At 37.9% G+C, this 144,179-nt stretch overlaps 1 pseudogene; it reads right to left on the reverse strand.

The window, feature by feature from the left end:
* Positions 1-121,841: 121,841 nt before the first annotated feature.
* On the reverse strand, positions 121,842-124,579 carry LOC114092966 (mediator of RNA polymerase II transcription subunit 8 pseudogene; annotated as a pseudogene).
* Positions 124,580-144,179: the final 19,600 nt, after the last annotated feature.

The following is a 144,179-nucleotide window of genomic DNA, read 5'->3' on the forward strand; positions in this document are numbered from 1 at the left end:
CAAGGAAGGGCTGAGGCAGAACCCAGGCCATACCACTCACATTCCATCTGTTCAGTTATTGGGCATCACTGCTTGCTTTTCCCCAGTAGCTTGCTAATTTCTAATCAGGACGCTTTGGGCTTTAGTATTCTTGTATGCAATTAAGAAGCTATGGTTAAAAATAATTGCACTTTTTTTTAACCCATTTTTCCTACTGACAGACGAATAGGCTTATGTCATGAGTGAATTAGGTTTGCTAGGTGCTGTCTTAAGGATAAGCTCTGAACTTTATTTGTTGTTTGAAATCGCCATCACAACTAGCATATCCAACTGGCACCAGGTAGAAACTCCGTAATAAATATTTTGTGTTTGTTTTTCATTTGCTATTGTTAAATATAAATAGAATTAACTGACCATCTGATTCTGATTGACGTATACTGGGAACTACTGAACAGAAAGTAGATCCATGTCAACCCGAGATTGCTCAGGTGCATGCTATGTGAAGGTTGAACAAAGAGCCAAATGCCCACTAAACTCTCTTCTCAATGAAGAAATTCACTATTCAATCTGAATACTTATGATAAACTCTGTAATAGAAGGAAACAATCATAAAATGACCCTTTTCCAATTGCTTCAGAGACAACCAAATTAACACTTTGTCACAGACCCATTTATTTTAATTGTTCTCTCCTAGGTAATATCAAAAAGTCAACATGGGTAGAGGGAACAGGAAAAAAAAAACAATTTGTTCCTCATTAAATGTTAGAAAAGTCCAGATAAACCTATTTAAAATTGATCTGATAAGCCCGAGAACAGTGATGCACTGATGTGTTTTCCTCGGCTAATGGTCTTCAGCTAATATTTATCCATTGCTTTGAGAAGCCATTAATCTCTGTGTTGAGAAACTCCACAAATGCAATTTCTAGGGCATTTAACCTTTCTACGTCTGCTGTCTCTTGAGTTTGGGTGACTCGGTTGTGGTGTATACTCAATTTCATTTAGTTTTCCTGGGTCCCAATTGCCAAGATAATAGCACCAGGTTCATTTAAAATTAGTCTTTCTCTTTCCACGACGCAGCAATATGTTCCTGAGGTGTAATGAAGTTAAATTCATTTTGCCTTCCTTCACTTACATTCTTATCCATTACTACTTTCTCTTCTCTGCAATACATACCCTGCTATTTTTCTCCTCTGTAATTTGACATCAGAAATGGCCACAGAGGAAACAGCTGAGTGGTGTAAATGCCTTTCTAATGATCTCAAAGCTTCACTTCAAGCTTAATAATATTAATGTCCTTGGATCAATCTTTGGTAGGATTTTTTTGTTGTTGTTGTTATTGTCGTTGAAAGATTCCCATAAGGTTTTTGAAATATGCAGCCAACTCAAGTTCACTTTTTAACCTAAGGGCATCATACCAGACCCACCCCCCTCCCTGTTCTTCTCTCCTTTCTTTTCTATTCCCTCCATCTCTCCTGCTACCCCAGTCCAGGCTGACAAGTAAGGATTTTGAAAAAATGCCCCTGGTTCTGAACAAAGCCTGTTATTGCAGGTAATTGTTGAAATATCAAGGGTATAGCGTCCTCCATTGCTTAAGCTCTCATTTGTGGTTTTCATGGTTTTGAGGAATGTTTATGCCTGACAGTCTTTTCTTTACGGCTCTATCCTTCAAGCTCTGGCTGATACCGCTGGGAATGACCGCTTGAGTGACTGATAAAATGTCAAGATGCCATTATTTCCAAGACAGTGTTTGGGAGCAATAAGATCTGTTTCAATTTATCTCATTCACCTGAATTTGAGTTTTCAGGTTTAACTTTGTTGGCTACTACCACCAAATTGTCTCTGGATGTTGAGAAAACAGCCATCATGGAATGCAGGGAGTGTTATAACGATGGTCGCGCCATGACATTTGTGTTGTATTTCACTGTGCACATTGGTGCAATATTTTGGACTTAATTAATACTCTCCAGGAACCTCAGTTTATGGATGGCAATAACCATATTTTAGATCATGTGAAATACCGCAACAAAAATTCAATTCATAAGGCAGATGGCAAAGCCTAGTTTGAAGAACAACAAAACAGGAAGATTTACAATGAGTTTCAGAACTCTTTCAATTGGAATCCAGCCGCTGCCAAAGCTCTGTTATTTCACTGGAGGGTAACAATCTGTGAGGGTCATTAGTGTCCTCATAAAAACGGAGATTAAAAAGTAGTCAAATGAAATGAATAAATAGTCATGGCTTTCTCTGTGCAAAGGAAGTGGAGTTATTTAAAAGGCAAGGTTTCCAAGTGTTTTTTTTTTTTTAAATAACATTCTGTAGTCATTTGGTTTTTAACCTGGAATTTACTAAAGTAACACTTTTTAACGTAATGGGGAGGATCTTGTTAAATTTTCAAGTGTGCAGCATATAAAAAACATTTCAGAAGCAGATGTTTCTCTTCTCTTATCTTTTCAGAGCTCAGAAGAGAACTCAATGTGGAAACTGTTATTATGGAGAAGAAAGATTAATAAACAGAATGTTAATACCACCAGTGTCCGGTTGCCTTGGTATTTCTGATTTTGGCACTGCCGGGGCACCACATAAAAGCAAAATATGATTCTTGTAGGCTTTAATCTGATGAAACACCAAGCTTATAAATAGTTCAGATGCTTGTCAAGTTTTCTGAAATGTCTATGAATGACTACTGAGGTTGTGATCTGACCTCCCTTGTCTCTCCTTAAATGTTCAAGAAAACAATAGAGTGGAATAACTGTTTAAAAATTATAATAAATAGGAGGCTTGCAACATCACAGGATGTTCATTATTTCAGGATGAACTTGTATGTGTAATTTATAGGAGTTATTCACAATAACTATTTTCTCTTCTATAAACACAATTCTGTACTGTTAACATGGAAAAGACCTGAATGAAGTCAATTATCTTCAGCTTTACCCACTAATTAAATACTTCAGTTGGAAATTCTTAAAACAGATTATTTGTATCAATTTCATTACAAAGATGGAGGGATCACTGTCATTAATATGTTGATTAATTGACTATTGTTGGTATGCAAATAGGAGAAACTGAAGCAACATGTCTGCCTTCTTATTACAGATGCTATAACACTAAAAAGAAACATTCTTCTGGGTTCCTTGTCCTCTGCTGTGTGCATAACGAGTAAAGTTAGTGAATGCATTTGGTGAAAGTGGGAAAGAGCTTTGATTTAAGTTTATCTGTTTCTAAGACTAAAAATCTTGGGAGGATTTGAAACCTGAAAACAATAAGCAATTTTGTAGAAGTCCATTGGAAATCTCCTAGGCAACCACTATTCGCATCCCACAGACCCTCCTCTGATCTGGACCATCCTGTTTCTCTCTATGTACTCCCTTACCAACTTGGCCAAGGTAATGAAAACACTTTATGGAAATTCAATCTTCCCTTACTTCTGTTTCTTTTGTAAATCTGCTATTTGAATATGGAGACTGCAGATGAAAACTTCCCCTTGATGTTGCTCTTGATAGGCTGAAGTACCAGGCATAGGTATGTGTGCCCAGTTATGGATTCCCATAGTCTTCTTGGTAAAGACTAAGCAAGGATGAGGGAAGTTAATGACCCCAGATGGCCACCTTTAGCTAAGGGCATCCTTGACAGATTATCCCACTATACTGCTTCAGATCTCAATTTCCTGTGGAACAAGAGGATTGGGTGAGTCACTTCCCAAGGTTCATTCCATCCTTATAATTCTATGAGTATATATCAGCCTGCAGTTAAAATACCCAGAACTCTCTATTCCTTTAGCCATATTTCCCTCAGCCACAGAAGCTCATAAAAATAGAATTAAAAAACATGGAAAAACGTAGTAGAGTATATTTCATGTACAGGAGCTCTACTACCTGATTTTTATTAGACACTGTGCACAGGAGGCAATCCTTGTTTTTGTGGGAGAGAAGGGACTAAGGAACCAGGACATGATCTATTATTTTAAAATATTGTTATAATAAAGGACCTGTGACACATCTCTGTGATCCATCCAGTTCTATGCGCCTCTTTTTGATTTGTTGTCTTTGGGTATCCCCACTGCTTCACTAGGTGAGCTTCCAAATCCTATCCACAGAAGGCTCTGAGAGGAGAAATGTAATTATTGGCTAATTTTCTCAGTCACCAAAGGGAATTGTGTAAGGAGACAGAGAAAGACAATGGAGCTGGCTAACTCTAACATGTTCAATAATATTCTCTTTCTTTCTAAGAAATAAAATTTAATTATTTCCTGAAAAGGTGTAATGATTTTTTTTTTTTTTTAGATTCCAGAGAGTGGTAGTAGAGAAAACCCTATTGCCTTGTTTTGCTTTTAGTTGCCTTTCAAATTCCACATCAGGCTTGCCATTGTCTTGTGACATCTTCTAGGTCCTGCTTATTCCCTGGGAGGGGGCACTATTCTTAATGGATCTACAGACAAAGACAAAGCAAGTGGTATTCCGTTCACTCTACAAAACTACATTTTTGCCTGCAATTTCTTCTGAAGCCTTCCTTGACTGATTAGAATAAAGTTGATAATTCATTTTTTGATAAACAGCCATCTAAATTTTTCAATTGATGTTTCTAGTAAACTTTTTTCCTAAGGTAAATGAGATAATGTGTATGAAAGAGATTTGTAAACCATATTATACCTCATACAAATTATTATTAGATAGAATTTTATTATCATTTAATTTGAATATAAATAAAATAAAATATTAATTTGGTCAGTATTTCCCCAATGCTTCATGCTCTCATTGTGCCTTGTTTCTTAAATGTTGCTACTTTTTTTTCCATGTTCCTTTATTAACAAATACATTAAAAGCATGGATAAACTCAAAACTCTTTTTAAAAAAAATTTATTCTAATTTGTTATATATGACAGCAGAATGCATTACAATTCATATTACACATATACAGTACAATTTTTCATGTCTCTGGTTGTATCCAATGTATATTCACACCATTCATATCTTCATACGTGTACTTAGGGTAGGGATGTCCATCTCATTCCACCATCATTCCTACCCCCATGCCCTTTCCTTTCCCTCCCACCCCTTTGCCCTACCTAGAGTTCGTCTAATTCTCCCATTCACCCCTTCCCAACCCCACTATGAGTCAGTCTCCTTGTATCAGAGAAAACATTTGGCATTTGGTTATTTGAGATTGGTTAACTTCACTTAGTATTATATTCTCCAACTCCATACATTTACCTGCAAATGCCATGATTTTATTTTCTTTTATTGCTGATTAATATTCCATTGTGTATATATACCACATTTTCTTTATCTATCCATCTACTGAAGGGCATCTAGGTTGGTTCCACAGTTAGCTATTGTGAATTGTGCTGCAATAAATTTTGATGTGACTGTGCCCCTGTAGTATGCCGTTTTTAAGTCCTTTGGGTATACACCAAGGAATGGAATGGCTGGATCAAAAAGTGGTTCCATTCCAGTTTTCCAAGGAAGCTCCATACTGCTTTCCATATTTGCTGCACCATTTTGCAGTTCCACCAGCAATGTGTGAGTGTGCCTTTTCTCTCACATCCTTGCCAACAGGTATTGTTGTTTGTATAGCTGCCATTTTGACTGGAGTGAGATGTAATCTTAGAGTAGTTTTAATTTGCATTTCTTTAATTGCTAGAGATGTTGAACATTTTTCATATATTTGTTGATTGATTGTGTGTCCTCTTCTGAGAAGTGTCTGTTTAGTTCCTTGGCCCATTTATTGATTGGGTTGTTCTTGGATAGGCAGAATTAATATTGTTAAAATGACCATACTACCAAAAGCATTATACAGATTAATGCAATTACAATAAAAATCTCAATGACATTCCTTATAGACATAGAAAAAGCAGTCATGAAATTCATCTGGAAAAATAAGAGACCCATAATAGCTAAAGCAATCCTTGGCAAGAAGAGTGAAGCAGGTGGCATCACTATACCAGATCTTAAGCTATACTACAGAGTAATAGTAACAAAAATAGCATGGTATTGTCACCAAAATAGACTGGTAGACTAATGGTACAGAATAGAAGGACTAATCCACATAATTACAGTTATCTTATATTAGACAAAGGTACCAAAAACATGCTTTGGAGAAAAGATAGCCTCTTCAAAAAATGGTTCTGGGAAAACTGGAAATCCATATGCAACAAAATGAAATGAAACTTCTATCTCTCACCATGCACAAAACTCAACTAGGACCTAGGAATTAAACCAGAGACCCTGCGTCTAATAGAAGAAAAAATAAGACCAAATTTCCATCATATCGGATCAGGCCCCTACTTCCTTAATGAGACTCCTATAGCACAAGAATTAAAATCAAGAATAAACAAATGGAATGGATTCAAATTACAACACTTCTTCTCAGCAAAAGAAACAATCAGTGACGTGAATAGAGAGCCTACATCTTGGGAGCAAATTTTTACCACTTGCACATCAGATAGAGCACTACTCTCTATCTGATGTGCAAGTGGTATAAGAACTCAAAAAGCTAAACATCAAAACTCTTTTATAAGCCACCTGGTCAAGCATTTTTAACTATATTCTGTGTCTTCTCTCTGTGTAAAGGAAAGGACACAAAGTGCTCACTTCTCTTCTTACTCACAAAATGCTTACAGTTTGAGGACATAAGATCAGCATACATGAAACCATCATAGAAAAACATGAGACAGAACTAATAAGGTTATAAATTCTCTTAGAAGCAGGAGAAGGGAAAGACGGCAATGAATCCAGGTGGTGAACTTGGTGCTGAGCTGGTCTTTGGCAGAGAAAGAGGATTTGTATTTTCAGATGTGAAAAATATGCATGAACACTTTTAATAAATACCCTGACAAAACTGGATTACTTCAAGATAAAAGGCTTTGTATAGCAAAAGAAACAATGAACAGAGTGAAGAGATAATCGACAGAATGGGAGAAAATATTTGCAAAGCATACACCTGATAAATGGTCGCTATCCAAAACATATGAGGAACTCAGACACCTTAATAGCAAGAAAACACCTTAATAGCAAGAATAATTCAGTTTAAAAATACAAAGGACCTGAAAGGACATTTTTCAAAAAAGACATACAAATGACCAATGGTGACCAATGGAGTGTAAGAAAAGATGCTCAACATCACTAATAATGAGGTAAATACAAATTAAAACCACAAAGTGATGGTACCTATTGCCAATAGAATGGCAATCATCAAAAGACTGAAAGATACTAAGTGTTGGTGAGAATGTGGAGAAAAGGGAACTCTTTCATTGTTGGGGGGTGTAACTCAGTAGAACCATTATGTAAAACAGGATGTAAATGCCTTAAAAAATTTAAAAATGGACCTTCAAGTTATCCTACTACTGGATATACATACAAATGAAATTAAATCAGTATATCAAAGAGATATCTGTCTTCCCACATTCATTGCATCATATTCACAATAACAGAGATGGACTCAACCGGAATGTCTATGAACAGATTAATGGATAAAGAAGATGTGGCATATATATGCACAATGGAATACCATAATGAAGAAGGAAAACCTGTTATTTGCAAAAACATGGATGTTTTGTCAGAATTTTATACTTTGACCAAAAGACCTGACAAGAACAATTTTAGAGAAAGAAAAGTTTTTGAGGCTTATGGTTTAAAAGGTTTCAGTCCATAGATGGCCAACTCCATTGCTCTGTGCCTGAGCTGAGGCAGAACATCATGGCAGAAGAGTTTGTCTGAAGAAAGAAGCTCAGGATGTGACAATCAGGAAGCAGAGAGAGACTGCTGTGCTCACCAGGAATAAAATATGTACGCTAGAGGCAAACCCCCATGACTCACCTCTTCCAGCCACACCCTACCTAGAGTACCACCCAGTTAATCCCTATTAGCAGATTACAGCACTGAATTGGTTAAAGTTCTCATAACCCAATCATTTCACCTCTAAACTTTCTTGCACTGTCTCAAACATGAGCTTTTGGGGGACACCTCATATATAAACCATAACAATGGATGAACTTGGAAAACATTATGCTAAGTAAAATAATCAGATAGATAAATATGTATGATCTCAATTATATATGGAATCTGAAACATTTGGACTCAGAAGCAGATGAATGGTCATTATCTAGGATTGGGGGATAATTGGGAAATCTTAGTCAAAAGATAAAAAGAATTCCAATTAGAAAGGGGGAATGTGTCTAAATAGCTATTGTACAATCTGGCAATGTTAATTAATAAAAATATATTGTATTTTTGAAAATCATTGAGAGTAAGTTTGAAGTGTTCTCACCCCTCCCAAAAAATATGTGCATATGTTCTTTAGTTCAATTTGATCATCTCACAATACATACGTATGTCAAAATATTATGTTGTACATGACAAATATATACTATCTTTATTTCTATATTAGAATTAATTACTTTAAAAGCCATGACGTATTTTTGCCACCCAAATTTCTACTTTATATCAGAATTATGTCTTCTGAATTGCTCCACACTCATCATTTTTTTTTAGAGAGAGAGAGAGAGAGAGAGAGAGAGAGAGAGAGAGAGAGAAATTTGTAATATTTATTTTTTAGTTTTTGGGGGACACAATATCTTTGTATGTGGTGCTGAGGTGCGAACCCGGGCCACACGCATGCCAGGTGAGCATGCCACCACTTGAGCCATATCCCCAGCCCCCATCATAATTTTTTTTAATAAAACATAATTATAGTACATATATGTGATCACAGTACACATGATTCAGTAGTTGCCATCAGAATATGGATTAAACATTCATTAAAGTCAAGAAATACTCTGAAACATTCAGTATTTATGAGTTTGCACTACATATTATGAAAAATATAAAGATGAATAGTACCTGGTAATTTTATTAAAGAGTGAATAATCTTGGAGGTTAGGAATATAATTTTAATATCATGGAGGAAGTGAAGGATAAGTTAATCTGAATTTTATTTCAAAAATTTTCTGTTTTGTTATTAGAACATGGGGGAAATCTCTTTCTCTGAGGTTTTATTTCCCCCCCCACACACACCACAAATGCTCAAGTTGAGTTAGATTAATTCTCTCTTTCCCACTACCATGGTCATTGCTCTTAGGCAGGCTCTTTCTGGAATGGACTCTTCTAGGGATGACTAATGGAACTTTCTCTTCTCAGGCTCGCCCTCTTCAACTCCCCCTTATATGTATGTATATATGTATGTATGTATGTATGTATGTGTGTGTGTGTGTATGTGCTGGGAAAACAAATTATAGCACAAATCTGTCCAGAGCATTCTTATTATTATTTTATTCCTAAGAGTCTCCTAAGGGTGGCTGTGGGGAAAAAAGTATACTTCTTTTAAGATGACGGGGGAGACTCTCTATATTCTTATGTCCTCCTCTCCAGCCTTTCATTCTTTCTTCACTTCCTGTTTTACCTGGGGGGAGGGTTAGTAGTATCAAAGCAACCGCAGTTACCCAGAAGCACCATGCAGCCTCTTACCTTTGGAAAATTTGCTTGCACCTGTAGTTCCTTTTATGGGGAACACTCTCCTTATCCCTTGGTGCTTGTTGAACTTATTGCCCTCAGGCTTTTCTAACCCCTTCCCTTCCTGCTATCCTTTCTTCATGTTGTGTGTGTGAGGCTTTGTGGGTACTTCATTCATACAACATCCATCTTGTCTTTATCTGTCATCCTCATTAGTCAGCTATTTCTTTGAAGTTGGGCATTGGATTATCTGAAGTTTTTCTTGGCATTTAGGAAGTATTTAATAAAGACTTTGGAATGAAAGAATCCATGAATGAAAAGTCTGTGTCTTGTGTCTTATGACAGTAAAAACACATAGGACAGTGATATGAATGAATCATTATGGGCCTAGAGAGGACAAAAGTTAGTACTGGCTAGAGGGATTGAGCTAGTTAAGTTTCAGTGAGTGGGTGAGACTTCAAAAGACAAAAAGAAGGAGGATTATAGTTCGAAGCAATTGAAAGTGGCATGAGAACAAGCCTAGAGCCAGACAGTTTTGTTTGTTTCAAGTCATTTCGAAGCTTAGTGGCTTAAAAAACAATTTATTATTATCTGTCATGGTTCTGTAGTTTGATGAGACCCGGCTGGGGAGTTTTCCCTTGGGGTACCTTAAGCGGGTGTACTCAGAGAATGCTGGGGCTGTGTCATCTGAAGGCTCAGTGGGGCTGGATATCCATGACAGCTGGTATTTCACTCAGGTATCTGGGGCTTCAATATTTCTGCAAGTTTTTGTTTCTCTTGGACTTCTGACATGATCTCCAAGAGGCAGGAGTTAGAGGATTTCAGGTCAATTGAGGATATACCAGAAAGAGACACAACATTACTTTGCCTTACTCTATCAATCAAACTGCTAATGGGGTCATCCAGATTCAAGGGGATGTAGAAATAGGCTATACCTCTCATTGAGGAGGTGCAAGATCACAACACTGATGAGGATGTACAGAAAAGGGTGTACTCATACATTGTTGGTAGGACTGCAAATTGGTGCAACTACTTTGGAAAGCTGTGTGAAGATTCCTCAGAAAACTTGGAATAGAATCACCATTTGACCCAGCTATCCCACTCCTTGGTCTATACCCAAAGGACTTAAAATCAACATATTATAGTGACACAGCCACATCAATGTTCATAGCCACTCAATTCACAGTAGGTAAGCTATGAAACCAACCCAGGTGCCCTTCAACAGATGAATCAAAATAGAAAATGTGGTATATATACACAATGGAATATTATTCATCCATTAAGAAGAATGAAACTATGGAATTTGCCAGAAAATGAGTGGAGCTGGAGAATATCTTGTTAAGTGAAATTAGCCAATCCCAAATAAACAAAGCCTGAATATTCTCTATGATACGTGGATACTAACAAACAATAAGGCAGGAGAGGGAAGAATAGAAGTTCATTGGATTACACAAAGAGGAATAAAGGAAAGGGAGGGAGGATGGCAATAGGAAAGACAGTAGAACGTATCAGACATAATTTTCCTACGTTTATTTATGAATACATGACCAGTGTAATTCCATATCATATACATTCAGAGGAATGGGAAGTTATACTCCATGTAATATTTAATATGTCAAAATACACTCTACTTCCATGTCTAAAAATAAAAAATGCAAAAAAATAAAAAAAGTAAAAAATAAAAACAATGCAAAAAAGAAAATCATACCACTGAAGAACACTGGATAGGAGATTTTCCTGTTGCCTTTCTGAACATTTCACCCTACCTCAGTGTTTTCCCTGGAAACAGTAAGGAGTTTGTATAGACTATAAAAAAGAGAAGATGACTCTTTTGTATAGAGAATGTGACTCTTTTTTTTTTGTATAGACTACAAAAAAAGAGGAATGTGTCCTCTCTTTTAAAGGAATGCCTGAGCCCAGGGAGCTTTGAATGCACAATCTCATTGGAGTTTTACTCAAAGCTATGCCATTTCATCAGCGGGCAGTTCCTGGGGTTTCCACACTGCTATAGCAATCTCTCTCTTTCAACTTCATGAAGCAGTTTTGTTTTAGTCTACATTAAATGTCGATGCATGTTGTACATCAACCTATTTTGCTGAAGTTGTATACCTGATGGTAGGTTATCAAGATGTGAAGATATCAAGATGTCTCTTTGTTTTTTTTTTTTTTTATCATTTATCTTGAGACAAAATGGAAGCTGAACAGTTATCAAGCCGGCATATCTTCTGTGGGATTTGATAGATTTCAGTGAAATGTAGTGCACATGTAAAGGTTATAGGAATAACAGATTGTACTGGGTGATGGCTTCAGTTTACTGAACCACCAGGATATCTGTCTCTGAATGCTTTCCAAAAATGGCTTGCAGTAATTGACATCCTGGGAGAAGCTAATGAATTGGCAGAGGGACTAGAGATTAAAAGAAAAACTATATGATGATTTGGTTGATGACATAGCTAGACTATATAAATTTAGATACAATTGCCATTTTAGTGAAAACAGTTCCCCTCCACCCTTGCCAAAGTTTCTGAATGATTGTATCTACTTCAGGGTATTTAGATAGGTACAGCATCTGGGTCCAAGAAATCTTAGGAAGCTTTTCAAAAAGCTGAGCACTGTAAGTAACAGCCCATCTGTCCCTTAATTTTAGATTTTTTTTTTTAAAGAAGAAGAATGTCTTTCCTTCTTTTGCTCACCTTTAAGTTATAATGCAAATGGTACAGCAGGGTAGCCTGAGAGATTATAATTAAATGTCACTTGCTAATTTCCTGACCCATTGCCTAAGTTATCTACACAAATAATGGCAGTACCACAAGAAAAATGCTATTACTATATCATTGCACTTTGGTGACACATGGATGGCTACATTGAGGGACTCTAAGGAACAGTCCTCTGAAAATTATTAATGCATTCATACTGTGGATGTATTTTTTAAAAGATATTTTCACTACATAAAAGTGTTTCTCTATTAGAACTCAGCTCTTAGAACTAAAATAATTACACTTCTGCTGGGTGTCTGGCTTAGGTTTCAGCTTTGAAACACTAAGTGCTATGGCTCTATAACTCTAGATTCTCTCTCTCTCTCCTTTATTTATTTGTTATTGTTATTGTTGTTGCTATCTTAGAAGCTTGGAGATAAATCTGTGTTTCACTATGTTAGACTATATATACTTTTGAATTCTTCAAATACTCCTAAGAACAACAAATTGCAAAACACATAGTTAATTGTGAATTAATCTCAAGTTGATTTTTCTAGCATTCATTTATTGTAACAGTTGTTTAACCCTACCTATGGAAGTCAGTCTCATGAGAGTACTGGTAAATTATGAACTCCCAATCCCCTTGCTTGATTCATGCAAGCTCACTCATCTTAAGGTGAGGTGAAACTCAGTCCTGGTGGGCCTTTGCTAGGCTACATAATCTGTGATTATGTTGCTGTGTTAGGAAATAGCTAATTGTTTGAAAAATTACATGGTAATATGGTTAGGACTTATGGCTTTTCCACATGGGGACTTTACTTCCAAACTGATATCAGCTGGTAAATATTATAGAAACTGAATTCTGGCAAGATCTCTAATTTACTTTTCTGTCCACTGACAGAATGTCTACACTAACCCCACATTTTTTTATGAATAGACTCACATATCTTCTGTACTGAAACTGTCAGGGCATCCATGAGATGTGAGTCCAAGAGCAGTGTCCTCTACTAAATATATGCCAAGTGGGGAGGGTTTGATGACATATATTTTTAATTTTTGTACCATTGACTGATATAAACTAGGAAAATGTCTAGATTAAGGAGAAGAGGCCCCCTGAATGAAGCACTCAAACTTGGATACCAAAGCAGCTTTCATTTCAAAGCATTCATGTTTTTATCTGTAAAACATTTAAAGTATTCTTGTTGTTTAGCCTATGGGTTTATGCACACTGTGAAAACAACGAATAACAATTTATGACGGAAATAAACCACGTCCGTAGTTCACCACCACCCAAACGGTGATGACAATGACTCTCAATCTCTTTGACTTTGGATGCAAAACACAGTGACAAATGCGACCCAGCTGTCTGTCAGAAATAAATTTCTGGATTAAATCAATAGGACTTCAATGCAATCCAGATAAAATTGTGGCAATGTTGACAGCATAAGGCATGACTCTGAGGAAGATACCAGAAATGTGTCCTCACTAGAGACACATGCAGTAACTCCTCCCAGGACTCAGGATATGAAAGTGGGTTTGGGTTAGTTTGCTGGATGAACAGATGAATCCACTCCCTTGCCACATCACCCCTGTGTTCTGTAAACGGCAACTTGCACTGTGGAAATCCCTGTGTGCAGGATGGGAATAAATCTTCAAATCAATGATTTAAATGGTGGCTAAGATGTAATTGTCATCTGGGGCATCTTACATACTACAGTGGTGGATAACGATATGTATAGGGTGTTGTTTTTCCCCATGCTGAGTTAAACATCAACTTGGAAAGATGAGCAAAGGACATGAAATGGGAGTCAATTACAGACAATAGTTTGGGGGAAGAAGTCTCATGGAAGTTTAAAAGGACAGGAGAAAAAAATATAGTGAGACAATTTGGATTACACCTTGTAAAAGATAAAGTTGGTCTTTCAATTTCAACATGACCCTTGAATCATTGATAACCATGTGCTACATATCTCTGAACTTCTTGTAAAATGGCCAAATTATATAATTATACCATATGCATGTATGAATAAGTAATAGCAAATCCCACCATTATGTATCATTTTAATGTACCAATTAAATATAGGGAAAACAAACCAATAATAAATAAACAAAATCAGAAAAATGCAATTGTGGCACAATTAAAGTCATTTTAAGTTGGGTATTTTTTTTAATTCACAGCTAAAACTGTCCTGTCATCAAAATCCAACTGATCCAAATTCTATACTAAGAGAGTCCAGATGTATTTTGGTTTGTGTAGCATCATTCAAAACGTTCCCTTGGGATGTTGCCATTATTCAAATACTTTGTGCTTTGACCCAGTTAGAAAACATATTTACTAATTCATAAAATACATTTTTATTGAATTATAGTCTGTAAGATAGACTCCATGCTGGGCACTGGGAATTTAAAGATTAATGAGATGTCCTACCCTTCTCAGAGCTCACAACCTACTGGGGTAGGGTTTGCAGGAGACACATAAAAACAACAAACTTCAATGGATTGTGCTAAGTTAGGGCAGAAATACCAGTAAGGTAGCAATCAATCAATCAATCAATCAATCAATAAATGGAAGAAGGGTCGTGGAAGGGAGATAGTGAGCACAGTCTTCCTAGAGAAAGTTTCTCCAGGATGTTTTGGGAGAGTCCTTTTAATGCTGCGAGTTCTCACTGCTGTGAGTAAGAAGGAACCATCATTTGACAGCCATCCTTTTTTCTTGTCTAGAAATAATGCTTCAATTAGGGTCTGTGGAAACATTCTCTGTTCAACAAAGAGAGAGAAATCTCTTCCAGGAGATGAGCAGAGCCGAAAATGCAAAGTTCTCAGTTCTGGAGATCTGATCCCATCTCTGCCATTTGCTGATCTCCTAACTGTTTATGATCTCTTCTGTCCCTGAACCCTTTTGCAAAAGTCCTTATTCAAAAGTGAAAATCAGGAAGCCTGCTTTTGGGATACAGATGCGAGGCTCACCTGGATAGAAGGAGGTGATGCCAGTAACCATGAGAGAAGGCGACATGTTAATGGTGGGCATGAGCAGTGAGCTCAGGAAAACCGGAAGTGAGAGAGATAATCCAACTAAAACAACAACAGAAAGGGCCACAGAGTTTCTTATTTGCCAGGAATTTACTATCATTTATTTTATTAACAAGTTTTGTCCTCTCAGTGCAATGATCTTTTGAGGTAATTTTAATAATGTTTTCACATTACTAATGGGTGAACAAAGACCCAGGGGTGTTAGATATCTTGTCCTGAGTAAGGACAGGATGCAGTAAGGATAGTAACTTTGCATGTAGACTTCAGAGCCTGTACTTGTAATCCTGACTGATTAATACCACATAGGAACTGAAATTGTGAGATGGAAGATAAATTTCAACTGCAAAATTAAGAACAGCAGGGAGTAGAAAATAGTGTTGTGATGTTGTTGACTATCTAGTTCATGTATTGCATTTGCAATGCTATATAAGTGGCTACATTTTTAATTCATAGCTAACGTAGACATCAAGGTCAAGTAACCACACAAGGATAAACATAATTTGGCTATAATAAGAAAGTGACATTTGTATTTCAGATGATGTTTCACTAAATCTTTGAATTTAGAGGTGAGATGAAATAAATAGTCCAAGTGACTGAAAATAGTATCCTGATCTAAGTTATCAGCAGTGGGAATACAGAGTCACGAATGGACTTGAGCTACTGAGGAAGAGCAAGTATTGGGATTTGGTGTTTGATTGGGTGGAGGAGGGTGAAGGGAGCAGGGGAAGACAGAATTGGAAAAGACGATCAAGTTTCTGCTTTAGATAAGTGCGTCGAAGTTCTTACTGTTCATTTTTTTTTTCATAAAAAATATGAAAGAGTCACATATTTGGGGGAGTAAATGGGTTCATTTTTTTAAAACAAATTAAGTTCTTTTTAGTATACAGGACAGTAAGGTCTATTTTGACATATTTAGACAAACATGGAGTATGTCTTCTTAAAATGAGGATCTCAGTCTGTGTATATACAGAATGATGGTTTCATTTTTGATATGTTGAATTTGCAGTGCCTCTAGGATGTTCAAATGGATGTGTTCACTCTATGCTATATTAGTTCTGGAGCTCAGGAGAAAGATGTGGCTGGAACATCTCAACATGTAGGAATTTTTGATAGATGAATTCTCCCAGGAAGATAAAATAAAATGAGAAAGTAAGTGAAAACAGAATCCAGATAGACTCTGTTATATAAGATGTGGGTCAATAAAGCTAAGTCCCTGAGGAAATGACTAGGCAGGTAGAAAAACTAAAGACTGAATTTCCAAAGAGGCCAAAGAAAGAGAAACAGGTGTTTCAGTGAAGTGGTGGGAAGAGTGTCTATGGCTGCAGAAGCTACATAATGTCTATGGAGTAAAATGTCCACTGGATTTCATTGACAGAGATCATCACTGACCTCTGGGGGAAAAAAGCTTCACTGGAGTGGTGAGTTAAAAGGTAACAGAAAGTATAAGGAAGGGAAGTTAGTGAGAAGAACATTTTCAAGGCACTGAATAGTGAAATAAGAGAGAGTGGAGGTATCTGGATGGAACAGATTAGTCATATTAATGCTGATTAGAATGTAGACTGAAGGAGGTTTATTCTGAATAATGAGAAAAGAGATGTGAAATTTAGAAAGTCAAGTAAAAAAACAAATTTTAAAAATATATGTCTGTGCATCTGGAAACCAATTATAATTCCTGTCTAGGACTGCTTGACTGGGTGGGAAGAGGGACTTACATAAATGGCAGATTAATGTGCTTTGGGGGAATATCCTCTCTCTAAAGTGGATCCAAGGACCAATATGGCCCCCTCATTCTCATAGTCCTCTTTGTGAGTAAACATGGATGATAGAGAATCTTCTAGAAGACTTCATACAGAGATACTCAGATAAAGAATAAGTTATTCTGAGCAGGGATGGTTTATTAGCAATGCCAACTATAACAACAAGCAAGACATGGGAACATATAACAGGACCCATGGGTACCTTATCCTTCGAGGACTAATGAAACACTTCAGAGAGGGGTAAGAGACTCTATATTTTGAAATTATGTGAAATAAACAAGTCCATTTGAGTCTTGCTTTTCTGTAAAAGCATTTGAAAATGTATCCCATATCTTGATGAGGAGTTCCTCACCCCATTCATACCTCTGAACACATAAACATGAATATGTTTATCGAGATCATGGAATTTTACAGCTGGATAGAACCTGGCAATCCTTTTCACCACTTTATTGTTAATTGAAGAGTCTCTATCATTATTTGAGCTGTAATCACCCATATAAATAATCTGTTATTAATGTTCTTTGAAATGGTTATTTTCACTTTTTGCAGACTCTTTCATTTATACAAATATGTACTTATATGGTTACTGGAGCAAAAATACAATCAAGTATTTTTCTACTATTATTTAACATGGAAATATTTTTCCCTATTATTGCACTTTTTGTAATTTTCATTTTATGGCTGCTTAATATTTTATTATTTGGATGTTTCTGAAGTCATTACATCATTATTTTTTACTTTGGACCATTCCACTTTATAGATGAAGAGACTGAGGCCAGTTAGGGTACTTCATGTTTGGATCTCTATGAGTCCTTTCTTTATGTCATATGGTCACTTTCATTTGAAGATGAGTTTACCTGATACAAAATTATTGGCAAAAATTGTGTGGAGTCGGTTTTCTTAACTCTGTTGTGTCATTTGGTATTAATAAAACATCAACAAATAATGTAAAACATGTCCCTGATGAAAATGAGGTTGTCAACAAAGGGAGATGAACAGCTCTTTCCTCTGACCCAACAGTAATTTTTCTTGTGATGTTGGGCAGATCTCATGAAATTACTGTGTCTTCACATCTGTGTGGGGACAGCATGATCTTACTTCATGCTTCAGTGTTTCAAACATTTGTATCAGTAGCAGGTTTCTTTTTTGTTTTTGCTTTTTTAAAACTGGGGATTGAACCCAGGGGCAGTCTGCCACTGAGCTTCTGTGGCAGGATTTTGAAGAGCTGAGATAGACCTAGGTGAGGTCCATGTAGGCAGAAGCTGGGAGGGAAGATCTACCCCCTGGAAGTTGTTTCAGGAGGACCTGGTTTAGAGAAAGAGAACACTGCCTTGGGGAAAGGAGTCATCTTTGGAAATTGAATGTGGAATTAATTATTTTGGTAGGAAAAGCCGTATCAAACAGCTTAAAATGTGCCAATGTTAGTTCTCAACAGGACACGAGAAACCATTTTCAATTTTCCAAGTATATATTTAGACAAGCAAGAGTTGAACTAGACCTCAGATCCCATGACAGCAAATTAAAGAAACTGGTATCGAAGCACTCAGCCTTGGGTGTGTGTAAACTTCATGATGCCAAATTGAGCACACGTTGTCTGTCATGGAATGATTAATGGCAGTGACAAACCTTTCCTCCCTCAATTCCTAAGGACTTCCACATAAACCTTTAATGTCTTTTGAAAAAAAAATCTCAGGCTGTCCTATTTTTATTTCCAAATGTCAGAAAAGTATATTTGCTACACACCTCCTCCTTATACTAGGGACACAGATTCACATTCAAACAGCGGAATCCATGTTCAAAAGCTTCAGCCTTGTTTCAATATGTCTTGAAATACATGTTTTAAAATGTAGACAAGTTAAATAGACTGGAAGTAGACTCATTCAGTAATGCTTCTTTAAACCTGACTTGGGGCAATGACGAGATAATTGGGTCAAGGCTGAAGGAACATGCAGATAAAAGTGGGATGCAGAAGGGCAAAGAGAGACCAAAGTGATGAACCTTCTCTTTCTCACATCCCAAAGTATATGTGCAAGGAAAACAATAGGATCATAGATCCCGAGTCTTCAGATTACTATCAGAAAGCATGTGATTTAACATTTTCATTTTATAGATTAGAAAACCGAAACGTGAAAGACGTATTCAAGTTTCCAGGGGTTATTAATAGCAATACAAATCTGTGTTTTCTCTGAGTCTTTATCTAGTGCTTTTTGTCATTCACTGGAATATTTATTGAGTTACTACTGTTACCAGGAAGTAAGATGAACAACCCTGTGGACAATATAAAAAGCAGGGGGCATATTACCATCCTTAAGACTTTCCCTATTTGGGCTGTACAGAAAACAGTGCCGTTTAGACTGGAGAGGTTGATGTCACACTCACTCTTACAGAGGTTCACACAAGGCAGCTTTGGATTGTGGAGGTGGAACCTGAGCTAGTCCTGGAAAAGGGATAAGATTGGAAGTGGCAGGTGGTAGGTGAGGGAGAGTGCACTCCAGGCAGTAAGCATTAGCATTGCTACAGGAAGCAAACTGCGGCTGCAGAGAACATTCGTTTTGTTCTTTACAATAGTTTTAATATTCTCATTTTAATCCATGTGAATAACTTTGGGCAAGTTACTTAGCCACTCTTGTCCTCTGTTTCTTTAGCAGCAAGAAGGGAATCACAAAGCAAAGCTGCATTACAGGGAAACTGGGAGGCATCATGAATTTGAAGCATTATAAAGGGTTTTATTCACATAAAGGGGAAGGAGAATATGCTCCACAAAATTCTACAGCCGGAATTTCAAAGCATCATTGTTGCCTAATGATGGTTTCAGCTTCGCCCTCAGTGGATATATAGTTGGAGTTTTGAAACTGAAAAATATCTTTGTTATGTTTTGCCTGGATCAAAGCACACATAAAACCTGATCGAATGGAAAAAAAGGAGAAAGATACAGACGAGTGCCTCAGCATGACAACGAGCGGCCCTCAGGTTTTTGCTAATACTCTACCCAGTTAAAATGTTCTGAAACCTTTTTGTAAGCAGGGACAGCAAATCCAACAAAATTACCATATATATCTCATCCAGAATGGGTGCTCACACCCTCCTGGAGATCAGAGTTGCTTCAGATAGAAAGACCAACACTTTGAGACCCTCTCCACAGGGTATGAGGCCATGCCTCAACAGAAGACAGATTTATTGAAAGAAATGTGAGATGGCACAAAGTTGGGAAAATGGACGAGAGGGTGAAGATAAGGGAATCGGTTTAAATAAGAACTAGTCTTTGTAACACAATCCAGATTTTCCACTCTTATGAACACAATGAGCTCCTTAGGATGAGGAGGTTTCATGAAATGTTTTATAAGGAACTTGTCAATTGTTTGCATATAAATGAGATGCTTAATGAGAACCAGATCTGAAAATGAGTCAAGTTGGTGTTCTACTAACACCACGTGGAGGGACATGTTTCTTTCCCTAAGCTACAAGTTCTTTTTTTCTATATTTTTTAATTGATGCATTATATTTGTACATAATGTTGGTATTTGTTGCTATGTAGTAATGCATGCACACAATATCACAGTGCAAATTTGCCTAAATCATTCCCAGTATTTCCCCTTTTCTCCCCTCCTTCTTCCTCCCTGGTCCTTTTCCTCTACACTGAACTCCCTTCAATTTTCATAAGACTTCACTCCCCCATCATCTTTCTTTTCCTTTTTTTCTCTCTAGCCCCGACATGGGAGAGGAAAACATATGAATGACTCCTGACCTTCTGAGTTTGGCTTATTTCCTTAACATATTAGTTTCAAGTTCCATCCTTTTTCCTGCAAATGACATAATTTCATTTTTCTTTATGGCTGAATAAAACTCCATTGTGTATATACACCACATTTTCTTTATTCATGCATCTGTTGATGGACACTTAGGCTGGCTCCATACTTTGGCTGTTGTAAATTGTGCTGCTAAGCTATAATTTCTAATGGCACCCATACAAACTGGACAGTCATCTTATATCATGGTTCCAGATATAAATGAAAGCAGGAAATATTACCATTAGTGACATAAATTTCAACCAAACTTGGAAGGGTCATATGAGAATGAAAATTCTAGATACATAGCTTTTGTATGATGGGCCTCTTATTCTCTTTTATTAAAGGACTAATTAATGTCTAGTTCTTAACTTCCCAATCCTTCTCTTTACCTTCCTCACCAATTCTCCTAAGATTGCCTAGGAATATAATATTGTGTTTTCCTTCTGGAGTCCCCAAGCCTCTTGGCTACATATGCTTTATGTGTAATAAGACAGATGGAAAACTAGAAAAAATAATCTAAAAAAGATATATTATTTTTGAGCCCCAAAATAAAAAAAATCAAAACTATCAATTAATTTTATTGGCTGATTTTACATAATAAAATTCAACTGTTTTGCAAACTTTTGAAAGTCAGTAATTGCCTCCTTTCACTTTTCCCTCTCCCCCTTGTCCCAATATTTAGCATAATATTTTATTCTCAGAAAATGCTCAATCCACATAGGTTGGATGATTATTTTTCAAACTGACTAGTTTATCAACAGGTCTTGGACATTTGTCTGATTTTTCCAGAGTATTTTGGGGCTTGCTATGTAGACATAGGGAGGCCCTCAGGGGCTATGGTTCATTTCTCTTTATCTTTCTTGCTTTAGTTAACCTCATGGTCTTCACAGTGCTTCCCATAGGTAGGTTTCCACTGCTGCTTATTGAATAAAAAGTTTCTGTTGTTGAGAAATAGCTCCTCAATTATAAGTTCTGTTATAAGAACTTATACCACAAGATTGAATTAAAAACAAAACAAAACAAAACAAAATCTTCCTATGTGATCTGGCCTTTCAGTATTGAGAATCTAATATAATGATAAAAGGTTATTTCCTTCGGGGTATATTATCTCTCTAGCCAGATGCTCATTGCAACATAAAAAACAAGCTCTTTAGAGCCAAAAGTTTCTCCCTTATGTGGATGGAGTGAAAAAAAATGAATACCACTTACCTGGTCAACATTATTTCATAGGGTGCTGAGGAATAAATCAGGCCTGGCATGACCTTCATTGAAATTTTAGATTTATTTACAGAGGTTTGTACTGATCGCTTTATCTACCGGAGGCTCCGTTTCCCCTTGGTGACTCATAAGTAATGTGGTCCACGGAAACCCGTGTAAATAGAGCTAATATTTCAAGGGAGGTCATGCTATATACTCTTCCCCTGAGAATAGATGATGGCTCTCTGCTGGGTGGATATGAAATTTATCTTCATGTGGGTGGTGAGGAATCGTGTGGCCTAGGGGGCAATGACCAGGGTTTGTGAATTCTAACAGGGGCTGCAGGACACTAAACTCCAAGTGATTGTTCTATGTGTTTACACTTATGGGCCAAGATGAACAAAATAACTCACTCAAGTCAAATCTTAAATGGTCTACAAAGGTCATCATTGATTTTTCTCAGCTTATTTGTATACATTTTTTTCCCTTAGATAGATTAAATCCAGTAGTCTCCAAAGAAGATTTTTATTCACCAGTAAATAGAACTTTGAACTGTTTACCTCTATTAGTTCCATTTCCTCTTTTCCTTTTTCCTACTCTCATCTGTTGCCACGTGCATTTTTCCTCTGTTTCATAATATATTTTGTTGCAATTTCTTGTACTTAGGTAGCTCTTCTTTCCCAGTTCTACTTTGGCCTCTGTGATCAGCAGCCCTCCTGCTGAGAGACTTCTCCAACTCACACAGAAGGATACCCACCTGCATGGATATGCTCTGGGTCAATGTAAGACTTTTGGGAAATAAAAACCAGTTTCTCTTTGTGAGTTGTGTAAAATATAAAATCCTGTATATAAAATATAAATACAACTCTAAAATATACAATTGTATTGAACCTTTCAAAAGTTATTAATTAACACATATAGAAAGCATATGTAAATACAAGAAAATTGTATTTACATTAATCAAGAAATACATACCAAGCACATTCTGCAGAGTTGGTATGTTTTTGCCTCCAACATGAGAGAATGATCTTGTCCTCAAGTAGATTAAATATGTTTGGGGGAAATAAGACTAACATTCTGGAAAAAATACTGAAGAATACAATTCTGTGTAAAATTAGCTATGTGGTATGGCCTTCTAAACATATATGTGGTCATGCCACTCTCTTCAAAACCATCCTGGAGAATAAGTCCAGACTCTTTTTACACAATCCATAAGAGCTTCTTCTCTCCCCCCTTCCCCCACCACTCTCTTTTATTCTTGGGCATTGGAGATTGAACCCTAGGAGTTTTACCACTGAGCTACACCCCAGACCATTTTTTTTTTAATTTTGAGACAGGGTCTTACTAAGTTGTTGAGGGTCTCACTAATTTGCTGAGAGTAGCTTTGAATTTGACTTCCTTCTGTCTCAGTCTCCCAAGTTTCTGGGATTACAGGTGGACTCAGATAATCAATCATTTCTTCTTTGTGGCCCCCAAAGTCTATGTTCTGAATTCAATGTACACATATAGACTATTATCATATTTATTTTGGCATGGAGAAGCTAAAGATAAATAATTTCTATCAGAGAAGTCATTTGACATGTAAGGTCCTTCCCAAATCTATTATCTCATCATCTTTACCTCTCCTCAGCTTGGAATGCCTTCTACCACTATCTCCAAATGGCTAATATTGGTGTCTCAAATGCTCCCAAGGCTAAGTGTGTTATTTTTGTCCCCAAGTTAACATAGCACTTGCTTTTACTCCACTGCATTTTAAGTTGTCTCTTTATCTCACTCTCAAACTAGACCATGAGCTTTTTGAAGGCAAATACTGTGTTTTATTCATGGTGGAATCACCAGTGCCTAGCACCAGAATGTTTTATGGGTGTTTTATAGGTGAATAAGTTCTCAGGAGGTGGCAGTACCATCTCCAGGAATAGAGAATGCAGTCACTTTATGAGACTCGAGAGCCACTAAATACAACCCTCACACCAAAATATCCCCCATCACCTTGCCTGGGTAGCAAGAGAATCTGCTCATTCTCCTTGGGGTTAAAGTTGCCGTGATAACGATGCTGTGATATGGGGTGAGTTATTTACCTTTATCACATCACCTTGTACTGTCATTATCTGCATCATTATCTTGAGCAGCAGCAGTGCCTATGGGGTACTTTGCCTGGCATTGTGGATTCAGAGTCATAAAATCTCTCAATGCCCTGGAGAATCTAACATAGTAGTAGAAAATAAAAGCAAAGTTACATAATAGCACAGAATTTTCCATGGAATGCTACTATCTCAGTATACTTTGGGGGAATAAAAAGCATGCTTCGATCAAATAAGGTGTTATATATCCACGTTCTAGAGATTTATAGTATACAATAACAAGATAGGAGCTTCTAAAGCTTTGTGATTAAGATATTATTTAACTTTTTTTCTGAGATATAATCACATGGAGCAGAAATACAGATTTTAAGTATACATTTTGATGAGTTTTGACCAATAGATATACTCTTGGAACTAAAACATTAAGATACAGAATATTTCTGTCATTCTAGAAAGTCTTTTTATGATTTTTGCCATTCAATCCTCTTTCTCCTCTCCTCACAATTATTATTATAATTTTTATCCCTATAAATAGAGTAAGTTTGCTTCTTCTTGACACAAGTTGGGCAATTCTTTCTTTAAAAATGTAACAAGTATTAATATTACACATTTATTTTACTGTGGAGTATGCTTTGAAAATTGCTGGGTTAACCTTTTATAGTTTTTAGTGGAAGTTTATATTCGTTATCTGATTGAACTTGAAATAATAAAATAAGGAAACTTTAAGTCTAAATAAGTCATTATTTGTTGCCACAGGAATTTAGATGAAAATATGGTACTTAGAGGTCATTTGAATTAAGAAAGCTTTCTAGTGGTTGTCAGCCAAGCTTCAACTGCACCTTCTGGACAAGGAAGAGTCCCATGGGGTGAGGACTGAGTGTTCTGAGACATAGGAGTGGGTTGGGCAAAGATTTAATGACTGCAAGTGTATTGTACATCAGAAGAGGAGCAACAAGGTCAGAGCAGGGAGAATGAAGCTGCCTTTCCCACCCTAAATGTCCTGCTCCCAGCCCTGGACACACCAATGTGTGCCTAGAGAGGTGCTGCACTCCTGAACCTCTGGGAAATGTGTTTCCTGCACAGTCTTCTAAAACATATCTCCCCAGCTGAGGTCACATAAACTCCAAGTAGAAATTGAGCACAGCTTGTACTTGAGCTCCACTCTCCTTCTCACACCCAGGGTTGATGCATGGTTATCAACAAAGTTTTCTTCGTGTTCATTTTGCTTTTAGTATATTTTAATGGAAGGTGTGTTAATCACAGCTTTGTGCTTAAATGTTATAGCTGGGGAAGTGCTTTGCAAGGATGCCGCATGTCTTGGAACTCCTAGATAGTGTAGATCTTGCCAGGGTGGTTTCTTGTTAGACCATTCCTGTTCTCTCAGGGGCATGTCTGTCTCCCTTCTCTATCTCTTATTAGACTCTTCAATCATTCAGAAAAAGGGTAGTGTTAGGGGTAAAGGGTTGAAGACTGAAAATACCCATCCTCAGAGGTGAACAGCAGGTGGCCTTTTGGGCTGATTGGGCCACCTTCCCAGAGAATTCCTCTCTAAAAGAGTAGGTAGGGTATTTGTTAAGTAATTCATTGAGTGGGGTAACATCATTCATGCTAAATCAACAACACTGCCAATTTAGGGGCTTGCTTAAAATTCCTTTTCATTATTAAAATCAGTAGTGGAGAAAACACAAGAACACACATACATACTATGTACACACATACGTACTACACCAGACACTGTTCACTGCGGTGAAAAACATGAAAGAGGACCTGACTTAAAGAGCAAGGAAAAGGGAAACAGATACAACATTGGGTTAGTTATTAACAGGACAAAAACCACTGCAGGGATTGTTTGGCAACTTCCTGCCTGTCTCCCTTCAGCACCCCACCCATTGGAGACTTTGTGCCCTGTTGTTCTTCTCCAAAGTTCTCTGCACTAACATTGCCACATTATATGGAAGGAATCAGCAGAGAGGAGACTATGATAAGATGAGATGTGTAGTCCTTTTCCATTAAGTCCATGTTTTATCTGTTGTACATTTTTAACTAGATAGGAACAATGTGCATAAAATGTAACATAGTAGAGACCTTCCATAATATGTATCACTGCATCCTGATTTCACAAAGAAAGGAAAAAGCGTAATAACAGAAGCACATTTTCAAGTTCTCAGAGTGAGCTAGCTGGGGCACCAGGGCTAACTGCACTTCCTGGCTCCCTTTTCATCCCTTTATCCTATATCTTGATAACTCATGGAACAGAGAGGCAGTAGGCTGTGTGTATGGTTTTCTATTGGGGGAAAGTATTTCCTTTTATGTCTCATATACTATGTGACTTCTTCACAGAAAGCCTCCTCTTAGTTCCACAATACTGGTCAGTAGGACCTTGCCTTTCCTCACCACATATTCTACTTGTGCTTTTAATTGTCTTCTGATTGCCTACCCTCCCTGCTTTACTGTGAGTTGTGTGAGAAGACTGTCCCTGACAAGTCGTTTATGCCCAATGAGTGTTTATTGGTTTAATAAATAAATTTGGATTGAGTTCTTATGTTGTATGTTTCAGACAGATTTGCAAAGATATATCACATGTAGTATATACGAATATTACTGTTTAGTTCAAAAACTTTAAAATATTTTATTGTGTCACAGTCAACTGTGGTTAAGAAAAACAAAACTGAAATTCAATGGGAGAATAATACTAACTCAGAGATAAAGCTGAGAACCAGGCTTGGAAAAGGGTAGGAATGGGCCAGCTATGGAGGAGCAGATATGGTGGTGACTACAACAGTCTGGGGAGACCTGGGTCAAGGACCAGCAAATTCCTTGAACACAAATTTCCACTATTCTCTTACTGGGAAGAAGTTTAATGTGTCAGGGAGGGAGCACTCAATTATTATAGCTTGAGTCTGTTCTTTAGACCAACCAATGGGCAAACAACAAATTCTTCTAAAGAAGAGTCTATTAGGAAAGAAAAATGAATAAAAATGAATGAGTGAATGAATGAAAGTGACTGATTTAGGAAAACAAAATAAGGCATGTATATTTCTCCATATATTTGTCCACTGATGAATTGCCTCAGATCATTCTCTGTTTTCATGGTCTCATGGTTCTATACTCTAATGGGAATCATAGGTGCTCCCCAGCTTTGGGGAACCTCTCATGCAGGGATTCCCTGGTCTGCTGAGACATTAGTCTTTCTTAACTCCAAAGGCCTGCTATTTACTTGATATATGTTAAATGTGTACTGAATGAATGAAAAAAAATAAGAAATGGGTGAAGTGGTGATTATCAGAGACTAATATCAAGGATGACAGAGACAAAAATGTCATAAGGTAGATGTGAATAATAATAAGCATTTTACTTCAGGTTCATATTCCATTTGCTGGTATTTCTCACAACAGCCTTGCAATATAGGCAGGATGGTTTTATTCCTTGTTACTGATGAAAAAAATTAGACTTAGTGAGATTAAATGATTTATTCTGGGTCACAAAACTAATTATTTGCAAAGCTGGGATCAGAATATAGGTCACCTATCTCCTATTCCAATGCTAGATATAATGGTTAAATTTTTTTTCATTTTTTATTCAAATGTTTGGTGATGGATGATAAGTCAGAGAGGGGTATGGAGTTTTGTAAGGGAAGAAAAGAAATCTGAGGAAATTTGAAAATAATGAGCAGTATTGGAAATGAAGTTAATAAGAAGTGTTATGTTTATGTGTGCTGAGGTATGAGAATGGAAGGGCCCTGTGTGTGTGTGTGTGTGTGTGTGTGTGTGTGTGTTTAAAGTGAAACATTAAATACATGTTCTCTTAGAAATAAGACTCTGAGCAGAGAATAAAAGGAAAAGATGATAGAATCTTCTCAAAAATCTTTTTCCTTTAAAATTTTTTTTGTACTTGTAGATGGACAGAATGCCTTTATTTGTTTACTTTTATGTGGTGCTAAGGATTGAACCCAGTGCCTCATACATGCTAGGCAAGTGCTCTGCCACAGAGCTATAGCCCCAGCCCCTCAAAGGTCTTTTTCTTATTGTTCCTATCCTAGACATCGCTTTGAACATTAAAGGTTGGATTTTTATTGTTGCTGGTGTTGAATTACTATATTATAAGGAATTATTATTGAAATGGATGAGCTTTTGCTACTTACATTATATAATAAACCTCCCAGGGACAACCACAATAAGTCAACAACAAATATTAAAAAGAGAAGCTTTGGGTTTCTGGAGAGCAGTTCATAAAGAGAGACATTGTTAAACATATTCAAAATATTTTAGACTGAATAATCATGTAGTACACAATTATTGCTGTGGCATAACAATCCCTTTAGAAAATATTCATAAATATCTTAAATCTGGGCACAATACCTTTGGAAGGGACTTGGGAAGTTTCTGGTATGTGGATCCTTACCCAAACAGCCCTAGTAGGTGGGTTATCTCGCTTCCTTTTGTTTAGATATCATCTGCTGTTGTGGAGGGGTGATGTTGGCTAGAACCTTCTCAGCTCTGGGCTCTGTCAGATGCATGGGGAAGCATTCCAGATTAGAAATTGATATTCAAGCCAACTCTTTCTCATTTGTCATCTTCAAGCATTATTTAAAAGTTAGAATTTGATTCAGCCTCCCTGGAAGGCTTGATCTGAGGTGGAGAAGGTGTCTACTCTGTCTTTTTATTCTCCCTGTACAACTCCAACATGCATGTTCATTTTGGGGGGTAAACTGATATGTGAAGGAAAAGAGAAGAGCTTGAAATAAAGGACAGCAAAGATTACAGTTAGTCCCAATTTCTCACTTTGTGCAAAGCCTGAGCAAGGAGATTTTCAGTGAAGATATTCCTGGAAGCAAACAGGTCAAGCAAAAGGCAAGAAATAAAGAAAACCAGAAGCAAATAGAGACCTAAGCAAGAGGCAGACATGACCTGTAGGCAGCACACCACAACAGGAAACAGATTGCAGAGAAACCTTCAGCCATAATAGGAAACGAAAAGAGGGCTGGGGATGTGGCTCAAGCAGTAATGCACTTGCCTGGCATGCGCGGGGCACTGGGTTCGATCCTCAATACCACATAAAATAAAATAAAGATGTTGTGTCCATCGAAAACTGAAAAATAAATATTAAAAAATTCTCTCTCTCTTAAAAAAAAAATCCAAGTTCAGTGTCATAGAAACCTTGAGAAACTCACCCCCTGAAGACATGACTGCGCAGTCAGTATTCATTTCATTGTTGGCAACATTTTGATAAAGAGCTTCCCCCCAAAAGTGTTCCATCATTTTGGCAGTTTTCAGATTTGGCAAAACATTTAAAGAAGAAAAAAAATCTACATTTAAAACTGGTGATTTTTACCTTTTTCTTCCCCATTCTTTTAGCTCCAGTTTTTCTGAGGCAGAACAAGAGGAAAGTCTCATAACCCCTGAAATTCTTATAGACACAAAAAGAAAAGAATTCCTAAAGTACGCCTGAGATGTATGTTTTGCCTTTTTACAGAGAGTAAAAATTAGCATTCAGACTCCTTGTTACAAGTCCCATTTTGATCTTTTTTTAATTGCCAGTGAGAAAGTAATGAAAAGCAATTCCAATTTAGCCATGAAAATCCTACAAATGATAAAAAAGACCGAGCTGACAGGTGAACTGAAAATGGTCATGTCTTTCCTCTCACTTTGAGTCTAACTACAACTAATAATCGCACTGAGTCCTCCTTTGAACTGCTCTTGGTGTCTTTCATCTGGAGAGTTCAAAGCTCTTTACAAACAATAAATAATTAGGTCTCACAAAAATCCTTAAAGTAAGAACATGAATTACACTGTACCCATTTTACAGTTAAATAATGAATAAGCACCAGCCTGGAAATGGTCATGGAAACCCAATCTGTCCTCTGCCCTACTCCTATGTCTCTAGCATGACCTGCACCTGACAAGTTAGAATAGATCTCCCTTTTCAAAAAATAGTTAATGAAAATGGTTACCTCCTATGTCTGCAGCAGTGGCCTGAACACAGTGAGAGCTACAGAAAAAGCGTAAGACCTGGAATCTTCCTTGGAGAAGACGTAGGCAGATGAAAAGACAGTTCTGATGTGCAAGGTCCAGCAAAGAACAACACCAGACGTTAGGTCACTGTGTTCCCAAATCCTAGGAATACAGGACTTCAGACATGCTGGGGAATCAGACATGCTTCTCAGAGGAGGTGGATTGGACGGAGATTTTGAAACTGACTGAATAGAGGATTTAGGATAGGTCTTTCAGGTTCAAGGAACAAAGATGCCCTGTTTGGGGAAGACAACGGATAAATAATTAGAGAGCATCTCCCCAAGGCATGCAGCATAGGCCTTTGCATATATTAGGTACTCAAGGAAACTGAGTGTGTGACTGACATACGGAGTTAGGGAGAGTGGGGGATGGGGATGGGGGCAGTACAGAGCTCAACACTGTCCCTTTACAGTGATTGGAGACTCAATTTAGTGTGAAAAGGAGATTTTCTTTGCATGAAGCAAACTAAAGGTAACATTTTCTTAATGAATTTTTTAATCCTCACCTTATTTTGACTTCATTCTTTTGCTGGGGATCTTGAAGTTTGTTCCATGTATGTGGAGATGGAGGGTTTGCTATATATCAGTATCCAAGGAATAAAGCAGTCTAGACTAGGCTTCATATGTAGATGAGCGTCAGGAGAAAGAGACTGTTATCTGTCTATGGCTTTGGTCAGTGCTGGCTTTTGGGGGTAGGGAGTGGAAATATGGACTGAGGTTAGTTATAGTTTATAGACAGCAGGACACAGGCCTGGAAGGTGTGATATAAGGACATGCAATGGGAAGGTAGCTGAATCACCCTTTTTGACAGGTGAATGTGGGAGTAATGAGACAAATAACAGTGAGACATCTGTGGAGGGACTGATTCCCTACCTAGAGAGTTTAAAGTAGGCTGGACAGGCAGGGAAAGAAGGAGATCCATCATCAGTAGTATCATGCCTTTCACTTGCTGGTATGTTGCATCTTGCAGAAGTATTTTTTAATCTATATTATCTCATTTGAACCTTATGACAACCTTTGGGTTTTCTTAATCCATTTTTACAGATGAGAAATATGAGCAACAGAGCATTTAGAGTTTCCCCCAAAGATAATATTGCTATCTGGTAGTAATGATTTAGGTCTAGATCTAAGATTTATGTGTCTTCATCCAGTGCCTTCCCCTGTGGCATCCAGCTGGGTGGGACAGTGGAAATGCCCTGGATCAGCCCTTAAGAGAGGGCATTTCTCTTCCTGACCCTGGGAATGAAAAAGCAGCCAAAAACCCAGGAGGCAGAGCTAGTCCAGACTCCTTGCCTGGGATCTCTGGCTGAGCTAGTATTTTTAACAACATTTCCCTGTTAGAGAACTTAGTGAAAGCCATGCACACAGTAGGTGTTCTGTAAATATTTGTTGATGCAGTGGATACAACACAACTGGCTCACAGCAGGCCCACCCTACCTAATCGCCTCAGAAAGGACTGGGAAGAGATTGAAAACAAAAATCTCATCAATAATAGAACCTGTTGTTTTTCCTTCCCTGCCCAGGGAGACTTGGGCTCCTCAGTTGCATTTCCAGTATTTTAAGATGGGAATAATTTTCACAGTGGCAGGTACAGCTGGTGAGATGCTGTTTTAATACGAAGGAAAATGCTAGAATAGAATTTAAGAATATTAAGAAGGGATTTGGTTTCTGTCAGAAATATTAGCTGTAAAGGCCGGTATGAAGATTTTAGAGAAATTTAATTAAAATTTAATCTTCTTTCTAATTAAAGTTTCCTTTAATTAAAGTTAAAATTAAATTTGCTTTAATTGGAGGAATTTAAAGGGTATTACCTTTTGATTGTCAATCATTTTGAAAGAAAAAAATTATGCTGCTTTGTCTAGTTTAAAATGAGGATTGGTGTCAAATTTCTAGAAAAGTAATAAAAACACTGTATTTAAATATAAATCAGAAAATCCTTGGTGTCTGGTTCTCTACTTGCCTGGCCCAGAGACATTTGGCTTGAATTGTGGTTTCCCCCTGTGTGGGGGACCTATGAAGAAGGCATCACAGCCATCAAGGGCTTTAATATAAGAGTTTTGCATTTCTTTCTTCTTCATTTCCTTGGGGAGCTGACTCCCCTCTTGCTGGATTGCTTTGAACTTTCCTTATGCTTTCTTTGGAGAACTTGCTCAATTGCTCAGTCTTTGGAAATGGTTGTCTTTGGCCCTTCTTTGTGGCTCTGAGCCCCTTCATACTTATTTCTTCCTTAAAGTCCTTTTCCATCCATGTATTCTACTATGTATTAAAATCCCTCCAAGCCTCACAAATCCATCACTTCAGAAATTGAATAGTGAGTTGATTTCTTCTCCCTCTGAGGTCTTCACTATTTCCAATGAATATCTCACCCAGGCTTAAAAGAGAGGTGCTCTCTTCTCCCTTTAAATCCTCATCTGTGATTGAGTCCTTCTGAGTAGCCCGTGCAACCAGAACTTCGGTTTACCTTACTTCATCCCTAGATGCATGGAGAAAAAGCTCCTGGTGAGTTCTGTCTGCTTTCCATCTCACCCGGTCTCTTCTGCATGCTGTGTCCAAATCACTAATCTAAACATACCACTCTCCATCTCTCAGGATAAAGTCCAAAGGTCTAGCCTTGGCATTTAAGACCTCCAACAGTGTGGATCCGACTCACCTTTTCTACTTTCATCTCACATGATTTTGCTCAGTTCACTCCAGTTATGCCAGTTTACCCACTACTTCTTAAATATACCTGGAGATTTTGGGCATGTGTGTGTGTGTGTGTGTGTGTGTGTGTGTGTTTTGTCATTCTTTCAGTCTAGACTGCTTTCTTTTTCTCTTCCTCTTTCCTACAAGACCCTCAGACCCTCATGAAATTTCAGGTTGTTTTATCAATCTGGCCTGGCATTGGCTGGTCCTGCAGCAGCCCTGCAACACAAAATTTATCCTGCATACTAACACTTACATCCTTGTTCACATTTGTCTATATTTGGTGAATTCATAAACCTGGAATGTACATTTCACCATTTGATCTCTAAAACCATCTGTGATGTTAAGTCACAGAATTGCTGTCATATTTCATATCTAACCAATATGGTGCTTCAAAGGGTCCAGGTCTATAGCTTGTGAGTAATGGAGTGAGAATTAGAACCCAAGTTCTCTCCTTGCTTATTTCACCAGGTCTACTTTACCTTCCTCTCTATCTCTGAGGTTTTCTGTAAAACTCTGGTTTGGGGATGCTTTGTTTAAATGCTTCAGAAAAGAAGGATAAAGCTCTTTAAAGAACTCAGTATTAAAAACTGTTGGGGCTTACTAAGCTAGTTAAAAAAGAAAATCTTTTTCTATTTTATACAAAGTATGACACAAATGAAGATCTTCAAAGGAGGATAAATGACCAGCTGCCTGCAGGCTTGTCATTGTTAATGGAGAGATGCAGTCTTGAAGGCATCTCTCTCCCTTGCTCTCTTTCCTTCCTTCTCTCCTTCTCTGTTTCCCTCCCTCCCTCCCTTCCTTCCTTCCTTCCTTCCTTCCATCTATCCTTCCCTTTCTGTTACTCCCTCCCTCTTTCATTCCTATTCCTTTCAGAAAAGAACAAAAGTACCTGCAGAAAAAGACACAGAGAGCTGCAGAAAAAAGTACTGATTAAAGAAATAAAATGGACAAAGCTTTAAGGAGACTCAATTAGAATTCTGAGCTGGAACTTGCGCTTTCCTGTGAATGCTTTGAGCCAATAGGATGGGTGGTGTAGCTGTGAGGTCTAGAGCAGGGCAGCTAGAGCAAAGATGTTGAGGTGCAGACCCCCCTGAGGCCAAGATGGATGTCTCACTTGAGAAAGTCCCAGGGCCGATGGGCAGGGGCAGTCCTTCCACTCTAACACTGGAAAGGATCATTAGAGTACTAAGTGGCTACAGTGTAGCCACATTTCCCTTCAAAGGAAAGAGCCCTCAAACAGTTCTTGAATAGTTGTTGGGGTTGCTGTTCTGAGTGTTGAGAACGGTGCAGCCTGCTCTTCTGCCATTGTCTTGATTGTGGACATGCAGGACACCAGCCACCATGAATCACCCCTACCAGATAGTCTGTCTTAGTGGCTTCGTTGAGGTCACAATGAGTCCTGGAGTAGATTAGTTGCTTTCCTTGAGCTTTGAAATTTCTGGGATCCAGAATAGATTTACTCTATACTCTCCCTGAGATAGTGTTGGTAATATTCCGTTTCCTTTAGTGACCTTATAATAAATTGTCATTACAGAAGGCCACTGGGAAAGTCTTTCCTTTGCAATCTTAAAAACAACAACAACAACAACAACAACAACAAAACTAGTATAGAGTTCTTTGACTTATGCTAGGGTTATGGCCTGACAAACCCACTGTAAGTTGAAAATACCATAGGTGAAAAATGCATTTAATACACTTAGCCAGTGGTCATCACAGCTGAGAAGCACAGCACATGGTGAAGCATTGCTTGTGCCCTCTCAGGATTGTGTTGAGTGACTAGGGGTTCCTGCTACTACCCAGCACCTCAAGATTATCATACCATATATCACCAGTCTAAGAAAAGATCAAAATTAAAAATTAGAAGTGTGCTTTTTACTAAATGCATATTATTTTTATACCTTCGTAAAATCAAAATATCTTAGGTCAAACCTTTAAATTTGGGAACCATTGGTATCCTGATTATGCCCCTTTATGCATCAGAAATCTTTTGAATTCTCCAATAACTTAATAATTACGAATTATTGAGGATATTTTGGTTGTTATTTACCTATTCTTCTAAACATCCCTTTACTGTATCTCTAGATCAGGAGTTGGTTGAGTCTTCTGTGAAAGGCCAGGTAGTAAACATTTCAGACTTTGCTGGCCCCATGTTGTATGTTGTAACTGCTCAGTCCCTTGAAAGTAGCCATAGACAATGCAAAATGAATATACATGGCTGTATTCCTATAAAACTTTATTAAGGCCCTGGAACAGTGGTGCACAGCTGTAATCCCAGCAACTCCAAAGGCTGAGACAGGAGGATTACAAATTCTGGGCTAGCCTAGGCAACTAAGAGAGACCCTTTCTCAAAAAAAAAAGGGGGGGGGATGTAGCTCAGTGGTGAAGTGTCCCTGGATTCAAGTCCCAGTAACATAAACATATAAATAAATAATAAAAACTTTAAAGAAATACTGAAATTACATGTAATTTTATACATTTCATATAATTTTAACATCATAAAATATCATTCTCATCTTTTTATTCTTCTCCCAATCATTTACAAGTGTAAAAACCACTCTTTATCATGAACCAAACTAAAAGAGATGGTCCCTCTAGATTTGACTCCTGGCTCCATTTACCAGCCTCTGCTCCACAGAGATATTGTGTTCTTGTCCTCCGAGCTACTTCCCTACCTTGGGATCATCTCTTGTTTTCTTATTTTCACATTGATTTGTATTCTTTCATATGATGATCAGTTAGGTGCAAACACAAGAGGAGATAGAGCAGAGACTCAGGAGAGCAAATTTTATTCTACTCAGAAATTCTGGAGACACAGTACTTGGCGGGGGGGGGGGGGGGGGCGACAGCAGGGTCATCAAGAGGCAGGAGGAGGAGAGGCTGTGGGAGCCCTCAGCCATGGCCTTCACTGAGATTTCTAAGGGAAAGGCAAGGAAAGGCAGGAACAAAACTAGCTTGAATAATTTTGGGGGTCTTTGCTCTTTAGGCTGTTCTCAGTTGTTTGGGCCTAGCCCTGGGACCATTAAAACACAGGAATATTCCCCCTGGGGTGCAAGGCCAAATAGAGAAGGTTTGGTTTTGGGTTGTTTACTTTGTATATCAAAGGCTTGCGACCAGGGGAGCTCTTTTGCTATCTTCAAGAGTTGCCAATCTAGGGAGGAACAGTCTCTTGCTGGTCATAAAAGTTTTGTTAAGATTTCAAAATATAAAAAAATATAGAAAATTCAACACACATGCAAATACTCCATGCACATTTGTCTCTCAACTAAAAAGTTCTTATCCTCAACATATCAAAATTAGGTTTATCAAAATTCTGTCTAACATTCAAAAATCTGGATTAAATACAGAATTGAGATATAGTTCTGGAATCCTTATTTTTAAGTTACACGGGAGTAGAAAGTGGTCAGGACTTTGAAAGCAGACTACCTGGGTCTGAATCCAGCTTCAGTGCTTACTAACTGTCGTCTTGGGCAAACTAATCTCATTAAGCCTCCTATGTGAAATGCAGATAATAAGAGCACTCATTTGGTAGCTGTAGGACTATTGTAAGGATGACATATTATAAGCAGGTAAAGAGCTTAGCACAGTACCTGACCAGGATAAAGTAATCCGTCCGTGTTAGCAGCTATCAACCCTTTGTCCTGGGCTCTCTGCTAGATCATGTGTTATCTTTCTGCAGTTTCATGAAGAAATAATTTTGCATTGAGAACAAACTTGGTGCAGTATCCTTTGTTTTACCAAATGTCTTCATTCTGACATGCACATTCTAATTTCTTCCACTTGGTTGAGAAATAATTTCAAGGAACAAATGTATTTCCCTTGTCTATGTTCACCCCCACAAAAGAAATGCAATTTTCTTTCTTTTCTATTTTTTTTTTTAAATTTTGGTTTGTTATATGTGGTGATAGAATTAATGTAGTTTCTCCCTTTAACAAAAATTTATGCTCTCTGAGTCTTATCCTACCACCACATCTTGGTTTGTGTACTAGAGTCATCAATTTATATCAACCCAGTTCCAGGAATAATGCTGGTTTATTAATTCGTTCTGTGGAGGATAGAGGCAGGACTGGGGAACTCTGCAGAAAGAATTTATTTCCTTTCACTTTCCTTTTGATAAAGTGTAAAGAACATCAGGTAATTAGGAATGGGAAGGTCTAAGACTTTTTTTATTTTTTTTTAATTCAAACTCATTTTAAACCATGTCAGGTACAAATTGAAAACTAGTTTAAACTTTTTGAATTCAAGAGCAGTTTTTCATAATCAAAGATATTTGCCTTCTGTGGTAACTTCAGGTATCATTTCATTCATTGAAAGTATTTAACGAATACTTAGAGCTTACCTCAGTGAGGTGTCTAGGGCAAAGAAGATACAACAGGGACAGTGATGATTATGGTCAAGTCACTTTTAGGAGACATGAACACAAAGCACCACACAAAGAGCTGTCACAAATGGCAGAGTGAGGTCCCCTGGGTTAGTCAGGCATAGGTCTACTGTGTACTGGGAAAGGGTGGCTGATAGAGATGGTTCAGGGAAAGGTTCAAGGGCAGTGAGCCTAGGTAGAAGAGAGGTCAGATGCACCTCTAGCCAACAGAACAGCATGAGTGTGAAGGTGTCTGGCAAACCAAAAAGTCAGTCATGGTTCTGTGTGATTAAAGCAAATAATTTGCAGCAGGGTATAATGAGAGAAGGGATAGAGAAATTTACATCTGCCATTGAAAAGCACATGGCATTCTTTCAAAGACCCAGCTCTCTTAGAAGTCAAAAAAATCCTATTTAAGATTATGATTATTTTTACAATTCAAGATAAATAAATAAAAAAAACCATAATGTATAGAACCAGATACAGAAATCTGAAAATTCCTGATGTTTCAGTAGTTTATTATGAAGGGTATCCATAATAAAATGCAAATGGCAATTTCTAAGAATGAAGCCAACTTATCTTGTGGAAGGCATTGTCATATCCTCTCACCCTTCTTCAAGTTGGAGAATCATGAGTTTAGATTATATGATATGCTATACAGTTTCTTAAATCCAATATGAACCACAGTGCAGGTTTCCTATATTATTTTATATGAAGATTCCTTAAAAAGTCATAAAATTTCCCAGACCCCCACATTTTAGTTGCATTCACTGGCTAAAAATCTTATGATTACTGGTAAGTGAATCAGAGTCTTATTTATCATCATATGTACATTATATTGAAAGAGGGTCACAAATAAGTGTGTATATAAAGTGTGCCATGTATTCAGGGTATCATTAATACTAGTACTCAACAGACTGTGGCTTCTTTGCATAACTTGAAGAGGGGCGTGGCCTCTCATACCTTGGACCTCTAGTCCTGTCCCCTCTACTGAGTCCCATTGAGTGGTTAGCCACCTGGTTTGCTAGTGCAAGGGTTAGGATGAGACTCAGTTAAATTCCATTTTTGTTAGTCAAGCACTTCCATTACTTTTATTATTGTGTCAAGTTTCATGGGTACAGAAGACAGACACACAGTGTGTACCTGTCCTCAAGTTATCCTTGGTCTGATTGATGCTCAACAGTGCAGATTTTCTATATTGTATTAACTTTAAAGTTTGCTCTGTGAGCAAATGATATGAATTGATAAAAGAAATACTCAGAAACATAGGTAAATAGGCTTCATGCTTCATAATTTTTAGAATCATGTATTTTGTTTATTTTTGAAATCTTCTGTTTATTACTGAAACTTCCTTCTTTAGAGGAGGAAAATTTTATTTGGTACTCAGGGTTTCAGAGGTCCCAGTCTATAGATGGCTGCTCCATTCCTCAGGGCTTGAACATTATGGTAGAAGTGTATGGTAGAGGAAAGCAGGTGGGAACATAGAAGCAGGAAGAAGAAAGAGCACTGTTCACTCACCACAGATAAAATATATACCCCAAAGGCACATCTGAGGTGGCCCCCTTCTCCAGCCACACTCTACCTGCCTACAGTTACCACCCAGTTAATCTCTATCAGGGGATTGATGCATTGATCAGGTGAAGGCTCTCGTAACCCATCATTCTACCTCTGAACTCTCTTGCATCGTCTCATACATGAGCTTTTGTGGAATATCTCATGCCCAAACGAAAACACCTCCAAACACAACATTTCAGTTCACACAACCTTCAGTCTCTTTCCTCACAAACTCTGTTTAAGACTTCAAGGATGGCCTCACTTTTTTTCCAATACCCATTTCTACAAGGGATGCCTGGGCAGTAACATCATCAAGGCCACAGATTAGTGTTCTATCTTGATATTCAAAAGGCACAGGAGCAGTATTGAATTGTCTTGACAAGGTTGAGTGAAGCTTATCTGGACTCAGGGACAGATATGAAAGAAAATTTGTGTGTGTGTGTGTGTGAGGGAAGACTACTTCTAAATAATTAGCACATCGATAAATAATGCTGAAGTGAAAATAGTTCAGGGCCAGATAACCCAAGTCCTAGATTTTTCTTGAGCTTCAGTTCTTTTATCTGAGTGGTAGTTTACTAAAGCAGTAAAGATCATGGGCACTAGAATGTACCACTGACATGCAAATCCCATCTCTGCCCATCACTAGTCAAAAGATCCTGTTCTGCAATGTCTGCAATGTCTCTGCATCAATTTCCTTTTCCCCATGTATTCACAGCATAGCATCATGTTCTAACTCAAGTATGTGAAACCCTTAACCAAAGGCCTGACATAGAAAATTTAAAAAGTTAGCTATTACTATGTGCTATAAAAGACTGACCTCTAGGCTTGAATAATGGCATTAGATGGATTTAAATTCTTTCTGAAGAAAAAATATTTTGGGTCTATCACTCACTAATGAGATAATTTCAAGTACTTTTTCCCCAAAGCCTCTGTTGGTGTTGGGGTGTGTGTGTGTGTGTGTGTGTGTGTGTGTGTGTGTGTGTGTGAGAGAGAGAGAGAGAGAGAGAGAGAGAGAGAGAGAGAGAAATGGGGACAATTATATCTATTAAAATATTTTGGGGATTACATGAAATTATGACATTTCTTAGCAAAGTGTCTGACATGCAAAATAATTTGTACTTATTTTGATTTACAATAAAGCATTTGATGATTGTGATTTTTGGATGTATTTCTGATTGGTTTCAGTGTAGAAGTTCAAATACAAAAAGTTTTAAGCAGTAAAGTGTCTTCTGTCTTCAAAGAACTTACTAGCTTGCTAAAGAGAAAAGGAATAAAAATAACTATGTAAAAGTAAAATACATGTTATGCAAAAGATAGTACAAGATATGATTAACTATTGAATGTCTTATGAGTTCAAAGAAAACAAGGACCCAGAAAAAACCTGTGATTATACTACAAATCAGGACTTTACCATAAAAATGTATTTTGGGGAGTTGGCATCAGAAATGTTTCACCTCTCCTAAATTTCAGGAACTCGTCCTCAAATGTACAGAAAATGAATAGCAGTTGATACCTGTGGTCAAAGTCTAAGGAAGACACATGTCCAAATTGCAAAGTCTGCTATTACCACGTGCTAACAAAAACGGTCACTTCATGTAGGAGGTGACTTCTAGTTTACTTTGGGCACTTTGTTGGGTTTGTTTTCAATTTTCCGCTGCAGCGACTGCTGCCATTTCCCCACGGAAGTTATCCTACAGTCTAAACAAATCTTGGTTATCAACTCTTCCCTTGCTATACGGTATATATTTACTTTCTCTCAATTTCATCTCATTGTTCTGACTCACACACCCCCTTGGGTGACATAGAACTATTTCCCATGTCTTCGGGCACTCATGGTCTTTCAATATTTACCCACCGTTCACTTCTCAGCACTACTACCACATCTTGCCAGCTTAGCTTGGGTATTCATATAAATAGTTCTAATTGAAATGCTCAGTTCGTAGATTATCTTTAAGACTGTGTTCTGAGAGAGGTGAGGAGAAAACAAGAAATGTCTTTTGATTTGGAAGAATGGACCGCACACCAATTGAGGTGAATGGCCTGTGTATTTCTGGTGGAGTACCCACCATGATGCTTGGCTGGTGAGGAGGGGAGAAATGTCAGGAGTCAACAAGGGACCAGATGAAGCCCTGATTTCTTAGCTGGGCTGAGTCCTGGCTGTGGCCATCTGGACCAGGCAGGTAGCTTCTAACTACCTCTCACTCACCCTAGGCAGGTGGTATAGAAGCTTCCATTCTGAGCTTTGAAGAAAAAAGGAATGGAAAGGCATGCTGGAAGGAACCATGGCTTGAGACCAGTGTTTGATAACATAGCCCTCTTACAAGCAGACCGTGAAGAAGACTAAAACCTTCTGGAAAAAAAAAAAAAAGGGAGCAGAAGGCACTGGAGGGAAAAAGTGCACTGGAGCAAAGTGGGCCTTGCTAATTTGTTTTAGCAAATGAGAGGAAATAATCTTCAAGGACAAAGGGTAAGAAGCAATAGAGGAAATTAATCTGCACACTGCAAACACACCACACACAACACACATGAGTTTATACACACACATACACACTCACACACACACACATACGGAGGCCCAAACACATGTGCGGGCTCACAGTCACTCCCCATATGGATGGGTTCTCTGATGTGGTGTGCAGCAGGACTGACAGATTCTTGTCTGCGGGCTGTTTTTGTCCTCTGGAATCTGTCAAACAGGCAGTTAAGAAGAGGCACTTTTCTGGAATGACAGTGTAAATGATTAAGGACTTTCTTGTTGAGTTAAGTTTTCCTGACAAACTGGTGTCATCATAATTAAATGCACAAATTTCTTTGCTACCCTTCAAATTGCCATTGCAAGAAGTTATTTATTTATTTATTTATTTTTGTTTTCTGTTTGCTTCATTTTTCTCCTGACACTGCTCCCCTTAACCCCTCCCTCTAAGTAAAAGTTCTGCAGGATTCAAGATTTAACAACAACAACAACAACAATAAAAACAAAACAAAAAAGGGAAAACTCTCTTGCTTCCCTAGTCCTGCTACAGAAGTTTGATTATTGCATATTTTCTACTCCTTTGGGCTAGAGATTTCTCAGACTGTCCAAGGTACCGAGGGTTAAAGGTGAATACCATGCAATACCTCTACCAAATTTTCTGAAATCACAGAAAAAAGTTGACTCTAAGAGCTTCAGCCTCTTCATTACTTCACCCTTCACTCTGAGCCCATTTTGTAGCATGTTATAGCATACATTAATACCATGATTGATGTTATCAATTTAAAACCAAGACCTTACCTTCTAGTTGCCCCATTGTTCACACTTACCTTAAATGATTTCTATCATGCTCCTTTTGGTGGAATGAGGGATTCTATGATGTCCAAATGTTCTCAGCTCCTGGCTTTTGCTCATTATAATTGTCTTTTTCACTAAGCCTATTCCAGTTCTACCCTCTCTCAAATCTCAAGTCAGGTCCTTCTCTTCTAGGAAGACTTCTATCTTTCTGCTTACTTTTTCCAGAGAATCTCCTATTTTCCTATTTATTTGTTTATTTTAAATAGACCTTATTTTTTAGAGACTTTTTAGGTCGGAAGCAAAATTGAACAGAAAATACAAGAAGTTGATGTACCCTTTGTTCTCACATCCACTTTATTATGATTATGATTATTATTACTACTATTATAGTAAAAACAGCCTTTTTTTTGAATATGTGTGTGTGTTTGTGTGTGTGTGTGTGTGTATGTATATGTATGTGCATTTTATCTTCCCTCTAGGGAGAGTAGGAGTCTTGTCTTCTCTTAGAGTGCCTAAGATTATAATATCATATAAATCAGTATTTAAAAATAACATATTGGCTGATAGTGCCATTGCTTTATCTTAGCATTAGAAAACATGAAAATATGTGGCACCTTTTTTGGTATATTTCTTTCCAACATTGCTTTTATTTTTTTACATGACATACTGGAAATAATGAAGAAATGACTAAAATGTACACCATCTATAATATCTCTATCCATATTTAGTTTTAAGGTAGAAACTGGTCCTCATCTTGGTTAATCACTGGAAATAAAATGCTTTTTGTCACAAGAGTTATCTGTCGCCCAAGAAACCGGTTCGGGTTCTCTTTGGATCTATACGTCCTTTTCCAGTGTTTGGAAAAGGAACTTGAGCTGATGTTCTACTGATGTACACCCATGATTATGCCAAGTGAAATGAAAATTCCAGAAGTCTTCTTGACCACCACTTCCTCACTTGGACAGTTTTGATCTATTTATGCAGAGTGGAGGAAAAGTCATTCACCGAAGAACCCATGACTAAGGACAAGGAAAGGTAACGAATGTGATGTCTCACAAAGGCAGAATCAGAAATGAGCTAATTTCTGAATCATGCCCCAAAAGGGGTGGGGATGTGTGTGTGTGTGTGGGGGGGGGGACTCTTTCCAGACAGCTTTTTTTTTTTTTTTTTTTCCAGAGCAGGAGTTTGTGAAGTAAGTCCTTAAAACCACATCTGTTCACCTTATGTGACAGGAAGGAGAAGCGACTTCTGAAACAGAGTGATTGAAATGGAAATACATTCAAATAAATGGACTCGGGAGTTCGCTTTGTTCTAAATAACCTCTACTGTAAGTGATCAGCTTATTTGAAAGTATGATAGGTGGGCTATTGGGGCAAGGCTGTATTTGATTTTTTTTTTAATCATTAGTCTATCTTCCTTTCTTATTCAACCTTTTGGAATAAGGTCTTACACACAGGGCAGAAAAGGGATTGGAAGAGCTGAGCCTTCAAAGGACACTCTGCATGTGTTTCTAATGGGTTTTCAAGTGCATCCTCTCCCCTTGGACTATGTCTCTTTTAGAGCACCTCGGTTTGAAATTCGCTGTATTACCACTAGGTGGTTAGAAAGCAAGGAATGCTATAGGTACTGAGTTATGTGTACAAGGGAAAAGATTCAATTTTTTCCTTAATTAATAAAGTCATGCAGAACCCTGCAGTATTAACAATTGCACCTTGCATAACACAAATGTGTGCCATGGTTGACTACGTCTGAGCTGCAGGTTGGCGGGCAGGTGATCAGTTACAATGATATACACATTTCAGCCTAAGATCGGCTCATGCTTTCCTTTCTTTCTTTTCCTCGGCCTCACCTTTTATCTAACTTGAGCTGACAATACTCCTGTCACCTGAATTGCTTCTTCCCTCTTCTCACTCACTGAATTCCATGCTCTTGGTTGAATTCTTTCAAGTAAAAAGGTGAAGAGACCCTACCTGTCTGTTGAAAACATGATATGGCTTAGGCATTGTGCATGTGACTTTTCATACTTTACCTAGGTGTATTCTGTTTGCAACTGTAAAATAAATTTTAAAAAAAGAAGAAGAAGAAGAAAAGAAAATATTCTCTCCATTTTAAAGCCAGGAAATTTAAGGCTTGGAAGAATAGAATGAATTATCCAAAGTAATATGAATCCTAAGTTTTGGTATTAGGATCCTGATTCTCCACCAAGGTTTAGTCATGCTTTCCTTTCTCCCAACATCCTATGTACCTTTTCTTTATTTATGGATTCAGCTAGGTGTTTCAGCCCCTGGATAAAACTGTCTGCCTAATCTCCTTCTTTTACCCCTTTCCTCTTGCCTTTAAATTAAATACTAGTGGCACAAAATTTGAACAATATAGAAATACATAGAGCACAAATTTTAGGTCTCTTTTTTACATTCTTGCTCCATTCTTTCATCCATTACTTGAGGTAACACTTTGCAACTTATCATGTATCTCTCAGACAATTATCTAAGTATGGAGGCAAGCAGAACTTGGGCACACACAACTTAGGCACGTGTACACATTGAAGCATACATACATACACCATTCTAGTGTATTCTAGCTGCTATAACAAAATGCCATAAACTGAGTGGTTAATAAGCAATAAAGATTTTTTTTCTTGCCAATTCTGGAGTTTGGGAAATTCAAGATCAAGTTGTCAGCTGATTGAATATGTGCTGAGGGACCACTTCCTCACAGATGGTGCCTTCTAGCTGTGTCTTCCCGTGGTAGAATAAGTGAATGTACTCCCTGGAGCCTAGTTGTAAGGGCACTAATTCTATTTTGAAGGTTCTGCCCTCAAGACCTAATCATGACCCCAAAGTGTCGACCTCCCAATACATTGATTTGGGGCTTAGGCTTACATATGAAGAGGGGGAGGTACACACATCCAGATTAACACATAACATACACGTGTGTATTTCTCTATCCACATGTGCATTTTAGTTTGGATTCTTTTCTCTCTAAGTGGATTTATATTACATACATTTTTATGAGACTTGATATGATTCAGGTAAAGTCTTTGTTCCAGTTATTTGGCTCCACAGTAAATTATCCCAGAACTTAGTGGCATAAAAGAGCCATTTACTATATTCATGAATCCTATAGATCAAATATTTGGAAAAGTTCTGTTGGGGAAGGTATGTATCTACTTCCCAAAGTCTGGGGCCTAGAGGACTTGGCAGCTGTAAGCTGAAATTATCTGTCTGTTCATTACTCACATGTTTGGAGGGTGCTTACAGTAATGGACTGGGGGCCACAGTTGCTCTCCATGTGGTCTTCTCCATCTGGTGTAGTCTGTTCCATGGAATCGTGGTGGCCTCTTCCAGAGTGAATAGATCCAAGAAAAGAGAGAGAATTTTAATACTGTTTCCAATTGGGAAAAGAGGAACCTGGTTTAGTTGAATGTGAGAGTCATTTTCAAAAGCATCTTCTAAGGAATGTTCCTATTCTACATTCATCATTTAGATAATGGATCACCTGTGTAAGCCATACTCCTTCCAATGGAGCCCAGACTACTTCTCCTGAACATGGCAATCACAGCTATGGATCCTTTCCCATATTATATGCCTCATGTTTAACATACACTTTCAACAACTTTTTAAATAGACATTTATATTCCCACTTTCAGATCCAACAACTGAGGCTCAAAGGCATTGAATAATGTGTCCCTAAGTCATGTAGCTAGCATGTACTGGACAAAAGACTCAAAGTCTGGTTTGTCTAACTCTAGATCCCATATCATATACTGCCTCCCCACATTCGTGCACTTAGAAATTATAACCTCACACTAATAAAAACAAACTATGCATTTTAAGCTTTTGCATATACTAACTCATTTAATATTTTAAGACAACCTTATGAGATAATTATTTTCTATTTTTAGATGAAAGATCGGAAATTTAAGTGGCTAGTCCCAATTTTTCTAGCTAGTAAGTGGGGGAAGTTAGTATTTCAGAGATAATATTGTCCAGAAATATAAATATGTTTAAAAGAGTTTGGGTTAATGCATGAATTATAGCTCTGTAAAATATTATTACAGGGATGTTGGTCTTGAGGGTACACAGTTACACTGTGAAACTGTCACACTGCCTCCTCCAAACGCCCTGTAGGACCACTCTTGGAGGGAGAGTTCTGGCCTGGATGGATCCAGTGTGTTAAGGCATGCATTATTAAGTTCTGAACTTAATATTAAACCTGAACAGAGCAGTCTGGCTAATTCACCCACAAATTCACTTCATCTTGAACAGCAGGATTCCTACCCCACCTGAAGTATCTAATTAACCCGCCAAGTCTTCTCAGTGTGACCAGATGAATGCAGACTTGTAGAGCAGAGAACCACCTCCAGCCTGTTGGAATGTGGGAAGAGGCAGGGCACCCTGGGAAGGCCTCTTGGAGGTCAGCAGAATTATTGGTGAGCAATTTCTCTAACAGATGGAGGGAATTTAGGGTTTAGAAGTTTCCCCATTCCAAGAACACAAATGCATTTGTATGGAGTTAGTGTCCAGTGGAGGCTGGGAGCTCACACACCCCAGTTACTGCCTCAGCATCAGAAAGGCTCAGCCCCGAGGCCACACTACTACTGTCAACGTAACTTGTGGAAGAAACTGTGGAGGAGCAGTTATACGATGTTGCTTTTGGGGAAATATTTCCAAGTGGTGGACATCTGGCTCCCAGTGATTCCCATGGAAGAAGAGGGGGTAAGTCTGAGCAGTGACAGAAACCATTGTTCTATGGCTTCAGTCCGTGCTAAGAATCATAGTCTTTCAAAGCTAAAACAGCCATAGTCCAGAATTCTCCCTTCAACCTCTTCATTTTGCTAATGAAAAATTAGGAGGTTCCAAAAATATAAATAGGCTGCACATGTTTGTGTAGGAATTAAGTGGTAAAACCAGACATGGGATCCAACAGACACTCAATAAATACTTAATGAACAAGTGACTTTAATAAGTGCACACTCTAGGATAAACTCTGTTCTCCATTATTAAAAAAAATAGAACCCTACTAATTACAACATAACAATTATTGGTGTTTAAAATCATGCCTGTGAAGTCTTATCTGGCTTCTTAAAGATTAAAAAAATATCCAGTATAATCTCTGAGTCAAAATATAGTATTTTCCAGAAGAGTTTTAATCTTTATGGAGCAAAAAAATAATTCAGTTAATCAGAAAGTTTGAACTCAAACAGCTCATTTCAAGCAAGTTGTGCAAATAAGGAAGAGTTTTCTGTAGTCTAAAGCAAAATTAGCAATCACCTGCTCTCAGTATTGCAAAATATTTGCATCCAGAAAAATAAGATTAAGGGTTTATTTCACTTCAGGTAAAACTGTCCCTGGCTCACTCTGAGGCCCTGTTTCATGTCTTTACTCAAGGTGCTCACGTCTTGTGAAGATTCACTCTTATTATTATTATTATTATTTTTTGTGCTGGGCATTGAACTCAGAGGCGCTTTACCACTGAGCCATATCCCCAGTCCATTTTATCTTATTTTAAAATTTTTGAGCTATTATTGAGGCTGGCTTTGAATTCGAGATGCTCCTGCCTCAGCCTCCCAAATTGCTGGGATTATAGGTGTGTAGTCACTCTCCTTTGTAGAAATACAACACAGTGGCGGCTATTCTTGATGTTCAATTGCATAAGTTTTTATTCTTACAAGAGCCAGTGAGAGGGAACTTAACAAATCGTGACAGAAAAGGAGGGCTGAATTCTGATGTCCCCAAGGATACCTCTTGCAGTTGCTCTGTGAAGTGGGCTCTGGATGAACTCCACTGCCAGTACCACACTTGCATGGCTTAGTTCTGTATCCTTAGTAATCCAGGGTCCACCATCAAGTAGATACCCAATATATATTTGTTTACCAAATCCATTGTATTCAAATACAGAAATATTACAGAGATCAACATGGAGAGAGATTACTGTTTCTTTCATATGATCTTTGATTTGGAGGAAGTGAAAGAACTTGAAAGAATCTGCTGGGCATGGTGGTAGACACTTGTAATCCCAGTGACTCAGGAGGCTGAGGCAGAAGGATCATTGCAAGTTCAAAGCCAGCTTTTGCAACTTAGAGAGACCTTAAGCAACTTAGTGAGTCTCTGTCTCAAAATAAAAAATAAAAAGGGCTGGGGACACAGCTCAGTGTTTAAACATCCCTGGTTTCAATGCCTTGTACCAAACAAACAAACACAACACACACAAAAAAAAAAAAAAAAAAAGAAAGAAAAGAAAAAAAATAAAAATAAAAATAAAAAAAGAACAAATGAACTTGACGTTCCTTAACATAAATATTGGATTTACCATATATTGTTCAAAACTTTCTTAGAAGCCTATTTATAAGGATATGAGTGTTTGTTCTTTGAAGAGCTTTATAGATGATACAGTGCTCTTTTGACCCTAATATTTAGAGAGTGATGACATTTGAACTCCAGGGCCGCAGCCCGGCTGGCTGGGCAAACTAACCTGGGGGCGGTGGGTGATGAGCAACTTGTGTAGGTTGATACAGCAGGAGTGGGAGCCCTTTATTGTAGGACAGGAGGGGTATATATACATTACACACAGCGTATCTTAATTAACATAAACTAGATACAGCAGTCAACCAATAAGGAATCTCCACACTTAATGGCTCCCTGGCGTTACTTCACAAACCACTCCCTCTGGCAAAATGCCAGGCTCCATCTTGACTTCTTTACAGACCCTAACATTCCAGGTTAATGAATATGAGATATATGAGAGCTGACATGTTTTAATTAATCAATTTCTATGGAGAAAGCAGTTTGGGAGTGAAATTCAGACAATAGTATGCCTTGGCCAATTTTCCATGTTGTGCAATTAAACCATCTTAAGAGTTTTGTTTTAACCAATTCTATTTTTTATGTAATTAAAATTATTTTCTTCAGGAATAATTCTTCATATGCAAAATTCACAACAGTGATTTGATTCTTCAATTGTCTGTATGAAATTTTACAGTAATGCTTTCCACCTGTCTGAATTTTCTTTCATGACAGTTATTTCTACCAAGAAACAAAACAAAACAAAAAATGGACCAGACTTGATCAGATCAACAATAAAAAATCTTGAATCAAGTCAAACTGGATCCAGATCAAAATTTGGGTTAGAAGATTAAATTTTTCTGTCAGTTTTTAATCAATAATACATTTTTTCCACTATACCCTTTTAGCCATTGTCAGTCTTATTTTGCAATAGCTGTTTCTACTAAGCTTAATATTCCTGAATCAATTTTTGCAGTTTGGGAAGTTATTAACATGATAGAATTCTTCAGTCAATTTTTCTTTTAATTTTGCTGTGTGCAGTTTTAGTTTTTCTCAATTTAACTTTGTTGATTATTTCTTGTAGTGTGTATTTATTTCTTGGAACAAGAAAACCTTAATAAATCAAAGGCCTAACAGAGTAAAGCCAAAAGATGGGGTTTGAGTGGAAGTGTTCTGTCTCACCTATAAGGACCTCTTCAATGCTCAGCGCAGAGATGGAGAAAGTTTTCCTCTCACAAGGTTCATAGTAATTATAATTTTGTGAATTTATATTTAATTATCCCCCAAGACTAGGACCACTATGACCCAGGAGGTGATTTAATTGCAATATAAGAAAAATGTCTATCCATTTAAATGATCCCAATTGAAATGGAGGTGGTGAGCTTTGCTCTAGCATTCAAAGAAATATGGATGAGATTGTGTCAGAGATTTCATTAGATTGTCTAGTCTTTTAATAGTCTATATAAACAATATTTTGTTTATCAATATATATTTCATTTCATTCCTAATTATAGTTTAAGGGCAGACATGGGTTTTTCCTCTCCTTTTAGCTTTATCTTTCTAAATTGTAGAGAGCTGATTGATTTAATTCATTTTGTTTTTTATGTCTTTCATGATAGTTGCATATTTTCTTTCTTGTCCTATTCTGTTTTTTCTTAACCCAAACTGTTAGGTCCCCTCTCTGCTGGGTCTGAGAACACCCCACCTCTACTTCTCTCTCTCTTGGATCCTTTGTCCTTGTCCTTCATAATTCCTCAGCTTCCAGCAGTTCTGAGAAGCCTGCCTGGGAGCTGCTCCCCTAGTATCATCCAGATGTTGAACAAATGGCACTGGTTCATCTGAATGACCGATTTTTAAAAAAGTTCTATTGTATTTGTATTGATGATACACAGACAGACCAATAAAACATCCTTTGCCAAAATTACACAAAGAGTTTCTCGTGGCTTAAATGACACAAAAGATGCAATTTTTCTCAAAGGGCTTCCCAAATACTTGATGAGAATTTAAAACCTATCTTTGTAAACATTAGAATACTTATATGACACTAATTAGCCAAGTACTCCACAGGTGTGAGAGGTTTAACTTGCTATAAAAGTTTAGAAAATCAAGATCCATATGGACTTCTGTTATTAAAGAGTGTTTATTGTAGGTAGAAACATTATTAATAATTTAGGAGGCTTTGGAGATTGTGCTGTCTAGATAAATAGGTTTTTTTTGTTTGTTTTTTTAGAAATCTTGCAAGTATCTTGACTGGAAATTTCTATGAATTTTAAGAGATTTTAATTATTATTTCATTTATTTATTATGTAAGTTTTCATCTAGGATTTGAGGTATATGGTAATCACATATTACACAAAAAATCTTCATTTTGTAAGAGAAATTTTTTGAAAATCTAGATTGTAAAGAAGAAAATTGAGAAATTCTGTGTCTAAATCTATGTTCCAAAGAAAGTGAAACCTAAGTTTCTTGGGAAAGCTCAAGGAACAAAAGTGAAGAGAAATTCCAGACAATATGAGATTCATTCATTCCTTTCACAATCTTTACTATAATCTTGTGCTATGCTATTTACTGAGGAGGCAGAAGTGGATGAGATAGAGAGATGTAGCCCAGATGTCTTGTGATTTCTTAGTGGGGACAACCTCCACGTTCTGCCTCACCACATCCCATCTCATATTTATGATATTATTTTACCCCTAGCTCTATCCTGCATGCAAATCTTATTTTTTCCTGAAAGAGCAAGTGGAGTGACTTAGCAGAAGGGAAATGGATCTAATGATCTCTGAGTGTTATTTCCGGCCTGAGAAACCCACACTGGTTGGCAGCCCTCAGTGAGCCAGAAATCTTGGAAAGCTGACCATTTTGCCTGGGTTTTCTCCATGTTTATCCTTCAGCTGGGGCTGTTCCCTGGCAAAGCTTTCCATTGACAGTCACCATTTAATAATGCTTTCTTTCTCTGAATCTAAGATTGCTCACTTTAAAAAAATGGATCTGAAAACTCATAGGGGGGATTATTCTCGCATTACATGTATATATTTTCCCTCGAAGGTGGTAACATATGGAACAATAATTATAGCAAGATTTTCTTCTGTCATTACCATATTTAACATTTTTTTACACATAGAATATTCATTTTTTAAAAATCCTTGGCCAAAACTCAATGTTTTCCTTTTAAACGAGTGAACCTTTGCTGAGTTTCCTCGCACTGCATAACATAGGCTTAGCTAATCAGCCTCACTCAGCTTGTATATCATAATAGAACGTTTCTCAGAACAGCTCAATCTGGTGGCAATGATGTTGAAGCTATTGAATTTAATGGGCCCGTTTCCGATTGACCCTTTCACGCTACGGTTTGGAGTCCATGACAATAATTATCTTTGTCCTTCTCTACCTCCTTCTCCTCTCCTTTCTTTTTTCCTTCCACCTCCTTCCTCTTCATTCTCCTTTTCTTCTTCTCTTCCTTTTCCCTGTTTCCTCTTCCTTTCTCTTTTCATCCTTGTCTCTCTGCTAAGACACCTAGCAGGCTGCCATTGCATCCTTGCTAATGAGTGTCTTTAGCCCATAAACCAGGACAGACAATGTGAATTCCCTCCTTTTCTCTAAGAGTCTGAATTTGGGTCAACTGTCCTTAAGAGATGAAATGTCTCTCCACAGGAGGTTAGGGTCAAAGGCAAGAATTTGCCACCCTCCCTCTAAATTTAGTCCTGCTTCAATTTCTAGCAGATCTTTTACTTAACACTCCAAATGGAAGGGCCTTCTCAAATTCTACATCTCTGACTTGTCTTCTGCTCTGGGGGCCCTGTTTTTCACTGCAAGATTCATCAACTTCTACATGAGTAAAATTTAATCTCCTTTGGGAAGAAAAGGGGGAAAGCATCTCTTGGGTTTGATTCTCTATCACATGACAGACAGTGTCAGAAATTTCACATAGATTTTCTCCTTTAATCCTAACAACAGCCCAGAGATGTGGGTCTTATTTCTTTTCTAAGGTGAAAAAACTGAAGTTCATAGAGTTGTAGACATTTGGCTATTTCTGTTTGGACTTGCAAAAGGATAATATATTGATGCCAAAGCAAAATTTCTTCTAAATAAATTTATTCCCAACCAGTTTGCATGGTACTTAAGGAGAGAAATTTCTTGTTTTTTTTCTTTTCTTTCTTCTGCAGGGTGGTCTCAAACTTCTGGGCTCAAACAATTCTCTTGCCTTAGCCTCCCAAGTAGCTATGAGTACAGGCTTGTGACTCTGTGACCAGGAATATTTTTCTTTTGAATTGCTTATATCTAGCATCTTGCATAGAAGTATCCAAATATTCTTGTTGTTGGTTTCTGTGTTCTCAAAAATTCCAGTAGTCTTAAAATAGATGCCATTTGGATAAATACTGATTAATTTTGCATAACCTTTAGATATTTGTAGAAATCATACTTTTAAAATTTGTTCCTTTTTAGATGCACAAGACAGTAGAGTGTATTTTGCCATAGTATATATACATGAAGTATGACTTATTCTAATTAAGAGTCCATTCTTATGGTTTACATGATGCAGAGTTACACTGGTCATGTACTCATGTATGAGCATAGGAAAGTTGTGTTTGATTTGTTCTACTGTCTTTACCATTCCCATTCCCCCTCCCTTTGCTTTATTCCCCTTTGTATAATCCAATGAACTTCTGAAATCACACATTTTTAAGATGCATATATTGGCTGTCCATAAAAATGAACATATTGTTAATCACAAAACATTATCATCAGTCTTTCCAGGTATCAGATTATCTCCTTAAATATGTACCTTATATTTGCTTTCACCAGTTCTTTGTCCTTAACTTTGATCTTGTGTATGAGAAATGTGTTATCAGTGTTAGGGGTTACCAGATAGGATTTTTGTGCCTCTTTTATACCTCTAAATGTCCTTCCTGTGAAATTACTAAAGGTGAGAAATACCCACAAATGACCAGTATAAAAACACAAGACAAAATATTATTCTATTGATATCTAAGTTACTAAACCTTGATTTCCATTGTAATGCTTCAAGAAAACTAATTATGGCTAGGGCTAGTGAAGTTGTTGCTCTTACTAGTTTCTCTGAATTTTAGATGGCCAAGCACAGCCAGTGTGATTTTGGACCTAGGATATTTTTCAACTTGTTCTTCATTACCCTGGCTGTAGGAGGTGATAGAAAGTTAGAGAAGAAGAGATGGAATGTTTTTAGGATGCAGACCATAAATATGACTGCTTAGCACATTAACCATGTGGAGAGTCAGAAAAGGAAGCAAGAAGTGGGATGACTGGATAGGCCCCAGAGGGACAGGGCTTGTGCTTGGGCAGTGGTAAAGCTGACTCCATACTTGGGCATCAATGTGTAATAGATGGGGAGTTTGACCACTAGTAAGAAATTAAGAAGAAGAAGGGAAAAAGAAAAGCCTTTATATCTTTGACCCTTAACAGTCTTATTGAAAGCTTCTCTTTCTGCTGGTAGCAGGCCCGCCCTGGCCCCTGGGGACTCAACCCCCAGTTCTTTGTTATGCATGTCAATGTGGCCAGCTCACAGGGCCGTGAAGCCGGCTTGCGGTTCCCTGTTTATCTGCCTCCCGCATATGTGTCTCTCAGGAACATCTTGACCTGTTCGAGCCTCCTGATAGGGGACGGTGACATGAAGGTAACCCAAGGACGCAGTTATTACTCTTCCCTCCTCACTTTTGAGTGATTTCCCGCAGCTGTTAAAAAGATATATAAGGGGAACAAATTTGGCAATAAAGCGCGCACACGCTCCCTCCTGGATGAAGAACCTTGGTGTCCTGTGTATTTTTAACCCCGCTGTCCCTCGCCGGACTCTGCTCCGTTAGCCGGACGTGGCATCTTTCCTTGTTAGAGATTAGTGAAGATGGTAGGCAGAGGCTTGGGGGAGTTTCCTTTAAAGCAAGAACAAATTCCAGATGTTCTTTCTATGCCTACTGAAGACAGTATCCAAAAATTGGCAAAAGCTGGCATGTCCTTGCGACCCTGCAGATAAACAGTCTTCGACTTATGTTTTTCCTTACACTGTCAAGTAGGGGAATGGAGAAGTCACCTCTGCTCTTCCAGTGCAGCAGTACAGTGACCTGGAATCATGAGGTTCCTATCTTATATGGGGCAGGCCATCCTAGTCTGCTGCCCATTATCTTATGCTTGCTTGTGTTTTCTCCTTGGAATACAGTGCTATAGATAATATTCTTCAACAGTGGGTGAAACTGTGACTAGTCAACAGAGGATTCTTCTAGATAGAAGTCAGGGAGAGGACAAGTGGAATTTGGAGCTGTTTGTGTGTGTGTGTGTGTGTGTGTGTGTGTGTGTGTGTGTGTGAGGTAGGTCTAAGCTCCAGGGCAGTAAATTCTGTCCTTTCTCATTTGCAGGCCCTGGCCTGTGCCATTAGCTTGTGCCCTCTGTTTTTCTGGCTGCTTACCTGCAACTCAATGGCCTACACTCACCTTTTCTTGAGACTTTGACTTCTTGTGCTTTTTTTTTTTTTTTTTTTTTTTTTTTACTGCCATATCCTGCCCTCACCAGGTTGGGTTTTCTTCTCATTTTGTTTAATCTCTAGCATGTTTGTTGGTAGCTACTTATTTAATTGCATTCCTGGCTATGAGTTCCTCATAGCTCTGGGAATGGGGATTAATGTTCACAGAGTCCCTTCAACGTGGCAGACAGTGTGTCAGACGTGTGCTATCCATTATCTTAATAAATCTCTACACCCTGCCCTACAAGGTGGATTTTATTATCTTTATTTTATGGATGGGTAAATGGCAGCTTAGGATATTAAGTAGCTTGCTCAAGGTCATTTATTAAGTGGTAAGGCTGGGATTTGAAGTCCGTTTTCTCTGATTTCAGCCCTAGCTTTTCTCTGGGTATTGTTTTTCAGATTCTCTGGTAGACTTCATGGCTGGCACTGGATTCTGTATTCACTGCTGGCTCAATTAAATGCTGCTGATTTAATTTCCCTTTCCTGACTCCTGTCAGGGGTACCTCCTGCCATGGTTGAACTTGTTCTCTTTTCTCTCTCCTGTTTCTGTGTTTAGGTCTTTCCTACTGACCACAAGATTTGCAACTCCAGTGACAGAAAGTGACTGATATCATCCCCACTCATTTCACTGTCAAGGGTTGGGCCTGTCAGTAGTTGGTGAATAATATGCTGGCCATGGGCACCGATCATAAATCCTTCCCCATTAGCAGTAATGGTCAAATTCACCTCCTCAAGTCTTGGAATTCCAGATGGGCTGCTTTCTGTTCTTAAGCTTAAAAAAAAGAGCTTCACTATTTGGTCATTTGATTTCTCACTTAAGCAAGAGCATTTCTGCTTCTCTGGTGGTTCACATTTCTGTATTCTAAGAGGAAACTGTGGATCATTCATGATGGAGCACATATTTCTCTCTATGTTTATTGCAAGTTGACATTTATCATATTAGAAAAGCCTTAACAACTTGATTGTCTTCTCTCTAAATATCCAGTCAAAAGTGACTTTTATTTGTTGTTCTTCTTTCTGTTCTTTGTTTCTTCCTCCTCACCATGCTCTTACCAAACTGTATTATAACAGTAACTTACACTTACTGAATGTTTACTTAGTGCCAGACTCCATTCAGTCTGAGATACTACAACCCTATGTGGCAGGACTATCCATGAAGCTAAGTTTGGTCACTCCAGACATGCCCTGTACCCCTTCATAGCACCATTGATACAGAACAACCTCCCTGTATCCAGGCAGTGCCACTATCTTGGAACAGTCATCAAATCTTTTGTAAAGATGAGGAAATGGAGAATCAGAGAGGTTAAATAAGTTGTACAATTCACATTGCTGTAGGTAGTACATACTGGAATTCATACTTGGGAAGTCTGGCTCTGAGTCCACCTGCTCTTCCAGTACACTGCCTCTTTCCTCCTGGCTCACAGTAGAATGAGGGAAAGAGAATGTCTTGTTTGGCTAAGTATTCTGGGTATCAGAAAGCAATAAAATGTCTTATTTTAACAAATGTTTTTGAAAATGATTCTCCTGATGTAATGGATCAAGTCCCTAGAGGCCTGTGATTTTATCTGTTTAAGGAAGGGTCCTGCAGGTCCTCCAGTCCATTCTGAAACTCTCCCTTCATCTCAAAGGAATTTCAACATAGATGGAGAAAGTGTAGGAGATGGGAAGAACCTTTTCATAAAACCTATTTGAGACATTTGACTTAAAATTAAATTCTTTATCTCGGTGCATAAACTCCACAAGCTCACTAAAATAGTGAATTTCTTCAATTTGACTATTCAATTTTTTGGCTGACCACTGAATTGATTCAAAACTTAATCCAAATCACCTTTTAATGTGAATTAAATATATATATATATATATATATATATATATATATATATATATATACTCTGATAAAAGCATTAAAACCCCTTGACTATAGCATCCCAGGGAACTTAGATATCATATATTTCAACCCAAATTAGAAGTTACTTTGTTGATTCTGTGGATGGTTGAAAGAAATCCTTGTGTTGAGATCTTTTTTTCTTTTTTTGGCGGGGGGTGGTGGTACTGGGGCTAGACCCCAAGGGCACTCGACCACTGAGCCCCATATCCAGCCCTATTTTGTATTTTATTTAGGGACAGGGTCTCACTGAGTTGCTTAGCACCTCATTTTGGCTGAGGTTGGCTTTGAACTTGTGATCCTTCTGCCTCAACCTTCCAAACTGCTGTGATTACAGGCATGCACCACTCTGCCTGGCATTGATGTCTTTTTTAGAATAAATCTCTCCATCTCTGGAGTTGTCTATTAAAAGGGTGCTCGTGCCAAAAAACAAATAACTCAATTCAATATGGGCTAAGGAACTGAAAAGACACTTCACAGAAGAAATACAATCCATCAACAAACATGAAAAAATGTTCACCATCTCTAGCAATTAGAGAAACACAAATCAAAACTTCTCTAAGATTACAGCTCACTCTAGTCAGGATGTCAGTTATCAAGAATACAAGCAATAATAAATGTTGACAAGGATGTGGGGGGGAAAGTACACTCATACATTGCTGGTGAGAGTGCAAATTGGTGTAACCACTTTGAAAAGCAGTGTGGAGATTCCTCAGAAAACTTGGAATGGAACCACCATTTGGCCCAGCTATCCCACTCCTTGGTTTATGCCCCAAAGACTTAACATCAGCATACTACAGTGATATCAATGTTTATAGCAGCTCAATTCACAATAGCAAAATGATGGGACCAACCTAGATGCCCTTCAACAAATGAATGGATAAAAAAATATGTGGTACATATACACAATGGAATATTACTCAACTTTAAAGAGAAATGAAATCATGGCATTTGTTGGTAAATTAAAGGAACTAGAGAACATCATGATAAGTGAAATAAGCCAATTCCAAAAAACCAAAGGCCGAATATTTCCTCCGATAAGCGGATGCTGATCCATAGTCGGGGGTGTTTAGGAAATAATGAAGGAACTTTGGATTGTGCAAAGGGGACTGAGGGAAGGGGTGGGGCTGTGGGAATGGGGAGGACAGTAGAATGAGACAGACATTATTACTATATATATATATATATAATTACACTACTGGCGTGACTCTGCACCATGTACAGCCAGATGAATGAGAAGTTGTGCTCCATTTGTGTACAATGTGTCAAAATGCATTCTACTCTCATGTATAACTAATTAGGGCAAATTAAAAAAAAAATAGAAGGGAGACCAGTAGAATAGAAAAAGGGGATCAAGGAGGGAGGTAAGGGAGGGAAAGAGGAGGTACTGGGGAATGAAATTGATCAAATTGTATTGTTTTATTGTGTGCACATATGAATATATTATAACAAAATTATATATATAATTTTGGGGGTGTTCACTTAAATTATTAACTCATGGCTATACTAATCAGCACCATTTTTAGGTTATGAAAATAGAGCTTCAGGCCTGTGCCATATGCTTTAGGGAACCTACTACACACACACACACACCTATTTACAGTACTCGGTTGCCTCTATTTCTTACAATCTGGGACTTGGTGCTGATGCAAGAGGGTCCATAACTCTATACATCCACTTTCATGACTGACACCATTCAGGCCCCAGGGAAAGTCTCCCTATCTCTTGCTTCAAATCTTCAGAACACAGAGCTGCATCTGAGTGTCATGAGGGCTTGGAGGTTGATCACCGTGGATGCCAGGGGTAGACAGTGCTTCTGAGGAAGGGAGGAATTCTAGCAGAGAAAGCATATAGCTATGAAGGGAAACAGATGGGTTAACATCCAAAGTCCTTTCTCTCAGATGGCATGAGGTAATTAGTTCCCACAGTCGGATTGGGGTCCCTTTTTACTTGCTCTTCTGGTTCTGCTTCATAGTTCTGGAGATACTCATGAATAGCTGAGGAACTTTGGCTGTATTCAACAAATTACATTATTTTCAAATTTATATATGTAGTTTTAGCTGGATGTAATACATAGGAAGAGTGCTAATGATTCTTTACCTTGACAACTCAGTGGAATTTGAAATCTTGTAGAGTGAGCATTTTTATTTTTATGAAAACTTTAATATCTTACTATATTTTCAAATTAGTATATAACTCAGCTTATAAAAATAGCAGTTTCAATCTTTTAATTTACTAATTATAATTTGTATTTCAGCTTTTAATTTTTGTTTTTTAGAAAATATACCCTTTAAAAACTCCACAAAAGTTTAATATTTGTATTTTTAAATGATAACACTTGATTTACTTTTTAGCAAAATTCCTTTAACATTTATATCAATATACTTTAAAAATAATTACATTTTATTTTTAAATTATAGATGATTTTCTTCAGTAGAGCCCAAATTATATGAAAATACTGGTAATAGCATACTTCACGATTTTCTCAAAATGAGGTCAAAAAATATTTTTATGGAATAAATGTATAAATTATGAATATGAATGTATATTTAAACATCACAGGCTCATCAATAGAACATTCCAACCTGTATTAATGGTTTTTAAAATTACTAAAGTTAGTCATTTTTTTTACAGCTTAAGATTATAAGAAAAATTTTTTGAAAATATTTTTATGTAGTTTTTTCCTCTTTCCACAGTTTTTATTGGTGTATTAACATTGTACATAATGGTGGAATTTGTAGTTACACATTTGTACAAGTACCAATATAACAATATAATTTGGCCAATAGCATTCCCTACCACTTCCCCTGCAATAAGCATGTTTTTGATGTTATTGTTTGAAGATATATTTTTCCATGGTAGGAACATGGGCATATTTAGCTGTTTGTTGCTTGCTTTATAAATTTTAAAGGTGTAAGGTGTATGGGCATCCAGTTGTACTCCTACTCTAAGCCCTGCAGTTTCAAGCATGTAATCCTGTGGCTATGCATTGACCTTTGTGGGACTCAGTCTGCTCATATACAACCTGAAGATCACAATCTCTCAGGGTCATGGTAGAACTGATGATACTTGTCAAAGTACTTTGCAAGTTATAAAGCACCACCCCAAAATGTAAGTTTGTATTGCTTATCATCACATCTAGAGACGGTTTGTAAACATCGAATGAAAATCTGTTTTCACATAACCTAGGATAGCATAATCTTAAAACTGAAAGGAATCTTACAGGTAATATAGACTGCTTTCACATTCTGCCCCCTGGGTGTCCTGAGACAGCCCATTTCTTTCTTTGATAGCTGTGTTGAGAGCATTGAAATGTGGCCCTCCTTCTATCCTTATCTGCCCGTATCAGAGACATCATTACTACTACACTTTTTTCTTTGTATTGCTCCTCTTGTTCACCTTTAAAATTGAGATAATTCTCAAAAAAAAAACATAATAAATTGCAATTTAAAGATGCTTTCATCTCTTTTGAGCCTTATCCCTGCCCCCACCCCACCCCCGCCAAAAGGACGCAAACAAACAAAATCTCTCTGAGCACTGTATGTCCATTTTTCTCTGACATTCAATTTCCCAAAACATATATATTCTTGTGCTCTTCTTCTTAATGTATGAATTTGAAAACAATACCATCATTGTCTCTTTAGCTTTGGCATATTTCTTCATTATTAGTTTATTTTTTTCATTGGTAACAATTAAGACCTGAATGACAGCCTCTGTCTTTGCTTCTTCCACCATCCACATCAACCACTTGAATGAGCTACTGTACCTTTAACATAATGAGATCAATTCTTCTAAAAATTGTGCTTATGTAAGTAGCCTATGAGAAGGATTTACTGAAATGATGCATTAATTTTCATTTTGCATAACTGAATTAATTCTTCCATACCCCAATCTAGCAGATGTCTTGAGCAAAGAGATTAAAATGTAGTAAGAACAGGAGATGGGAGTCTGATGATGAATTAGGGAGATTTCTAAATATTCGTTTTAGTAAAATTTCTGCCCAGATTTTGAAACATTGTTTTGCTTTATTTTTCTTCCTATGCAACATTGTATCCCAAGATCTACCCAGAATAAAGAGAAGCACAATTATATTATAGAGCTGACAGTGTGTGTATATAACATTAACTGCTTGGGTAGCATGGCAGCAGTTTAGAGTAAAGTTATAGAGGCTCACAACCTCCTCCTGCTGCCTCCCTTCCACGTTATCAAGTGATGGATCATTTGAAGTCAAAAGTAAACCCTGTTGAGTTTCTATATCCAACTTAGGGTTGTACCAGAATTAATTATACCTTCTGCTACTTTGCAAAGGATTGTCACCAATAAATTCTAATAAACAGGAATACAAAGATTTTATTTATGCCATTCCAAAGAAATTAGAACATAGTAGTGTTATTTAGCAATGCAGATGTTACATTATTGTGTTGTTTATATGAAAATAGATATGACATGGAGAGGTATATCAAACGAGCAGCAGAGAGATTTGAGCTGGCTACTGTTTTGATTATGCATATTTATTCATAATGCAGAAGTTGCTCCATTGAACCTCTTCTCTTTAAGATGGATTACCTATTTTTGGAAACCTTATTCTTTTCTTTCTTTTTTTAAATATTTAGACATGTCAGTACCATACTGGTGCAATATTTATGAGTGCCTTGTTTAAATTGTACCTTAATTGGTTTAGTCTCCAGAGTTGTAAGACATGATGCTAATACCCAGTAGTCAAGTGAGCAGGGTAGATAATGATGTGGTGCTGTCCGTTGGATGCTGGGGAGCGGGCCTGCTGCACATGGTCTGAAAGCAGTAATTGCACTGTGACTCTGATTTGCTTTTTCAGGCATAATGTTGTTTTACTATTAGATCACCTCATTTTCTATTATGATTACTCTGCCAGGACCATACCCCTGTGTCCATATTTTATTCTATGTACTCGATAACAGCATGCCGAGAAAAATCTATGTTAACAAACTGATAAAGAATTAAAATAATTAGTTGACCTGCATCTACACATGCTGCCTGCAGTGTGCACATACTTATTACACTTACTCTCTATTTCTCTATAGTGTATGTGTGTGTGTGTGTGTGTGTGCATTTCTCACTTAAAGTATTCATGTTTTTGTGGTCCAAGTGATTTAGGGAGTCTCTTGAATTATCAATATCCTGATTGCTTATACCCTGCAGCACCCCTACTATCTCCATCCTCTAGTGATCTCTGAATGAAAGCTGAAATAAGATGGCAGAGCTTGCTTTATTTGAACTCAGCTGCTCAGAAACTGTCCATGTGTGTCCATGAATGATAGCAGAAACTTGTAAGTTTTACATTTGGGGTTACAAATACATTTTTAGCAGTAGGCAAATTTGCAAATACAGAATCTGTGCATAATGAGGATTGATTGACTGTATTTTTAAAGGTATTTGTCTGGATACCCTAAATGCTGAACACGGTCCTTTGCAGTGGTAAGTGTTCAATAAAAGTTTGTTGAGTAAATGAGTCAACAGCCATGAAAAGAAAGAGCAAATGCTGAGGTTATGTCTCCTTCTTTTATCCTATAACCTCTAGTGTGTTGAAACGTACATAAGGAAGGGCGTTTGAGGCAGGTGGTTTGGATTTGAGTCTCCGCTACACCTCTATAACGTTGAATCTCAGTTTACTCTTTTATAAAACAAAGGATAATAATAGTACTGACTTTAGAAAGTTACTACAAGGATTAAATGAATTAAGGGAACTTAGAAATTATCTGGTGCATAGTGCTGTATAGGTATTTGATAAAAGCAACAATGACGGCAGAAAAATCAATACCATATTCTGAAACTCAGCATTGCAATAAACTGTTATTTTATACGTTTTTAAAAACTAATGTCTTTATGATTTTTCACTTCCTTATCTTCATTATGAATAAAAACAACCTCATTGCCCCTTTTTCTTCCTTTTTGTAAGGAGAGTAGTGAAGTATAATGAAGGCTGTATTGAGAAGTACGAACTTAAAGAAATGCAAAATATTACTGATTCTTTTGAACGCAAGTCTGTCAGTCTTTAAAACAGGATGTGGTCTCCTGCATCAGTCCTAACACTGCTCTGAAACTTGTACTTTGCAGTTCACCCAGTACGTGGACAGGTGGCAATTTTGTTGTGACTTTTTCACACTTAATGTCTTTGAATGAGCTGACAAAGCTCACCTCTGCACTGCCGGGAAATAATGGTTCAGGGTAGAACTGTATACATTTCTTCCTTTTTCCACCCATCAACAGGTTGTAACTTAAGATAGAAATGAGGCCCTGGAGTTCATGCTGGAAATGGGTGGAAAAAGTAAGAAATGATAGGTTGTCAGCTTCCTTGAAAAGGTGCAAAGCACCAGAACTGAAAATAAAGACTTTATTGCCTTGCAAAGAAGCCTTGGTAGCATTCAGATATTACCTACATCTGCTTTAATGATTCCATTTAAGCTGTCATTTTCTGCATTTACCTTGCAGCATTCAAAAGCAACTATACTTACGTGTTCACAGCCAACGCATTGCCAGCATCACAAAAAGAGGGGGGAAAAAAAAAGGAGAAAGAAAATGGTATATGATGTATTTTTTTAAAAAAAGTTTCCTTGTAGAAAATTAGCAGTAATTTTGAGGCCTCTCTTAAAAGGAAATAAAGTTTCTCTGGAGATAAAAAATGCTGACACTGAACAAAAGAGAAGGGCAGGGGGAGGGAGGGAGGGAGGGAGGGAGAGAGAGAGAGAGAGAGAGAGAGAGAGAGAGAGAGAGAGAGAGAGAGAGACTGAACTCATTCTCATCTTTTCTTTCCCCTTCCTTTTGCTAGTTGCTGAACATCCTTCAAGCACTTCAGTGTTGACTGCAGGACAGTTGGGGGGAAGTCACCCTGCTTTTATTCCCAGCATGATTGCTCCTGATGAACAAAGGGGAAAAATACAGGGGTTTCCTTTATTTCCTGGGAGATTACTTAGCCTTTTTCTGGAATGGGGGTAAAAGTGACTGTGTCTTCCAAGGGGGCATGAGTAAGGTCCCCCCAGTTGTTTTTTTAGCTTATCTTAAAAATCCCAGTGACTTATAGGTTAGAACTGGAAACCACTTTAAATATGACAGTTTTTTTTATATATATATATAAAGAGAGAGAGAGAGAGAGAGAGAGAGAGAGAGAGAGAGAGAGAATTTTTAAATATTTATTTATTTTTTAGTTTTTGGTGGACACAACATCTTTTGTTTGTATGTGGTGCTGAGGATCGAACCCGGGCTGCACGCATGCCAGGCGAGCGCGCTACCGCTTGAGCCACATCCCCAGCCCAAATATGACAGTTTTGTTACAGCAGATCAAATATTCTGTATCAAGTTCTGCAATTTCTTCTCTAAATGGACTTCATTGCTCAAATTGCTGCCTAAATCCCATTATCACTGCCTCAGACCTGTGCAGAGTAAGGTGCCTCTCCCTCCCTTGGGTTCCTGTGGTTCCGGCAGACCTGTCTCCCTCTGTGTCTGCACACTGCATGCTGAACTAGAGAACATGTGCCTTTGCTTGTTTCTGCATCTATGGTTATTTTCTTACATCTCTAAATAAAATTTAAATTTTTGAATTCCAAGTTATGCTTGGGGCCACTTATGACTCTTGCCCTGCATGTTGCAGGGAATAGCTATTGTGAAACAGTAATCTGTCTGCTGATTGTTTGTTTGTTTGTTTGTTTGTTAAGGATGGACTCCAAATCCATGCAGTCTATGAGAATATGTCCATTTACTTTTTTGAATTCCTTCTTCTGCCATTTTACATATTAGGGAATGTTAAGCTTCTAAATGGTTTTGAACCCAGCACCTCAGTGGATGATTGGGATAAGATTCGAGTGCCCCACACAGCTTCATGTGTTGAAATCTAGTCCCCAAGGTGAAGTATTAAGAGGGTAGAAATCATGGTGTTTAGAGGCAGGGCCTTTAGGAAGTGATAAGGATTAGATAAAACTACCAGGGAGGAGTCTACATGATTGAATTCTGGTTGCTTTAAAAGAAGAGGGAGGGGAACCAGACAAGGCAGACAAATGAACTCCCTGTTTTTCACTAAATGATACACTTTTATGTCTTGGGACTTTGCCCAGGGAGATAGCCATCACCAGATGCAGCATCTCAACCTTGGACCAGAACGGTGAGTCAAAATAAACCTCTTTTTTTTTTTTTTTTATTAACCTACCCAGTCTCTGGTATTTTGTTATTAGCAGTGAAAAACAGACAAATATAATTAGTAATCTAAGCTTGAGCTGCCTATCCAGGTCAAGGAAACCTGATTTCATGGAAAGAATACTGCCGTATAACTAAGCAGACTTAGCTCATCTGCTTGGGATTCTCTACTGTAAGCTTCTTCTCTGGGAGAATGGTGAAATCATCTTTATGAAACCACAGGGTAACCCTTCTGACAAAAAAAAAAAAAGGATTTTGTAGGTCTCTTTTTAATAAATGAATGTACTAATGAATTAACAAACAAAATCAGCATCCCATCCCTGAGCAGTTCACTTGGTCCCCTTTAGATCTCTATAATCTTGGGGATAAAGCTTAGTATCCCTTTAATGTAAACACATAACTTATCAGATTTATTCTCTTCTTAAGAAAGATGATTTTCAATATTTTTATTTTTCCTTTCTTTTATAAATTTTAAACATGAATACTTCAAAATAGAAGACAATAGGGTTTCTGAAATGGTTGGTAGGATCAGAGGCAGGAGAAGAGGAGGGAAATGTTGTTTACTTTTTGCAAAGGGATTTTATTTTCCACAAGGTGAGAAACTCTGGGAAGCATGAGCTATGTTTTTCTCATAGATTTTAACATTTTTTTCTCTCTTGACTGAAGAGATCTTAATTTGCTTTTGCATTTAAATGCTATATGGTATCTAGAATATGTAGGTGTTCCATAATTCCTTTTTGAATAAATGAAAGAGGAACATGAAGATGGTAATGGCTAAAATGTGGACCAGCTGAATGGGAGCTGAGGGATTATGGAGAATATTTTATTTGTATTTCTGCCTTTTCTTTTTCTAGAAACACTTCTACATGGGGCAGAAGACTAAGAAAGAGAAGAGAGTAAAGTTTGGATTGCTGCTCAAGATCTCTGCCAGGTCTTAGCTCTAATCCCTTCTGTTTTAAATTCAGAATGTTATCTACATATCTCCCTCTATACCTAGCTTCTCACTTTGCATCAACCCAGCTGTCCTTTTGACATTAACACTGTCATGGCAGTGTTAATGATTGAACACAGATTGTTTTACTCTTCACAACTATTGAGCTTTATCAGGAAACAAATTCAGATACCAAGGATCTCATGTCTAATATAGTTTGAAATAAAATTTTCTAAATGTATTAATTAGTCAATAGTCAAACAGAAAAAAATATAGATCTCTCTCTATATATTTATGTTTATGTACATATGCACACACACACATACATATATACATGATCAAGTTTGAAAAATTTAAAAAGGATGTCTTAAAAAATTAAAAACATTGAGCTTCTCAATTTTTTTTCTGTTTAGTATATAAAATCCTATGTAACTCTCTCCATTTTTCAAAATTATCTTCCATGGAAATTTTTCTTCTTTTTGTTGTGAGAAATTAGCATTCTGTACAAAGTTTTAGGGGAAAAGCCATAATAAGCTACTTCCTAGATCTCATTCACAGAATGAGAACTACCGGACTCAATCTCAAAAATGAACTAGAATGGAACATATATTTTGAGGTTCCCCCCCCACCATATCCAGATTCCCATAGCATTAGTCATCTCAAGGAAAAAAAATGTTAACATCATTTCCCCTCATCAAAGTGAGAAGAATACATTACAGGTGTGTGCAAGAATCTTTGCCAGCAAATCACTTCCCTGCCTAATAGCTAGTTTAGTTATTGATAAGATTGGGGACAATAACTCTCCAAACTCTGTGCCATAGCATTTTTCATAAGCCATGCCTCTATTTTTTTTCTGCTTCGTCAGAAGCATTAGTTAATGAAGAAGTATATCCTGAATGCCATAATTTCCCAATAAAAACCACAGGTATCAGACCAAATGGATGCAGGCTGATCAAAATGCAATGTTATGCTTCCCATAATCATGGTGGATCATTTGGTTAGCATCAAAATTTAGACTTTAATTTTCTGCCACGGATGAAAGGAAATTTCAGCCAAATGTGGCAGAAACTGGGGAGGCTCCGGTCGCTGCAGGTGTTTAACCATCAGGCATGCTCTTGGGGGACAGCATTGTCTGCTGGCCAGGCCGGGGTCTACAGATGGGGAGAAGCTGGTAGGGGGGAGGGGCTGGATAGAACAGGATCAAAATCTGGACAAGCTCCAAAGAAAATCTCATCTCTCTCTTCACACCTTTGCTATTTGCTGTCAGTATCTCCCCAGCAAGCGTTATTACTTTGCGGTGCTCAACAGGAGTTGATGGGCAGCCTCCACATTTCTCCTCGGCTTCACTGCCTCGCAGACGGACTTCTTCATTAAAGGCCACACCACAGTTCTCCAGGCTTAATGGGCATAAATATAGCTACTCAAAGAGGGGAAGCACTTTCCTGTCCAAGAGACGAAAGGAAAACCTGCTAATTGAGAATCGCACTTCAGTTTAATTACACAGATGCTAAAATAATGTAACTGAAGCGCCTTAAAAATATAATTATCCACTATGCAATGCTTGAGAGCCTACTTTATCTTTTTGCGTTTAATGTACATGATCAAGAAAGAGCCAACAAAAGAATCATTCCTGGGTAATTTGGGAAACTGGGACATGTTTGGGTTTGAAAGATGTTTCAGAAAGCATCTTGCATTTGGAGGGAATCATCAAAGGTATTTTGTGAGCAACTATACATAAAATCCTTCTTCTCTACCTGTATGTTCTTCAAAGGCACTTGGGATTAAAATAATAAATTTTAGGGTAGCTTGAAACTATGTCCAATTATCTCCTCCAATACCACAAAGAGTGAGGACTGCTGTATGTTTGGAAAGAAAAACATACTGTCTTTGTAGTGTGCCTTGAAGAAGGTTTAGAAAGTGCTTCTGATTGACTAAATATTCCTTCTACCCTTTCCTTCTTTACCTTTTAGCTACGTCCTGTTGAATTTATTATTAGACAGTGCTGGCTTTGCATAGAATGCTAATCTCTCAAAACACTCTGCTCAAAAATAAACCTGATTGTGTATTGCTTTCCAGTGCTATTTACATTTGTGTGTGTGTGTGTGTATGTGTGTGTGTGTGTGTGTGTGTGAGAGAGAGAGAGAGAGAGAGAGAGAGAGAGAGAGAGAGAGAGAGACCCAACCCGTATTCTTGTGGATTTCTTGTGTTGATGAGTAGTGTTTGCCATGGATTATAGTAAATACTGGTAAATTGATGCTGACAATTAACATAATGGACAATATGATTGCTGGCCTAAGATTTTCAGCAAAAACATATGATTTAGCAAGGGTGCTTCTGTATGGCAAACAAGAGATGTTACTAAAAGAACTTTAGAGATCATATTCCAAGTTCCTAGAGGTGCAGAAATTTGTAGGCACTTGAAAAGGAGGTGTGAGGGTATTGAGAAAAGGAGGAGGAAAGCAGGAGATGAAATACATGGAACTTCTAAAACAAAGATGACAAAAATGCAACTGAGCCACGTGGTGCATCCACAGACCATCCTGGTAACTGACTGCAGAGGAAGTCACATCATCTAGTAGGAGTGGAGCTTGGGCTAGACTCACACTGAGAGGTGCTGCTTCCTCCTATGTGCCATAGAGCTCAGAAGGAGAGCAGAGGATTAACACTCTGGCTGTGGGGTCTGAGTACCTGGACCCTAATCTGCTCCAACTAGCTGTGGATCTTGGAAAAGTCCTTCGCCTATCTAATCTTGTTTCTTCCCTCCTAAAATAAAGTTACTAACAGTATCCACTGACTGTAGTTGCAGCAATAATTAAATGAAACAATCCAAGTAACACATTTAAAAGAGTGTCTAGCCTTTGTGAACGTTCAATAAATTATCTGGTATCGGCTTTCCAAAGCTCCTGCTGATTCTACTGATTCTAGCCCAGGCTGGTATACTTTGCCAAATCATGCATACATTTTAAACACCTTATGTGTGAACATTGAGGAGATGGTTTGTAGCTCTCAGAACCCTAGAGAAAAAAAAAATCTGTAAAGGCTGAGGAATCTTGGATTCAGTGCTTGTCTGATCTGTCTGCTACATCCTTCTCTACTCAGAGAAGGAAAGCATCAGAACTGAGAAATGGAGTTGCAACCACACTGAGCAGTTCCCAGGTTGGACAGTCACAGATGTGTTTACACTCACATCTAGATGGTGCACGGCTCATTACTTCAGGGTGAGAGGCTACGGGGTACATGTGCATCTGCTAATGAATCTAGACCTGCCGCAGCACACTGCCCAGACAGTTGCATTTTTATTTTATTTTATTTTTTTTTTTGATGATGCATATGTACTTTGAGTGGAGTAAGGAAAGACGAAAGGGAGGTGTTTTGTTTATTTGCTAACAAATCAGAGTCATTAATGTTAGTGTCCTTGATTTTTGGTATTGATAACATTGAAATAATAGCCAATGTTTATAGGATTTTTTATGTGTATAGAATTCTTTATATATAAAATCACATTTATTGTAAAAGAGACCAAGAGCTCTAATAACATCTTTTTAAAAGGTTTATTTATAATTAACTATGTTCCTCTCATTATTTTGCTGCTGTTTGATATAGATATCTTCAGGTAAACTTTTTGTTTGTTTGGATTGATTTGTGCTCTTCTGGTTTTCAGCCAAGTGAAAGCTCATTGTCCCAAGGGAGATACTGTAATATACATGAATTTTGTAGTTAGGTGAGCCTGGAATGAATCTTAGCTCCCCTCCTAATTAGCTCTATGACCTTGTATGAAGTAGGTTCAGAGTCTCAGTTTTCTCATCTCCAAAATGTGAATGTTAATATCTACCTTCTGGTTCTTTGTAAAATGCTTGAAATATAAAACTTGCTATACTTGATTTTGATTGCTCATAAAATAGCTTCCATGTCCCCCATTGAGGATGCCTGGTGATCCCAACCTACATTGTTCCTATATCCCAAATTCACCCTCCTGCAGCTGATGCAAAATTGTAAGCAAGTCGGAAAACTGAGCGTTGCGTCGTGAGTATTGATGGTCACTTCAAAATATCCCTCAGACCTGTCTGCTTTTCTGCTGTGCCAGTGTCCCATCCAGGTCAGCTAACCATCACCTTCACCACAACTTCTATGGTAATCTCCTAGCCAGTCTCCCACTCAGACTTTGTTCTTCTCCAGTGTATTCCCTACCAGGAGTCAGAATGCCCTTACATTTTCATTTAAAAATATAATCATGTCAAATTTTTGGCAGAAGACTGAATTAGAACTCCCCATTACACTTAGAATAAAACCATAATACTCTTACCTACGGGGTCACCCTGTGGACAACCCCCCAGCCCTGGCTATTTTTCACTTTCATTTGCTCACTCTGTGCAAGCTAGATGCTGAGAGGTATCCCGAACACATGATCTATATCAAGCCACACTGTCATCGTTCTTTCTGTTTCTTTATAAAATTGATCACACTCATCTCTTACTTGTTTATCTGAGAAGTATTTTCTTCCTGTTTTCCTAAAATCCTATAGATTTTAGTTTCCATATAGGCAGAGGTCAAGTATGTCTGGCATTACCAGAGCCTAGCAAGCACTTAATTGTTGAAATAAGGGACTAAATATAAGTGTACTTACTACTAATGACTGTTTAGGTCATATATATATATATAAGATCTTTAACTATTACAAGCAATATTTACATGAATATCCTAATGCATATTTCATGAACAACTGTGCTATTATTTAATGGGATAAACTTTTTTAAAAAAATTGTTTTTAGTTGTAGATAGACACAATATCTTTATTTTTATTTATTTATTTTTATGTGGTGCTGAGGATCAAACCCAGGGCCTCACACCTGCAAGGCAAGCACTCTACTACTGAACTATAACCCCAGTCCTGGGATAAACTTTTAAATGAAGTCCCCATCTAGTATACTATCATACCATTTTGATTTCTTCCTTCATAATCACAACTTATTACAATTCTAATTGTTGAGTTTCTGGTTTCCACTTTTCCACCTTGACCAAGCTAATATAATTTGCAAGTCCTGATTAGGCCCCTCATTGCTGATTTTTAAGTGTTTAGAATATTGCCTTTCTCACAGTGAACACTTAGTAGATATTCACTGAATGAGAGAACTATGGGTCACATGAATGTTGTCCAGGCAAATGGGAGGGTTGCCCTAAAGATACACAAAGAGAAATAGGAAAAGAAGGTGCAGTAAAGGGTATTTATCATTTTTCTTCACCCAAACTTTAAGTAGGAACTTGTATTAAGGGATAGCAAGTCACCACTTTAATTATTTACTCAAAAATATTTTTTTAAAAAACAGCAAAGGCTCATGATTTCTTGTGTTTATTTCTTTGTGCCACACACAATTGAAGAAGTTTATGAAATCTTGTGTTTTTGCATCTTGATAATGGATAAGAAATCAGCTTTATTCATTGAATTTTCCTGGGAAGAAGCTGTTGTCTGAGAACATGTTGGGGAAGATGGGAAGAAGAAGCCTGAGTTGGGTCAGGTTGGGGATATTGATGGTGGAGATGCTACTGGGCTAGGATCTGAGTAGCCTCACTGTTAGCAGTTAGTCGTATCCTTGCTCCAGTTCATGTAAGGCTTCTGTTCAGGAGGAAAGTTATTCAGATCACAGAGAATATATAAGAGAAGGGAATATGTAAATTTAATTGATATAGAAAGTTGTCAAGATTTGACTCTCAATTGAATGAAACCAGCACAGTCCCTTCTGAAGACTGGCCTTACACAACAATTAGGTAGCAGAATTTCTATAAAGTAGACACCGGGCAATGGAAATTCTTTGATGCTTGGTAAAGAGAATGACATACTCCATGCAGAACACTTTTCGTTTTAAAGTTCTGCTGACTATAGCTTGTCTATAGCTTTGGTACCAAAAACATGGGATGAGAAATGTGACTTGAGTTTTGGCCTTGGTTCGTATGTCACTTTGCTGCAGAGTATTGCTCCAGGAAAGCACACAATCTGTGCTCAGTTTCTCTTCTGTCAAGTTAAAATAATGACTTTTGTCATGTTGAGAATAAAATGATAAAATTTCCATTCTGAATAACTATGAAAGTAGAAAGTTTTGAACCACAGTTTCACATTTACCATTATTATTATAATCAAAGATAACAGAATTTAGAGTTCAACTGGCATGGAAGTCTCATTGGTCACCCAGGGCCTTTCCTTTCAACAGTGAGTCTTTCAAGTGAGGCCAGGTCTGTACTTTCAAACTTTTTGTATTTTTTAATTTGAGAAATATATGACCATGTCACGGATACATATTAGTTAACTCTTATTGCATTAAAACAACTATGACATCTTCATAGAATAATGAGAATTTTTTTTTTCTTTCTTCTTTTTGTTAACCTCACATATTTGTGGATCATGATAAGATTGACTGATCCAGGTAAAGTCTAGGACAGCTGACCCATTTACACAAACACCTTTTTGGTCACTGCTGGCTTCATGTGTATTGACACCCCATTGCATTGGCCCAAACAAGTCACAGAGTCAAGGCCAGCATCAAGTGTGGGGGAAGAAGATCCTACCCATACAGGAAAGGCACTGAAAATTTGCCTGCCGAGAATTGGATGTCTAATATTTTTACTGGGAGTCAGTGGAAAGGTGAAAGAAAAATCTAGTCTTCCTCTGAGGAATTTTTTTCTCCTTAATATTTACTAATTTTTTAATACTTCCCTGTGAGTTATTTCTGCTCTGTGCCACATGTATCAATTTATCATATAAGTATAGAGACTTAGACTCTAGTGGGAGGTACTTTTCTACCATACATCTCACTTTCTTTATACATAAGTGCGTTGTTAGGTAATCTCTAAAGCCTTTCAGTTCCAAGATTATAGAAAACTACTGATTTTTTTTTCATATAACAAAGCTATATTAGTCCATTTGTCTGCTATAACAGAATAATGTAGACTGGTTTATAAACAACAGACATTTATTTATTACAGTTCTAGAAACTGTCAGGTCTAAAATTTAGGTACCAAAAATTCAGTGTCTGGTGAAGATTTGTTTCCTGTGTCCTCACTGGTGAAGATTTGCTTCCACAGTGTCCTCACTGTGTCCTCACATGATGGCAGGGGCAAAGGTGAGGGAGCTCTCTGGAACTTTTATAAGGTCACTGGTCTTATTCTTGAGGGCTTTGTCTTCATCAGCTAATTAAATCTTGAAAAGCCTACCTCACAACACCATCACACTGGGGTTAAGGCTTCAATATATGAATTTAAAAGGGACATGAACATTCATTTAGGGCAAAAGCCATTTTGCCAGAGCTAAAACATCAGGATTTTATTAAGAAGTATGGACTAATATTAGCTGCTGTAACAAACGTTTATTTCTCAGAGGCTTAACTAGTGATAGGTAATATTTAACAACTATCCCTTAAAAAGGGGAGAGAAACGTTGATTTGTAGCATGTGCTGATTTTGTTGTGTGTGTGTGTGGTGTAAACATTCCCTCTATGGCTGATTTTATGATTTAGCAATGTCATGTCATTGAATGTGGAGTTGGGCATAGACACTAATAAGGAATTCTTCTGAGACAATATGGCTGTCTTCCATTCTACCACTGGAATAAACTCAATAAAGTTTCTTTCTTACTCATGTCTCAATTCAATGTAATCAGTAGGATACAGACTTGGGCTTTGGTGCTCTCAGTCCTTCAAGAATCCAGATTGACACAAAGGCTCTATTTTCAAGGTGTTGTTCCCTCTGTCATTCTGCTCTGAGGACAAGACAGAAAGTATAGGGTCATGACACTTTTGGTCTCCTGAGTCTAGAAGGGGCAACAAAACTTTCTCCCATTTTCCTCTGACCAAAAGTGAATCACATAATCAAATAACTTCAGGTAGATTTAGGAAACGTAGTCTAGCTGTGTGCCCAGCAGTACAGGGAAATATAGCATTGTCCCCAACAGAGACTGACCTCTGATCATTAATCCACCCAACCTTTCACTCTTTCTCCAGTAAATCATGCCTCTACTTTAAGAGTTAGGGGTAACCTGTCCAAGATAAATCTACCACTGACTGGCTGTTAGCTTTCTAGGTCTGCCATAACAATTTACCGTAAACTGAGTGGCTTAAAACAACAGTAATGTTGTTCTGGATGTTAGAAGTCTGAAATCGAGGTTTCAACAGGACTATGCTTCCTCTGAAATTTCTAGAAACAGATTCTTTTTCACCTCTTCTAGCTTCTGATAGTGGTTGGCAATCCTTAGTATCGCTTAACTCTTAGATGCATCATTCCAATCTTGGGCTCTATCAGTAGGTGGTCTTCTCCCTTGTGTTGGTTTTGTGTCCAAAATTTCCTCTTTTTATAAGGATGGTAGTCATTGCCTTGGGGTCCTCCTAATCCCATATGACCTCACCTTAATTTGCATTTACTGATGTGATTCTGCAATCTGTATATGGGGTAAAAATGGGAGTTCATAACCCACTTGAATCAAAGTGTGAAATATGATATATCAAGAACTATGTAATGTTTTGAACAACCAACAATAAAAAATTAAAAAACAAAAAACAAAGTCTGTACTTTAAATAAGGTCATATTTACAGGTACTAGTAGTTAGTTATCTCTAAATATATCTTTTTCTGGAGGACAAAATTTAACCCATAGCTCATCCCCTGCAAAAAAGAGTTGGTCTTTTGCTGATCTCTGTGGACTTAATGTGATTAATCTCAGTAAACCTCAAGTCTTGGAACCCAGGCCCACACTTTCTCTAAGGGATAGGCTGGTGTTCCCTCAGTCATGAACATCAGGGAAGGTCTGGGCCTAACATTTTGCCAGGTCACTCCTGTAACCAAATCAGGTTGGGGAAGAATCTGGTGTTTCCCAACATCTGATTTATGGTCTTGCTAAACCTCTGTGTATTGTTCTAGAATGAGAGGCCACAACAGATCCATATGCTGCTACAAACTGTTTCTGGGAATTTTCACCAATCAATGCTGCCTCAGGCAGTAGCTATAGGGACAGCTTGGCCATGTGCCCTGGTTCCATAGCACCTCTTTTTAAAGGAGGCAACTCAAAATCCCATTTTGTCACTGCAACAAAACTGGCTGCCCAGTGAAGTCCATCGAGCATTGATATGCCTTTTCTGTGGCTGCTCATAAAAAGAAACAATATCTGCATATTTCCCACACCAAATCAATATACAATGGTGGAATAAGGACAGGCTTGTGTTAATTAAAACCCCCATTTGGAAAAGTAAGGGAATAAAAAAAAAAAACACCTAGATGTCACTGCTCCAGAGCAGACTGAAATTCAGTGGGTCTAGTGTCATCGTGTTTTCTGCTCTGCCTGTGGAAAATTCTCTTGCTGACAGTCTGGTCCTGTCACCTGGGGATGTTTCTTTCATTCATTTCTCTTCCTGGTTCCTGGCACCACTCCCTGGGTGGAGGGGTTTTTCTTGCTCATTATTCTCCTGCCACATCTGATGTAGGCATCGGGATGTCTGCCTTTCTTGGGGCCCTTGAAGATCCCATTTAGAAAGCTTGAGTCATAAGGATTGTTTTAAAATCTGAAAGAGCCAAGGGACTGCCTGGCTTGTCACTAGCAACACAATTCCCTTGAAAACTTACTGGGCTTCTGAGCTACTTGATTAAATTCAGATCCACCTGCTAGTAATGGCGGCATTCAAGATTCTTGCTTAGATAAACTTGAAATCAGCTTCATATTTTTGCTTCCTCCCAGTCACGTCTCCCTCTTTTAGCTTTAAAGGCAGCTATCTTGAAGCTTTTGTATTATTTTTATTAATTTTTAATTTTACTGAAGTAAGAAGACTTACCACAAGATCTTCTTCTTACCAGATTTTTTAAGTGTATAATATAATATTGTTGTCTATTGGTTCAACGTTGTACAGTTGATCTCTAGAACTTATTTATTTTACATAACTGAAAATTTTATGCTGGGTGATTAGCAACTCTCCATTTCTCCCTCCCCTATCCCTGACAACCACAATTCAATTCTTTGGTCCTTTGAGTTTGCTTTTTTTATATAAATCATATAAAGGGAATCATATAGCATTTATCCTTCTGTGATTGACTCCTCTCAGTAAAATGTCCTCAAGGTTATTCTTGTTGCTGCATATTGCAGAATTTCTTTCATTTTATCTTTAATCTGATTTTTTCCACAAAGCTAGTTCTTAGTGGGACTCTTGTTCAAAGGCTTACTTGGTCTTTTTTTCCTATCAATTAGAGCCTAGAAACTGTCAATTTTTGTAATAACTCAAGGCCCTGTATTACAGAACTTGCCTTATTCCCTTTTATTTCTTTTTATAAGTCAATTTTCTCTTGAAGTCATCACTTTATCATAATATGTAGCAAGATTTAGCAATAACTACAAACACATACTAATACCTCACTCTCCTTCTAGCCACTTCCCCTGGAGTCACAGGCTCAGTGGGCATGCGGACTTCCAAGCAGCTTCTTATGGGTATTGTCACTGCATTATATAAATCACCACCTTTCCAGCCTCAAGCCTCAGTCACCTTCACTGGTATCTGCTACCTGGCTGACAAGTCAATGCCACACATTTTTGGATGTTGTTTTAACAAAACTACATTTTAAAGGATCTGTTTGTGTACTTGAGTAGTTAATACTAGCTGCAATAACAAAAATCTCCTGATTCTCAGTGATTTCACACTCTAAAAGTTAATTTCTTACTCATGATTGGCAAGGGGAGAGGAGACACAGGGCTCTATTCCATGTGGTCCACCAGGTACTCCATATCCTTCTATCTTTTGTCACTGAGGTCTTCATTATGTAGTCTAAAAGCTTACCACTCAAGGATAGAAGGCTGGCCTTCTCTAAGCCACCTCCATCTGCAAGTGACCCATCAGTTCTTTGTACATTCCTCTGGCTTGACTAAGACCCAAGGGGATTGGGAAATGCAGTGTGTCCAGAGAGAGAAAATGAGTTTGGTGAGCATGTAAAATGTGAAATTGTCTCTTTCAGTGATCTAATTGCTTATTTCCTTGTGGGAAGACTAGTTTGCCCTACTTCAGTTCTGAAGGAGGCATTAGAATAGAAGCAGTTTGAGAAATGTAGAGGGGATTAAAAAAAAAACCTAAATGAAAACAACCAATGCAATCCATATTTATCAAACATTCAGTATATTACTAACTTTTGCTTAGATGCACTTCATGTTCCCAAGCCGCTTCTAGTGTAGCACCCAAACTAAATGAGGCATTCCATGGTAATACCACTTGATATTTGGGGCTAAGAAATAGATCTTTAAGGGGTTAGGATAATTTTTCATCAAAAAGGAAACTTCTCAAATAGATGCTTTATTCTCTGATTTACAAAGCTACTAACCCTAAATATAAAAGAAAAGACAAATGTTATTTCTTAATTAAATGCCTTTTCAGCTCAGTTATCTCTATGTCTTGCCCTGAGGATGCAGCCAGTAGTGCCCAGGTACAGAAGCATCATGATAACCAGATACTGGTTGAAGCTGAGCTGAATAATGTATGAGTGAGGCCTCACCCACCCCCCTCCAGCTCTTACTCAGTGAAGAGCTTTGTTTTTCAAAATCTCCTTTGGGAGGCTTCACAAACAACTGTTATTTAGCTCACAGATTCCAAAGATGATAGATAGTGGCCTTTTCCTGCAGGTAGAGATAGCTTACCTTCTGATGGTGGAAATCTGATTATTGGCATCTTCCCTGCAAATGGCCCTGTTCAAAAATCAAACAAGAATCTGATATTTAAAATCCAAAGAAAAAGGACTAAGAGTCTTGCAAAGCTCGAATGAATGCTGACCTCCACATGCAGAATAATAAAACAGTATACTTATTAGGAGGCAGATTTGAGCCATTTGGGGCTGAGAACTTTGCTGGTTTTGAAAGAAAGAAAAAGAAGAAGAAGAAAAAAAATCTAGGCAGCTGCCCTAGTTTCTAGAAGGACACAAGAGTATTTACTCAGCACAGAGCCAGTCTGAGCTAATGGTTCTGAGGACCTGTAATGGGCCTCCGGGTCGGGCAGGGTGAATTTTGGCACGAGCAGAGAGGTGCCTGCCTGAGAGAGGGCAGCTCTCCTTGGGCAGGACATGCAACTCTTACAGTCTCCCTCCACGGAGCATGTGCGCAGGCTTCCAAAGCTCAGGAGCTTGGATCAATAGCTAAAAGTTTGGAGGCTTATGACATCTTCCAAATTGGAATGAAAACATCTCCCCGGGTATTCTGCAGTGCTAGTAAATGGAAATGAAACATCCGAGTGAAGGCAAAGCGTTCCCCAGACCTTCATCTTATTTCCACTCAGATGTAATCCAAAATTAACACTTGCTCCAGACACCCGGCCTATTAGCGCGCCAAACGATTCTTCAGCTGCGAGGAGAAGGGCAGCGGCTGGGGGCCCCCGGCGAGTGGTGAGGGGCTCCCCCACTTGGAATTCCACCCTGGTAACCCAACAAGAGACGCGCATTACCATTTAATTATAATGACAGAACAGATGTGATAACAAGGTTGTCTTCTCTGGCTCTGTTCCTGATGTCACCACAAGGGTTTTCCAGTTGTTGCTCTTTCTCATTTTGCGCTTCCTCATTAATCTCAGCTCCTCCAGCTGCTTCCTGCTCGCCTCCCTGACTCCTCTGACCGGCCTTTGTGAGCCAGCGACCATGGCCTTTCAGAGAACTGGCTGCGTGGGGCCAGGTCTTTGCTTAGTTTGGTTCAAGCCATCTGTGCCTTCCTGCAGGCCACAACAGTCCCGTAGAAGCCCCCTGACTTCATCTTCACCAAATTACTGCATTTGAAAAAAGACTTTGCATAAAAGGACATTATTTCTTTAATTCTGTGACTGTTATGGCATTTGCTCCCCATTACCTTCCTGACTACCTCAAAGCTCCTCTTTCTTTTGTCTGTTTTCTTAACTCCCCATCTAAACACAGATAAAATCATTTAATTTCCCCAAAGTTCAGTCTTACTAGACCTAAATTTAAGAACAAAGTATGGATTCATTAGTTTCACATGTATCTTTTCCTGTGAGAGTCAAACCTTGAAAAAGCTTAGTTCAAATAGTTCACAAAATTTATTTTGTTGGAGATTTTGAATACTACTAGGCCTATGCTTTGTTGTTTTTTCTTTCCAGTTTTTAGTTATCTATTCCTTGTACAATTAATAGGTCAAAAGGTGTGTTAGCAAATTCGAAAGAAGAGGTGATATGTAACCTCTTTATTGAAAGAGAATTTATGTGTCTTATCTTTTTGTCTTCATTGATGTGCTAGAGACACAGTAACTCCTCAATAAATGCCAAATGAATAAATCATAAAAATATGAGTGGGAAATTTCAAGGGAGATATTATTTTGTTTGCTAAGGAAAGTCTCACCATTCTGTAAAAGCTTGGCTTACGAGTCTACCAACTGCTACATACCAAGAAGATTGAAAAATAAATCCAACTTCTTAGTAATTGACTTGGCCTGAGTTACTACTTCTAGAGAAAGAGGTGGGTGAAACAAAGTGGGCAGACCCTGTGGGCATATCTTCGGTGCCTTCCTGGGGTGAAAGGTACATCACATGCATTGTCTATTTAGTGTTCACAACAATCCTTCAGAGTAGGTATAGTCTCTTGGGTTTTCCAAGTGAAAACTCAGGCATTCAGAGAGACTGATCTATTCCCAGGATCACCCAGTAGAGGTGCTACTCAATTTCAGACCAAATTCTTTCCAAAGTTTGTTTCATTGCATTTTGTTCATTTATGTGACTCATTTCCAATGCATGCTGTCTTCCCACATGAGCTCTTTAAGACCTAGAGGAATAAAGAGGATGTCTGCACAAAGTTTCTCCTGTGAGATTTGAGACCCTTATCCAGTTAAGAGTGAATAAAACCATGAAAGGGTTAGCAGTATCCCTTGGTGTGGCTCATTTATTTGTTGCCAAATAGCTCTTGTTTTCCCAATAAATTCTATCTGTTCTACTTTGTGACTGGATGTGAATGAATGGGGAGAGCCACAGATTTGAGGACTGGATTGTTATTTAGAGACTTTGTTGTTACTGCATATTTCACAGGGCAATAGGTTGTTTTGTGTTGAATGTATAGTTGAGGTCTGAGTGTATAGACATCTCTCATACTCGGGATTGAACTAATGAAAGGCAGGAGATGTCCTCAGTATTCACAGGTGAGCTTTTCTTCTTCAAATCTGTGACTTGCTCTTTAAGCCGGAATTGCAGTTGTACCCAGCAGGCACACTGGGCCGCAATGCTGCCGATCTGATTCCAGCTGTCTTCTTGATCGATCTTGACTAGATCAATACAGAATGCTCATACCAGAGGTCATTCTTTAAAGCTGTAAGTTTAGGTCAAATAAAAGGAAACATTATTACACATAAATATGGGGAATTTCAAGTTTTAGAAATAATTACATCATTGTAAAGGTGAAAACATGAACAATTTCAAGGAGCGAAATATGTTTATAGATGCACATAAACCCTTAGTTAATATCAACCTCCTCTAGGAAGCTTATCCTTAGATGCAGTCAAGGATTAGATCAAGGTAAGACATAATGGTGTTCTTGAGTTTGGGTACCAGATTCAGGTATCAGTGATTACACATCCACAGAGCTGTATGATCCTAGGACTTTCCACAGAGAGACAGGGGACAGAGAGGAGCAAGGCAGGAACAAAACCACTTAACCCATTTCAAGTTTATTGTTGCTCCAGTGGTGTGGCTCTTGGTAATTTATGAGACTGTCTGTGGGGTTCAGAAGCTCTTGAGACCTCCCGTCTAATAAAATAGCCATGTCGTTTTTCCTGAGTGAAAGGAACGACATATATCAAGAAGTGCAATTTGTTTGATATCCTTTTGTACAGAAAAAGGAAAGGTTGTGGCATTTGTAGGTTAGTAAAAAGAAGGAGGAAGTTAAGGTATATAGGTATGTTGAGAGAGACCTTGCAGTTGAAAGTACATAAAGGTTCTTTTGTATTTAACATCTTGGGGACATAGGACATTATACTAAGAATACTAAAGTCTCAAGTCATAGCTGTCAGTTTGAAGACTTTAATGTAACCCATCATATATTCCTTCAGGTTTTAAAGATACTGAAAAACCTCTTTCAAAGAATCCAAAATAGTTCTTTCCTTTTAGTAATTGGTTCAACTACCCCTTACCTGAAGAAGGAAGCCACTCTACTTTTTTTAATTGCAATAAAAGTTATAACCCTTATTATGAGAGAAGGCATTCTGATGAGTCTTCATTCCCTGTGAGTTATTATTTTTTTATCATAAAAACCCCCAAAGAGAGTGGTTGTTGTAATTGCATATCTGGTAGTTTGGTCCAGAGTGTATATATCCCTGTATGAGCAATCTGATTTACCACTCAGATGTCCCAGGAAATGAATATCCATTTAGTCTCTTGTTAAAGTTATGAAATTATAATTTTCACAAACAAAAGGTAAACTTGTTTTACAAAAATTAACAATAAAAAATATTGAATTATCCATGATCCTAGGCAACAGCTAGGCTTGGATAATTTGAGACAGCACCTATAACTGGAAGCCTGTCTGCAGAAGCATGTTTGTGAGGTGTATGTGTGAATGTGTGTGAGACCCTGAGGTCACAAGGCTGAGGATTCCAGGGGGCACTGGTAGCCCGGGGACTGTCAACTGGCAGATGGGATTCTAATGAGGAAAATTGAGATGATCTGACTAAAAGCTGGGAGTTTCTTGTTGGCAGGGCATAAATGTGTAAATGAATGTGTATTGAACCATGGACTTTTGTAACAGCTTATTGATGGAAGTGGTGTCATGCATTCAATACATGCTTTTTCATGCCGAAGTACAGGAAGGTTTTCTTCTTCAAAAAGTATTACTTCTCTGGCTGGAGCATCTCTCAACAGTGCTAGGAGTTTGGTTAATGCACAATTCAGAGTAAAAAGGTCCAATTCTTTACAATACCTGTCTTTTCTAGTAGAAGTCATTTAGCTAATCCCTTCCAGGGAGGCCCTGCCAGTAGCAGTGTAGTGCCATTGGGGAGCAGTTGTGGAGGCATCCCAAGATTGCATTCTTCTAGAGGGTCCCTAGAAATGGACACCCCTGGCTTTGGTCTGAGTACTAGCCAGTAACTTATTTGAAGCTCAGACAACTTTTCAGTAATTCTTCCAACTGTCTGACTCAATAGCAGTCTTCAGAGAGTATTTTTTATCTATGACAGTTGCAGCTTTCAGTCCTAGATTGGATTTCTCCCTGTCCTCCCAGAAGATGTTTTAGTGATGTACCAGCTTTAGCATATGATTGGTAAGGCCTTGAAATAAATCCCCAGCTAACAGAAAGGCATGGTAGGGCAGGGTAGAAAAGGACGTTAAAATTCACTACTAAATCTAATATGCTCCTGATGCTGTTTTTGAGAAAGGAGGCACTTCTTCATTTCTCCATCCTTTCTAAGTCTCTAAACTCTCTTTCTATATTCGCTTTTTATTGTCATTTCTCTGTAGAATGAATTAATCAGGTGTTCTGTCACTCTTCTGAAATTTGTGATGTCCAACTGCAGTCAGAGTTGAGTTTCACATCTGTGCTGGTACAAGGGAGAAGTTGGTGATATGAACCTCAAGGTCCTTCTGGGCAGTAACTTTCTGTGGACTTGGAAAAATGCCTCTTCTGCCATGGAAATTTCTTTTCCCTAAAACACCCTAGTTTGTCCTTAAGCCATCTAAAAGGTAGAGAGGGGCCTGAAGAAATCACTCTGAGACTTTTAAATGAATGAGAAGACATGGAGTGAGAAGACATAATTCTAGTCAACACAGTAATCAATGAATAGAAGTTCCTTTACATTTCCAAAATGTAAGGGAAATGGAGAAGGAAATGGAAGAGACAAGGTCTCTTGAGGCCAGGGAGGAAGAAAGCAAGTTAGTGGTGAGGAGGACGAGTAGGAGAGGTGCTGGAGAGAAGAACCAAAGCAAAACTTCCTTCAGAAGGAACTTTTGGAGTTCCCTGAGACCATGGGACTTCTGGGCCACAGAGTGACAGTCTTGCCAAAATGCCATATGTGATCTCAGAATATCTCTTCTTCTAGTGCCTCAATCAATTGGGTTCTTTGTGACCATGAACAGGTGAAAGCTGACAGGAAAGTTGTACTACTGTTCAGATGTGTCCTCAAAGATCACCTGGAATTTCCAATATCCCAAACAGGTTCAGCGTCTCATGAAGATTCTATAACATTTCACGTTACTTGCCCAAGAGTCCTCCTCAAAAACTTTCCTGAAAACACTGATGCAGATTCAACAAAAAACCTGATGCAGTAAGAGCGGAGGGGCCAAGTGTACAACAGGCCCTGTTTTTGCAGGGTTACAAGCTGGGAAAAGCAAACCTGGACTTATGATAAAGGTGGTAGAGAGAGTGTGCATGCAGGCACATGTAAGTGTATTTGTAATGTAAGTGGCTTAAAAACTAAAGTGAGAGAGAGAGTGTGTCAAGGAACTGAGAAATTGGGGTTGATTTCTAGGCATATATGGAACAAAAGAAGGCTATGAACAGTCTGAGTAGACAGAAAGGAAGGACATGGAACGTTTCTCCTGATGAGAAAGATAAGAACAGGTTCAAAGCCATGATAAATCCTGGTATGTACCAATGACAATTAGAAAACCCTGATTATATCAAAATGCAGTAATAGTCTAAAAAGAAGAAAGGCTTCAACAGCAGGAGAAGGGCTGGCATCTTGAGCACACAGGGTAAAAGCAACCTGTGATTTCACAATGGAGTCAAAGCTCCCGAGCCTGCATTTTTTCCCTTAGAAGAGTTTGCTTTTGCATTTTACAGTTTTCAATTCATTTCTGTTTTGGTTGCAGAAAAAGGTCCATCTTTTGATGTGTAGCTTACTATTATGTGTTCAGCTCTATTGATTTTGAGAGCTGAGGGCAGTGGCTACTCAAACTCTAAACCGTGAACTTTTTTGTTTTAGCCAATGATACTCTGTCCATGAGGCCTGTTTTCAGCTGCAAGTAATATGAAACTTGATAGCAGATGCTCATTTATACAAATAGAGCTAGATTTTTCTCCACACGATATCTAAAGAAAAGCAGGTACAGGCATTGGTTCTGTGGTTTAATGATGTCAGAGCTGAATTCTCTGTTATTATCTATTTTTCTCCCTTCTTTTTTTCATGATGGCTCTCACCATCATAGTCATAGTCAAGATAAGAAGAAAAGGGAGAAGGTGAGAATTCTATTACACCAACCTTTATCAGTAGAGGGGAAAGTGGGAAGGGCAGCTCTTGGATTTACAGCTTCTCCTTTGAAATATACAATGGAGGAGAGGAATGGGGAGAGTGTTTTGCTGTCACCAATACCTGCCATGATTATCTGGGTAATTATCTGGTGATCAGCAGCTTTATTGTCTTTTGAATATGAACATACCAGTACAAAGCCTATAACGTAGCAACCAACTGGATTTTTCTACTTTCTTCCAAGCTTCCTAATTTCAAATGGTTTCCTAAATATTACTCGCCCTTTCTGCTCTATTTGTATTTTCTGGTGAGCCATTACAATACTACACATAAGATTACCTCCAGGAAGCTAATTGATTTATACTGTTTCTCCCAAAATTTCTGTTTTTAGTCATAAAACTGTCGGAATTGATTGTGTCTTGGATACAGAGGGTCTTTATATTCATTAGCTCTAATTTTTACCCTCCTTTGAAGGAGTTCTTGTTATCCCTTTTATACAAATAAGAAGCTGAGGATCTGATAAAAGTAAAGTGACTTTCTCAAGACCATTTGACTCAAAGGTGGAAAAATACATTTAAAATTAATTCTGTCCATTCCAAAGCCCGGCTTGTTTAAGAGGGCTGTGCTGACTTCCCAGTGCTATTTATGGTAGTTATTTGTGGAATTTATAGTACTTATTTACTTCCCTAAAACTTTATGGGGAAAAACTATGGTGAAGAAGTCAGGTATGATTCTTACTCTAACTTATCTTTGGGTAATGATTACCAAGAGTCAGAATATAGTGGTCCAACTTCAAGAACCAAATTCCAAGCTGTGTAAGTCTTACTTACACTTTACTTTGATTTGGAGGCAGAAGGTAACAATTAGGTTTTTAGTAACTTTAATCTCTCCCTGTCCTCTGTTCCTAGCTTTTTTTATTTTGGGAGTGTGGTTTCTGTTCTTGACCAGAGCCTCCATCTCCTTGACCAGAAGTGACATGGGTCTAATGCAAAAGGCCTGGTCAAATGTGTTTCTTTCAGTGAAATTCCTTGGCATATGAGAATCAGTGGTTCTCAGCACTGGTTAGAATTAGGATCACCTCAGTAATTTGGAAAACTATGAAAACCTGTGCCGATCCCTAGAGATGCTAATTTAATTGGTGTTGAGTGGGGCCTAGACACCAACTACATTTTTTTTCCTGTTTTTTTTTTTTTTTTTTTTTTTTTAGCTCCCCAGGTGATTTTAATGCTCAGCTCAAGTAGAAAACCACTGGCCTAGATGATTAATAGAGGTACTAATGGAGGGGAGGATAGAGAGCCCCAGCACAAGTGGTCCTCCAACCTTTTTGGTCTATAGACCATTTTATGGGGGTGTTGAAGGAAATAGGTCTCTTCAGAATTAGCAGAGATAATTGCCTTGCTTTTGATGGCACACCAATGAGCGAAAGGATAAGCAAATGACTAACGAGAGAGAAGTTATGTGCAGAGAGCGACTTTGCTGTGTGTTGTCACGGTGCTCTCATGATTTTTAAAGCACCATCATCTAAATTTACCAATGGAAAAAAGATTGACACCCTTCGTGGGGTGTATACCTGAAAGAGACCATCGTATTAGTGAGTAGCAAAACTTGAGTTAGCACTTTGGGCTGCTAAGACCCCTTCCAGATTCTTTCCCTCTCATCCTAGGGCTGTCCCCATGGGGAAGCCTCCCTTGATGAGTATCTTGAGGTCTCCCTGAATGTGCAGGTTTGTATTCCAGAGGGAAGAATATCAATTCGATTTGGTCCCAAGATTTCATTTTTCAGGCTCTCTGTTCTGTCAATTTCCTCACAGCGGTAGGAGGAGACTTTGTCCCTCAGTGTGATACTGGGTCGGTTTAGGTGTCCGCTATGGCTATTTTCAATTCTCTCAGCCTCATGTATTTCCTTTTTGTTTGGGGGTGGATGCGCCTTTGTTTCCCAAAACCCATTTTCTTACTCTCTCTCTTTTTTTTCTGTTCTAAAGTTTGATCCATCTGAAATCTATACATTTATTTCACAGTCATGAGTGGCTTTTTTTCCCCCCCCAGGTTAAATTATTTAATGGCATTGTTTTATTGAAGGCTTCAGATTAGGTGCTGACACTTATTGGCAGAAAGAAACAGGTTTTTCCGTTGGGATAAAACATATTTTTTATTAGCGAAAAGAGCAACCGAATTGAGTTTCTGTCTTTTAAATCCTGGCTGTGGCAAATGAAGACATCTGCTGCTTTCAATGACAACTTACCTTTGTATCAAAATGAAGCATCAGTCACTTAATGTATATTCTCCTTCTTCCTCCCTCCTTTTCCCCTTGCTCCCTTCTCTTACATCTTTCTTCTTCTTCTCTCTCTCTTTTTTTATTCCTCTATCCCCTGCCTTCCCTCTCCCATCCTCCCTCTTCTCATTTACCCTCTTTTTCTTCTCACATCTCTCCCTCTCCCTCTCTCTTCTCATTCACTTTATTGTCTCTCTCCTCCTTTGCTTCCTCCTCCTTTGCCTTTTCTAACTTGCTCTATTTTGGTTGGCTTATCTTCTCATCTTCCTAGTCTTTATTCCTCTGGGTTTGGAGGTTTTAATTCCAAATGCCACTCGTCTCCTAAAGTGAATAAATCAGGGAATCTGAAAGGAAAGAGGAAAAAAAATGAGGTTTGATTTCGGCTGTCTTTCTTCCCCTGCCAAGTTCATTCCTAGGGAATTTTAGACACAAACGAAAAGAATATGAACTTTCTCTGTGTTGCTATCTGGGTGAGGGAATGGGGATGCGGAGACCAGCAGCCACCTGAATCCTCCTGCTCCCACAGGACTATGGCATAGAAGCATATAAATCTAGTTGGGTACCTGTTTTACTATCCTTTCTAGAGATCTGATCTATCTGCCAAGAATTTCATGCCCTGCACATCTTCATATACTTAACAGAAAAATTCTATAACTATAATCTGATACTTATTATCATATAAATTATCTCTGCAGAACATGCCCGTTTCCCAGATGAGAGCACTGTTGTAAAAACTGGAAAGATATAGAGAAGTGCTACATACTGCAAAGCCTGGAAACTGGGATTGAAAGGAATAATGGCATACTGGAATAGCATCATTTTAGATGTCAAGTTCAAATGCATCAAAGCAGAGCATGTCTGGAATGTGTTTCCCAGAGAAGACAGGGAGCAGGATAGAAAAGAGAGGTCAGGAGAAATTTTCTGAAATTCAAATTCCAGTGTGAGGTGTACCTGAAGGTGTACTAGGGCAGCTTGGCATAAGACAATGAGGCAGGGCCACTTCCTATGGTGGGTTGAGTATATCCTGGATAAAGGTACTGACCTCCGGCCTCTCTCAGATGCCAAGGTGGGCTGCAGCCCTGCAGGGACAGGGACCTTTTTACTGGCCAGAAGTTTCTTTAACCATACTCTATAACTTGAACCCAGCTAATTTCCTTGATGAGTAGGGTCTCCTAATTTTGAGAGTGGGGTTCAGAAGCAGAAATTGGAATCCAAGACTCTCAGATCCAACTTACATGTTTCTTCCCCCAGTTACTGTCCAGTAGACACCACAGTGTATTGTGATTCCCAAAAGGATAACATGCAAAAACAAAACAAACAGCAAACAAAAACCAGAATACTATGTTTTCTTTCAAAAGTGCTTGGGGAGACTACTTCAGAATTTTTTCTAGAGAAGAACATAGTAATTCTACAGTAAGCGGGCGTTTTCCTATGCCCAATTTAACCAAACACTTTTCAGCCACACCATGCTCAGGACAGCACTTCACTGATATTCTGCAAGTGCTCAGTCTTCACAGTGCTGCCATCTCTGTTTTGCTGGGATCCCCCAAAACTTGCTTGGCCATGAGTTCAGTAATTGGACTCACTTACTTATTCCTAACAAATGAGTTGAGTGACTAGGGGAACTGGGTAGAAGTTGGAGGTGGTGGTCATTGCCTTGGAACTGACAAGCAGGAAAACTAAAATGAATCTTGAATATAAGGAAAAGTAAAGATATTTAGAGAAGGATGTATGGCCCTTATTTTGGAACCCTCATTGATCTAAACCTGGGACTAAGAGGACACCAGGAATTTTAGAGATGGAAAGAAGAACTTGGAAATGTTGAATTGAGAGCATTCCACATGGAATCTGGCTAGCAGAACGAATTTAGTCAGCTTTACAGCTAAAAAAAGTTTCCCGCAAACAATGATTTGGAATTAAGAGAACTGTGACCCACTAGCTGGGGGCCCTCTGTAGACATGTTTTTCATCTGTAATATAACATATATGTATTGAGCTACAGTGGTATTGTGGGGATTGATACCTATCTTGGCTGCTCTGCCAAATCATTGCTGAGACTCAACAGAAAAAAAAATGCATGGGAAAAAAAAACATTGCAAAATATAGTAAACTGTTGGACAAATAAAGTCATTTTTAAAATTTTATAATTCCCCCATTTTCTGAGCCCACTCCACCTGTATTATTTCTATTGCTTTCAGCATTGTCCCCATTTATCTAGTATTATATCTGTCTGATTTGAAGTCAGTGACAGAAAATAGAGCTCTTATAGAAAGGAAGCTCATCAGAAGGAAATGATGAGACCACATGGATCAGCTTCTTTTATGTGAAGAACCACAGAGAAAACCTATTCATTTGTTAATACACAAACTTACCCATTCATCAATATTTATGGAGGACCTCCTGTATTATAGGCATTGCACAAGACACTTAGGATGTGATGAATAATAGGTAGTCAGTCTCTTGAGGATATTTATATAGTGCTTTTTTGGAGGTCTTCCTGGAAAAAAAATTAGTTATATGCTCTCTAAGTCCAGAATATGTGGGTACTTCTAGGTAGAGTATGTGTGTTATTTTGGAGGGATCAATTTTCTCTCGTTGTATGTGACTAGATGTTGGAGATGCCTTGTGTATTTGTCACCTTTGCTTTCCTTTCTCTAACGGGGAACAGAATATTGATAATTCATGCCTCTTGGGAGAGAATTTATAACTTTTCTTATTCTTTTTGAAAGCAATCGGCCACCATATTAGGCCAAACTGGGAAGACAAAGCTGTTGCCAGAAGGTTAACCAGGTTGAAAAGTACTTACTTAATTATATGGACAACACAAAAGCACAAGGTTGAAATGAAGTCAAGTTTGGCCAGGAAGTTGAGTAAGTAAAGTGAAGAAGGGAAAACTATATAGTAGGAGGTGAGGATGGACTTTGGGTAATGAAGAAGAGCACCTGTCAGAATATGGCTGATTCCGCCAGGGTTGGGTGATGCTTTAATGTTACTAAGGATGGTGTTAAGTCAATGCTTTCTGACCTAAAACTACCCTGTTCAGAACAACCCAGAATGTGATTTTAATATTTTGTATCAAAATCATGAAATAATTTTATTTACTTAAAATAAATATCTGAAATACTAAAGAGTTTTATTTCTTCTGTAACTAGATTAATCAATAAAAAATTAATGCAGTAAATATTTACTGGGAACCTCTTTGTGTAAGAACCTTGGAGGTTTCAGAAGCTAAGATTCTTGGTATTTTCAAAATTGAATTAAAATTTGGAGGCAGATCTTGTCCTTAAGGAATTTACAGAAATACAGAGAATGGAATGTACAAGATGACTCTGTAGAATGTGAAAAAACATGAGTAGAATGTTTATAATATTCTATGGAGGCTCAAGGAAAGCATTGATTACTTCAAGTTGGGCATCTCAGGGAGAACTAGGGAGAAGCACACAAAGGGCATAAGGAATATGTGATATGAGATGATAAGAAAAGAAGGAATTAGGTGAACCAAGAAATAAGTAGAAGTGTGGCACATAAATAGAAAAGAGTGAACTGTATGAAAAAAAATAGCGGGGAATTGTACTCGGGGAATTGTACTGGTGCATTTTGTGTTACTGTAACAAAATACACAAGCAAGCTAAATTTATAAAGAGGCTTATTTAGCTTACAGCTTTGAAGAGTGAAATTTCAAATAACATTAAGTAGTTCCCATCTCACTCTGTCACTTCAGGGTGGATGATAATGGCAGGAGCATGTGTGGGATAATGGTCACATCTCCAGATAGGAAGCTAGGGAGATACTGGTGGGGACAGGCACAGACTTTAATAACCATTCTCACTAGAATCAATGCAGGAGTCTCACAAGAACTACTTTAATTCCTTCCAAAGGCAGCACCCCCAATGACCTAGGGAGCTCCCAACTTGGCTCCACCTGTTTTTTTATATTAAGGTTCTATACCTTTTACTATTACAGACTTAATATTTTCTATCAAAATCATGAAATAAATTTTATTTTTCAAATAACAACAGATGACCTTTGGTGGGAATAATAACAGCATTTTCTCCTGGTCCCACAAGGTTCATGCCCTTCTCACAGTGTAAGATGGGTATTCATCCTATCCCAGTAATCCCAAAGTCTTAGTTTGTATTTGCTCAAAAGTTCAAGTTCAAAGTCTCATCTGAGACTCATGGCAAGTTCCTTGCAGCTTTAAGACCCTGAGGGGAAGAAAATGCACAAGTTATTTAGTTCCAAGATACAATGACATGACAGGCACAGGGGTAGGCATTCCTATTCCAAAAGAAAAAAAAAATAGGAAAGCATAAAGAAATAATCAGTTCAAAGCAAAACTGAGACCCATGCCATGGACATTAAATTCCAAAGCTCCAAGTTCAGTCTCTTCTGCATACTGCTGTGAGGAATGGGCCCCCAATGCCTTGGGATGACCTGCCCCTATGGCTTTGCTGGTTGCCTTCCAATGGCTGCTCCATGGGACAATGTTCTAATGTCAGCAGCTATTCTGGGTGACCACTAGCACATTGCTGTTCATCATACCTTTCTGGGTCTTCACCATAGCTTTACTCCCATACTGAACTAGGAATTGCTCCAACAGTTGCTCTCTACAGAGGCTCTGACCCTGTGGCAAACCATTGCTTGACTTCTCCAGTCTTTGAAATCTCGGTGGAAGCTCCTATGGACTGTAAAATCAGTTCCATGCAGAAGTCAATGTCAGCTTCCCACATGAACAGTGTGCCTGCAACCGCTTGAATCATGGTTGCAGAGGTCATGGAGTGCTTTGCTGGAAAACCAGGGCTTAGGTATTCCTTTTAGAGTACTCTGGTGTTCCATGAAATAATTCTGCTCTGGAAGATCTCTGGGCCTGTGATGAGAAGGCAGCCTTAAAGATTCCTGAGATGTCCTTGAGAACTTTCTCCAACTGTCCCCATGCAAAGCAACCAGCTCCCTTTTATCAGTACTAATCTCTTTAGCAAGAGGTTTTTTTTTTTTCCTGCTGCACCCTTACGTGATTTTTCTTGATTTCTCACCCAGGCATATTATGAATTTTCCAAATCCTTCCACTCTGTTTTCTGATTCTTACTGTACATCTGATTAGAAGCAGCTAGTAATACCCATGCTACACTCTGAATTCTTTGTTGTTTTGAAATCTTCTCTATGAGACAAATAGTCCAACATTGTTAAGTTTGACCTTCCACAACATCTTAGAGCATGGACACAATGCAGCAAACTTCTTTGCTGTGGTGTAACAAGGATCACACGTCTTTCCAATTTCCAATAGGATTTTCTTTTCCATCTGAGACTTCATCAGCATGGGCTTTACTGTCCACATTTCTATCAATATTCAGGTTATAACCATTAAGCTAATCTTTAAGACAATGTAATTTTTTTTTCCTATTCTCCTGTCTCTTCTTAGGTACTGCCAGAATTGTCCATAACACTAACTCACAACATTTTAGGTTTTTTCGAGTCTGCTTCTCTTCCAACTTCTGTCAGTTAACTGATTCCAAAGGTGCTGCCATGTTTTCAAGTATAGTTATAGTAATGATCTCACTCTTGGTACCAATTTTCTTTTCTTTCTTTTTTTGTACTATCTCAGAATACCTGAGGTAGGCTAACTTCATAAAGAAAATAGGTTTATTTAGCTCATAGTGCTATAGGTACAAAGTTTAGGGATTGCATCTGGTAATGAGTTTCTTGCTGGCAGAGTAGAGAAGTGGTCCAGGCATCATACAATGAGACAAGGGCTACATGTGTGTAGATGAGTATATTCTGGTCTCCCTTTTATAAAGTCACCCGCATTCAACCATGGGCATTTTATCCCAGTGACCTTGTATAATCCAAAACACTTTCCAAAAGCCTCATCTATAAACATTATTGTTGGATTAATTTTTCACACTGAAATCATATCTAAACCATTAGCTGAAAATAAAGTTGGGAAGGGCAATTTGGGTTCATTTAGAGGTATGGAAAGAGCTAAAAGCTTCATACTTTATTCTACAGCCACACATCAGTGACAATGGTGTGTCTGCATATGTGGGAGGGTAACGTTACAATCAGAACTGCACATCAGGATATTAGTCAAGCTAACCATCAATAAATATTTATTGGATGTCTAGTCTGATTGCAAGGTACTATGCTAAATGATGAGACTACAAAAGGAATGTATCAAGTAATCCCTGATCTAAAGATCTTATGTTTTGGGTAAGGAAACAAATGTCATATTCAAAGAAAGATATCAAATTTAGTTATTTATAATCAGTATGGATAAATAGTGAAGCTGGTAACATTCTTTTAGTTTCCAATGAGTGAAATTTGGAAACTTCTATGTTGAAATTTTTACAAACTTATCTCTTTGCTCTTAGTTTGTTAACTGGTTCTAAATTGTTGCTTGTGGAATTGGAATTCTATACTAAATCAGAGTGCAACAAACCCATTACCAGGAGTGGATTTATTAGATGGTTTTAAAATTTTCTAAGTCCTCCTCCCTCTAACTCTGCAGTACCTCTAGCTTCATGGAGATTTTTTGTTTGTCTCAATGATTAATTGTATCTTATACTGTCCTAGAACTTGATATTTAATTATCTCAAAATGCTTTATGAATATAGATTATGTGTCTCTAGGATCATTGGAGTTGGCCAGAGATGTTTGCTGAGTGATCTCTAATCATTGAAAATTTTGCCAGAGATAGACATCAACTTCTTCACTAACTTAGTCATAACTACATCTGGAGAGAAGGACTTTGACACAAGGTACTCTTTATCTCAGATCCAAGTTGGAATTCAGATGCTTTGACCATCTCAGATGTTAATTTTGGTTGAGTTTCTTATCAGTTAGGCACGTGTGTGTGTGTGTGTGTGTGTGTGTGTGTATGCATTACACACACACAAATATTTCATTGAAAACACGGAAAGCATGCAGTAAATTCTTTGATTTGTGTTTATGTGTATATATTTTTCTCACATTTATTTATTTATTTGGAGAAAACACAAAGAATTTTGCTTGGGTTTCTGGGGAAACCTTGAAAAATATCTTTGTGACTATCACCACCACCACCACCACCACCCCTATCATCATCAACTTCCTCCTCAAAACTTAAAATTAAGTCCTATTTGTAAGTGGTGCTCTGTGTAGGAACATTTTATTCTCTACAAAAGAGATCCTTGTAGTTCTGTGTGGACAAAACACGACATCTCCATGTCTAAAGATTATTCTGGAAGGCAGTAGAATCTGGTTGTGTCCTGCCCAGCTAACTATTCAAGAGACTAACTGGGATATGGAGTTTAGCCTGAGGCCACAGGATGTAACACATGTAAAATTAGGATCTACACTTTTATATGGGTTAGGTCTCATTTCCTCTTAACAGGGATCTAGGCTAATTGCCTACAGGCAACTAAAGAACTCAGAGTTAATACATTAGGTGCTGACAAAGGCACTGGGTGTCTTCTCAAAATAACTACTTCTTCTTCATGTTTCCTCCTTGTGGGAAGTCCTCCTTGTCTATTCTAGCCATATACAAAACTAATCTTAAAATTGGCACAGATATAGACCCACACCTGGAAGTTGTTAGTCTGCCCCAAAGAATATGGCCTGTGCACTGGTAAGAATTTAAATGAAATATTTAAAAATTAGATTCTTTCCCTTGCTCTCATGTTTCTACAGGTATTTAAGTTTTCTGGGTTAGCAGCCGTCTTGCTCGGTATTATCGAGTATGAAAAGGGTTTTTGAAAATGTTGTGGGCTGACAGATGTTTTGAACCTCTCTATCTCCCCAGCTGCACCAGATCTAACAGCCTGAAAGTGATTTCCCTTTATGATATTTCATACCACATTGCAAATCTAAATTGAGGCCTGTTTCCTAAATACATTTAAATATTAGCTGAATATAAAAATGTGAATACAGCCAACAATCCATGAATACACAAATGTATTTCAAAACATTCTACACCCTGAGAATCAGAAAATGGCATATCTGGGACAAGCGAAGATGGATACAAGAGACCAAAATGGAAACATGCCTATCTGTGTATCTAAGCATTACTATTGTGTCTGTCACCATAGTACCTGGGCCTTTTGTTGAGAACCATTTCTCCTCCTTAATGATGATAAACTCAGGAATATGCAGGAACAAGAGAGCTAATGTATAAATAACGTGAATCTCATCCATAATGGCCAGTGTCGGGAGGCCATTATGTAGATGCGTGGAGATCGTTAAGTGGCAAGCTTGGCAACATTACAGATTCTTTATCCTGTAGGCAGAGGCTGGAGCGGAAGGGAGAAGGGAAAAGGGATCAGAGGCAGGTGTTCTCTTTTTTGTTTTGGAGGTTTGAAATGGAATGGGAACCTCTTGATTTCAAATTTTAGCATTGCTGGCTGCTGTAATGCCTCACTGCCCTTCATAAGCAAGGTCTTGGTTTACAGACGTGCTGATTATGTATATACCTTCTTTGTGAAATCCATCCCTGGGAGTGAAAGAGGTATGGATGGATTCAATAAAAGAGCATATTATGGCCACGGTTTTGTTTTTATTAGGGATTACATAAAATCTCCCATTTACATAGTTGCCAATGATGCAACTAAATCCATGCTGATATGCTATATAAAAATATGTTGAAATCTATCATCACTGGGGACTGAGCCAAGGTTGAGCCCAATTTCAGAGTACTCCTTTCAATATTTTCATAGAATACTTGTTCCCCTTTTCCTTTTTTTTTTGTTTTTAAATCTGCTAAAGTGGTTCTTTGTGTACTCTATATAGAGAATAATAATTTTCTAATTAGTCCCCACTAAACAATTAATTGCTGATGGAATAATTTTTAGTGGACTATTAACTATTGTTCCATTTTTTTCAAAGTCATCCAGAGTTCAAAACCAATTATTAGACAAATCCCATAACTTGAATTATATTTCATCTTATGTGTCTATAACATTTTCAATTTTTATCTCTATATTTCATTGGAGATTGCTAACCAAATAGAAATTCACTTTAAGAGAGCTTATAGTGTTTGTTTTTCTCTTTAAAGGATGAATAGGGTTTTCTTTTTTAACATACTGGAAATAACTTATAGATACTTCCATTCTCCTGGCATTTGTCTACTGTGGTCTGAACTTCTGCTAAGTAGATAGAAGCAGATGTTCTTTACATTCGAGAAACCCAAAAGGAAAAATGTTGCCCTCGTTGGTGTAGCTCCCCAGGATTTATGCCAAGTTCTAGGAATACAGTGATGAACGAATGGTCTGATTCCTGACCTTGCTCTGCATAAGGTCTAGGGCAAGCAGCATACACCTGATGCTGTAAAGAGAACTTTACAACAGGTTTTGGTCTTAAGGAATTGACAGAGGAAGCGACAAAGTCCTTATTCATAAAAGTAGATAGTTGGCTTATACCACAATGTGTGATATGGCAGTGAAATATCAAGAACTACAAATATTCATGTGGGACATTCAAGGAATACTCCTTGGAAGAAGAAGGGACTGACTTGGATATTGGGGGAAATTTTGATTGGTGAAGAAAAGTTTGCAACAGAAGGCAATTAGGGAACAATGTGACAAAATGTGAGGGGACAGATTTGAGCAATGTGTATTCAGAGGGCATTAGGTAGACAAAAATGACTTGAACAGAATTTATGTGCAAGACAGTGTGCCAAAAGACTGTTTGACTAGATGGCAAAGGGCTTTTGATAGACTTAAGGCCACTTAAGGATTCTTGGAGTAAAATAACATTAAATGCTTCAAAATTCTGTGTCTAAGAGCTAACAGGAATCTTGGAGACCAACTTCTAGCCCACATTCTTGTATAACAAAATATTGTACCAACGTGGACAGGTAAGTTTTCTTCTAGAACATTCTAACTCCCTAGCCCAGTAGATCGCAGTGTTCTTTTAATTAAGACCTGGTCTCTTTTTGCAATCCAACTTAAATGGACCAGATTTTCACAAATCAACACTTAGTTTTGTTCATCAGAGACACATTTATGGGGATTCTTTGATTAGCTCATAAATTCAATCCTGGCATTCCCTAGAGGTCCACATATGGGCCAGTCTGATGAATTTACCCACATTTTATAATTGCAATATCTAAAAATGAAATGAAATTGTAGTATGCCACTCCTTCACATGACGATCCTTCTTCCCTAGCTGCTGTGATGTCTCTGTAACAATATTATGAAGTTATACTTGACATGATGATCTAATGATGATCAGAGTGATTCTCAGTATAGTGATTTTAGTCTCATCTCCTGTATTTCTTCTTTTTTTTCACACATTATGCAACTTAACAGCATTATTTCCTTTTTTTGAAGTACATTAAGAATGGGTATTGGGGGCTGGGGGGGGTCGTAGCTCAGCGGTAGAGCAAATGCCTCACATGTGTGAAGCACTGGGTTCGATCTTCAGTACTACATAAAAGTAAAATGAAGATATTTTGTCCATCTACAACTTAAAAAAAAAGAATGGGTAGTGTGCAGACAAGGGGGTTAATTAATTGTCTGCCTAATACAGCTGAGTGTATTACCTTACCCAGAAGTGGTAAATCTTTAAGTGCTGGTGAGCAGCACAATGGGAAAAACCAATAGTCTACTTCCAAGGGATTTCACATACCCACAGTAAGGCTGTCAGGGAAACCTGGGACAAAGTGGGATAAAGGTACTTGTTAAGACAGAGCATGGATCACACTGTTTAGTAGCTTCCTTTTACTCTGATGGCTGTACTCTTCAGCCATTTTCTTTTGCCTTGCAAGTGGGCTGGACTCATTCTTCAAGGCATTCATTCAGCTTCACCAGGCAGCTCTTTGTGATTCTCAGAACTTGCAGTCTGTTTTCCAGCAGGAACATCAATACATGTATCTGGAATACTCATCTGTTCCTTTGTTCTTGCTCTGTACATTTTCCACCCATTCTTTAAGGTCTTTCCTCTGCAGGACACTTTCTGTGTCTACAGGAACCCTTAGTCTCATTGTTTTCTCCTCTCAGTCACCCACAAAGGCTCAGGTCCGCATGGCACCATCTGCTTGTTCTCATTTCTGGTTGCTCAACAGAATCACCCATGCAAAGATCTTATTTTTTATTTTCATTTTTAAATATTGAATCGCCAGTTTTCAATTTGGCTTACTATCAGAATTAGCTAGGGAACTTTGCAATTTCTACACCCAGAAATTATGATAGGGATGGCCTGATCTACATTTGTATAAAGTCCTGCAGGTGATTCAGTGGCATCGTTAAGGTTCAGGAATTTTGATTTAATATGTTTTGCATTGCCTATTTTTATTTCATGTGAGTAAATCTTTTCTTTGTAACTAGATTATGAGGCACTGCAGTTTTGGTGGAATATTTTATCTCCCAGCATTTGCATTGTCAATAGTATAGTATATTGCTTTGGCTAATTCACATTGCAGAGATGCTGGGAGAAAGCATGGTACTGACCCCAGATCTGTCTCTCCTTGGTACTTATCGAACAAGTCTTATCAGGACAGACATGCAAAGGCAACCCCCCCTTCCAATCCTCACAGGACACACACACACACACACACACACACACACACTTTAAGAGAACAATATTTTGCCAGAAATGACAGCCTGCAGGCATTTTTAGATATTTTTGCTTCAGCATCTAGAATTTTTATTCATGACAATAACTGATGAAAACAAAAATCTGAGATGATCCCATATTCTAATCTACATCTAACCCCAGATGTGGTGAGAGTTCCTTAAAGAAAAGGTGGAGTTTCAGGATCTTGCCAGAACCTTTGAGTGGACCAAAAGGAAACAAAGAGCACTGATGTAGGCCATTCCTTCTGAAGTGCATTTGGTCCCATGTATCTGAAAAATAATGGAAATCAAATGGGTGGAATTTTTATCCCCACCCTAGGTGGTCCCTTTCCACTGATGTGAGTTTTTGTTTTTTCTTATAGTGGGAGAGCACTGCTGCAGACCTGTGTGGATGGCTGGAAAGCCACCCCCCCCCCCCACACACACACCGGGAGTGGTGATATAGTGACAGCCACCCTGGGGTTGAGGGTAAGTGACCATCCTCACAGCGTCTTGCACACCCAGGCTGGTCAGACCTGACAGAGACATGCCATATCCTAGTCAGAAAAAGCAGTTCTCCTTTCCCTATGACAGGACACTCAGCCCCACAGAACCCTGAACAAGGTGTATAAAACACTGCCTTGTGAGGACTGTTTTCCCCTGACCTTCCTCTAGCCCCCCCAGAGTGTCCGTCACCCGCTCCTGTTTCCTTTTGGCCTTTATGAGAATTCATTCAGCCAGACTCCCGGGAAGGCAGAGGGAGAAGCAGCCGCCTCCATTTGAAGGGCATCACTCTGGCTTCGCTTTTAGGTCAGGGCGTCTGCTCATTTGGCTAAGCTACTTTTAGGCCTTCTTCCTTCTCCCCCCTCGGCGAGGAGGGGAGTCCTATTTTCACATATGCGCTCAGACATGCAGAAGCAAACGCCAAAATGAATTAACTGGAATAGCTCTATTAATTTATGCTTCGACAGTAATGACCTTAAGACACAGAAGAATTATATATTAATTTGTTTCTAGTGTATAGCACTGCTAAGTTAACACATTTAGGAGAATACACTTCCCTGTCTCCAGCTGTGAGGGTAAATGAGGCCGACGGAGGCTGGAGAAGGAGTTTGGGCAGCGCCCCACTAGATGGCAGGGTGGCCTCAGGGATGGACCCAGCGGCCGGCGGTTGCAAAACACCTTGTTTGCAGTCATTATTTGACATACTCAAAAATCGACCATTTTTTTTTTTCTCATGTTGTTCATTTGGAAATTATATTTAAACTTATTTATTTACATGGGCACATTACAGAACATGTATATTTACAAACAAATACGTCGACACTGTCCGAGATAAGGGGGTTTAAGAAACAATGCGCGCCCTGCGCCTGCCAGGCTGACTTGAGTGAAATTTCCAGGCTCTGCAGACGCCCCCGCTGCGCTCCACACCAGCTCCTACACCACCATCCAGCCTTATTGATGTTGGGGAGGGGAGAGATGTCTTTTGAAAGTCAAAGGGCATAATCCCTTCTAGGAGGGAAACTGTTTTTAACACATGGTTTGGTCAGTTAGGGGCACTCAGGAAAAAAAAAATTGCGGAACAATAAGCATCTTACATTCATACCCTCCTCTAGAAAGAAGATTAAAAGTAAAACCAGATTAGAGATTTGAATTTTATTCAAATCCTTTCTCTCCTTTCCCTGGTCCTCTAATCTCTCCTACTCTTTTGCCTTCCTGTCTCTCCTCTCTTTGTTCCTGTTTCTATCAAATCTACCTTCTCTTTCTTTTCCCTTTTCTCCTCCGTCTGAATTTCCACATCTCCCTTTTCTTGGTCCTTCATTCTCTCAGAATTTGATGCTGCTGAGCTGCCTCTGATCCCCCATCCCTTTATGCAGCCTTTTCCCGTTAATGAATTGTTAAAATTTCATAGGGAGCCGTGACTGCTTTTCTCTGCTCCTGGACACTGCAGCCTGCAAACGGCTTTAGGTTTTCATCAGAAAAGTCACAGCTATGAGCCCCTGGCAGGCAACTCCTTGTCTGCAAATACTTATCCAGGGTTTATGCATTCTGGATGCAGGAGGGTCTTTCATTTGTTTGTTTGTTTTCTCATTCAAGTTTAGGCAGAATTAGAATTTCAGTTAATAAAGGTCCTGAAAAAAAAGGATGATTCTATCCATGACAGAGGAAACTCAGATTCCAGCAGTCTTTTAAGATGTCTCGATTTTGCAGTTTCCTGCAATGGAAAAATTTCAGGAAATCCATGAAAGGGGAGGACCAGAGGACTGCATTTTCAGAGTGAGATTCTTGAAAGTACCTTCTGCCTCAGTTGCTTGGAAGGCAATCTTGAACCCCAAATGGTGCCATTTAATGAATTTTCTTTCCTGGTAAAATTAAGGTGACCCTCTTGATTGTTTCTTAGTCCATTTGCCTATTTAGTCTTCTGTGGTTGTGTGTGTCTTATTTATTTTTCATTGTAGGATACTTGTCTTGCAAATAACATGTGGGTAATGAAAAATAGAATAGAAAATGATCAGCAAATTGCAGTCTAGATTAAAAAGTGATTTTCCCCATTAAATTACATATAGGATAGGTAGGCAATTATATGCAGTTCTGTAGAACATGCGCAAATATTTTTATGACCCACTTTATTATTTTATATAGGTGTGTACCCTTCTAGAAAATTGTGTTGTCCTTTCTTCTCTAACCAAGCCTAAGTTTTACATGTTATTAATGTGAACCACAGAAATACACAGACATGATCAACTTGATATTATTTCCCACCTTATGCCTTGAAGTAATTGTTTTTCTTGATAATTCATACATTTTAGCCCCTTAAAATTGTGAGGTTATTCAATACATTTTCAGAAAAAGTTCTGTGGAATTAATGTTTCTTTGTTGAGTATATTATGTTTCTAATAATAGGGAAGCTTCAAATAGTAGGCAAAATATTTTTCAGTTGTATAGAAATGTTGCTTAAACAGGAATTCCACCTCTTAAAGATATTGGGTGACTCAGTCTTCAATATTCTATATTCCCCTTTAGTTCCCTCTCTTTTATTTCCTTCTTTCCCCCCTTTTCTCTTTACATCTTCCCTGTATATCACTGTGTTCATTAATGAGAAATTTATGTCAGCAGTTTATCAAATTAAAAAAAAAAGAAAGAAAACCACTGAATTTCCTTCTTTGTCTTGGCATTTTCTTCAAACTAAAGATGCTGACCATCTTAAAACTAGTAAATAGGTACTGACATTTTAGAAATTTGTACCCTTACCATAAATCTCAACCAAGTCCTCTAGATTATTCCAGGAAAATCTTTCTTCTCAGCCAATATTGGCCACATTTAGAAAACTAAGGAAAAAATAAATTGTTCTCCTCCTGGTCTACTGTGGCATACTTCCCGTTGTTCAGTGAATAATTGAGCAGTTTATTTTAATCAGGAGCTCTTTTCGGAGGGGGGTGCTGGAGAGGGTTAATTGCTAGGGTAAAACAGCAATGGGAGTCTGGCTTACTGGGGTGCTAATTGAGTAACAGGTGAACATAAATAGTGTAGAGAGGCAGGAAATTAAAATGTAGGAGGGAAATGTAGATGTTAAGCTTCACAATCCTTGTAAATGTATTTAAGTCAGAGGTGCCACAAACTAAAACTGGGGAGCAAGCTGTTTTCCTTTCTGAAATTCCAGGCTGTGGTGCTGCCACAGGTGTTGGCTTGGGAGAAAGGGAGGTGGGTTTACTGTAGAGCAAGGAGTCTTAACTGTATCAGTCTGTTGGGATTGGATGCTTAGTATCACTGTGCAGGTCAAGAATTTGTCTGTGATCCTGGCTTGTTGCAAAGCAAGGCCATCTGCAGAGTCAAGGCCTTGCAGAGGTCCTCAGTCACCCCTTCTTTGCAATTGTGCTAGAAAGATCTCAGACGAGTTGCGCAGGATAGCTGGTATGAGTTTTTCAGAAGAAATAGGAAAGGGGGGAAATGCTCAAGGAAGAAAGGGAGAATGTAGGTCCTCTCAAAGAGGAGAGGGATAGCACATCCTTTCTGCTCTTCTGTTTTATTGGGGGTTCCAGGGAAGTCCTGCCCAGGTCCACCTCTTGACTTTTGACTGACAGCAGGATTGTATCAGGCTTTTAAGTTACCACTGTACATGATCTTACTTCCTGGAGGGGAGATTTTATTATTATAAATGGCATACTAAATATCCTAGGTAATTCTCAGTCACCTTGGCCCATGCTGACTGATTCTGATTAGAATTTGTTTTTACATATTTTATGGTTGGAAGACTTTACTGGAATCTGGTCTATGTAAAGGTCACAAAAGTACCTCCCTTAAGGGTGATTTGTGTTCTTCTTATTGGCAGGGAGGACCTGCACTTCTTCTGCAGATAATAGGTTTTTTGCCAAGGAATGTAGCATATTCTACTGACTTAAGCCAAGTAGGGCTGCAGGTAAATTGCTTTTTTTAGGCCCAGTCCACAGAACCATACTCCCAACCTCATGGTCTCATGACTCATGAGTGTCTGTCATCTATCAGGCTGACTGACTCCAAGTGATGGTGATGACATCACTAGGAGTGTTGGGAAGGTCCCGTTATCCTGTTTCTACTTGGTGTTTGCATATACTTTGATGAGTTTGATGCTGTTCATCTCTAAAATAGAATTAGGTTTAAATCAAACATTTCTAGAAAAAAACAGTGAGTGGTTTCTGTTTTTAAGTGTATTGCATTGATGGCACAGCCCCTCTTTTCCCAAGAAAGAAAGAAATGGAACAGTGATCCTCAACCTTGACTGAAAGTGAGAATCACCCTGGAGAGGTTTAAAACTCCCTCTACCCAGGCTGCACTTCAGACCAATTAAGTTAGAATCTCTGGGGGTGGGAGTCAAACGTCAGTAGACTTTAGAACACCAAAGATGAATCTTGATATGTGTCAAGGCTGAGAACCAGGGACTAAAGAGGGAAAAGCAAAGTTTGGAAAAGAGCAACTTTTCTGTAACTGTATGTGATGTAGTGTGATTATTTTGTGCTTTAATGTCCTACTTTGGGAGTTCTATAAGGGATAAAGGGAAGATTGTCTGCAGGAGCTGCAAACTCATTAAAAAGTTATGTAATTCTTGTACTACTGGCCCTGAGGAAAGAGTCATATTTTAGATTAGAATTAAGAACTGCGTAAGGAGAATCTGCAGAAGTGATAGAGGGGACTATATTTCTCTTGGTTCAGAGTGAGAATGGTGAAGGTATTTAAAGATGTTCCAAATTCAAAACCAGTATACATCTTAAATTTCTAATCTGATTAATGGATAAGTGGACCTGATATCTTTTGGGGATCATTCTTCTGCTTACCAGACAGGTGAAAGAGTTTATATTGATGCTATGAGTGTATTTGCTCTATTATCTCAAAATTTCCCTATCTTTCAGGTAGATGCCTTCCCAGTCTCTGAGATTCCCCCTGAGCCATCTTCCTCCCGTTTCTGTCTAAGTGAATAAAACTGGTAGTTGGGAATATGTCAAAAGGTCCTGGACATTGGAGTAACAAGGGAAAAGAGAACCACAAAAAATAACAGTAGGTGTTTCTTCATGATCCCTCTTTCATCAATAATTTTAACCTCATTTCATATAATCCCCATCGGTGTTTCCTAACAGTATTCATTCATTCATTCATTCGTTCATTCATTCATTTATTCATTCCCTAAACATCCATTTATCTATCCATCCATCCATAAGATATTTATTCAAGCAACAACTATGCACAAAGTATTGAAGGTATTGATTAAACCCTTGGATGCAGAAATAAATTTGGTGGACCTCAAGTCCAGAGGGCTGCAGTAGACAATAATTATTAACTGTCACACTTTTTGGTGAAAATTTTCTTCTCTTTGTCCCTCAATTGTCCTCTTTAATAATTCTCACTCTACTCCCTCTCCTAGGCAACCATCAAAATGTTTTTTTTTTTTTAAAGATCCTTACATTTTTATGTATACTTACAGAATACATATTGTTGCTTTGATGTATATGGAATTTTACTTTTCAAAAATATTATGCTTTGGGGCTGGGGATGTGGCTCAAGAGGTAGCACGCTCACCTGGCATGTGTGAGGCCCGGGTTCGATCCTCAGCACCACATACAAACAAAGATATTGTGTCCGCCGAAAACTAAAAAATAAATATTTAAAAAAAATTCTCTCTCTCTCTCTCTCTCTCTCTCTCTCTCTCTCACACACACACACACACACACACATTCTCTCTCTTTAAAAAAATATGCTATAGGATTGCTAATGTTTCTTAGTTTTTAAACTCGGTATTATTATATTAAGATCCATTCATTTAGCTTTTATATAGTTATGTTGTCATTGCTTCTAGTAGCTGTGTAATGTCCCATAATGCTCATTGAATAATTTTACTTTCACTTTCCTTTAGTTATAGATACTTGTTCCCACCTCCGTGATATCATAAATATCCTTTCTTTTTTCCTAGACATTATATTAACCATAGATTATACCTTTAGGTCATTGAAGCAAGTATTCAAGATCACTATAAGAAGTAGCTGTCCCACTCTCAGCACCAATCGTGAAAAGAGGAACTCCTTTCTCTATGCCAGCTGTTGGTATTACCCAACATTCTAATTTTTGTTGTGAATTATCTCATCATTTTAATTTGTCTTCCATTGATTATATTTGAGTTAGAATAGCCTTCTATACGTTTGATAGCCAGCTGTGTATCCAATTTTGTAAATTACCTGTTTATAACTTTTAGTCATTTTTATTTTTGTTTCCTGTCTTATAATTGTGGACTTGCTAGAATATTACAAATATGACAGAGCTATGCTGTCCAATATAATAGCGACTACTCACTGTGATTATGTGAATTTAATTAACTAAAAGTTAAATAAAATTAAAATTCAGTGTCTCTGCCAAACTGAACACATTTCAACTGCTCAATAGCCACATGTGTCTATTATATGGCTCCAATAAGACAGCTTATCCTTACTATAATGAAATGCATGAGGCAGGATAACTTTATAAGGAGAAAAGGTTTATTTTTTATTTTTTTTCACAGATCTGGAGACTCAACAGCAAGATAAAGGCATTAACTTGACTCTTGTGAGGCCCTTGTGGTGATGCTGTCACAGTGATGGGTAAAGGCTCAGGCTTTTATAGCATCACTCCCTGTGAGAGCCCACTCCAGAAGACCAGCATTTCTTTCTAAGAGCAGCAACCCAGTGATCTGAGGGTCTCCAGTAGGTCTTATTTCTTAAAGGTTCCATCATCTCCATTTTGTCATACTGAGGACAATGCCCTCAATCTATGAATCTTTGGAGAATGCTCAAATCATCTTCAAATCATAACTGCTACCATACTTGGCAGGGCAGATAATGTTTCCATTGTTATAGAAAGTTGTTTTGAACAATGTTGTTATAGAGATATTAATTAGTCCCCTGTAGATTTTAGAAGTGATTAATTCTGGGATGGTTGTACAGCCCAGTGGTAGAGTACTTGGCTAGGATATGCATGTCCCTGGGTTTGGTTCCCCCAAAGTGCAAGATGATGATGATGATGATAACAACAACAATAATAATTTCTCCAAATCTATAATCAGTTGGTTCTATTATGTGACAAATTAAACATGGCTGACCACTCCTATATAAAAATATAGTCTATGTCCCTTCACTTTCAATCTGGGACTCTTTTTACCAACAGAATAGATGTGCAGTTTCTTGGTAAAAGACTTACTAAACTGGCAGCTTCTACTTTCTGTGTCATAAAACACTCTTCTGGGAGTTCTGAGCCTTTATGTTAGATATCTGATTGCTCTGAACCATGGAAAGGCCTCACGAAACTGCTCTGATCATCAGCCCCAGCTGACACAGCCCACCAACAATCTCTACCCAGACAACAGACATTTTAAAGATTTCTTGACTTGGCCTTTGCTTAATGCTACTAAATAAGTACAGTCTATGCAACATGGAATAGAAAAATAATCCAGTTAAGCTGGATGTGGTGGAACATGCCAGTAATCCCAGAGACTTGGGAGACTGAGGCAGGAGGATTGCAAGTTTGAGGTCAGCCTCAGCAGATTAAAGAGTCCCTAAGAAACTTAGTGATAACCTATCTCAAAATAAAAACATAAAAATGATTGGAAATATAATTCCATAGTAAAGCTCCCCTGGGTTCAATCTCCAGTTTTAAAAAAATAAGAAATAAAGAAAAATAATCTAGTTAAGGCTTTCTTTAATTCTTGACCCACGAAAATCATGATTTTTTCTTTTCTTTTTTTTTTTTTTTTGGTGCTAGGGATTAAACCCAGACATGCTTAACCACCGAGCCACACCCTAAGCCCTTTTTTAAAAGTTTTTATTTTGAGACAAGATGAAGTTGCTAAGGGCCTTGCTAAGGGCCTTGCTAAGTTGTTCAGGCTAGAGATATTTTTTGAAAAATGTTTTTTTAAATTACTAAATTTTAGGGTATTTTGAAATATATTGATAATAATCAGAACATATGATTTTTCTTAAACAGAAATTCTAAACTTATATATGTAATTCAGTTTAAGATGTACACTACTGCATGGAAGCTATGAAGGATAGAGTCTTTGCCATAATTAACCCAGAGTTTGGATTATGTCTCTGTCTCTGAGAGGTGTGAGACCTTGTCAGTTTGAACAGACTGATTTTTACTATCTTTATGTATAAAATTTGGAGACTAATGCATCACAACACTAAGATTTTGATGAGAAAGAAATGAGATAGCAGAAGTTAAGAAAGCTCTTCGCACAGTGCCTAAGTCATGAAGGCAACATTCTAATTGAGGGATGTGCGAGGTACAGACGTGGCACGAAGGATGGATGATTGACTGCTTGTCCAAGTGAGGTGGGGAGAAGCTGTCAGAAAGTCCATCAGCAAGAATCCTTAGAATGAAGGGTTAGTTGAGTGGTAGAGGTGAGACAAGAATTTTTCAAACTCCTTTAAGGAAGAAAATGACATCTCAGGTTAAACAGTTGTGTTATGCTAAAGCAAGCTGAATCTTGTTTATTTATTTATTTCAAATATTTGTAACTAGGCTTTTATTTTCATTTTTTAGAAGATTACTTAATGATGAAGAGAAATGCTCATTACACTGTTAAATTAACAAAAATAAGGCAGAACAACAGCAGCAATGTTCCAAATGTGCTAGAAATTGTAGATATTCTAAAAGGATGAAAGAAAATATCTCCACATATTTGCCATGTTTATCTCTGGGTAAGACATCTTCTCAATTATTTCAATTATATATATTTTTGTGCATTTTGCTAATTTAAAAATAATGCATATAATTGATTTTGCAATCTAAAAAAGCCAATACATTTTGACACAAAGAGCATTCATTTTGAGAAGGTATATGGACCAAGAAGTTCCAACTGAAAAGAAGGCTCTTTCTACTGAAATTCCCTGTAGTTCTTCCTTTCTCCTCATTCTTTCTTCTCACAACCATCTCTTAGTACTGACCTATTGGGCTTCACCAGTTCCGAATGATTCAGTAGTGCTAGTATTAGGAAACTGTGGTTGTAGAATATAGTGCCCTGTTCCAGCAAGCAGTTCTTCAGCTGTGCACGTCAGGTTGGGTTCAAACCCAATATAATGTGGACAGCTGTTGTAAAATTCTCCATCTGGGCTTTGTTTGTCTTCAGCCCACTGCTCACATATGGAACCATCTCTGCCTTGAAGGTTTGTCACTTATGCCCTGAGATCACCCCACCTGAGCTGGATCTGTTGGGGCTGTTTAAAAGAATATTCCCATGTAGCTCTGTTTTCTTTTACGTATTGTCTCTGATGATGTTGACTTTTGTATTCCTATAGGAATCGATATGTTTTTTTAACAGCCTGACTTCTAAGTGAGTCTCTACTCTTGCCTTTTGTTCTCAGCAGAGATGTCTGTGCTTGTGGGATCCAGAGGTCACCCCAAGCGTGTTGATAGCAATAGTGGTCAGCCTCTCCCTTGAATCCCAATTAGTTGGCCCTGAGCCCCATTCTTGAAGAGACATTGTATTGATCAAGGAATTTCTACTATCAAAGCAACTCTAATCTCAGGTCTTGACTCACCGATGAGATTATAGGACCTTGGCATATGTTTGGTTCAATGCTTGGAGACAGCTTCTGAAAACCATTGCTTCTTAATTAGGTTTATGTTTTGCCCTCAAAAGTTCATCCTGAGCTATCTGAAAAGATCACTGAGAACCATAGCCCCCTTTGGAAAGAGGACTGGGACAGATACCTAGAAGTCCATATGTAATTTTTCCTCTTTTTGCTGACCTTATATTTATTGCCTCTCTATTCTGTACTTTTAGCATTTGCAAAGCTATACAAGCACGGATGTTATGACCTTGATGGTCCTGAACTCATTGTCCCCTGACCCCCATTCTGGCTTTCTGTTTAATAAGAAAATAAGATCTTATCATCAAAAAAATTACATTCAAAGATCTCAAAGGCATTTCCAAACATTTAGGTCTACTTTAGGTCTACTTCCCACTCTTTCCTTATGCCCTCTGGATGAGGATCTTTACAATTTTATAACAAGATCAAGTACTTTTCAATCTTAGTACCATGCTATTCTCTGAGTCTAAAATATCCTTCCTTGAAATTCAAAATCTTAGACTCCTTTCTTGTCAAAATCTTAGACATTTTCTACTCTCTAGGAAACCTCTATGGAACCCACCACTCAGAATTGCTGTCTTCCTATCCTGTGCCTCATTGCCCTTGGATTTGATATTTTTCATAAATTTTATGTGATGGTAGCCTGCAGCATCATTAGATACATACATATCTGTCTTCCTATTTAAGCCATGAAGTTTTTGCAGGCAAAGATACAACATTGTCCTTTTGTGTCTTCTCCCAGGTCCCATGCAATAGCATCCATTTTATTTCTGATACAGAATGATAAAAGACTGTTGAATTGGATAGTCAAGAGAGCATCTTTGAAAAATATGGAGGAATGTGGTAACTGAAGGTATTTGAAAATTTAACACCTTTTGTTTGATGGCAAACTATTTATGATTTGTTCTCTTTCCCTGCTGATATCCTATCAATCTTTCAGCTGGTTTGACATTTGCAGAAAGTCCACATTTTTCTGTCTTTTTCAACCAGAGGCCAGTGCCATTGTCTTTTCCCCTAATCATGTTTTAAGAAAGTTCTTCTCTTTCAATAGACTCTACCTCTTGATGCATTCACTTTTCTGTAGACGTTTAGGGAACTTATGAAAGAAAGAAAAGAAAGGAACTTGAAGAAAATCTTATTTTAAAACCACCTTCCTATTATTTTTTAAACCTTTGGATATATTGACGAGCCCATCAAGTTCTATATGGCAGGAAATGAATCAAACTACAAATATTGATCAAGAAACATGTTTGTTGCTGATCAGAGATAACATTACTTGTAAAAATGTACATTTCAGTCAATATTTATTCCTTCCTAAAATTGCAGAATTATGTTTTCTTCTCTTAAAACTCAATTTGTCCAATTTATTCTAATGCAATTTCCTGTACCTATGTATAATTTATTTATATGATTAGCGTATCCTCTGTGGAAACCTAAACTGATATAACTTCCTTTGAACAACATATTTGGGGCAGTTATGATGTGTTATCATCAGCTCAGGGAAATATCTTGCTCATGAGTCACAAAAACAGATGTGAACAAACAATTGCTTACAGTGATCAATTTTCATTGGGTTGTTCTAGCTATGGCAGAGGTGGACAAAATTTATGCTGGTCTTATAACTAGATTCTCTCAATATATAACAGATCTATTCTTTGGTAACAAGATAACAGCACAGTACAGGATTTTGAACTACTGTTATTATATGAACTACTGATATTATAATCATTAGGAATTTATATAATATATATACTATTTATGCAGAAGAAAGAGCTGTTAAATAATAATCTGATAATAGTGAGCGTAGAGAATGTTTATTCAGCAAGAATTCATAAGGTGTCTGAGGATATGTACAACACCATGCATATTACTGAGAAATGTAAATGAGTTAATATATGTGTCTGTTAGGTTTACTAATGACCATATAGAGCCTAAAATAACCATGTGACATCCAATGGCCTCCATTATTTTTATTTAAAAATGGTCAATGCATCTTTTTCTTCCCCTTCTTCCTCCTCCTCCTCCTTCTCCTCCTGTTCCTCCTCTTCCTTTTCCTTCTTCTTATTATTAACTGTTTTGTGAAAAGAATGAAAATAAATTCTAGGTCATTCTGGATCTAAGAATCAGGGAAAGGTTCTATAAAAATGTTTTAACTTTAGATAATCTTCATAAATGGATGGTAGATGTATGTGTGGTGAAGTAGTGACAGAGCATGACCACTGGGCTGGCCACAGTTGAATGGGTTGCTGAAAACAAAAATGGCATGAGAGCATTAGTCATTCTGATGGGTGATCAGACTTGTTCATTATGAGAAATTATAAATAATACCCAGAATACAGATTGGGTCCAGTTGGTGAACTGTCATGTGGTAGAGAAAAGAATAGAAAAAATATTGGTTTGGGTGTCAGAAGAAATTACTCTCTGTAAATTTGGGCCAAACAGATAGCTTTCCTGTGTCTCCATTTCCTCATCTATAGAGTAGTAAGACAATATGGTTGTATGCTAATTTTATTTTTTCTTATGTATAACAAAATTTATTTAGTTTATGATAACTTCTATGATATATACATACCAGGAGCATAACACTACTAAATGCTCACCTGTACTTGATAAATTATATATGAATGTTAACACAATGATCATCATGGTTATTATGATTAATAACATATGTAATTTGAGAGGGTTATTTCATCCTGTGGCTAATAGAAAACAAATTGATTTGTTGTACGATATGGAAGTATCATAAGGAAAGCAATATGGTAGCAGTACTGACCCTAAAAGTTATTAAAATGTCTTGTTGAGGAATTATTTATAACATACAGACAAAAGAATTCTTACATTTATGGCATAAAAAGGTCTTATTCTTCCCCCATAAAAATTGATTGAGGTATTGATTAAATGAACAGAAAATTCCCGAAGAATTTCAACAGACTGATAAGCTTATTGATTTGTAAGCTTATAAAGATCTTAACTTATTTTGTGATCAAAGGAATATAAATTAAAATAAGATGGGATTTTTCAATCATCACAAGGAAAGAAAAATAAGTTGCAGTTTTAAGTAAATAGAAGGAAATGGTACTTTCTGAAATTATGGGACAGGTGAATATTGGTATAATTTTTGTGGGACAATAATTTGATAATATTTGTCAACAAATATAAAAATTTTTTACTCTTGACTTTAAATTATTGCTCTTAAGAATTTATTCTAAGGGATTAATTATGAATCATCATGTGAGGATTAATTTATGGATGATAATTGTATATTATTTATGGGAAAAATTGGAAATAATTTACATGTCCAATATAAGGGATTATTGAACTAGATACTAATAGAAAAATACAGAAAGGTACAATATGCAAAAACCTTTTCATTTCAAATTCTACTGTCTGATATATCTATAAAAATATAACATATATAGTTATAGAAATACACAGAGGCATGTATAGAAATACACTGTAATGTCAATTAGGATGGTGTGGGGTGACAGGCTTTTACTCCTATTTTATTTACTTTTTTGAAATATCTTTTTGAAATTTTCTGTATTAACCATGTTTGCTATAAAAACATAAAAATTAATAAGAACTTGGTGGCTTGGAAAAAATCACAGGCTGAAGTTTCTAAGCAAATAGAACCTATTACCATGGTAAAATGCTTTCATTCTGCCTGTTAGGATGCAAAGGAAAATCTGTGACTTTTGACCTATGGCAATTGCAGAGGTTTATCATTTATCAACCTGTACTTGATTTTCTATCCTAATGGGTACTTTGTGTGACTTTGAACAATCAGTCAGCTATCTAACTACCTGACCATACCTATTCAAAGGCAAAATAATATTGCTAAGGTTTATTTTGACAATCCCCACACATTTCAGACTTCCATGATGTTATACAACCTTAAAAGCACTAGGAGATATTTCTGTCATCTTTTGATGATGCTGTAATAGAAATTTACTAAGTGAGGTAACCTACTTGGTGGATATGTCCTTATTACATGTATTTATTCATATAAATGGCCAGTTTACACTGTTTCTTCGCCAGTGTGACCAGTTGTCCAAAGACTTAAAGTTAACCAGTTATGTTCTTTCAAACAATTGACCACATTCCCACTTGTTAAATGATTACTCATAAACACAAATGGGGTTTATAAAAGCCTTTTTTCATTTGTACTATGGTACCCAGGCTGAAAAAGGGATTTTAAGATCAATCTCCCTATTCAGCCCCTATGTTTCCTTAATACCTCAGAAAGGGTTAAAGACAGCAGTTTGAGTAAATACCTAACAACTGGTTCTCTAGGAGGGTGAGGAGGTGGGGATCTGACCTATAGCATTTGACTGTTTGCATGATGTAAGTAGTCCACCATAGCCTGTTTCTCAATCCTATTGTCACTGAACACAGTTGGGAAGAGAAATACACATTTAGTTTTCAGGTGGGTATGAGCCAGCTGCAATGCCTACTGAAAAAGAGCTTCTACCTACACTGCATGCCACACTTGCATCTTATTTATAGCCTCAATGTGTTAATTATGCCTGTCTCATTCCACATAATGGGTTGTGAAGTTATTAAAGGGAAAAATACCTTGCTTGTTCTTGTTTTTCCAGTGCTTCACACAATGCTGGCCACATAGTAATATTTATTGAAAAACAAATTGAGTGACGTCACATGTTTATTTCAGAATATATGGGAGAAAGTACGTGGCAAGGGTCTGAACAACAAAAAAAGTAATCACATTTAAAATATTTTTGTATAATAGAGTTTGCTTCTAACTACTCAGGCATTGACCTTGTTTACAAAATGTAGGTTCCAAATTCTATAGGATGAGTTAAAAATATTTAGTGTTGTGATGTGATAGGATTTGTCATAGAAACAAAAACAAAATGGGATAGATCTAAAAATACAGTATCAAAGAGGAACATTTCTGTGGCTAACTCTTAAGTGCCTGGGAAAAAAGCAATTCAGTTTCCCAATATTAATTATTGGGCCATATCCTGCTATTGATTTGTGCATGTAAAAATCAATACTAAGATAAGGACCTTCATAATTGACAGGAGTAATTTTGAGGTATATACTCATTGACATTCAAAGAGCCAGGAAACAATAAAGACATTATGGATGAGCAAACTTGGGATTCATCTGAAGTTTTAATAATGACTTTTCCAACTTTTAAAGGAAGTGAGGGAGGGAGAGAATAAGGGAAGCAAATCATTATATTATGTTTTCTTTCCAGGTTTACAAAAACTAAAAAAAAAAATGCAATTGGCATTGACAGTATCTTGCATTCATAAAGCCTGTTTTAATTTTGCAGAATCCCTTTATGTTCAGGTTTGATTTTCATTTCGACCTGTAGGTAGAGAGAGGCCACACTAGTGTCTCTCTCAAATTTTCACAGATGGGGAATGACTCTTACTGCTGTCTACTTTTTTATTGGAATATATTTTCTTCCTGATGTGTGTTCGTGAGTAAACTAGCTTTTTCTCTCAAACACTAAAGTGTGAAAAAATTTATCAGGGAAGCTTAATAAGCTTATATATTTTGGTAAAAAAGGTTAAAAAATGCCCTATTTTTTCCCTTCCTGTTCTGCTTATGACCCCTCTTCTGGTTTATGACCACTCTCTACGTGGCCATTTAATGGGGTGTTTGCAGTAAGTGAACAGCATAGCCAACAAGAAAAAGAAATTGATTGGTTTACAGATTTATTGTAAAGATCACTTTGGCAAGGCAAGTCTTGCACCCCAAGTCTTCCTTTTGCAACTAAAGGCTTTCTGTGACTTTATGCTATCTCCTATCAAAACACTCACACAACATCCTGCTTTTTTATTTCTTTGAGGAATAAAGCATGTAAATTTCCTTTACTTCATTTTCCCCCTTTCCATCAGTTTTAAACACTTCCATTTCCTTATCATGCACAGAAAATAACAACTCTCTTCCCTTACCCATTTAACTTTAAGCACTGAATAAAAAATGTTTTAAAAAAACCAATGTACTCACATTTGCTTAATCTTACTCCTATGTTTATTTTTTGCACAAAACTTTGGAAACTACGCTCATATAGTGTGATTTAAAACAAGCTGGAACATAAGAGAAATGTGAGAGGCATCTCTAGGTGTTTCTCAGTCAAGGGCTACTTTGCTGCAAGGAACAGAAACCCATGGCTCAAATAGAAAGGGAGTTTATTGAAAGAATGCAATAGGCACTACTCCATCTAGCAAAGTTCGGGAACAGAAGTCCTGCCCAGATTTCTGGAGAAAGCACTGGAATAGGCAAGCTGCAAATAGAACTCAACTTCTGTGGGGCCACCTGGTCACTGCCTTTGTGCCCCTGGGTACCTGAATCATTATTTTCCTTGTCTCAGCAGTCTTTAATGCTAACTCATGGCCTGTCTGCTCCCTTACTTTCTTCTGAACTTGCCTTCCATTTCCCTCTGGCTAATTGTCTTCCAACTGACTGTTCTCTAAAGTCTGTCAAGACACAATCTCATTGTCTAGCTCAGCACCCGGATGGATGTTCATCCCTGGGGCTACTTATCTACCAGGGGTGGATATTTACCCTTAGTTCTAGGTTCTAAGTGTGTGACCACTTTCCTAAGAAGTGGACATGGTAGGACAGGCAGTGATTTGGAAATTTTAGTACTGAAGGATTGAGAAGATAAAAGCCCAACACCAAGAAGTGACTAATGTTAGGGACAGAAAGCTTTTCTCTGTTTTATTCATTACGTGTTATATACAGGTATCAAACTGTCATACTCTGCCCCATAAATATGCAAAATTTAAACTCTTTGAAACTGTAATTTTCTTTAGTATTTCGGTGACAAGTAGGGAAATAGTTTCAGGTAATGGTTGTTTGGGAATTCACATTATTGTATTTTTATTACTGAATTAATGAAAGCCCATTGATGGGCTTTTAGTTAATACTGTACAAGAAGTATCCCAAGAACCCTTTAGGGGATAAAGTACAGCCTGAAGGGGGTAGAGGTTTGAAATCATAGAGAAAGCAAAGTTATTACTAGCTCAGATACGTTCTATAAATAGTACTGCTATTATTTAAAATGTGACCATATTCTTTTATGTTGTGGCTCTTCACTGGTAGACTTTTTGCCTCCATGTGACAGAAGATATTTTCCTCCTCCTTCTCACTCCCCTTCACTGGAGAGAAATTATACCATCCTTCCAAATTATTATCATTTAAAAGAATAGCACACACCGCACACTAATATTTGGCATCCTATTTATATCATATATCAAGGTGTTTCTGTTCCCCCCCATAGAGTGTAAATTTCTTGAGGGTTTGTATTTTTTCCATCTTTGTATCTTTCCTATTCTGGCATTTAGTACAGTGTGGGACACATAAAGTCAGTAAATGATAATTCCTCTTTTCTGCTCAGGGACTACCACTTAATGGTTTTCAAACTGGGTAAAGAAGACCATGGTGTACTAAGAGGATGTTAAAGTTATGTAAACATGAGAAAATAACAAGAGATGAACTATATTCAAGGGTACTGAAAAGACCTGAGAATGGTCATAGAACCTCTCAAGTGCGAATCTTTAAGCACCCTTGGAGACTGCGAAAAGTGGTAAAGAACTAGGTTAGGGACAGACTGTGCTAGGTTGGTTATGAGAAAAACAAAGAAAACGAGGAACTGTAGACAGTCAGATTAGGTCAGTCCTGAACAATCCTGTGGAGTAGAGATGAGACTTAATTTGTGTGATTACAGTAAAAACAATCAAACAAAACTAGCACTTAGGAGGATGAAGTCAAAGGAAGCTGATTTCAGTATTAAATAAGGATGAACTTTCAAGTGTTAGAAGCACCCTGAATAAGGCTGACTTTCAAGATAACTTCTATTAACAGAAAATATTTGAGCTGAGGGTAATTAACCGAGACCAGGGACAAAGATTATTTTACTGGGTGGAAAGTTGTAATAAACTCCAAAGACCTTTCCAAATGTAATGTTTTCAGGTGCTGTGTTTGTTGAGTAGGACTGAAGCCACATGCACCTTTAAAATATAATCCACTTGGTAGATGCCTGTGTTCCTCAGGGGAAATTCACTAATCAGTTTGAATAGTTACTTCTTTGATGCATTTATAGATTTTTTTTCCCTCACAAGTTAAGAACAGACACAAAAATAACATTTTAAATCATCTTGTACCCAGAGAAAAATATTTCTGAGGAAGAAGAAATGACAGGCTTGTTAAGGGTGAGGAAGGCTCCTGAGAAGATTAGCAAGTATGAATCATGCGTCTAGATCAGAAGGGTCAGTTCAATAAGGCGAGCTTTAAAAAGGTCCATTGGTCCAATCCCCAAGAGACAGGTTATGAAATGACTGATGCCAATCAAATCTCAAGTTGAAGGCTCTGTGTGTGTGAGTGTGAGTGTGCCTGTGTATTTCAACGGTTGAAATGTCAAATCAAAACCAACGTCAGTCATCATGGTGTCAGTGTGGTGCTGATAGAGTTGACATGTAGTTGGAGACTCGAGAACTGAAAGGTCTCTTTAAATGTTGAGAATTCATCTCATAGAGTATTGGCAAGCAGCGGAGGATTTAAGGCACAGTACATAATTCCAGGCACGTTTAGGACTCGAAAAGTTTCTACATTAACGATGGAAGGATGGCCATCTACTGTAATATTGAATACCTTTCCACAGACAAGCTCTAATTGGAGGATTCTTATTTCTAATTCATTTAAACCCAGTATTATTGTCTCATTCTTTTATCCCCCCCCCCATGACTATTGGCTATAGTCAGCTCTGTTTTTTTTTTTTTCTTTTTCAAAGTTCCCTAAAGACATGATTATCATGTCTTTACATATGGTTTCCGTCGTTTTTGAAATGTTCTCATACCTCCCTTCTAGTCATTCGTTACAACTTAAGACTTCAAAAACTTGAAAAGGTACCATACTTTTAACATGTTGAAGTCTCCCAGGATATCATATCACAGTATATCATTAATTTCCAGCTAGCTAGCCTTGTTCTCCCCAGAACCCCATCAACTAGTCTAGTTCACAATTCCCTCTGTTCACTGATCTACTACTGAGACACAATCTGCCATCTTCAAGAGGGATGAAAATCAGCATAACAATTAATTTTCTTCTTAAGTGTATGTGTTGTGACATCAACGAAATAAAGTGACTTTTGAGCCTAGTATATATCTTATGATTCTCCTGTATTTCCCTCCAATACAATACTTTTGCAAAACATCACACTAAATTTAAGCTCAATCATAATGACATATCTTTTAAAGTTAAAAACAATGTGGTGGCTTTAAAAAATGGGGTGCAAAGCAAATAATTAAAACATCACTCAAATTTTTCATGTTACTGACTCTGCTTTCTAGGTTTCATTGGGACTTGATAGAGTGTGAGCCCCTAGAAGGCTGCAGCTGTGACTTATTTAGCTCTTTGGGAATTGCACCTGTTCTAGTGGCCAGGATCTAAAGCTACTCATGTATTTATTCTTTTCTCAAATATTTTTGAGCCTCAATTGTGGTATAAGCACTCTGTTAGGCTTTTTGGGAACACTGGTAAAGAACATGACAATCTGAGAAAAAAAAAAAGAATTAAAAAAAAAATCTATGACAATCTGATTGCTGCTCTCCAAAGAGGACTATGTGGCATAATGGTTTAAAGCAATCTGAAGTTGAATGCTAGCTATAATTCTTAGAATATGTATAACCTTGAAAAAACTACTTGAGCCTCATTTTTTTAAACAAGAAGACAGATGAGTCTTATTGTTGGGGAGACCTTGAGGATTTATTGAATTGATACAAAGTGCTTTGACCATTGCCTGCTGTAATACCTGTTAATTATTTTTATGACCAAGGGGTTTACATCCTAGCAGAAAGATGGCTAATTTAAGAATAAAGACATGAAAGCATGGTATGAGAATATGAGAAAGGAAGTATGGAGTATTATAAAAGAACCCCACATTAGTGTCTGGCCTAGTCAAAGGGTAGGGAAGTGTCTGATACCTGCTCAATTAATACCACTGAATTGATGCAATAACAAGTTCCCATTTCTTGTGGGAAAATTATCTAGGTGTGAGTTATCCAGGTTTTTCTACACCTCCTTCTGATAGCAGCAATGATGGCCCCTTCAGCTTTTTGTAAACTTCAGGAGTTTTTTTATTTAGCAGATGACCAGCACCATCTCCTGAATAGTTTGTTATTTAATTGTTGCATGCTTCTCTTGATTGATTTTTCATTTGCAATTGATAGACTGCTTGTAACCAAGCATTGGAGGTGCTGTATTACATTCGTCATGTGATGAGGGAAGGGCTGCCAGCAAAGTCTGGATAGAGTGATGTTCTGGATCAGATCAGGACTGAAGCAAAATTATGAAATAGATGACATTTCTCATTAGTGTTCCCTCTTCAGAACTCTGAGACAGCCAAACACTTTGTCCTGTTTATCTAGGGTCTCTTCAGGTCTTGAATCTATTTTATATAGACCAATTGAAAAAAATGGTTGAGATATGGTGAGTATATAGTTCACTATTTAATATGACTTTTAAGAGTAAAAGTTGATGTTATTTCAGGACGATAGATGAAACCTGACAGTGTCTTGGGTGATTCAGGACACTGGGTAGTCATTGAAAATACTAAAAACTTTTATAGTCTTTTGGACACAATTCAGTGTGCACTTAATAAATACTACCTCTATCTTTGTGCAGTTTTGCTTATAAATAAAGAGACTTAATAAAAAGAGCATGACTAACTCAAATTAATGCAGCTCTAGTGACAGAATTTTAGACAGTTTAGCCCAGATGAAGACCATATTGAAGGATAGATCACCTTCCCAGTACCTGATGAATTATATAGTTTATAAATGAATCTAAACTCAGCCTATGTATATCTTTAAGGAACAACATGGTATATGTGCATCCATAGGAATACACAGTCAGAAAAGTTGGCAATTCTCTTTTATTTCAGTTTATACATACCAAGACAACCTTACAATTAGGACTGGGATCAAAGCTAAACTATATCCAATAGTAAATAATTCATAACACACTTCCTTTTCTCATCTCCCTTGCTTAACCCAAACTGAGAGCCATTTTGTGTTCCATTGCTCCTTTGAGAAATAATCACTCACCACCTCAGCCTTTTTCCCAATTTCTGTCTTTCTGACAATGTCTGCTGTTTCAAAATACCTCATTATCTCCACTCTCCCACTGTGCCTGCAGTGTGATGGCATTTGCCTTGCCTGACGAATGAGGAGACAGTTTTTCCTCTCTCAACAGTCCTGCTCCTTGAGATCTGACCAGAGCCTTCTCAAGCCTCTTCCAAATGCATTCCTCGGAAAGGGAAGAGCAGACTTTCTCACCCCCACTGTCACCAAGTGGGAGAATGTTCTGCCAGGTCTCCTGACAGATTTCCTAGTCAAAGAGAAAAGCTCTGTAGCATTTAAAAGACAAAGCTATTTCAGGTTGCTTGGCTGGGAGCTGATAAACAAGGCCTGGGGTGCAGAGATGCAAAGCATTTGCAAGTACACACATACACCGCACTCTGGTCAGTCCAAGACAGAACTGACATCCTTAGCAGTCAAGCCACATTGTTTTCTTTCTGACCTGTTGGCTACATATTCAGTTGATAGCTTCCTGCTACCGATCACACAACAATAAAAATCTTTTAAGAAGACAGCCCAAATTACTCTAATACCTTCTTTAAAGAGAACAAAAATGCAGAAAGTTAGCCTGTAGGGACTTCATTTTTCATAGATATGCAATTTATGTTGTTTAAATATAAGCTTTTGATTTTCGGTTGAAACGATCCTGTCAAAAAGGTACATGAAAGACATTGACGTTCTCCACGTAGGGTTACAGCTGATTCTTTCACACTTTTATCCACGGAACACTTGACTGGCACCTGACTTGACTTTGCTTTATTAGCTGATTCAGGAAAGGCAGTTTTCTGTTTTTTCTTTCTTTACTTTTTTTTTTTCTTTGAAGAGGTGAATTTAGGGTGGGGACTAGGGTGAGATGAGTGAGGGACACTTGTCACAAACATTTAAGGAGCACTAACAGAAATCCTAATAAACAAAATAATATATATGTGTATATGTATCTATATATACATATATATTATATATATGTGTATGTATGTATGTATATATACATGCATATCATATGTGTGTGTGTGTGTGTGTGTGTGTGTGTATGTTTGGTAGTAGGAATTGAACCCAGGGGTGCTTAACCCCTAGCCACATCCCCAGCCCATTTTTATATTTTATTTTATTTAGGACAGGATCTTTGTAAGTCACTTAGAGTCTTACTATGTTGCTGAAGCTAGATTTGAACTCAATCCTATTGCCTGAGCATTCCGAGCCTCTAGGATCACAGGTGTGCTCCACTGCACCTGGCTCAAAATCACGTTTTAATGCAACATTTTAGAAAATAAAAATTGATTCCCATATCCATGATAAACAAAAGATCAAAATTTAAAAATAAGGATCAGAATTACTAATTTCCCTTTTATCTCAGGCACTAATATGGCTTCGCATGGCCCTGGATGGATTGCAATGACAACAAGCTGGAGAATGGGGTACCATTTCTGAGGCATGATCATATCTATTTCTTCATTCCTTTTAGAAAGAGATTGGATAAGGACATCATGAATCAAAGTCAGATGAATCATGAGTTTCACTGAGCTACTCTCCTTTGGCCATAGGTACTAAAATTGCATAAAATGGTTCCAAAGACAGTGTTGAATGTTTTAAAGGGAGAGATGGGACAATAGCAAACCACTTAGAGGAATTATATATATGATATATAATTCTACTTAGCATATATATATATATATATATATATATATATATATATATATAATCTGTTTCCTGGAGGAGAAGAAGTGGCGATGTGCATATATATATATATATATATATATATATATATATATATATATAATGGATCTGTTTCCTGGAGGAAAGAAGTGGGGATGTGCATTAGGGAAGGGATAGGCTCCTGTGGAAGGTGTTACGGGAAGATGTAGAAGTAGACTAGTGTTTTTACACAGTATCCTTGATAGTGGCTCTATGGTTTTCTGGAAAGGACACTGGGACAGGAATCACAAACCACGTTAGGCTGTGGACAAGTCTCTTAGCCTCTCTCCAGTTCAGTATTTTTATCTGAAAAATGGGATTCTTAGCGTCTGCTAATCATAAGGAAGTCATGCAATGTTCACATGATAAATAAGTATTGTTTTTACCTATATGCTTTGTATGGATTCGTAGCAGTGAATTTCTTTTTAGATAATCTCCCTCAGCTTTAAAAAATCGTGGTTAAATACGCACTTAAACTTACCATTTATCCATTTTTTAAATGTACATGCCCGTGGCATTAAAAAGTGCATTCACACTGTAGTACAACAATCTCCATCATCCATCTTGAGAGTTTTTATCTTCCCAAAACAAAAGTCTGTACTCATTAATAGTACCTAAACCCATTTTCTTCTCTCCCCAGAGCCGGGTAACCACCATAATACTTTCTGTCTACGAATTTGATGACTTTAATACCTCCTTTTAATGGAATTGTACCATATGTATCCTTTTGTGTTTGATTTATTTCACCTTTCTTTGCATCTTCAAGATTCATACATGTTGTAGCCTGTGTCAGAATTGTGCTTTTTTAGGCCAATAATGATCTACTGAATGTGCATACTATATTTTATTTAACCATTCACTCGTGGATGAACACTTGGTTTGTTTCACCTTTCAACTATTATGAGATTATGAGTAATACTGGTATAAATGTTAAATGTACAAATGTCTTTGTGGATCCTTGCTTTTAATTTTTTTGAGTGTATACCACCAGAATTGAAATTGTTGGGTCATCTAGTAATCCTATGCATACTTTTTTTTTTTTTTTTTTAGGAACTGCCATATTGTTTTCCACAGTGGCTGCACCATTTTTTATTGAATACCCATTATTTCATACACCATGTACTAAGTGTTGTATAGTCATTTTCTCATTTGAATTCTCATAAAACCTTGAGGTAGGTATTATCATCATTTATAAATGAGAAAACTTAGGTCCACTGCCCAAAGTCATATAGTCACCAGCAGAGATTTGTCTGTTGATGAAAGCCCATGCTTAATTAATTAATTTATTTTTTAATCGTACCCATCTAGGTGAGCCTTGAATAAAAGGTAATATGCTGTCAAACTCTGCAAAGACCCCCCTGATAGTAGCGGCTGCTGTCCATGCTCAACACTGGTAGGGATACATTGAAGCTGACTTGATGTTGTTTTTTTTTCTACTTAGCATATTCCATGGTTGACCTGCTTGAGACATTTGTATCCCATGGGCATTGCCACTGCTGGCTTGTAGATTTTGCCTTCACTACTAGCTGTGGTCCTGATGCTCTTGCAAGGATTGTCCTGGCTTCTGATTGACCAGGATCACTGCTGCCTGATGGTCTCTAATTAGCCCCTTCCCAAAGGCAACAGCTGCCACCAAGGTATTACTGTCTGCAGGGTTAAAGGGCTGCTTATTTGGCCAGAGACCTTCATTTTATGATTCTCACTCATCCTTGCTGATTTTCTCCAGAGGTTTGAGCACATTTTATTCAAGCTTGGAATCTGCTGCTGAGCTCCTTCAACACCAATGTGGACAGTGTCCACTGCTACTTGCTTCTCCTGCTCTTCAACCTTAGGGTCAAGTTGGTTCTCAGATGGCCAGGGACTGTCTCATGGCTAAAAACAGGTACTTGTCCTTCATCTGCTACATGAGAACTTCATCTTGGGTCTGGGGACAACACCACAGGAATAATGACCTGGTTGTGGAACACAGGTGTTTTCTTATGCTTAAGGATTTTGTTAAGAGTGTTTAACTTTCCAGAGAACAATGAAAAGCTGTCTAGGTCAGAGGGCCAGTTCAGCCAGTTATACTCTTTCTCCTGCTTGTAAATGAAAACTTCCTAGTGGTCTCCTCAGGTCAGCCCCTTGCCTCTGCAGGGCACCTGATGATACTCCAAACTGCTTCTCTGTACTGCTACAGCTGTGGCTGCAGCACCCTGGTTCCCACCAGAATTGAGATTGGCATGTGCTTTTGGTGTCATGCTTAAAAAATCATTGCCAATTCCAGTTTGGGGAAGAATTTTCCTTGTGTTTTCCCCTGTATGAATTTTATAGTTTTACCTCTTACATTTAGGTCTTTTTTTTTTTTTTTTTTTTTGATGCTGGGGATTGAACCCAGGGCCTTGTGCACGAGAGGCAAGCACTCTACTATATCCCTATGCCTCTATCTGTTTTAATTAACTTCTATATAGGTGTTAGAGAAGGGCCCAAGTTAATTCTATTGCGTGTGAATATCCAGCTTTCCTGCCACCATTTGTTAAAGAGACTGTCCTTTCCGAGTGAATGGTCTTGGCAACTTTGTCACAAATTATTTGACCACATATGAAAGGATTTAATTCTGAGCTTTTCCTTCTATTCTGTTGGTTTACATAGCTATCTTTATTCCAGTACTATACTGTTTCGATTAATGTTAGCATTATAGAAAGTTTTGAAATCGGGAAGTAAGAGACTTGCAGCTTTGTTTTTGTTTTTATTTAGATTGTTTTGGCAATTCAGGGCTTCTTGATACTCCATATCTTCCTTATCTTTTAAAAAATGTTCTCCTCTTATTAAAACTGTTTTTTTTTTTCAGTCTCCTATTCCTCCTTTTCACTGTAATCAACATTCTTGAGAGTCTTTATCCTCAGTCACTAATGTCACCTCCCAATTTTCTTCTTAACCCTTTGTCACCTGGGTTTCATTGTCACCACTGACTGCAGCACATCTTGTAAAGTTCATCAACCATCTTTCTCTTTTTAAACTTAGGGGACACTTTGCCTGACCCCATCAGCTGCATTTGAGACCAAAATCCTCTTCTTATGTGATAGAATATTCCTTGTTTAGCTCCTTGAAAACTGTGCCCCCTGAGTTCTTTCTGTCTGATTAACCTCTTGGGTTTTCTGACTATATTCCTGAATTCTTTCTCTTCTCATTTTGTAAAGGCTTCTGGGTGATCCATCGCATTCCCCTGACCTCAATGATTTCATTAGCCTAATTACCAAGTTTTGCATTTCATAGTTATAAAAATGTATGAAAAATAAAGTGCAGGTCTAAAATTATACAAAGGTATAGGAATAAGGAAAAGAACACAAAAATAACAAAGGAAGCAGATATAAATTGAAACAAAAGAAAGTTTAGGGCTAAGAAAACTCTTAAATTTTTTAATTTAATGTTTAAAATTTGTTAATGATGAAGCTCCTAAGGTTATTGATGGAAATTTTTTCCCAACCATCTACTTCCCTGATATGGATCTTGACCAGGCTGCAGAATGACTCAGCATTGGTCCTAAAAACATATCATGTATACCTATAATATAGAAAAAAATGATAAATTTGTCAATGGTTTCAACACAATGAGTAGGTAGCAAGGATAGGATCTTCCAATTGTATATAATTGTGCGGAAAAGTTGTTCAAATGTTCTAGGCCTGGAGCATTTCAGATTGTCCTGATAGAATAAGAGCAATTCTCAGTTCTAGACAATATTTATAAAGAGGGTCATGCATATTTTCTAAGTGCAAATTCAGATGTGTCTGGATTTTCAGGGAAATTTGACCAGAATGAAGAGCAAGCCCTTCATAGGGCTGGGCAAATATCTGAGCTGGCGGTGGACCCTAGGCTGTTTCTTTGAGGAGTAAGAAGGATTTCAGATAGAAGGTTATGTGATGAAAGCTGGGATGGGAACGGGGGGCATTGAAAGAATTAGGAACAATCACACAGATTGGTTTTGTTTTTGATGCAGACCTTCCTGAAATAAGTGCCAGGGCTTAGCCAAAAGAACTTTAATTAATTATTAAAGTCAAGCAAAAAGTTTAGCATTGGAAGGCTGAACAAACTCAGACAGTCCTCCTTGGTGGCTTGATAATTGGAAGGCTCCAAAGGAGGGTCCATCCTAGCCTGCTCTTTTATATTGTTTTCCTTGCGGGAAAGCTATAAGTGCAGAGTTCTACAGAAGAAAAATGGGTTTTTGTAATTGATATGTGGAGGTTTCCGTTCATATAACAGATGTATCAGGCAAACAATCAGGATGTACACCTTGCACTAGAATTCAAGGAAGGATTTGGGGGATGCACATTGTTATTCATTTCTGTTATCCAGTTTTAGAAGGGCCTATGAACACAGTTCAATGCTGGATTATGTGATGCAAACTACACAGATCACAGACTGGGGCAAGAGAAGAAGTGCAATTATCTTTCTGCCCCGATGACAAGTTCAGCACCTTCTTTTCCCTTTGTTAATGCTGAGCTCACCAGCTGGGCCCCTGGGATGGCTTTGCCCATATTTAGGTTCATTTTACCTGGGCCTGGTTTCCTTGGTCCCCACCCCACTCTTCCCATGATCAAAACTATGTCTTTTCTTTGTTCTTCTGGGTAACAAAAGCTCTTCTGAAAGTTTATTCTGAGCCAAGAAATTCAAGGGATAATACTTTATAAATGATGATATCCATAGAAATTGTCTTTGATCAGGACCATTTAAAATCTGGTCCCACAGCAGTTAATTTTATGATGCAAATGTTAACACTGGTGACATGTGAGCTTGTGGGGGATGTCTCCTGAGGTGGTTGATGGTCTGGTCTTTATCAGGAAGTGTGTATTTCAAAGCAAAGAGGAAAGGGTAGTGTAACCCGTCAGCCCAGGATCTTGCAGAGCCTGGACTTGGTTTTCTTTTCTGGGGAACAAAACTAAGGACAGTTTGAGGAGTAGGGGGTTGGGGTTGATTTGAATGTTTGAACTGATTCCCCTTGCTAGTTAAGAAATCACTGTGGCATGGCTGTTTGCTGCGGTAGTTTTCACACTTTATCTAGCATCCCGTGTCTCTGTTGCCTGAGAACTGTATTTATATTTACACTGTGAAGCGTGAATATGCTACTGTCCTTTGGGGAAAGGGATTCATCAAATAATCCTTTTGCTTGAGTATTATTAAGTGGACCATGGCACTTCCTCTGCTTGCTTTTGCTTGGAGCCCTTGGGACATGTGAGGTGGCCTTGTCCACTTCAATAGGTTTCAGTAGGGTGAACCAGATTTAAAGAAACATAAATTCAGTTGAAAGAGAAGGTAACATGGCATAGCTGAATAATGGCCTTTAATAGGCAAACCAAATAGTTAAATGCAAGATGCTCACTGCATGCTAAAACTTAAGGAATGCATATTCAATGCAATGCATTATTAAATACAACATTGAGCATATGGGTACCCACAATTAATGTATATAAATAGCTGATAAAATTGCTCAGTATTAGAAAGCTAGCGGCAAAAATGACCTCATATGTCAAGCAGACAAGTAGGCAGCTACCATTTTCTTTGTACACCTTACAGATGATAAATTAGTTTTATGGTCTGCATGGGGCTCTTATCACACTACAGCACCAAGTGCATGATAAAGAAAAAAAATGCCTCTGCTCAAAAATCGAACTGGAATTTGGAGTCCCAGCGGAGCTCATTTTTTAAATGTAAAGAATTTTAGCCCGCTTCCTTTGGGGAAGATTTATTGAGACCAAGAGAAATGTAGATCTTGGTTATGTGTTTTGATTAAAACTTGATTTTTGTTTTTATTGACACTGGGTAGAATGTGAATCCGTCATAACTGGCTGCCTATTGATTGAGAGCAGTTTGGTCCAATGGGCACAGGACAGGAAGAAGAAGGGGAGTCCTGGTTTTTATTTCCAATTCTGCCACTAACAGGCAAAGCTGACCTTGGATAAAACTTTGTAACTCTTTGCTAGCTCTGCTTGCTCTGTTTAATTCCCTTCAAGCATGGTGAACAAAAACACTCTCTGTTTTACTCTAGGTACATAGGATACAGGAGAATAGCTACTTATATAGAATTCAAGGAGGTGCAAGACTATTTCTTAACATTATATGGAGCAAATATTACCTAAGTAAGTGGTGTTATTGTGCAGTGTGTATGTATATGTGTGTGTTTGTGAGTGTGTGTGTGTGTGTGTGTTGTGTGGGAAGCCATTGATGTCTATTTAAAAACTTCCATGGAATATGAAAAAAAAATCTTCCATGAAAAGAAACAGACAATCCCAGACTCTGTTGTATGGTTTGTGTGTGGTTTCTTTGTCTTTGTAAGACTGTGCCTGCTTCTCTTTGACAAACATAAAAATCTCATATACTTCTTTTCTACACTTTGAAATTAAAAATAAATTAAATATTATGCCCAAACTCAATTATTTTAATGGGATAGAGGCTGGTTTTACTTTCAAGTGGTATGAGACTTGTCCCCTGAACCCTGCTCCTCTGGAGTACTGCTTTGCTAGCTACGGGTCTCGTTAGCATTATTTTCATATCAGACCACATCAATGATTTATCATTTCATACCCAAGTCAAGCAGTAGTGTGCATCTGTGACAGGATGCATTCCTGTGCCTCTGGGGTGTGCCTGGGACTTCAGAGCTTATTCTATTCCTTGCATTAAGGCTAGCATGATTCAGACAGCTGAAGAGTGAGACAGGGTCAGTTAAGAGGTATAAAGAGAAGTAGTTGGAAGAAGAAAATAAATCTTTTACTTTATCTCTCATCTTCCTCCACGCTTGTGTCTTCCCTGGTATTTTCCTTTAAAAAATTATTTTTGAAAATTCACTTAATTCCTACAGATAATTAGATACAGTGTTTATCTCTTCGTGCTTCCCACATGGTAACCAGAAATGATGTGTTCGCTCATCCCTGAGCAAGTATCCTGATTGTCATTGGGCAGAGTTGCATTCCAGAATGTGCAAAAGGCAAGTGAGAGGCAAAGACTGAGAACTCCTTTCCCTAAGGCGTTATCTCTGTGGTCTCAGCAAAGCTTCACTGTGCAGTTTGACGTCTGATTTCCACTGAGATCTCTAGTGTAAATGCAAGTTTTGCCTCACAGGTTTTGATTTGGTCCTTTTTTAGGGTTATGGGAATAGTATATAAGGAAATTGGTAATCTTAAACTCTGAGCAAAGCAGACCTTCCTTTCTGGTTCACATAATATTGCCAGGAATTTGTATATGTCCCCATATTTCATTCATCCATGCATGCATTAGTTCAGCACATATTTATTGAGCAATCACTGTGCCAAGAACCAGTGATGCAGCATCTTTCATGAACCAGCCTGTTACCTACCCAAACCCAGCTATGTCCCCATTGTTAGCACCACTATTTCTCCAATCTCATGCCATATGACAGCTCTGCTAAATGTCACCCAATCTTAAATGTGCTAAGCCTTTCTTGCTCATGAGCCTCTGCACACAATGTTTCTCTTCCAAAATCATCTTTCCCTTCTTCTTCTCAACTCACACCCAATTATTCTCTAAACTAGTCAATTAATAGACACATTCTCCAGGATACTTCACCTAGACCTTTTAGACTAGTTAGATGCTCTTACTACTCTTTCCCTCTGTAGTTATTCAGCTTCATTTCATCTCTGCCACTTCCAAGAAACAAAAGGCCATCTTCACCATTATGTCCCAAGCATCTAAAAAGACCTTGGCACATAGAAGACATTTAACAAAGACTTTTAAATCAATCAGTGAAACCTCAGTGTGTCAACTAAGCTGAAGAAGGACCTGAGGCTGGTGTTTTAAAATCCTGGAAGGGTGAGCTTTAATCCTCCTAGATTTTGCAGGTTTGGGATGCCTGGATGTGCTGAGATGACAAAGAGACTCAGAAGACTCAGGGACATGAGTCTCTTTCAATTTACTCACTGTTTAAAGCACTGTTACTATTTGCAGGACTCCTCTTGAAATTTATCTCAATGTATATTTATATCATATATAATTCCATGCCAATACCATTTACTATATAAATAATGTTCAAAACAAGTCTATTAGTCTATGCACACACTATGAAATCCCTAGGAATAGTACAGAAGAAAGGGTTGCCTAGCCACTTTTTTCCTTGAACTCTTAGATCTGCAAAATGCTACATGACACCCTATAGGAGCTCTTGTCTGTATTGTTTACATAACTACTCAAGTAGCTCCACATGGCAGTTGTCATTCTCCTTGGCTGGCTTAGAGGAAAGAAATCAGGATAGATAATGACAGGGATGAATAAAGTCATTTTGTAGATTTGCAAATGTGGTCATTAAAAATAAAGTAAGACCCTTCTCAGGAGGCTGCTAACCTTGACAGCTAGTTGGCACAGCTTAGATCAGAGGATGCTCAGCACTGTCTGAACAGAGAAGAAAACCAGCAGGATTTCCAAACAAATGCTCTGGGTTTTTGTTGTTGTGGCTGTTGTTATTTGATTGTTTTTGTTTTTAAGTTTTACTTGAGTTTATTAGCATGAAACTGATTTGCAATGGAAATGAAGTGGTACCCACAAGTGAGGTCTAACCAAGCAGTTGTTAGCACTGGAGTGTGGGACAATCATCAGATGCATGTGTTGAGATGACCTTTATCTCAGCTTAGCTCATGACTCTGTCCCCTTGCCTCCCAGCCCTAGAGTCTCTTACAAAGGGACAAAATGCTTTGTCCTTGTTTGTCAGTAAAATCACTCCAGAAAGTGACACTGACAAAAGGGTTAGGGATTGGTTTCTTTTCGTAGAGATTCTAAATGAGTACATAGACATACGTGCACAAAGTAGGATTTATGCCTCTGAATATGGCTTGCAAAGAGGGAGTAAACCTCCTGAATTTAGCAATCAAATTTGTTAAGGCTTCTCTAAAGCCTAAACTTCCAATTAACAAGCAAATCATCATCAGACAGCCAGTGAATGGCAAATTCATTCCATTCAACATCTTTTCAAAAGTGGATTTTGTGCACTTATCTCCATGAAAACCCAGCAGGAAGATTTTCCCTGGGAGTGCTCCTACATCTGCCTGTTTTTAATGACGGTAATGGCAAGCAATATTCTACAATTACTTTGGCGATCTCATTTCAAGCATGCAAATCATATTATTGAAGAGCCCAGCAAAAGCCATTTGTTCCTTGGAAGCACCAGATAAGTTTTGTGGGGTGAGCAAATGATGTTTGGAGAAGGCCAGGCCCTCTGTCTCCTAACCTGCACTGCACAGTGGTAGAATTTGCCTAACAAGGTCAGAAAATACAAGTTTAAATCTAGACATCAAAGGAGAAATAAAACAAAATTTCATTCCTGAAATTAAGGACTCCTTCTTTTGGTTTCCTTTAAGAAAGATTAGTTTTGTGATTCATTTACTAATAACAAATAACTTCCTTTGAAGGAAAATGAAAACATATTCTGCTGATGAAGTTCATGAAACCAAAGCCAGGGTCCTGCTCAAGATCAAGAACTTCTTCAAGTACCACAGTGGTCTTTTCTGTTTTTTTCTGCCTATGTCTGGTCCTAGGAGCTGGGGGTATCTCTTAGCCCTCCCCATAAAAACCTTTCCTACCTGCCCTGAGACCTAACTTGCTCACTTCCCTAATATGGTAGGTGTTAGCATGCTCAGATCTCCCTTCCACAAGAAAGGATTGCTTAACCTATTTGGTGAGAGAGCTGCTGGAAGATAGTATTCAGCTGTTAACCCCTTTGGAGATACCTTCACATCCCCCTCCTCAGGAGTCTTGCATCCTGACTGGGGTATATCAAATGCCCCTCACATCAACCCTGGAGGGCCATTCCATTTTCAGAACTCCCAGAAGTTGGGCTGAGGCTTGCACTGAGATTTCATTAAGGCTCAGTTTCTCCCTCTGCCTGAACCTGCTTCCTTCCCATCTCTTGCAAAAATGCTGGTCCCAAGAGCACTCTCTATTAAACCTCAGGTGCAGGAATGTTTCTCCCACTGTCAACCCAACATGATACCTGGGTGAATCTGCTACTCCACTGTGAACACTTTGATCTTTTAATGCTTTGTTAAAATTCCAATGGTTGGAGCTTTTCTTTAAAAGCCATTTATACTTCAGCATAAAGAGTTTCAGATTTTTTTCTATGGGAAATTTCTTGAATACATAGCATAGAAAACAATAGCCCTAGAAGAAAGGGTACAAAGGAAAAAAAAAAAAAAAAAACAGACATCTGGGCACACCAGTGTGTGTGTGTGTGTGTGTGTGTGTGTGTGTGTGTGTGTGTGTTTTGCAGGAATCTGAATCAAGTTAAAAAGATAACAAATTACACCCTCTTTCAAGAGTGGTATGGGAAGCTTTGCCATTTTAAGGATCCTTTTGGGGCTCAAAGGGTTAGGAAATTTCACACCTCCAGTAAGATCCATGCTGGGCAGCACCTCTCTGAGTTTGGAGCTTGAAGATAGTCACAGAAATTTGCTAGCAGTTTTCAGCTTGCCATGTTATCACTTTGCCCTTAATATGATGTAGGTCCTTCCTGTATGATAGCTCTGTTCCTCTGTTACTATCGACTGATCTCTCCTTTATAACATCTGCTGTCTCAGTTTCTGCTTCTTTATAACTTCAGTTTGCTCACAACTTTACATGGTTCCTATTTTACTTTATAGATTCTCTCTGGGCAAACTTTCAGTTTTAGCTCTCCCTGTTAATTTCCTGATTTTCTCTTCAACAGCTTCTGAGAAGGAGACTCTAAACCTCAATTTGGAGATTCTCCCATTGGTGGCTGGTAAGCTCAGACACTGGCTGCTCTATGGTCCTGTTCTCACCCAAGAACAATGAACTGTCCGTAACTTAAGGGGCTGGTGAATAGTGATGAATCACTTGATATAAAATGAACCAGCTTTAGGCTAGTCCATTTATAGAGATGGGACTGAATTTCTCCTGAGGCAGTTACAGGCCAGGCAGGTACCACAATATGTCTGTCTAGAACATCATCATTGACCTTGCAGTTGGAGATTTGGGTCCAAGGAAATATTTCTTTTATGAACATGTATGTTTTACTACCTTTGTGGTGGGGTAGCTTGCTTTAGGCTGCTCTATTTGGGCTCAACTACTTTAGTAGAAGTATCAGCAAATTAACCTTATAAGAACTAATTGTTCTCAGCTGGATTGTTGCAAAAAATCTTAAATAATTGTTCTTGTTCCCATAGACCTTACGTCTTTCTAGAAAAATGAGTGTACATATATGCAAAGGAAATGAACATAATGTAGTAGACATTATGAATGATAAAATTCTAGTAATAAACAGATTATACAAAGTTTGGTGGAAAAAAAATAAACCAATGAGACAGGAGAATCTTTGGTTCTTTGGCTTATAGATTTGAAGAATGAGATCCACAGTCATGAAAGGTGAGAGCTAAGTAACAGAATTTATTAAACTAATAGAAGGAATTAAAGCTCTTAATAAGGGGGGGATTCCCAAGGAAGTTTGCCTCTGGGTATCTATTATCTAAGGTCTTATTTGATAATGTTAGAGGGAAGGAGTCGATCCTGTAGACCATAGGCTAGAGATTTTTTAAAAATAACAGGTCTTTGAGGCCATCACATTAGGACAGTTGGTGTTCATGCATCTCCCTGTCCAATCACGGGTGTTGATCACATACAGCTTTGCTTCAGGCTTCCAGTATATACTTTCAGGCTCCAATGGAGTTACTGGTCACAAGCTGTCTGGCCATCTAGGACTTTGTGGTCAATGGTAGAAATGTGAAAGCCAAATGCAGAAACTACTGAAGGGTGTGACCTTCATCTGCTTAATACATTTCTGTCTCACCAACAGGAGGCTTTTCATAACTGGCTCTCAACTGTAAGGGGAAAGATTGACTTTTTGGGGTTGGGAAGACCAGGAAAGAGGTTATGCCAAGGTAGGAACAGGACATGAATGGGGAGATACAATTTCAATAAGCAAAGAAGAACTTGAAAGGATAGTTCAGACCTGAGAATCTTTGATGTAAATCATAGAAGGGAAGAACTCAGTTTATTTATATAAAATTGACAAAGAAAGCAAAAGAGAATAGTAATTAATAATGTCTCATGTAGGAAAGAAAGACTCCTGTGGAAGTCTCTTATTAATACAGTTAAAAGAATCTTCTGTAGTAGGTGTACCTTATCCAGTTTTACCCACTTAGACACAAGGCTCCAGTCACAAGTAAGCATCCTGCTATCTCAGATAACTCCTTCTTCTTTGGAAAGGTCTTCAACTAGGGACTTTCTAAGAACACACATACATTAGTCTGAGACTGGCAGAATATACAGCATGCAATATGAGATCTCTTATTCCTTTAGGTTAAGCAAAGAAAATAGCATGATCTATACATGGGATATAATATGGTTCTGATAGTATTTCTAGGTACCTCTACAGAAAGGAATTAGTAAGAAGCCTTAGCTCCTTACAATGAACATGGTTATTTTTTCTGTTTAGATCCAGTCTGAAATTTTTAATGTTCAAATTCTGCTAATTCTTTTATGTGCCCCTGTCCCATGGAAAATTATGAGGGACATAATTTCCTTTTATTGAGGTCTTTATTCCATAGGCAGGAAATATCAGTTGTAGCATTTGTAAAAATGCTCACAGTTGCCTTCAGGCAAATAAGGCTTAAGGGGGTTTGGCTCTTTCATTATGTGTTCTACAAATGCTCAACACCAATACATGTCTCCTTTTTTTTTTTTGTTTGTGACATGCCACAGTTCACTGTTGATCCCCCTGTTCACAGTGCCCTGGATTCTCTAGGCAGGTGCTCATCTATCTACTTATTTCACATGTATAAATAAAAGGGAGGGTATTTGTGTTTGGTAAAAAAAAAAAAAACAACAAAAAACCTTAGCTAATAATGTACTTCGAACCTGGACAGCATCTTTCTCCTGTGAAACTCTGCTAGAAATGTGCTCATTTGCAGCAGCTCATGACTGTTCATGTTCAATGCTTTTAGTCCTTCCTCCTTAAACAAAAAAGAATCTCACAAAATATTTGTTGACTTGAATGGAGATGGAGATTTTTCTACAAGAAAAAGAGAAGGGTAGTTGAGACTTCTTGAGGAGAGTGTTTCATAAGGATTCATGAAGTACCTGGCAGAATATCATAATAACAATATTCATGACTAACACTTAATGGTACTTACCATGTTCCAGGCACTGCTCTGATTTACCTATGTTATCTCATTTAATGTGTGCTTTTTTTAATGCGCAAAGAACTGCTTACACACCATTGAAACTCTAATGGTATGAACTGATAATGGATGACATACTTGATTTTTTCTCGTGAATCTGTATGTTTTAGGAAAATAACCCAATAACTAGTTGTGGAGGCCTTGCTTTTAGGAGACAGTGGCTCCCACTTGCATTCTGAGCAGCCAGAACACAGCAAGTACTTCAGTCCTCACCTGTAACTGACCGACTTTCTTTTCTTATTTATATGTTTATTGATTGTTTCATCTCTTGGTTTCATTAACTAGCCACATGCTACCAAGGTGACAAAGGTACACTCATTTCCCTTATATTTTAGCTTAAAGGATATGACTACTATAACTTAGCCAAGTGCTAATTACATACTTTAACTTATTCCTCTCCAAAGAATTCTGTTTTCAGGTAGCTGGAGTAGGAATCAACAGGATCTACAATTCCATATAGATTTTGAAATGAGGACATGCCTTATCCTTCCAAGCCACTTTCAATCACAATCGATACACATTGAGTTAAACTAAGTTGTGTTCTACAAAAATGTTTCCCTCTCACAACCAAATAGTCACACCAATGTGCATTTCCTGTTTTTTTTTAATTAGGTAAAATGTTGCCATTTAAGGGAAACTGAGTCAAGAGTATACAAAATACTGTTAATTTACCAGTTTCCTGTGAAACTATAACTAATCAAAATAAAGTGGTTTGTGTGTATGTGTGTGTGTGAGTGTGTGTGTGTGTGTGTGTGTGTGTGTGTGTGTGTTAATGGCATTTGAACCCAGGGCCTCATGCATGGTAGGCAAGTGCTCTACCACTGAGCAATATCCCCAGCCCTTTTATTTTGAGACTTTCACTAAACTGCCCAGGCTGGTTTCAAACTCGGTGATGCCCCAGCGTTAGCTTCCTGAATAGCTGGGATTACAGGTGTGTACCTCCACACCCCTCTCAAAATATTTAAAAAATCAGAACAAAAATATTCCTTATAGAAATGAATAAGAGGGAACATACACACACACACACACACACACAAATCTTAGAGGAGAGTTTGGGAGTCACCTGTTCAATGTAGTACCTGTGTCAAGAGGACTGTGTCATTCAATGAAGGCTGAAGTATTTGTCTTTTGTTTTTGTGGTACTGGGGATTGAATCCAGGACTTCAGGGGTGCTAGAAGCAAGTGCTCTGCTACCTGAGCTGCATACATTCCCAGCTAGGAAAAGGCTAGTGTAAGAGGCTCATTCTAGCTCTACCAGTGATAAACATCACATAGTCAAGTAGTTTTGCTCTCTTTAATTCCTCAACCACGAAGGCTATGAATTAGCTTCTGCTAATAAGGAACCAAGAGAGAAGGAATATGGCTCCTTGAGAAATACTTGGAAAATGCAGAAGACAACACATAAATTGTCTCAATTTCACTCTCACCATCATTTCTTAAGAAATAGAGAGTCACAGTCTGTATTTATTTCATTCTTCTGAAAGCAAATCAAGCAACCCACCTTTCCCACCTTCCGTCCTACTCCTTCTCCTGTGAATAGCAATTATTCAAAGTCTTTGATGATTAGAAGTTAAGGAATTTAGTTATGGTAGGAAGGAAACTGTGAAGGTATAATAGTAAATACTCTTCTTTTACTTTTTCCTTCTTCTTAAGACAGAACCAATAGCACAGTACTTTCATTAGAAGCTACAGTCTAGCGGAGAAGACAAGAGTATCTGCAATGCCTAAGAACTCAGTGCTATAGAAGCCACTTCTTTGTATTTTAAATGGGAATGAATCAGTCAGAGTCAAAACCACAAAGAGAATACAACAGGATGATTACCACAAATATTAACTCAGACCCAGGTTTATCAGGCCATAGATCAAATGAAGTAAAGGTGGGTGGACAAGTGACAAAGGCTTAAGCACTAACTCAACAAATACTCAGTGACCAGCCATTAAATGACTTAAAAAATTTCCTGAAATCGACAGCTTCTTCTTATTGGCTATTTTTGGGACTCATCCAATTGAAGAAACACCATCCCCTCTACCTCAAAGCCTGAGCTTTAGACTGTTGGATGTTGACTTTAATGTGGTCATCCTGAGCCCGATACATTATGCACATATCATTCATTGTCCCTTTCCTCTTTATTCTGCCATTCTTTTAGCTTGTCAGGGTAGTCAGGAATGGACTATATAAAAAATATATATTAAAAAATACTCAGCTCAGGGGAGATGCAGAGTAGGAAGTCAAGAAGGAAACAATTTCACTAAACCAGAGAAAATAATTTGAACAAGTTGCCAAACCAAGGAGGTAGAAATAGATACAGATAACCAGCTTGCAGGGCTAAGAAGGCAACAATCTGAGTGCAAATTTGGGCAATAACTAGTAAATGGATCTCTATCGCTGGTCCTTCTCTGCTGTGCAAGGAAGGAGATAAGGTATACTGGCAATTTTAAAGGACTAGAAACAAGAGAAATATTCCTTCTAAACAGGTCTCCTTTCCCTCACCTTAGGGTGCACATATATTCATTTGGCCTTTATTGCTTACTACGTTGTTTATGATTAATCTTTCATATGTCTATATCTTGCTCCCTTGCTCTATCTTAAGGTCATGAAGTGCGAGTCTTGCCTACATCTTTGTACTCCACAAAAGTCATGAAGATTGTCTTGTACATCTCAAGATGCATACTTGTGATGGACCAACAAAGACATGTTATTGGGACTCCCTTCTGTGAGCTGTCCTTATTGCTCTCAACAGATGGCAGTGGTCTTCATCATTTCATGTACACATGATATGAGAAGAAGAACCATCTCAGGCATGATGGGGTGAGTCACTGGAACTTGGGCCCTACATTATAGTCACCTCAGATTAAACGGTCCATTCACAAAAGGAAACTGCATCTATTAGGTAACACTGGTAAAGCTCTAATAAGAGGCTCTCTCTGCTCACCATCATTATACATAATATAGTGAAATATTGTCAATCTTAATCCTATCTAACAGTTGATTTTCCGACTACCCCAAATTTTTTGGCAAATATGTCATTTTTCTGATCAAATAAAAATCATAAAATTGGTAATTGACGCCTAAAGGTTTATATTTAGGGTAAGTTTTCCAATATATCCATTATGTAATTGACTAGAAAACTGCTTTATCTCCATGGAGCTTTTTGAGATCCTTAAAAAATTCTGCAACACATACCAGTATCTCTCTGATATGATGTAATATAATACATTGCTTGAACCTCTCATTTTGGTATTTGATTACATGTAATTGTATCTGTACTATATTTTTATGTCATACATTATAGTATATGGTAAGTATATTTTGTGTCTGTTTTTTTTCTAGAATTGTCTGGCTTAGAGATTAAATATACTAAGTGTGCAGTGTATAGGTTATGAACTAAACTAAGTAGTAAATATGGGGTAAGTTGTGTGAGTCTTTACACTGGCTTAAAATTTGTGTTGAATCCACTGAGTCCTTCCAACTGATTGAAAGCTCCCCAAGGCCTCTCCAGCTATCAGAATATAATTTTCCTTAATTCTGAAGCAATATTATCCAAGCATTGTTTGCTTAATAAATATTCATGTCTATGATGATCATGGTTTTTAAGATGAAGGATTGTGTAAAGGTAGCACATTGAATGTAATGAATAAATAAATAATAAGAAGCGAGTTGTTAGCTCATTGCCCTTTAACATTAGGCTTAAAAAAAATGGGAGCTGTAGAGTGCAAAAAATGGTAATAGGCTAAGCGTCTCTCTTACCAATCAGTTGCCAATTCACAAGTGTCAAGCCTTCACCTTCTGTCAATCATTGCTTTACTTTTTATTTTTGTGATTTGATTTTATGAGAGGTGGGGGAAATGGGATTTTGTTGGTCCAAGGGTTAAACTTTTAGTTATGGAATGAACAAATTCTGAGGACCTAATTTATAGTATAGGTAGAAATGAAAATGCTAATTAATTTGATTGTGGTCATCATTACACAATACCTATTACATAATCAAACTGTATACCTTGAATATGTTCAATCTTAGCTAATTAAAAATCTAAGTATAAATAGCTTATAGTTAAATGCCATGAATGGTATTTTATAATAGATCATTTGTATGTATTTTGGGTTGTATTCATGCTGTATCAGATAGGTATTTTTCTTTTTAAATAAAATGTTAAATTTTCTTCTAGTCCCTTATACCATTTGGAACATAATAAAAAATCATCCCAAAACCAAAGCAATGAGAAAACTCTTTGCTTTCCAGTGGCTGTCTCGTGAAGTAGAAAGGTTTTTTTTATCTAACTCCTATCCAGGGTGCTTGTGTGTGCGGTGGGTTTTCCATAACCATCTTTTTGAAGCAACCTCTTCAATATCACCATTACATTGTTTGCCATTTCTGTGAACTCAGCATTTCTGTGAAACTTGAAGATATAATGCAAATATGTATGCTGCAAATTTCCTCCTACTGACAAGTTGTTCCTAAATTACACGTATGAAAACCCTGTGGAAAGACTCATGATACTTTCTTTCTTCTATTTACCTAGGATGAAGTTTGTGCTCAATAAATAGTAAAATTTTACTGATTGCTTCAGTACTGGTGACTGGTTTCACAGGAAATCACTGGTCCATGAAGGAGTTCATTTAGAAGCTAAGATGTTAACAAAATTGAAATTCTTATGTCTTTTAATATCCACTGAATTCTCTCATGCAATTGTAGACTGCTTGGTAGCTTTCTCTCTCTCTTCTCTTTCTCTCTCTCTCTCTCTTCTCTAAGTATTTTGAGGCAAATATGAACACAAACTGATATCTAAACTTTTCTACATCTCCTAGAAGAAGTTCAGTAAGGTCAGTTCTAGGTTGTCAGAGCCCAGATCCTCTCAAATATGACCATCGCGTCTCTCAGTTTCCCCAGAGAGAGGACGTTCAACTCCTCAAAGCTGTCAACCTGATAGTTTTTAACATTAATAACAGCCACCAAACAACAATGACAAGCCCCTAAAATAGATTAACAGGGTTTTGTGGTGGCTAAGAGCTGGGTTTGCTAAAAATAAAACTGTTTCTGTTCCCTCCATCATCCTTTTTCTGCTAGACTATAATTAAAGTCCACATCTGAAATTCTTATTGAGCGGCAAAGTCCCATGAGTGATTGGCATCTGGCATCCAAAAATATTCTGCAAAGAACAGTGTTCTCAGTGGCACATCTGACAGGCTTGGCTCACTTTCAGTGCTCCTGGCTTCCCGATGAGTGGCAAACCAATGGATGAACAGGAAGATTGTTTCAGCCCAATATCAATCAATCAGTTGGTTCTTCCATCAATGACTTGAAGCAATTTCACAAGCCTACCCTCACTTACCCCACACTGGCACATGAGAAGAGAAGAGTGATAGGGGAAAAATCAGCTTCGCTAATGGAAGCACTTTTTGCTTCTGCCAGTGCTAGGAAAGAGGGACCCAGCTTGGTTGAGAAAATGTGGTTCCCTGGTGAGATGGAGAATTGCACTTGCCTGCTGGTCCAAAGAGCATTAGTTTTTGCATAGAAATTTCACCCAATTAAAGGACTTTTATTTTGAACCCAAGATTTGTGGTCTCCCTGGAATGGAGAGATTAGTTTTAGAGAGGAGAGGGAAAGCCTTTCCTCACATCTTGTTTTTCATGCTTGTGTCATTTGCATGAGGACTAGACAATGTGTGATTGCATATGGGTTACTCCTCATAGCATCCTAAATAAGAACATGTTGGACAGTGAGAGGCACTTTTTCCTCTGAGCAGTCAAATAAACCTAATCATATGAATATACAATGAGATAAAACACCAATCTTGTACCAAAAGGTTTTATGATTTTAAGTAGACTTGTGCTCAACTCTTATCATAATTGTAATTAGAAAGAGCAGGCCAGTCTCCTGCTGCTTGTGCTCACATTTGACATGTGAACAGTATGAGGTCAGTTGCGTGAGCTGAATTCTTGATTTGCATTAGTTTAGAGTTGCTGTTTGCTATGTGGCAAGAAGAGGTCATATAAAGTACTGTCCACGCTGCTGAAAGCAGGTATATTATCATTCTATCATTACTAAAGACAACCAGTATTTCACCTGATATTTTGTAAGACTGTTAGTATACAGTATATTCAATAATAAAATGGGTCTCACAAAGGAGACCCAGGTATATAAGAGTTATAAACTTAGGACACACATAATGATCCCATGTTTTGATATCCATGAGACCTACCTGATGGGATGGGTGCTGCTAGCATGACGTTCTGATTAAACCCATTTCCCAGGTCTTATTTTATTGTGTTGTGTGAAAGAGGGAGGATCAAAATGACAGTTCTGATGGTGAATGAGGCATGAAGATGACTGCCGAAGTGAGCAGAAAGGGAGTAGAATGTCATTTAGAGATGTTTTCCGCTGAAGGGACTGATGAGCCAATACGTTGTGACAATTTATACTTCAATTGAGTCTTTTGGTGACTTTCAAATATCTTTGAAGACAATATAGGTGGCAACACTGACATCTTGCCTGCCAATGCAAAGCCCATTTCCGTATCAGACTACCAGAAAAGATGATGGTTGGAGTTGGGAAAACCCTCAAATATGCTGCCAACCTTTTTTCTTTGGTGGAGAAGCTATGACCAAAGAAGGTTAAAGGATGAACATAAAGTACCCTAGCAAATTATGGAAGATTATGGAAGGTTGGAATTTTAAACTCTTCAACCTAATTCTAATGTACTTTCTGAGTTGGCCATTGTTCAGAAATATGGCCTTGAGTGGAATGTGAGAAATAAAGTAACACTTTGCCCATTCAGCGATAGATAGCACTATAAGTTACCACATTACTTAAGGTTAATAATGTTAAAATTAACTGGTTTTTGTCTTACAGTATCATCTTATACGAGCCAACCAACTCACTTTCAGGAATTTAGTTAGTTGGCTGAAGTCATTGAAAGCCACAGTGGAAGAATTTTAAATAATTAAAAACAATGCATGGAGAGAAATAAACAATGTTTGCTTAAGTGCACCAGGTTACTGCTAGATGCCAAAACCCTGCTCAAAGTGACAGAAGCAATCAGAGAATTCCACTCCTTAAGTACAAGCTCATAAAATGGCACCACCTATTAGGGACTAAGACAACAACATTATTATCGTAGAGATGTACTTTATGTGGAGATGAGGAGAGATGATTTCTGTTCTTCAGGAAGAAAAAAAAAAAAAACATGTCAGACTTTCAGGGCAGTCTTGGAAAGAATTCCAGAGGCACAAATTTCCTAAAGTGGGAAAATGCTCAAATCCATCCATGGATGACTCTTGGTTTCTCTGTCAATTGCAATGCAATTGCAATGATATTTACAGAATGAGTCCATTTAAAGATGATTAGAGAGAAAAGATCATAAGGTATCCTAAGACAGGAAAAAACCGCCCATATTCAAGATGGTGTGATATTCAGCAGTGAGGTAGCATTAGGACGTAGTGACTCAAGAAGCTGAATGATCACATTTTTTCCCAACTCTGGGCTGGCTTGAGATCACTTGGAAATCCTGAAATCAGCCATAAAGGAATTATTTATACCATGGAAACTGAAAAGTACTACAAATTGCCTTTTGGTCAGTTTTTTCCCCCTGAAGAATTATTATGGTTTAACATTAGCCAGCATTATTGCTGGATATTATAGTGCCTCAACATTAAAGCCATAGATAATAGTGATTTTTTTTCAGAAGTTTTCAAAAATATTCTTAAAAATATTTCAGCTAAATATATAATTATGAATTAGAACTATGGTAGCAGTAAATCTGTGAAATGGAGCCCTTGAAGGAGAATGAAAGGATTCATTTACCTGGAAATATAAATGGATACACTGAAATAAATAGTTAGAATCAAAGTCAAAAGAATTGAATTTATGTTTAGCCACTCATTATGTAACATATTTTGTTTAAAATCTACAATATACCTTACAAGTATGATGGGTACTTTAGGGAATGCAAAAGAAGTACAAATCTTCTGGTTAGAGAGCTTAGAATCTAACTGGATGAAACCCAAAATATTAAAGAAAGATACAATAAGTACAGTAGGAATTCAAAGTAAAAGAACTTGCATAGAATTGTCAGATAAGGGTGTGTGGTAGAGGTCCAACCAGAAAAGAATCTTAGAGAAAAAAACAATATTTGGATCATGTTGGAGAGCAAGGAAAAGCACCTGGTGACATGCTAAAATGTAGGAAGGAGAGAGAATGTGTACATAGAATCTGTCCATAGAACTTCCTGGCCAGAGTGGAGGACACGACTGGGCAATAGGATAAGGTAGAGTGTGATACAGAGAAAGAAGAAAGGAAGGAAAGAAATGTGAGAGTTAGAAATGGAGAGAAGCGGGAGGGTAGATAAGGAGTAAGTCAAAGGAAGAGAAGGAAAAAAGGACCAAATTACTCAACCTAGGGCATATGTGAAAGAGCCCTCATGTGTACCATGTCAAGTAGTTATCAAAACACTTCTGGGGGCAGACATTGTCTTCATTTCACAAATGATGAAACCAAGATTAAGCCAAACAAACTCTCCAAAACCACAAAGTTACTAAGTGTGCTGCTTGGTCCAATTCATCTCTGGCTCTAGATCCAGGGATCTTGCCACAGGAGCATATACCCTTGCACATGATTTCTTGAAAAACCCCAGCAGTTTCTTGAAACCATTATTTCAGTTAAATATCAATAGAAGAAGGAAAGATATTACTTGCAGAAATGGGGTGGGGGCTGAATCAGCTGTAGCCCATGCAATTGAACATTTAACAAGTGGTCTAGTTGAGTAAGAAGAGCTCTCCATTGTTTGGGTGAAGGTCAATGTTGTCAAAGGGGCAAGATTTCATATCTTGTGGAAAAGACACCAAAGGGAGAACAGCCATATGTTATGGAAAGAAAGAGGTTACAGTAATTGAAATGAAAGGAGACAGAAGATTCAACTAAAGGCAAATACTGAAACCTGAGCATTTATTATGAACTGTACCTCTGAATCTTCCCCAATTGGCAGAACTATTGAAAGTTAGTTCACCAGGGACTGAAAGACACTTTTGACAGAGCTACAAAATCCCCTGGTAAAGATAAATGGGGTGTAATTTAAGTAGTCCCAAACTTTTCTGCAAGCTTCAAGATCACTGCACATTGTTGGATCTGTTTATAATGGCCTGGACTGTATCCCAAAAACACCAGTGGGAGAGACTCAAGCAGACTGGCCAGGCTAGAAAAGGAAAATGAAGCCATTTGGACTTGGCTGAGGCTATGGATGGTCTGACAGTTTGCAATTTATAATTTTTTTTTTAGTCCTTTTAACATTCTTTATCTGCCTTTATTTGCTCAACAGCCCTTCGCTCAAGTTCACGCTCAGCTTACCACATTCGGTGAAGCACACAGCAGTGGACAGGGGAATTTAATCTAGAAATCAGCCTGACTTGTCTTCACAATGTATTTTAGCTTCCAGGGCTGCGCTAGGAGGATGCGTAAGCAAGAGCCCTGTCTGGGTCAGGTGGCCTGAGAGCCCTGCCAGAATCCCTAACAATGCCTTTTAGGCAATGCTGTCAAACAGACTCCCATCTTCTTAACTGACAGCGATGAGCATTTTAATAAAATGAGGTTCTGGTTGTTTTGAAGCATGAAGCCTAGTAGAAAGGAGAATCTGATCAGCTTTTTCCATGGCTTTCATAATTGTGAATCCTTCCATCTGACTGCCAGTAATTCGCCTTCCCAGACATTCGGAATAGATCATCCTCACTTCAAGCTGTCTCAGATGCATTGCTTGGGATTCTTTCAAGCTGCCTGGTAGCTTTCAGGTGGTAAGATGGCAGACGTCCAGTCTCTCTGAAGAAAAAGGGTTCATTGTTCATTGTGCCACTGTATTTTCCAACCCTTTTTGTTATATCCTGGAAGCCTATTTGCTTTTTAACTGCTGCCACATACTGGGAAAACATCTTTATCAAGTAGTCCTCAATGCTGTGGCTTGAGTCCTTTTCATCAGGGGGCCTGTAGGTCCCTAGCTGAGATGAAAAGTCAGAATGTTTCCGTCCACATGGTTATCTTTATGTCAAACAATTTGAATGCCATTGGTCCTGGTGCTTCTTTGTTGCTGAAAATTTCCTGGAAACATCACCATCTTCCCAGAAGGCATGATTCGAAAGCATTGGCAACTATTCCCAAGTTAGCATTCCTTCTAGTTTTAAATACCATGTGTAACATTAACAGTATTCTACAAGAGGGACTTTTCCAATATATCAAGGAAATTCTGGGTCAAACATGCCATAGAATGGGTACTTGTCTACATTGCCAGGAAACCCTGCAATCTCTTTTCCATATTCTCTTACATTTCCTTTCCCTTCAATGCATGAAAGAACTTGATTTCCACTTACTGGAGATTAATTTGGATTCTAAACCTACACTGTGATTCAAAATAGTGTATATATTTTAAGCACACCTTTTCAAAGGAATAATCCTGGTAGGATCAAACAAATATCCATCATAGATAACATAGATTAATTTTTCTAATTTTTATTCATTTACTCTGATGTATAGTAGAAACAAACAACACTGAGGAATGCAGTTAATAATATA

This window comes from Marmota flaviventris, chromosome 16 (assembly GCF_047511675.1).
Source record: "Marmota flaviventris isolate mMarFla1 chromosome 16, mMarFla1.hap1, whole genome shotgun sequence".
Classification (NCBI taxonomy): domain Eukaryota; kingdom Metazoa; phylum Chordata; class Mammalia; order Rodentia; family Sciuridae; genus Marmota; species Marmota flaviventris.